We start from the raw sequence: 144,179 nt of genomic DNA, 5'->3' as shown, positions 1-144,179 counted from the left end.
AAGCAAAATAATTCCCTTTGATTATACAATAAGTTTCTTGAATTGTTGTCATATTTTGTTTGTTTTTGAAGAGATTTCTCTTTGTTCATCTCTTAGACAAGTATATTGAAATTTGATTTTCACAACTTAATCAAATCTTACACAGCATAGTTAATAATGGGTCACTTTTGTTAAACTTTCATTTAAAAAATATGGTGAAAAAGCATGAAAAAACAATAAAATAATTGAAGTTTGTGAATTCCGAAATAGCCCTTTGTTTTTTTTTCTCACGTGATTGCATCTGCCACCGTTTCTTTTGTATTTTTTTTTTCAAATTTGTGCGTATAAATTATAAGAAAGCACAAAATCGGTTATACGCATATTCAATTTTAAAAAAAAAGTTTTCAAAAAAATTGTCATTTTTCTTATTACGTACTTAATAATTTTAATTCAAACATTTCATTTTTTCAACTCGCTTTCACCTAAACCAAAAACTTCACTTTTTTCCATATTTCTCACGCTTTGGTTATTTTATATTTCTCTCAACTGAACACAATGTAAAATAAAATAGGTTCAGATTTCGAACAATTTAAGCTAAAAAAAAAGAGTACCATTTTAAAAGTGCATTAGAATTTTAACAGTTTTCAAGTACAATTTTTTGAGAAAAAAATAAAGAAAATTATGAAGGAGGACAGAAAATTATTTGGAACGCAAGAAGGTGGTACAAACTAATCCCAACTACCATTGGCCTGCACGTTGATGTTAGAGGGTGTTTGGAGTTACTCCAGTTTTCGAATTAACGGTCCAAAAGTAGCGCGAGGCGAAGGGAGACCCAAGACAGAGGAAAATACTAGTCGCCCCTACGAGACAAAGAGAGACTTGTCAACAACGTGGCGCCACTCAAACTGCTTCTCACGCTTATTCTCCTCCACCATTCTTCCTACTTTGCCCTTTAGCCGCTGCCAAAACGCACCCTCTTCTCTTACCCGCACGCGCATTCCATGTATTTTTTTTTTTAAATAATAATCTTATTATTTTAAATACTATTTTAAAATTTCTTATCTCTCAAATTTTTATTGCATTATAAATCTCATTATATTAATATTTTTTTTCAAATAATTCTTAATCTTCCCATAAATCCTCATAATATTTTTTGATAAGTTTTAGAGAAAAAAAATGTATTTATAGCGTAAAAAATCATACACAATTATTTAATCATAATTTATTGTAAAATTATCGATACATAAAAATTAAACTCTAAACTGTGTTTCATACTTTCAAACCAATAAATATTTTACTTTTTATTCAATATTTATTATGAAAAAAGAAATAATAGAAAAAATTGTAAAAGATTAAATAACTTAATGTATGTTGATCTAACATATTTGTTTTTGAAAAGCAGCTTTTAGGTCCACAATATCTGTAGAGGATCATCTACTTGGGCCTCCTCTGGCGGGAACAATCATCTCTTCCCGCCACAGATTGTGAACAGACGGCCGTTTGTCTCTTGCAAAAGCTACTTTCCCTGCCGGCTAACGGTGTGAGTCAGAGGGACGACGTGTGTTATTTATTTATTTATGATATGCTTGCGTTGCATGTGACATAAGACAGTGTCAGTGTGCCCCGTCCTCGTGGGTCCCTCCTTTGGAGGACAATATTGGTGAACATCCTTCTTTGTCTGACGCGTGGTGCTTATTTCAAAAACGCCGTTACCAGAAGGCATGATCATGATTCTGTGGAGGTGCCTCCGTGACTACCGTAGTAGTATGACTCATCAGTCATGCGTGCGTGTATTTTGTTCGCAACCAATCCAATTACACCTTTTCAATTTATTATAATTAATTAATTATCAAATAAATCATGGCTAATCAATTACTATATGTACGCATGTACAAAATACCTAAACGGTTGACATATTTGTTGCCCTTTCTACAAAAATAGTTTCTGAATGGAGCCATTTACTTGCGCTTTAACCCTTTATTTGGATTATTAAAAAAAAAGAGATTTTTAATTGTTTCTATTATCATTTTTGTTCACTCAATAAATTAGGAAGATGCTTCAAACTATAAAAAAGTTATTTTCCCCCTTTAATATTAACATAGGTTAAATGACGTATTTAAATATTTAGATAATTATATTGTTTATATTTTTGGAATACCTTATTTTTAAAATTACAGGAGAGCAATACGATGTTTTTTTTTATATAAAAATAAAGTAAAAAATGATAACTCATTAATATATAATTTGAGTTTAGTAACGTGAGAAACCTCTTTAAATGTGTTATAAGCTTGAGTTTATTTTAGCTAACCAATAAAAACAAACAAACTTGAGTTTTAAAAAAATGCTGTCATTGGCTAGATTATTTAGTGAGAGTTAACCTAGCTAGTACCAAATTCTAGAATAATATCTGAATATTCCCTTTCAAAATATTCTACTTTTATTTGGGCATTCCAAATATTTTTATGTTCGAAAAGTTAATGAGATATTTGCTTTATGATTCAACTTAAAAGATAGAACAATTGAAGTAGAATATTTGGAATTAATTAAAAATGTTGTTGGTTGAAATAAATTATACGATTGATTTTTTTAGATAAATTATACGATTGATTCTTTATCATTATTACTTACTATAACACAATTACTTCTTATAACATAATCCATAATATTTTGTATGCAATTTATTTCTTCTAATTTAAAATTTTCATTACAGATATTATTGAGGGGAAAGTAATTGTATTAAGATTAATGATGGATGATAATTTGAACCTTGTGAAGGACGAAAACCGAGAAAAATTATAGATGAAACAAGCATGAGTATATATAGAATAATAAGGAAAGACAATAAGATCAAAGATACAAAAGCAGAAATACAAGGAAACTTGGCCAAAGCAAGGGACGGGGAAAAGCCGATACGAGCGGTGTTGTCACGTGCGGACGTCATAATTGGCGTCGGCAAATCACACCTTACTTACCAAGATTACTCGATTGTTACTAAGGTCCCATGGTGCCACGTGGCTGGACCCCACTGGTCTGTCTGTTGCCACTGTGCTGTTGAGTCCAAAGCAAGCAAGGAAATTCCACGTGTCGTCCCAGCTGGACCGTAACTACCCTTGATTGGTGTTTCGTCGTGGTTGGTTGATTTACCTGCTGCTGTGTCCCAAACAGTGAAAAAAACAGTAACTCCGGTCATCACGGGCAGAATTAGGGGCAGGCAAGCGTTTGTCACCGAACCTCTCTCCCTCTCTCTCTACCTATTTAAATAAGTAAACAAATAAAACAATAAAGATGGGAATTAAATGCCATAAATATAAATAGGTAATATGTGCCGTTTTAGAAAGAGGCAGAGGCTTGCAAGAAGAAAGAAAGAAAGAGAGAGAGAGAATAGTAACTCTCGCACACTCTCACAACAACGCATACTATAGCGAGTTTGGTAAGAGTTGTTTATGGCGATTTGATCGAAGGAGGTAGTGCATTAAAAGCCACCGTTTGGAATTTTAATGTCTACTATATATAACTTCCGCTGAGCTTTAAGACTCAGACACCCATATCACGAGTATTTACTGCAAAACGTTTCGATTCACCGGTTCACGTCGTTTCGGGTGGCTGCAAGTAGTGTTAGTATTTAATACCTCTTACCTTTTCCCTGTGCTGAGCAGAGGGTTATTCTTTCCTCGCTGGGTTTCTCATTCAAGCTCGCAACATACTTTTCCACAAATGATGGAGTGGCCAGCATGTACCGATGAGTACGAGAAACTCGTAATTCGCATGAGCACCCCCAGGTTTGTTGTCTCTCAATTTCATTCGTTGTTCTTTGTCTTCGAGGTTATTTCTGTTATTCTTCTTTTACCCCTGATTATGTGATTGTTGTTGTGGTTTATAGTTTTCTTAAAATCCTTCTACAATTTGTTTGTTAATTGTTCTTCTTTTCTTTCTCTTTCTCAAAATCCCCTTTTTTTTCTCTTCATTATTCTGAGCCTCTTACTATGAATTTTCATTGTAGAACTGCATCATGTTTTGAAATTAGTTGCTATTTTGTCTGTTTGTATATTCTTAATTTTATTTTACATTGTTATTGTTTCGTGAGATGCATCGTGCACCGATTCGAACTTCCAACTTCTTTTTTTGCGTGCCTCGGGTTTAATAATTTATTTTTTCTAATGTTGTAAGAATGTGTCAAAAATCGTGAACATCTCGAAGGCGGAGAAAAGCATGTTTCATCTAATCCACACCCCTTTTTCAAATTGATTTGTACCGACAACTGTATTTTAACAATTTTCTGACTTTTCTTTGGTTTTCGTGTCTCATGACTCAATTGCCCCTTTTTCTTCCAGAATGTTTTTCTTCATTTCGTTCACATTACTTTACTTTTTTATTTTATCTATTAAGCCCTAGAAATTTGGCATAAAATATGTTTAATTGCGCTGACTTTGACCATTCACAACGAAACAGGGTTGTCATAGACAATGCCGTGTGCTCCACTGCGACAATAGTCAAGGTAACCCCCGCCCGAAAATCCATCATTTTTCTTACATGGATTGTTGGTTTTCATCTAAATCGTGAAAATAAAAGACTAATGACTATGTTTGATAAAATTTGTAGGTTGATAGCGCCAGAAAGCATGGGATCCTTATTGATGCCGTACAAGTTCTCTCTGATCTTAACCTTTCAATTAAGAAGGCTTACATTTCTTCTGATGGCAGGTGGTTCATGGATGGTAAGCTAATTTTTCTTTCTCTTTCTTTACATTATTGGCAATTTTTTATTCCGGTTTCACTGACAATCCTTGCATTGAATTCAATTTACAGTTTTCCATGTCACGGATCAAAACGGAAACAAGCTCACAGATGAGAGCGTCTTAAGCTATATTGAACAGGTATTAATTGTGGCTAATAATTAACTTGAATGTTATTGATTAAAATTGATTTGCCAACTAATGTAGTTCTGGGTTATTGTGTTTGTGTTATGTATCAGTCACTTGGTAGCATTCACAATGGAAAAACCAGTCACTCAAACGGTCTCACGATCCTTGAATTAACCGGCACTGACCGCGTTGGTCTTCTTTCGGAGGTGTTTGCTGTTCTGGCTGAACAGCAATGTGATGTGGTCGATGCTAAGGTTTGGACTCACAATGGCCGGATTGCCTCCTTAATCTACGTGAAAGACTCCAATTCTGAGACTCCTATTGAGGACTCTCAGAGAATCAGTACCATTGAAGCACGTTTGAGAAATGTTTTAAAGGGTGACAACGATATTAGGAATGCAAAAACTTCCGTCACTAATGCTGTTTTGCATGCCGAAAGAAGGTTGCACCAAATGATGTACACTGACCGTGATTACCAGAGGAATCCCATTTTCAAATTCTCTTCTGATACCCCAATTGTCACCGTCCAAAATTGGGCAGAAAGGGGTTATTCTGTCGTCAATGTTCAGTGCAAAGATCGAGTTAAGCTTTTGTTTGATGTCGTGTGCAATTTGACAGAAATGGAATATGTTGTGTTCCATGCCACTATCAAGACAACAATCGACCAAGCGTATCTGGTAATTATTAGATATCAATTGTGTTTTATTTTGTTCCTTAACTTGGTTCATATGCTAAATTAACGTTAAATGATTTTCACTACAGGAGTTTTATATAAGACACAAGGATGGCACCCCAATTAGTTCAGAACCAGAGCGACACCGTGTGATTCAATGCTTGCAAGCTGCAGTGGAGAGAAGGGCATTTGAGGTATAGTATCCTTTTTCTCACTTTTCTTTGTTAGATTATTATTATTATTATTATCCATGGAATCGAAGACAGATACTAGATAATTTACAATAACTCACCCATCTTGCATAATCATCTGAGCTAGACTTCCTTGGTCTTTCTTAGATTATTGTGACCCTTTGCAATGCCTAAGATTAATTAACTGCTAATTTTTTGGATACAGGGTGTTAGGCTAGAGTTATGCACCGAAGACAGACAAGGACTTCTTGCAGAAGTGATGAGAACTTTCCGAGAAAATGGGCTGAATGTGACAAGGGCAGAGATATCTACCATAGGGGACATGGCATCAAATGTTTTCTATGTAACAGATGCGATAGGATACCCTGCTGATCCAAAAATCGTGGAATCTGTAAGGCAGAAAGTAGGGTTAAGCAATTTAAAAGTCAAGGAGTTGCCATTGGTATGCCATGAGAAGGCAGAAAGGGAGGATCAACCAGTTGGGGTTGGTGGGGCAGTGTTACTGTGTCTGGGGAGCCTCGTGAGAAGGAATCTTTACAATTTGGGTTTGATAAAATCTTGTTCTTAAAAAAGCAGAAAGGGGCGGAATTTAGTAGTGTGGGAAGATATTTGCCACTTTCAGAGCACAAATATTCTTTGCTTGAGGTTTGGGCTTTGTGTACATAAAAAGTGAAGGGGGGATTTGGTGATAGTAGTTGTTGTTCGTTGGTTGGGGTTGGATTTGGTAGGTGAAAACTGATTCATATACAGCTGGAGGGGATTGTGTCCCCACCCTTTTAAATGCTCTGCGTGAAGAGGGGGAAGTATTTAAGAGAGTTTGGAGTTGCAAAAGAGGTTGTCGGCCATGGTAAAATTTAAATATACTAGTAGAGGACTATTGGATTCTTTGTTGGCACAGAATAGGTAGAGGCAGAACAAATTTGGTTCATACACTACAGCACAAAATTTGTACATAACGGCGTATCAATTAATATCATTATTAATTTAATGTCTTTATGCACGCTATTTAAGTTTTATGGGTGTTGTTTTTTAAGTCACCATTTACGTTGGTGTGGAGGATAAGATATCTCTCCTTTCAACATTTTTTTTTTTCATTTTATGGGGTGCACAGCTTTATGGCTACTACACGAATGTTATTTGTTCCATTTAGGCTTCATATAAAAAAAACTCATGAATAGGTCAAGTGAAAAAAATTTAGCATTAAATTACAGAGGCTACTATCTTTATTATGAGATTTTGTTAACTCTGGCATTGCTAGAATGCTAGTTGACGCTGGAAGTAAGTGAATGCACGTACAATCTAGTAACATCCGTTTTACGCAAAAGGCACAACTCGTAGTAAATTGGTTCAAGGACAGTCACTATCCATTATCCAATTAAACAATGTCTAGCATAAGGGCCAGTTGCTGGGGAAACAATCTTAGATGATTTTCGTTTATTTTATCTTCATTCCCCGTTTGTGATATTTAATTTTCCTATATATTTGAGATTCGTCTCAAATTTACGCAAGGTATTTATGAGATAATTGTATTTTTATTTAAAGATAAAATTTAAACACAGTTTTATAAGTATTTTTTGTGGTAAATAAAATTATAATTTTATCTTAATAATCAATGACAATCCCAAATGTCAAACTTAATTTTGTGACTTACCAAGATAAAATTTCAATTTAAAACAACACAAACATTTTAAAAAAGTGTATCTAATTTTTATCCTTGATCCAAAAATAAGTCTATAAAAGGCTACCGATGTATGTGAAGTTGTGAAAAGACAAAAAAATAACAACTGCTACTACCAATTTTCATAAACTAATTAACTTTTAGATAGCATAAGTGGGGGGGGGGAATGGCGTGAAAAGTAAAAGAAAGAACATGAGTAATATAAAAAAAATGAAAGTAGAAAAGCAAAATAACTTAGATGTTTGGGAATTGATTTTAAAAATTGGGTCTTGTTTGGATTGGTTGTAGGTTTTTATAGTTTGTTTTCAAACTTATTTTGAAAACAAACTTTGTTTGGATAAAAGTGGGTTAAAACATTCTTTTAAATGAATTTTAAAACTTTATACATTCACTTTTGGAAATAGAAAAAAAAAAGTCTTTTAGTTTTAGTTTTAAGTTCCCAGAAGATGTTATTCTCTTTTGGTAGATTCCTTCACCATTTCCTTACCTCTCATTCAATCTTTGCTAAAGATGACTAAATAAGTTGAGCCAACTGACCTAATCCAAACCTATTGATGAAATGTTTAATTTCAACTTTAAATTTTGAGTTTGAATCAAATATAGATTTTTGAAATCCAATCCGATCATACTTTTATCACAAACTAGTTTATGAACTAAAAAAATTGAATTATGCTTAGTTTAACTTTAACTCATTTAATTAGCGAAGTGAAATTTTAATTTGTTTCATTAAATTAATTAATGATTCAAGTCCCCAAATTACATCAAGTTAGTTTGTCAACTCTAGTCGAAACTAATAGTTTTCTTTTGGAAAAAATAAATGTTTTTTTTGTCTGATACTTGAAATTAACTAATAAAACAATTTAAAAATTATATGATAAACTTTCTTTCAAAAATACAAATGTGGGACCATTATTTTCTTAAGGAACGGTTATATTGGCTTTTTCTGTTTTTTTTATAATTGTTTTTTTTTCTGTTTTTGAGGTTATATTTATTCATACATTTATAATTTAAAAGATTAAAATCACTCTATGTCTATGAGGTGCGAGACATGTTGTTTTGTTTAATAGAAACCATGACATTGGACAAAGGATTTGTTTATCGTTAGTCGATACCATATAATTTGACTCTTTATTTGTTGCGGTTTGTTTAGGGTCACGCTTACGTTTTACTCAAGTAAACTTGCTAAGGTGAAAAATATAAACAAATGATTTTTTTGAAACTTATCGAAATCAATATGCCAAACATTATTTATTTTAAACATGAATAGTTATCCTTTATTTTTTTTTATTCCTTTCATTTCAAAATATTAATTGTTTTGAACAGCTCTATCTTATCTATTAGTATTTCAGAAAATTAATACAGTATTTTTTTTAAATTTTATCTTTGTTTTTGTATGCTCGGTAAGTGAAAAATAAAACATTTTTCTCGCGTTAATTTTTAAGATTAATATTTAATTACATTTTTTTTATAATTTAACAACTATGGTCTTTTAAAATGAAATAAAAAATGTTTGGAAAACTTAGAAAAATAACTTATTCCAACTGATATTTTAAAATGTCCACTTCTAATTATTGATTCTAAATAAAATTATAAATCCAACGAAAAAAGGTATTGGAATATGATAAGTGTCCAAAGTAGTTTAAATTGATCCAAAATAATTAAAATGATTCCTTATTAACAGCTAAATATTATGCAAGACAAAATAGTCTTTTCAATATATATATATATATATATATATATTCCTTTCATCCTCACGTTTGAAAAAAAAATAGTACTATCGTTTACTCTTTCGCTTATCTCATGTCTCATATGCACAATATACCAATTGTTTTTTGAAGTTGTATATTACCATTACTTTTGAAGTAAAAGTTACACCAATTATTAAATCAACATTAGCAGGAGGAAAATTATGAATGATAATATTAATGTACCCGTAAAAAAAAAAAAAATCTTAATGAGATGTAAGTGCTCCAAACAAAAAAGAAAAAGGGCTAGATGCTATATAGAATCATAAAAGAGGAAAAACATTCAAAGAAGGCGGAAGAAAAGACAGACGGCGGGGTGCCTACCTGTCTGTCTTGCACATTTTTTAATTTTCATTTCTTGAAGACTACAACACCTCCAATGTTTCAGCATGTTCTATGTTAAATATTTTATCTATATTAGAATATAATATAAATATAAATATTGCACAAAAACCAACAAAGTTTAGCACTATTGCTACATGATGACAGAGATTTAATTTTCTATTTGTATGTATAAGAAAAAATTATCGAAAGAGAAAAAATTCATTTCAATGATTTCTAGGTCTTAAAGTTAATTTCATAACTTTTAGTTATGAGATACCTTAATTTAGTAAAAATAAAATAATAATAATAATGCACAAAGCAAGGGCCTTGGTGATTTAAACTAGGATGGAGCAACGGTGTTGATCTCAGTGTCGGGCTTTTGGTTGATTTTGAAGTTATAGGTTTGGCTATTGCAGTCTCGGGCCGAATTACCTATTCGTGGGAATCACGAAGCCTGCCTTTTCTATTGTTTAGAACTTGTTCAATGAATCATCATGGGCCATGGGCCCTAAGTATTTTAGCTTCTTTCTATTTCCTATAATTCTTGCAATGGAAGTGTTTTTAGGAGTAATTTCTTAAGAAGAGCATTTTTAGAAGTTTTTTTCTCTCCATAATTGACTTTTTTAGGAGTTATCATCTTAATATAATATATTGAGATTTAATTGAATTTTTCAATTTTTTTTATTCCTTTCAAATATATTTCTTAATTTTATTTTTTAATTATTTCGATTTAACAATTAGGCCCCAAAATTTGTTCTCAGTGATCTTAAATCACCCTAGTTTTTTTTATTCATATATTCAATCTTTTAACCGCTTACCTCTTTTAATCTACCTTTTTGTCTTTATTTTTAAATTAAATTTCTATAATTTTAAATAAATTATAAATAATTAAAATAATCTTGTATCACCATATAAATTACTTATTGTAAATCTAAAATATATTTTATATGTTCAATTATAAATTCTAATTACAATATAAATTATATATTAAAAATATTTATTATAAATTTTACTTTTCTAAATAAACATGTATCTTGTGTTTTGCACAAACTAAAATACTATTTTTTAATTTTGAAAATAAATTTTTTTTTTACTGAAAATAGATAGTTACTTTAAATTTCTGTTTAAGGATTTTTTAAATTTTTTTGCAATCCGAAGATAGGGTTAGTCAATATCTCTTACATATTTTTTTCTTTATAAATCGCTATCTCATACATAATAAACTTAGGTTGAGTTAAATTAATTATGTAGAATTTTTCTTGATGGATAATATAACATTTATAAATCATATAATTAATATATCATTGTTTTCAATTTAACTGTGAATAAAATGAAATTTCATTAAACTTAATTGATGAGTTTTTTTTTTATTTGTTATACTCCTCACTTTAACAAAGTAATAGTTTTTTTTTGGGCACAAATTCAATTCAAGCATTGGATCAGGTTTTAAATTTGGTTTTAACTAGTCGAGTATAACCTATACACAAGGAAACGTATGTTATAGGCCCCAAAACCCAGGTAATGCAAATCTACCATGTCTCCAACAATAGGTTATAGGTGCATTGATGCTAAATTTTACACTTTCACATGGCACACATAAGGAATTTTACGATATGTTTTTCTTAAAAGTTAAAACTGATACGTATCTCAAAACTATAATAAATTAGTATTAGTTTGTGTATTATATTTATTTTATATGATTAATATTTATAATAAATAAATATTTTTATATTTATAAATCACACAATTATAATATTTGAGTCACTAAAAATGCATTAAGCCCAATTAAAATTTGAAAAAAATCCAACAATCTGGTCCAAATTTTTTTAAGGAATCTGGTCGAAATTAGTTACGTCTATGATTTATTCGATTTCGAACTGCTTTATTTTTTATCAGGCCGGTTTTCATGGTTAAATGAATAGTGTGGTGTTTGGTTTCAGTCAAATTGATTCAACCAACTCTCTATATTTTTTTTTGTTAGAATTAAAAATAAATATATAGAATGAATGAAAACAAAAAGTATTTTTTTTTATAAAATCGTAAAACATATTTAAGTATTTACATGCATTTTGTCTAAAGTCCTTTTTTTTTTTAATCCGCTTTGTCTAAAGTCCTACTTGCATTGTATCATTGTTCGTACGTAATTTGATTCATTGAAAATTTAAGGGGAGGAGGAAACCAGAAGTAGAGAAGCTTACAAAATATATACGGATCGATCAAATTTACAATGCAAAATTTGACTTAAAGTACGAACATTGGAATCTCAACACTCTCCTTGGCTAATATTCCAAATAATTCCAGATTCAGTATCTAATTGGCATTTCAGTAAAAAAAAATAAAAAAATCTAATTGGCAGCTACGCATTTGAGGATGATCTTGACACTTATGACAGTCAAAAGATAAAAAAAAAAATTAAAAAATTAAAAAATACTGTTAAATTATTGGTAAGAAATCCACATATAATTAGATGTAGATTTAGATCACAGCCCTTTTGAATTTTTGCTAACTGTCTCCTTAGCAACAAATCATTAATAAATTAAATTCATAAAAAAAATTATTCTAATTCTAATTCATTTATTCATAGCTTCTCATATAGTATATTTTTACAATGACAACAGTAGATTTCAAATTTAAAATCTAATACAAAGTACTCAAAATTATAAATAAATAATATGGTTTCCATAAGTTCATATATTATTAAAACATTTGCCTTCTTAAACTTATTAAATATAAGACTGCATGATTTTATGATAATACAGAATTATTCTTTAAAAATGATAATACAAAATTATAAAATTCCTTTTTTCATATTACACGGCCATACTTTTTCTGACAAAGACCTCCACTGACGAAGCTCTCCTTAATCCTCATTCATTGTCTGTAAATTGGAGCGGTAATTTTCTAATGTCACCTAGAAACTTATATAATTTTTTAATCATCTTTCGCTTTTATAAGTTAGGTCCCTTTATCAACTAAAATAAAATTATTATTATATAAATAAATAAAAGAAGTCGAAACTTTGGGGGCAAACGCAGAATATATAATATACATAAATATATAATCAATAAAAACAAGAAAGCAAACAAGCCAATTCAATTAAAAAACTTATAGTTGCGGAAAGCTAGTGTGCAATCAATACTCGTCACCTTATATAAGATTATTATATTTTTTAATAATAAAAGCACAAAAATCAAGTTCGTTCTTATCGCATCCTAATTTCTTTAACATATTTCTTTTTTGGTGACTTCACTAAAACTTGTTTAAAAATATTTTCAAGTTTATTGCGATTTTTTTATTATCTATTATAGCATTTTGTATATAACACTAAAAAAAGAACAAGTACTGTTTGCTAGTAGAGATGAAAAGGGTACGTAGAATTTGGATATAATATTACAATATGTTTGATGGTAACTTTAATATTTGTTGGGTATCTATACGTATTATTATTTGCTAAGACTAATATTTATTGTATTTTGATTTATTTTAATGAAAATAATTTTTAATTTGTTTTCATGTGATTAGGAGTATTGTTAGTAGTTATTTTTTATGTTTCATTATGCTAAGATTCTAAAATTAAATGAAATGAGAATTTTAGAAAAAGATATAAAAGGCGTATTTGAAAAAAATAGCTGAAAAATTAGTTAAAATTACAATGTGATAAACATACTAATTGAATTAAAATTATTTGATAAAATTAATTATTAAAATAACTCTTAATAGGCATAACAAATAATCTTGCATTTGTGGGTATCGTCCTTAGACTTATCCCGAATTTGATGGAGAATATCCACTTAAATTGGATATGAGTACGGGTACAAGTATTATATATATTTTTTTGACAATTTTTTTGTCACAACATATACATATATAATATATATTAAAGATTTTATTGCTATAATTTTTTAAAATATAAATCAATTAGCTTAATAGTTAAATAATTAAATAACAAACTTAAAATATACATTTAACTAAAAATATAATCGAGTTATTAATTTTTTAACTTTCATTTCTTTGTTATTCATTATATTTATATATTGTATGAATTAAAATACAATTAAAACTTAATATATAATTTGTTTAAAATATATAAATAAAGTAAAATTATAAAAAAAAAGTGTAGTGGATTATTCGTGAGTAGGGGTGGGAATAGACCAGACCGGCCTACAGGAGCCTACGACTTAACCTACATAAAGCCTGATCTGGAATGACCTATTTAATTAAAAGGTTTGGATTAGATTTTTTTAAAAGCCTATTGAATTAAATAGACCAGGCTTAGACTTATTAAAAAACCTTGTGTGTGTGTGTGTGTGTGTGTGTTATTAAAAAGCCTTGTGTCATAGTTGTTTTTAACTTAAGAGGATTGTCTAAGTGTTATCGAAAATAGTTATTAGAATTTTAATACTAATATCCATCTTAATAGTTTTGTATAAATAGTTTTAGTAGTAGTTTCAATAATAATGATTTCGATAATAATAAGAGACCAAGATCAGATAAAAGTAAAATTTAGAAAAGAAATGAAGATTGAATAGAGGTAAGGGTTCAATGAAATACAAAAAAGTAAACAAAAAAATTCATTAAAAATATGATGAATACATACATCGTGACTTTCGAATCAATAGTCATTTTCGTATGAGTAGTGTGAGTGGTGTATGAGGATTTGAGTGATAGTGATTCAATCTAATGAAAAATGATTGTCAAGGGTCTTATTTATATATTTCTAATATTAATGGATGAAATATAGAATTTTGACATGTGTATAATAGTTTTCTGACTACCTAATTCAAATGGCTTTGATTATCTTCGCTTGATATTTGTTGTTAACTGCTATAGACTTTCTTGAATTTGAACTTCAACTTTTTGTCTAAGCACTTCTCTTCTTCACATGTGTAATATGCTTTTGAAAACTACCTCTTTTAGTCTTTGCAATTTAGTATTTTTTTTTGTTTTTTATCCTTAAAAAAATTCTTGCAAATTAGGTTTGTTATGTTTTTTACCCTTATAACATTTTAGATAATATTTTTTTAACGGTTCAAAACGATCTAACCGTCCCCATCTGTGTTCAATAAAGACAAAGCTTCCTTCACTGAAGAAACTTGTGTTGTCGCTCCTTACCCATTTGGCTTCGAGGGAAACACAATCAATATGGGGTGAGATAGATGCTTGGATTTGCCATGGAGAGGTGTGACGTCGAGGTGGAGAATGGCTTTAATGGTGGAACAACTTAACTCATTCTCAAAACGCTTTTACTTGCAACCATTTTCGAAACCAAGAACAAAAATTATGGATTTGATTTTTAGTTTTAAAAAAGTCATCAACACCACCCCTTCATACATTTAAATGATCAATTTTGGTATCACCGTCACCGTCATCACCATAATCATTGACACCATCATCACCATTATCATCAACATCATAATTATTATCATTATTATCACTTTTGTTGTCATCGTCAATATTGTTGTCAATTGTGACTATTGCTATCACTATTATAAAAATACTTTTAAACTAATTTTAATAGAATAGAAAACTTTCAAAAGAAAAATTAAAACTAAAAATAAAAAAAAACAAAAACTAAAATTTAAAAACTAAAAACGTGTTATTGTTTAAAAAAAATCGAAATGACAACTAAAAATAAACTGAAACGGGACCTTAAAGTAATTGTGATTAGTTTTTCCTTTACACAATCAAATCTTTTCTTTCTAAGCTCTAACCTCCGAGTTTCAAACAGGCATGATTCCACTATATGCTTAAAATAAACCAATATATCGGGAAAAGATAATTAACACCATTAAAGCGGAGGGGGCACTCAATTTTATACTCCATGTGCAACCACTAACAACCAGTGGTCGTATAAGCACGTGATGTACTTGGACACAAGAGCTATCCCTATTTACTTATATTTAGATTAATGAGATAATATTATTTTAAAAAGAAAAAAGTTTCAGGAGTAAACTGTACGCAAAATTAGGGATATATATTTAATTATCATAATCATATCAATGATTATTATTTAAATGTACTCTGTATATTTTTTTTAGTGGAAAACCATATTGAATACAGTTTGAGGAAGAAAAAAAGAAAGTTCCACTAGTATCATCTGAAGAAAAAAATTATTTATCGTTTATTTATTATTTATCATTATTTATGATATATCCAGTGATGTACCCAAGACTAGTGAAGACAAATTATAAAAAAATATTGAAATCAGAGGGTTTCATTATTCAAATATAAAAGAAATAAATACAAAAACATATGATTTTACTTATAATTTTTGTAAAAAAAAAATAATTGTGAATTTTAAAAAATTAAGGGATGCAAGTGCATCCCTGCGCATAATGTAGGTCCACCAATGGATATATCTAGGAAAGTTATTTATAAAGTATATTTGTGTTAATAGTTTCTGATTTATCTATGAATTGCTTTTAATTTATTATAATAATATTGTTTTGATTATGAAAATAACTTAAAACTTGTATAATAATAGTTTGGATATTTTTTATTTTAATTATAAAAACAATTTATATAAATTACTTTTTAAAATAAATATTTAATTTATTGTTTATCAAAACCCTTACTGAAAATTGTAGTTCCTAATATATTAATATATATATAATATTAAATTATATCGGTATAACTTAATCAACTATTATACTATTTTATAATTTCATATAAAATAAGATTTTTATTGATCTGACTGTTAAATTATATCTATATATTATCAAAATTGTCTGTGCTAAATTTTGTCAAAATTGAACTATAATAAAAAAGTAATCAAATAATTATATTTTAGTATATTTTAAAAAATTATATTATATCAATTTTAATCTATATAAATAAAGTAACAAATAATTTTATATTAATATGAAATTTTGTATATAAAATTTATGTAAAAAAAACTTTCACTCCAACAATAAATTTTTAAAAAATATCATCCAACTAAAATTTATAAAATAATATAATAATTAACTATTTATATCCATTGAATTTCATCTCATATATATATATATGGAGGAATATTGAAAAAAGTGCTTGAGTGGGTCTAACAGTTAGGCACAGCAAGACATTTGAAAGTGAAAAAGCAGCAGTTTGTGATAGGCAAATACTGTATAGTTATTTGTTGGTTTCATCATTAGGTATATCTCTCTCTCAAATTAACTTTCCTTTTTAAGTGGAGGGAGAATTTATGAATGCCTTGCTTTACAATTTATTCCAGTGATAAATAAAAGGTTTGTTTAAGCGTGAAAAAAGCGAAAGTGCGGGTCACAGTTCCTTTTCATTTTATTTTGCCGTCTTTTTCTTTTTTCTTTTACTAATTTCTGAATACTAGATTAATAGACTATGCACTTATGTGTGTATTTAGGCAAATATTCACAAACTTAATTTTAAAATTAATTTTAATTAATGCTAGTATTAAATTTGAAGTACAAAAATCTACTCTTTAAATCCTTTTTTATATTTCAAAAATAAAGTTAAAACAAATTTTAAAGTAAAAATTTCATTTTAATATAATAATTATACTTTTTTAAAATTCTAATCAAATGTATTTTAAAAGTATCATTGAACGTGTATATCAATTGATATTAGATTTTTTTTACTTAATCATTATTCTCAAAGTTTAAGTACTAAATACGTAGCTTGTAAAAAAATATTAGATATGTAATTGTATTAAATGTTTAAAATAAAAATTTTCTTGTCCATCTTAATTTAATTTAAACAGGATTAACTTTGTGGACAGACTAAAAGTATGTGTTTTAAAAGTAAATTTAATTCTAAACTTTTTTTTTGGGTACAAAATTTGATTTTAACTTCTTACAAGTGGACATGATTTTTTTGTATATAAATAAAATAGCATCTACAATCTCAAACATGGAGTGATACTTATTACATACAATTGATGCCATGACCCTAACTTGCTATTTGCCTAATGGCTATTATGATATTGTCATACATGGCTTGCCTTAATAGACTGTCTACCATGCCTTTCTTTTCCTTTCCAAGATAGTTTCTTTGTTTCTTGGCAACCTATTTTACTTTTTCATTCACCTAATAAAATCATATGGTAACGTGTGGTGATTCTTTTCTTTATTTTTTCTTTCTTTTTTTTCCCCTTTGTCCATATTCACACATTATTATATATTTTTAAAATGGGGAAAGAAAAAGAAAGCCCCTCCCAACAACTTTAATACTATTTTATACATTTCTCCACCAGATTCCAACCAAAACCAAATAATTATTTCCGTTAAAATATTATTTCCGGCATTAAATATTAATTCATTAAAATAATTTTTAATGCCCCCAGTTCAGTATATCTCCTTTTCCTCCCCTTTATTTTTTAATCTCAATTTGGACAGTCTTAGGAAAGTTAGGAACCCAATTACCTGAACAACAAAAACAAAGGATTCATTTTATCTGGCCATTTTCATTTCCCTTGGAAACTCAAAATATTTCAAATTTCACTCTTTCTTTCTGCACAATATTTTCCCATCTATTTTTTTCTTCTTCTCAAAACTCACATATTAGTATTTTCTCCCACAAAATTTCAGCTCATAATTTTTATTTTTCGATTTCATCCAATCCTGCTAATTTATTTTTAATGACGAAATTTACGCAAATGGTGCAAAGGTGAAGATTTTCCACATCTTGTTTCATGCCCAGCTCCTCAAGCTAGCTTTTAATTTTGATTTTTCTCATTTCCTGGCTTAAATTTTTCATCTTTTCTAAAAGAAAAAAAATCATTTCCCAGCAGCATAGCATAGTAGTAGAAGTTTTGGGTGATTGAGTTTGAAGAAGAAGAAAAAATATGAGATATTGATGTGTGGTTTTACTTTATGTTACGTGTGAGTGGTACTACTTCTCAAGTGTTTGAACATGGAGACCAGTGGCGGTGTTAGCGGCGGCGTTACGCTGGTGGGATCGGATGCTCCGTCGGACTACCATGTAGCTCCGAGGACCGACAACCCGGCTCCGGCAAGCGGATCCACGACGCAGATTCCGGCGACGGCGGGAAGTGTTCCGCCGTCGCCACATCCGCCACACACGGCGGCGATGGAGGCGTATCCGGCGAAGATGCCGGCGAAAAAGAAGAGGGGCCGGCCGAGAAAGTACGCACCGGATGGGTCGGTGACCATGGCGCTGTCTCCGAAGCCGATATCTTCCTCCGCTCCGTTGCCGCCGGTGATCGATTTCTCGTCGGAGAAGCGCGGAAAAATAAAACCAACTAGCTCCGTGAGCAAAGCCAAATTCGAGTTGGAGAATTTAGGTAAGTAGTAAAGAAAATTCTATTTCTCTTTTATTCGTGATATTCATAAGGTTGACCAAATAGGTGGTAAAGAAAGAAGAAGGAAAATAAAGATTATGAGTTTCAATCTCTCAATTGATATTTTTATTGATAAAATTAATAAATTAATCATCAAAATAAATAAAAATTCATGACATTTATTAAAAAAGAAGAAGAAATAACCTGAGTTGAAGTGGTAGTACTTTGTTGTTAGTGTTGGAAAATGGAAAATAGGAATGAGAAAATGGGTTATAGGGAAGTGGAATGAGATGAGAGGGAGTGTGGGACCTTTGATTGTTGTCCTGAAAAAGTGAGTTAGCTTTGTGGGTCGGTGGAATCTCGTTATGTCCGTCGTTTTGGCAGTTCGTTCGTTCAAACTGATCCAATCCAAATCTTTCTACGTACTATGTTAGGTACTAAAATCTGCAACTCACGGGGAACAACTTATAGGAGGGAAATAAAATTGCTGATTTATTTTATTTTGAGGGGTTTCGTTTTTTGTAGTTATTTTGTTTTTGTGTTTGTGGTACTAGAATGCTAGTGTTGTGGGTGTTGCTTTCTAGGAGTTGTGTTGGCTAGGTGTAGAGTGATATGGAAGGACTTTAATATTGTTGTGCACTCACTCACTGTGTGTTTGTCAAGAAAGGTCCTAAGACCAAGTTGACATCATGCTCCGCTATTTAGTACTACTTAGTTGTTGATAGGTGATGCAATGCAATTACGTGGTCCTTCTTTCTGCTACTACTGCTTACTGGATGACAAGGCTAATATGGATAGGATTGTTTGTTGGGCTACTCTTGCATGCAAGCTAATATTATTTTCTGAGATTTAAATGGGAAATTAACAAAGTAACAAACTGTTTGATCGAAGAGTGTAAACGTATTAGCCAGGAAGTCTATTTTTCAATTCAATATAAAAAATCACCAAACAATAGACTAGGCTTCATGAAGTTATTTTCTGGGTATAAGATAGTAATATGATATTTGATATGTATTAGATGCATGATCAATATCTGAAGACCACTTTTCACAAACTGGTTTTCATAGAGCATTATTATTTTCAAATTTATTATTCCCTTTAGCCACTTTTTTTTTTTTGCCTATTCAATATGTGCTTACCTTTCTGCTTTTTTTTAAAAAAAAAAATGATATAAGCTTCTATTTTTGCTGAGGAAAGCAAGTTTTCCCAATTTGCATTTACATATGGAAGATTTAAATTTCTACGAAAACTCTTGGTTAAAGCTTGCCATTGGAATGGGTAGCTTTTGCAATAAGCATCATAAAATAATTTTTTGAATTATTTTGCAAAGGGTTTTTGGTATTTTTAAAACCCAACCTTATGCTGGGTTTTAAATTTGATTTGCATCTATTGAAAATAACAATTAGTTCTTGACATGCACTATGAAGATTGTTTCATGAAGCTACGACAAAATTATGTTTCAACTTTTTAAATTGTAACTGTAGTATAAATATTCCCATGCTTTATTTGGCCTATATTACAAATGCCTTGTAATAGAAACTGAGACTTTCTCATTCCCAATTTTTTTGTTAATTAATGATTTTTTTTACCCTTTTTAGGTGAATGGGTTGCATGCTCAGTTGGTGCTAATTTTACTCCCCATATCATCACTGTTAATTCTGGGGAGGTAAGTGTCAGAAATATCTATTGCCTTATATATGCTGTGCTCTTGTTGTGCAATGCAAATTAACATTTCTGATATTTATGGTCAGGGAATAGCCAAAATTATTGGTGGAATAGTATTATCTGACATTTTTCTTGGGTGGAAGCACAACTTTCACCAAAAATAGTCATTGCATCTATGATTTTTTTTTTTATCCTTTCCCCTTTCAAATGTTTCCTCTGTGGCCAGTTTTACAATCTTTTCATTGGTGAGATGACAAGGCCTAAGTTACATGCATGCCTTTTGCCATATGAAGTGATTAATTATCAAAAGAATGACAACCAGAGAGAGTATATGATTAATGACTTGTTAATTTCCAGGAATCACTGTATTCGTTTTCTTTTTGACTGGTAACTGGAAAATATTTTATATGATGGTTGACAAGTGACAAACTACTTTTCTTTTGGTTATTTTAGGATGTTACTATGAAGGTAATATCATTTTCTCAGCAAGGGCCGCGAGCTATATGCATTCTTTCAGCTAATGGGGTCATATCAAGTGTCACACTTCGTCAGCCCGATTCTTCTGGGGGCACACTGACATATGAGGTGAAACATTTGTGCAATTTGATAGTATCATGTTATTCCATGGAAAAAACATTGACTTTATTTTGTGTTATTTTATAGTATCTCTCATAGAGGAAGATTATATGCCTGCCACCCTGTTATCCTCTGAATTATTGGATTTTCTTTGACTGCATATTAGAGTTGTTCTTATGAGATTGTGTACAATCTAGTGGAAACTCTAGTTTCAATAAAAAATTATATTGGAAAATGCTCAGGAGCCTGGCAGATTTGTTTGAATCCCTAAACTTATTGAATTGTTTCTTGTTGGTTTTGTGGAGGAAATTATAAGAGAACAGAGGAGAGAAGAGAGACAATACATATGTGGAGGAAATAAAATTATTCTATTCTAATTCAAATTGTTCTCAGCAACGATACAATAAATAGTAAAAGATAAACTAGTTAGATAACAAGATATTAGCAAAACAGAATATTAAAACTAATTTTCTCCTTAAAGATAGGAACCACTTATTGACTAGGCTAATCTATTAAAACTGTTTTACTCCTGAAATAATATAGGAAACCAACTTATTTACCAAATCCTATATTAAAAACTAAAAAATAAAATATTATGCAGTTACAAAAGTATATCTTCAACATTTCTGAATGATGTGAGAAGAGAATTTTTCATCTAATTCTACAATTTAATAATCTGGACAGTAAAGAATGCTACCACTCCTGCCTTTCTGAACTTTGTTTTTGCATTTCATTTCTAGCATATCATTTATTTTTCATGCTTTTGTCTTTGGATATGTAGTTGCAGTGTATTACTCATGGCTACTGCTACTACTACTTACCTTACAATAGTTTCATTAAACCCAGTGAAAACTCTAGCTCGACCTGTTAAGTTCTTTTCACTCTGCATTCATATTTGAAAGTATTACTATCTCTTTATCCTTCTAAAACTACTATTGTCTATCACAAGAAGAAATCTAATCTTTCTTTCTGCTGTTTCTACAGGGACGGTTTGAAATTCTGTCTTTATCCGGCTCATTCATGCCAAGTGAAAGCGGAGGAACACGAAGCAGATCCGGTGGCATGAGTGTATCTTTGGCAAGCCCTGATGGACGTGTTGTAGGTGGTGGAGTAGCTGGTCTGTTGGTGGCTGCAAGTCCTGTGCAGGTAATGTATTCAATTTCACAAACATACTAGTAGCATGCATTAGATGAAAATTTAGTATTCAATAACAAGGGTACATGATTCTGACTTCTTTCTATTTTCCAATTGATTGATATGTATCAGGTAGTGGTAGGAAGTTTTCTGGCAGGAAACCAGCATGAGCAGAAGCCAAGAAAACAGAGACATGAGGTTATAACAAGTGTGATACCAGCTGCAGTTGTTCCAATCTCTACCCTTGATCCAGTGCCAATTCTATCAGCAGCGTCTTCCATCCGAAACGATAATTGGTCTGCTATGCCAGCAGAGGCCAAGAATAAGCCAGCTGACATTAACGTGTCGCTTCCTGCAGGGTAATTAACTTATAGATCTTCATTCCATCTGAATTTACATTTACTGCTGACAACATTGTAATGTGATGGATTCCTAGTTGTTGGCTTTGCTTTCCGTTGTTTGTTGTGTCTGTAATTGTTGACTTTCTACCGGGACCAGCATTGTTTTCAGAGGTTTACCAGCTTCCTGTTCTTGTAGAATTTGAGTTGGCTGATTAGGTATGCTTTTAATGCTGATGTTGTGACATGAACAACACTTTGATGTGATAGTTATTCATGAGAATCCATCTTCCCTTTGGAGTGATAGATTGCGCAATCCACGTTATTTCTATTAAGACAATATTCTTAATTTGAGAATGACCATTTCTATAATTATTGTACACCTTGTAACCACATAAGATTCTTGATCTGTTAAAAACTCAATCTGTTAGTTCCCATGTCTTGTAAATTGAGAATCGAGAAACTAATAGCAATATAACATAATATAAATTATAAAAGACGTTGTTAATTTTCTTCTATGTTTGAATCTGAGAACGTATTTAATCCTTACTATAAATATGCTGTATATATCTAAATAAATTTTTGGACACCGTTGGTTTTATTCTATGATTTTAGCTCTCTTCCGACAATCTAGGGGTGTTTTGCCGATAATGGCCGTATTATTCTTGATGCAGGTTTGTCTTTATGTAGATAAATGTGCCGTGAAGCTGGGTTTGGCATTTGCTTTGAATTATTTTAATTTTGTCAACGGCCATAATCTTCGGGCACGTAACCTCAATCTATTGTCTTGTATATATATAAATGTTTCTTGAACCTTGGTTTGACACCCGTTGGTTTGCAATAGTTTTTTTGTTTTATTATTTTTCTGGGTAATATAAATTTTTGTGGAAGGGGAAGTTGTTTGAGAGTGATATTTTGAGCCAACCCCACCCACTACTTTGGATTAGTTTAATCTTGCAAAGAAGTGAAGTTGTTCGGTCCATGTCCCTGTCTCACACTATGTGACCCACTCGGCTTCTCCCACTTCTAGCTAGTTCTTAATTAATTATATTGGATATGCATGCGAGGTTTTATTCATAGATAATTATATTCTCCAACCATTAAGATTGACTTAGGGGTGAGGAAGGAGGGATTTGAATAGTTTACATGATCTCATGGGTGAACTAGAAAACTTTATTGTCATTGTTATATTAAACTAAAAATAAAAATTGGGAAATGTATTCTCTTCCTCTTTATAGCATTAGAATGTCACTCATTTTTTTTGGTGAAGGAGGTCACTCATTGATACTGCAAAAAAAGCAGGAATACAGCAAAAAAAAAAAAAGGGTCACTCATTTCAGGGTTTACTACCATATTACATGCACAAAACTACTACACACCCTTTTGTCAAAAAAAAAAAAAACTAGTACACCCTTGCACAGGTAAGAGTAGATCTCTGTTTTTTTTTTTTAAAATGTAACGTTGATTAAATGACAACTTAGTTAAATGGGTAGTTGATTTAGGTAAAACATGTAGACATGTACTACACATTTGATCTACTCCTATATTTTCAATTTTAGATAGTAATATCCTCACTTTTCCAACTCAGTTAATTCATTTTTTTTTTCATTTCTCTCGTTGCACGGTGATCTCTCTACACACAATTTATCAGAGTGTAGATATATTTTCAAATTTTATAATTTCTCAATTTAATTTATTTTTATTATAGCAACTATGACTATTTTTAAATTTAAATTGTATTAACTAGTGTTATTATTATGAATATGTTTTTTAATAAACCCTGGACAACAGGCAGTGGCATATCCAAAAATTCTTTCTAGCGGGCAAAAAAATTTATAATATTTTCAAAGAAAAAATAATTCAATTTTTACAAAATACGCAATATATAGCAAAAAAAATCTATAAAATACCTATGTTTTTTTTTATAAATTACAATTTCTCTTTACATATTTTTAAAATATTGTATGATTTTTTCATTGTCAATACTATAAAAATTTTAAAAAATAAAGTGATAAAGTTTAATACCAATATATTCTCTCTTTTATCTCTTATAATTTTTTACATTCGTTTAAAGAAAAAAAATGTTTCATGGGAGCAAAACTAATTTTTTTATGGGAGGAAAAAATAAATATTATATATATATATATATATATATATATATATATATATATATATAAAATGTAAAAAAGGAAATCTTGTGGAGACAATTACTCCCACACCTAATAAGGTTAATCCCACACAACACAATGAATGAAGATTCAAATTTACATTAGAAGCTTATGCCCACATTTTATAAGGGCAAAACTATTTTTTTTATGGGAAAAAAATAATTATTATTATATATATCATGTAAAAAAGGAAATTTTGTGGGGACAATTGCTCCCACACCCAACACCTAATAAGGTGGATGAACCATTCACAACAGACCTCCCAAAAACACAAGTCTTCAAAATTAATTATTATGAATACCTTATTATTTTCTCATTCAAATTAAATTGTACTTACCAACAAGAGATGGGTATAACAAAAGAGATTGTTAGTCCCTCACAACAGGAAGGTTCAAATTTTCAGTAGAAACTTATGCCCACATTTTATAGGGTCCGAATTTGGATATTTAGTAAAACAAAAGTAAATTTAAGGGTTCATTTGAGGTTGTTATGAATTTTTAGTTTTTGGTTTTTAATTTTTAAATGTAATTTTGAAAATAAAATACATTTGACAATAATAAAGTTGAAATGATTTTAAACTCATTTTTGAAACACTTAGACATTCATTAAAAAATGTTTTGTGGATAGATTTTTAGTTTTTAAAAAAGCACACACTATATTTGATATGGTCCTTTCTATTACTACTATGCTACAACACTTGACACAAGCATTAACACCATTGTTATCACTACCACTGATTATAGTCAACAATATCATCGCTATTGTCGTCGACACCACTACCAACAACAACAACAACACCACCACTGCCACCATTCCTACCAACAATGCTATCACCACCATTGTTGTTGTATTAATTGTTGACGTTCATTGTTGTTGTCACATTGTTATTACTGTTATCATCACACAAAAAATACACTCTAAAACTAATTTTAATAGGATAGGAAACATTTAAAATGAGATGATTTTGAAAATAAAAATGAAAGAAAAAACTAAAACTAAAATTTAAAAACTAAAAACTAGTTTTTTTTATAAAAAAATGAAATTCATAACTAAAAACTACTCCAAATGGACCTAAACATTTTAACCATAATTTTAATTATTTTGTCATTTTTTAAAAATATATAAGACTAAAAAAGCATGAAATATATTTGATAAATGATAGTAATAATTTAACAATAAAGGTTGTATTATATATTTAAGCAAGGATTTAAAAGTAATTTTATAATAACGGGTACCCATGGGCACAGCCGCACAGTACCTTATTTGCCCCTTCCTTGTGAAAATACTAGTTTAAATTATCTATAAATACCCACTTAATTATCCATCATCTGTCTATTTTGAATTTTACTGAGCTGGTATGGATATTTTTGTCATCCGGCCATGGGAAACGGTAAAAGAATTAAACCATATTTCATTTAAAGTTCTAACAAGTTCTATTATTTTACAAATATTATCGTTATAATGACATTATTATCCTTGAATTTAAAACAAATTAAATGTTATTTTTTATTAATTTAATTTAATAAAAATATAATAAAATGATTTTAGTTTATATAATCAAATAATTATATATATATATATATATATATATATATATTATTCCGTACATAAAATATATAAAAAAATCTCACTTTTGGAATTTTGCGTTTGGAGAAGTCCCCGCAAAAAATGATGAACTGCTAATGTTCCGAGTCATTTGCCAAACTATATAACGTCTTTGCAAGCCACAGCTCGCTGTGCCGCCAGGAAATTTCCTACAGCGTAAAAAGGAGACATTAAACTTAATAACTTCTTGATCAATGATCATTAATGCTTGGAGGCTTCCATTACTTGGAACATAAGTACGCGTTTCATTGACACACACACTACATGAATCTTTCCTAGAAATAATCCCCTAAGCGACTTTATTAAGAAAACCTCATAAAATATTGAACAAAAATTCACTATATATACATCGCGATATTCGAAGTTGGTACACAAGTACATCAAAACATGATCATTAAATAGTTTTTGTAGATATGGATAGGATACTAGTAGTAATACCTGTAATTTTGTGCATAGTTGGAATCTCGGTTCACAATTCAAAGTCATCAACCTCTTTGCTTGTGTTTTTTGTGATTAACACGATAATTTTCTCTATTCTCGTGGGAAGTCGCAAATCATCTTTAGCAGAAGTTGACATGGCTTCGCCTTTACTACCATCTTTTTTTGAAGTAGCGGGAGAAGCACAAGGTGGCTTTTTAGAGAATGCAACGTATGATAAAGTTGATGAAAGTAACGATGGATATCATAAATCTCTATTTAATATTGAAGATGAAAGTGTAGACAATGTTGATGAAATTACAACGCAAGAGCAAGAAGAATCCGATGATAATCTGAAGACAAGAATTGAAAGCTTCATCGTGAAGGTCTACAAAGGATGGATTGAGGAGAGCTACTGGGATAAATATGGCATAGACATGTGAATTGGAAGTGAAACTATGGTTTAACTTGGATCTAGTTTTTCTTAAATGAAGTATTTTTGTATGATTAGTATTAGCTTCTAATTAGCTTTCTTTTGTATTTTTTTTAATCATTGTGAAAGCTTAATATAATTTGTAAAAGTGTTTGATCTAGTCAACCATGCTACCTTTATAATGTAAGTACATATAAGGTAACTCGTTTGTAAAATTGATTTTAAGGTGAAGTGATTTATGTTTAATTATTTTTATTTTAAAAAAATAGTAGTAAAATTTAAAACAACTTTTTTATCCAACAAAAACTTTCGAGTTAAACAAGCTCCCTAGTTGTGGCTAAGGGTAAAGAGTGACCTAGTCCCCTTCTAGCACCAATATTCCCACCTTGAATCCACATGTTAACTTGTTGGCAAATGTGTCAATTCATTTTAAGTAGTAAAAGACTCACAAATCTGAGTGTCGAATTCACAAGGATTTTGATTTTACTTAAAGTGATGCAAACTCAATTATTAAACAATTAGAAGAAGTAGAAGAGATAATAAATTGTAAGTGTAAAAATTTGGGGGGAAAGGAAAAGAAACAGATAGCAAGAAAAAAAACAATAATTTAAATGCAAAAAGATGATTTCAGAATGTGATTATGTTGGGGGCATAACATGTCAAAACTACTTGTGATGCAAGTTAATGATTTTCTCTATCTAATGAAATCCTTGTTTCCACCCACATCTACTAAGACACTCTATATTTGGTTTCCCACATAAAGAGCCTAATTTATTTATTTTTTTCTCCCAACTTTCTTTACAAAGATAAAAATAATAAATCGCATTAAGATCAGAAATGTATGAAATAGGCTAAACGAATGTCAATTTATTTCTAGCAATGATTTCATTTAGATATTCTTCCATAGTTCTTTAGAAAAATAACCATTTTTCAATGCATTATCCCTTAAACACTATATGAATAATCAACTCATAATAAATAGAGAAGTACAGAGAAAAGAGTAGTAAAAACAAAATTGTATTAAATAGATAATAGAAAGAGTTGCATTTCAAGAGTTTGCCTGCCAACAATGGGAGTTTAGCCTCTCACCATGAGAGACTTTACACTTTAGGGGCTAATGTGGATGGAAGAAGGGATTGGATGGCTAAAAGAAATAAGGGAGGAATGGCTAGAGAAAGAGGATTTCCCCTATTAGAGATGCTCAGGCTTTGGATATTTTCAAGCTCTCAGACTCGGTGTGTCTTCCCCTCCTGCTTCTTACTCCTTTTATAGGCCTAAAGTAGTTTACTTTTCACACTGACTTCGTGCTGAGCGCGCACTTCTGGGTTTAGGGAGAATGTCGGTTTAATCATGCGCTTAGCACGGTGTTCGTGCTAAGCGCGACCTTGGGCTTTCTCGTGGGCCTTCTTCATGCTAAGCGTGAGCTGGTCGCTAAGCGAACAGACGTGTTGAGCCGGTCTTATGCACTAAGAGAGCTGTCCAATTCTTTCAACTTTTCTTTAAGGTTTTTTCTTTTAGTTTCTGCATCAATTTTCCTCTAAAGCACTTAAAATCTTCTTCTTTTTACTTCTACTGATAAAAAATTGCAAAGATATTAATTTCTTCATTATTTCATTAAAAACAATAGTAAAGTGAAGAAATTGTAATCATTCTTAACCAAAAATAACTATTAAATTAACTCAAATTTCGCAATTATTAGATGACAACATAAGAGGTATTATCCGTTTTGGTACGTAGTGACTTCGTCATGATTTTGTCTTGAGAAGACGCTCGATGAGTTAGAGGAGGAGAATGTTTATGAAGTACCCTTGGCCTTAACTCTAAAGCAATATTGGGTTTTTGGTCTACTAGAACATCTTTCTCTATAGACACAACACAACTCATATATTCTCTTGTTATGAAATAGATCATGCAACAAACTTACATTTAAAAAAGAAAAAAGAAGAAGAAAAAAGGTAGTTGATGATTGTTGTGCATGCTTATTTTGTGCACTCATTTTACACAACAAATATATACTTTTTCCTTAATTATTGTTTAATTTTGTCCTAGTTAGTTAGAATTTAATGCTTTCTTAGATTCTACTTGTTATACATGAATTTTTAGCATTTATTAGCAGAGTGCTAGTCATAGAGAGAGAAAGAAGTTGCTAGAGAATAGAGCTTGCCTAACAAGGAGGTTCGTGCAAAGAAGGTCACGTTGCAGCTCAAGAATGAAAGAAGAGAGCTAGGTCATTTTGTAGAACTCACCTAGCAAGTGTAGCTTGACCAGCAAGCAGATCTCACTGGGTGGAAGAAATTAGACTTAATTTTTGGGATTTCTGAAAAACTCACTCAACGAATGGATCACGCCTAGCGGATCAAGCCTACAGAGTGGTGACTTTTGGAATTCACAAAGAGCTCACCCAGGGAGTTGTATTCTCCTATCGAGCAATGCTTTATGTGAACTGACAAGAAAAAAGCTCATGGCCCATCATAAAAAGGCACATTCTCTTAGGATCAGGGGCATCATTTTAGGGCTTTGAGAAGGGTGTAAACATGATTTCATTGACCTCTCTTCCATTTTTCTTCATTGTTCACCCATTTTTCCTTTTAATACTCATTTTGTAAAGTCTCTCATGACACTGAGAGGCTAACCTATCCATTATTGAGAGCTTGGATGCAAAAAAAATCTGTGATTTACTACTCATTTAATGTTATTTCAATGTTATTGCTTTCTTTTTGTGTTTATTGTTTTGTTTATGGCTTGATCATCCATGTGCATGTTTGTTATAGCGTGATTAATTGATTATCACTGGGAAATGTTTTTATACTAAGAACTGAAAAGGGATTCTAATTAACTCATATCTAGGGATAGAATGGTGTTGATTAGCCTTTTTATAAACCATTGCTCTTAATTAAACCATGTGGTTTAGCCTTCTAAGGGATTAAGAACGGAAAGTGATTTAGGCTTTTTCACATGAGGGAGTGCTAGAGTGGATTAGTTGATTAAGGTAATAGTTGACATTGCATTGAATGGTGAAAAATTCTTAACATTACATCAAGAGATCTTTTGGTAAGCCAAACACCTAACATTTCCACAAATTTTGCACTAAATCTTCTTTTGCCCTTAAAATGTTTGTGTTTTTGTCTCTTTGAACTTTGCCTTGTTTTTAATGTCCTTGTTTAGTATTGAACGTTAAATTTTTTCATTCCTATCTTAAAAATTAATCAAATTAAATTATACATTTCTTATAACATTTGGTTTTACACAAATTGTTTAGTACAACTTAGTCCATGTAGACACGACACTCGAACTTTCCGTTTATTTACTAATTGCATAATTTGGTCCACTTTCCAAATGATTACCAATAACTCATTTCCTATGTTTATTTGTCATGCATTTTAGTTCACAAACTTATTCATGTGCAAAAGCTAAACTGTTTCATATAAAATTTTAGCATATTTAGAATGACAATGCAAACCATAACTATGTTTCGAATCCATTGGTGGGATGATCTACATTAATAGAAGGAACTCGTAAGAGTTGGGAACATGTTTCCAAATATTCACCACTACCAAAAAAACATAACCCAAAAATAGAAGCTACAACAAGTTTCTATAAAATAGTTTTAGATCATCATCAAATCTCAATCTTTTTATGTATGTTAGTTTATTTACTTTTATGATAACTTTCTTAAAAGTCATATCAACAATGATATATAGTTGAATGATAACTCAGAATATATATATATATATATATATATATATATATATATATATATATATATTCACCTGCCATATATCTTTACCATGGGCCAAATGTTAATTACCCAGAAAAATATTTTTAATATATTTTACACATTAACTAAAATTGATTAGAATTTACAAAATAATGAATCGTGCTCTTAATTTTTTTTAATGGCTGATCAAATATTTTAAAAAAATCCTTAAAGAAGCACAAGGTGTATCTCTATAGGATCCATCAAAAGTCACTGTGCCACACCACCCACTCCTCCCTGTCAACACCAGCTCACTCCACTCATCCCACACCTCCAAGATAGGAAAAGGAATTAAGAATTAGTTTGTTTAAACTTAAAAAAATCAACTTTAAAAATTAAATATTTTTTAAGAAACATAAAATTTGCTTCTTAAAATAAGCATAAAACTATTTTTTTAAACAAAAGCAATTTAGACAAATATACTAAAAATCAGAAAAATTGCTTAAAACAAGAAAAAACTGATAAACAAATAAATTTAAACAAATTATTATTAAACTATGCATTTATTTCAACAAATAAATTTAAACAAACTTATCCTAAATAACCATGAAGAAAGAGGTTCCTTCTCCCTTTGAGTCATTTTCAGGAATATTTTTTAATGAATTCCACCATACCATTTAAAAAAAAATCTCTTAAAACATCTTCTAATTCCTCACTTTCCACACCACAACACTACACCGGTTGTCACCCTTGTGCTCTTAATAAATCAGAAAAATTCATGTATTCTAAAAAGACTATTAGTTCAGTAAAAAAAAAAACTGTTAGCAGTAAGTGTTTACAAAATAAAATGTGGGGTAACATTTCTCATTTTTAATGCTATGACTAATATGATAATGCTCATTCATTATTCAATGGTACAAAACATTTTATTATTTGCTCTTCAAAGTTCAAACATGTAAGAACTTCTTAATAAAATGATTCTTCAATACAACTAAATAAATGATCCTTTTAATATGGAAATTCTGCCTCTCCGGTGCTCGGTAGATGATCACGTAAGATGGGATGGGACTAGGACTGGAAAGAGGGTGTTGAGCAACTATTTCGTCTTTATTAACCTTACTTTACTTACTTTACTGCTCTGAATAAGAATTGAAATTCATTCACTTCTAAACAAACAATCAATATCTAGCCAACAGGTTCTAACTATCCAAATATTATTATACAAACTCCAAAAATTGAAGAAGCAAATATTACATGAGAAACATTTTGATTCAGCCATATTAGTTACTATGTAATGCGTGTTCCAAATGTTTTTAACCAAGACCTGTGCCTGCCTCCTTGCGAGGTGCATCAGCCTTAATGCGGGGTGGCCTGACAATTCGGTCAATGAGACCATATTCAAGAGCTTCCTGTGCGTTGAAGCGTTTCATCCTGCTCAGGTCTTTGGTAATCTGAAGAGATGCATTAGAAATTAGCTTCGTAATCAATAAAACTTATGATCTCGAGCTGTGATATAAATACCGGGAAGGAAGGAATTAAGATACACAAGCAAAAAATGGACATGGATGTGAAATAGAAAAACTGAAAAAGAGACATAGAAATAAGTGTTGAAAGTCAAAGTTGAATTTGACTTCAACTACAAGGAAAAGCTAATGATTTTTTTTAAAGATGTTTTCTTCTTTCTTTGAAGTTGGTTAGTCAAGCAAATATACAATCATGAGATTCAAACCACAACAGAAGTCACAAACTCATTTATCTCCATGTATTTCATTGTTGGATGAACTGACCTTCTCAAGAGGCTGACCTGTTTTCTTAGACAACTCATTGAAAAGGTAATCTCTGATTCTAAGAAGTTCATTTGCTTCATTCTGAATGTCATCGGCCTGACAATTTTCATGATGTTAACCATCAAAGTAAAATCAATCCCATTCATACATCAGAGGTGATATTGATGTCCTTTAGACAGAAGACAGACATACCTGTCCACGAGCAGCTCCAGCTGGAGATGTAAGGGCAACTCTTGATAGAGGCATTGCAGAACGATTACTCTTAATACAGCAGAACAACATAAAAAGATTAATAGATCATCAGAACTATTTCATGAAACTAGAGAGGTCAACGGACTCAATACAATGAGCTAAAGGCACAAACTGCATAAAATCTATTCGACTTGGATGTTGCAACACAACAGAATGGAGCAAAAAAAGGAAGCTTAGGAATCAAAATTATGATGGAATTAATAGCTGAAAAAGTATTTCAATGTTCATTACAAGACTTATCAGTTTTTCAATTGTAACATACAGTACAATAATTGATATTACTGATGATATGGTCATTCATGAAAGACAAGGTTATGACATGCTCTTGCTGGCCACAGAAGAAGAGAAAGACACTTGATATATTTTTCTCTTTTGGGGATTGTATATAAGGATTTAATGTGTTGTTTCAAATGTATACGATGTCAAGCATAATTTTTAATCATACACAAATATATCATGTATGATATAGAGACAACTCTCCTGTAAAAAAAAAGGTCCTAAAGTCCATACAACATAGGACATGTTTGATTATATTAAGAATAGAAATCTCTAATCATATAAAGCCTTACTAGGATAGACTTGACTTCTATAGGTAATATTAATATTAATAGATAGTGATAATACAGTACCTTTTCTCCAGCTGCAAGGAGAAATGCTGCAAGACTATAAGCATAGCCAACACAGTGGGTGGCTACAGGACTTTGCAAGCTCTGCATGGTGTCATATATAGCCATGCTTGGTGTAAGCTGCAAAATTTGTAAGCTTAAACAAGTTAAAAACCATGACTAATTATCAACATGAAGCAAGGAATAAATGATTTAATTGATTTATCATTTAACACTAGAACCATAAGAGACTTACATCACCACCAGGACCATTGATGTACATATAAAGCTTCTTGGAGTTATCTATACTGTCAAGATACAGCATTGTCGCCAATATTTGGTTACTAAATTCTTCATCTATCTCTTGTCCAATGAAGATAACACGTTCTCGATACTGCACCAATAATGCACTAGTTTTTGTACTAATTAACTTTAAAAAAGAGATGAATACCTAAAGGAAACTTGAGGTTCACATGTGAATAATGATCTATACCTATGTGATACAAAGAAAACCAGCATCTGTTATGTGAGAAGTGGAAAATTAATAACATACACCAAGGTGTAATAACTTACAAGGGCATTCCATACATCAACCCATTGCCAAGTTCCTTCACCAGGTGTCCTATAGGGGACTTTAGGAGTCCCTATGGGCATCATTCGAATACGTGCCATTGATGGATTGTGGTTAGCATACCTGAAAACATGAGAAGCGTATAGTTTGCATCAGTTTGTTTCCAACAATATATAATATTTGTGACAAACACTTCTACAAAGTGTAACATAGTGTGCACTCCCAAGTAGTGTGTAAAACATGTTGCATTCATACTTTTACTAGGTCAAAGATTATTAAGAATGCTCTTTAAAATTCACATCTGTAAAACTGAAGATATATTGATAGAACACCTATTGATAAATTGAAGAACAGGATTATTAAATCACAGAATACAGTAGAATTTGTTGTCCCATAGTAAAAGGCTCCTATAGAGATGAGTTCAAATTTTCTATCCAAATTACCCAAAAAACACTCACCTACCCCCGTATTTACCTATTACACACCTATGTAATTGCTCCTAACTTTCTGCCCTTGACTGTCAACATGGCATTACTATTCAACATATTCTAATAATATACATAACTGCTAATGATAGTTATTATTATTTTAATATGGAATTGCTTTTACTTTCTGCTCATAACTACCCTAACTGTCTCCAAGGCTGAAAGTAGGAAGTTGGTTCTTCCTCATTCTTTAGCCACTTTAATAGCAATTAGTTCTCCATCTTCATTTAGGGCTTCATTATATCCCAAAATTAACAATCTTAATTGTTTCTCTGCACATGGACATAAGGGATGGAATTTTTCTCCACACCTGAAGCATAAACCCTTGCTTTTCATTTCTGTCAATCTTGGTGTGTTACATGGCGCAGGCCTCTGCTTTTCAAACCCTGCAACCAAGGCTGCCATAAATTTTCCCGAAGTCAAAGGTGCCTCAAATTCTCTCAATAAATTAAACCAATGGATTGTTGACTCTTCCATACTTGGTTTTTCCAATTTAATTTTGACAACCTCACTTGCTCTGAACTTCAAAATTGGTTTTAGCCTTTGTGGTCCATCCAATTGGGTCTTCTTTATCCTTCCACCTTTTTTACTGGCACACGATATTTCACCAAAACTGTGATGATAATCCAAATTAGACCCATTTCCGGAAGAATCTCTCTCATTGCAGTTAGAACTTTCATGTTCATCCTTTGGATGTTTGCCCAACACCTTCCTTAACAGCATCTCAGTCATGGAAATTTCCATACATCCTATCTTTTCTTCCATGCAAGCATCAATTTTAGCCTTCAACCCTTCAAATTTTTCCTCCAACAACATATGCTCAGTCACATTAGTCATGGTGAAATGATGAATTCAATTGCCACAGAACATCCACTTTAGAATCCGGCAAGAAGGACCAAAATGATAGAACACCAATTGTTAAATTGAAGAATAGCATTATTAAATCACACAAAATACATAGAATACAGCAGAATTTGCAGCCCTAGAGTCAGAGATGAGTTCTCTGTCCAAATTACCAAAAAAACAACACTCCTATCCCCCTATTACACACATATTTAATACATTGTAACTGCTCCTAACTCTCAGTTGCCATCATATATGATATCATGTTATGGCCACTATGAACTTGGTTGCTGTTTAAAATTACTCGCTAATCCAATAATAATAATACCAATAATTATAAGATAAGTAGGATTTGCTTCCAGAAGCAAGGAAAACTGTATTGGAGTGGAAGTGTCACATTTGCAGGTTCAGGGAATTAGAGCCTGTAAACCTACCAGGCTCATTAACAAAATACTATAGCAGAAATGGAGCACATCAACTGAGCAAAACATGACAAATACACAATTTACCTCGCATGAAAAAAAAAGAGTTACGAAGAGGAAAAAAAGAAGGAAATAGAGCTTATTCCTCTCATAAAAGATGTAAATCGCAAGCGTACAATTCTAGTTATTTAATCAATTACTCGCCAATACAAATGGAGGAATAAGAGTAGCAATTCAAATCCAAAATATCATAAACTCATGTTAGGAATAATCTAGCAAGGTTTAGCGCAGCGAAGAATGCACCAATTCTGAATAAGGCACACGCCAAAAAAAATAATCATATAACCGAAAAGAAAGGAAGATGAATTGGAAATAGGGAGTGAAGGTTACCGACAGTGAAGAGTGTTGTGAACTTTTCCATAAAATTCAGCGGTTACGTTAGGTCTTGCCGCTCGGAAAGAACCTAGAATTGAAAACGGTGAGCCAGCAAGCACAGAGACATAGAGAGATTGAAAAATAACAACAAAGAGAGGGAATGAGACACACTCGCAGCTTGAAGTTTCAATCCGGAATAGAGCTTTGTGGCAACACTGCAACGGCAAAAGAAAGAACACAGTAAGCATTAGTCAAATTAAAGAGTGAATTGTATAATTTTGAAGGAAAGAGAGAGAGAGATTGTAACCTAGAAGTAGGAGGAGGAGAAAAACGAGGTGCGGAACCGGTGGTGTAAGGTGCCACCGCCATGTTCAAGAAGTGAATAAGAGAGAGCGGATAGGGAACAAAAAACCAAAATCTGAAGAGTTACTTGCAAGAGAAATGAAGATGAATGAAGGAACATCAACCACAATGCCGTTTCGATCCTCCTTCTCCTAAGTTTTATACTCGTTCGAGTGTATTTCTTCAGGTAAATAAACATTTATTCTGAAATAAACATTTAATCTAAGTGACCAAGTGTGCTATTACTGATAAAAAGAAAAAAAAATATAAAATACCAAGTATTAAAAGTACTTAGTAACATTATTTTTTTTTACTTTTTATTTAATAAATTTTGTTAGCCTAAATTCCGAAAACTTGTTTTTACTTTCACAACCTTGTATTTTACTTCTCTTTACAATATTAAAAATATAAAGTATATTAATTTTCTTTTCCTCATTAGTGTCTTTGAATTATGAATTATTCCTTTGCAAAAGCTAATCAAAATGTTAAAAATATATTATTTAATTTTTTACATGAAAAATATATTATTTAATTTGTTTAATTTCTGTGTAATTTTAATATAAAAAAATTATATTGTCAATCAATCTAAAATCATTATCGATATAATAGATAAATATTATAATTAAAATTTCCGTCCCATTTGGGTAGGTTACACCTGAATTGACATCCCTACAAACACAATCACAAGGAGAGAAATTATAATTATATACTACTTAACTGTTTGAAATGTAAAAATTAAGATAACTAAATGGTTTTTAATTCCGCGTATTTACTAATGTCATCAAATGATCAAGATTAACACACAAAAGTTACCTGATATATTAAAAAAATAACTGTTTTTTTATAATAATCACGTGTTTTTAAATAACTTAAATTTAAGCGTACAGGTAAATTACAAGGTTAAGAATTTTGCAATTTGCCTTTGCTACAAGCAGCATGAATCAAACAGGCAAAAAACTGCTTTGAAATGTATTATACAGATACAGAACCACATATACTATTGTCCATGTCCAACAATGGAAACAAGCCAGCAACCCAAACCTAAATTTTGCACGTTAGTCCAAAATAGCATTGAATATGGGACGTAATTAGCTACCCTCAACCGCACACGGCTGCTGCACAAAACAAGCCATCAATCATCATGGTCATCCAAAGATGTGTAGATCATCCTGCACCAAAGAGCATTTGTAAGAATAATAGCTTAATGTAGCACTTCTTTTTAATGAATACTAGCCCTTTTTTTCTAGTCACCATACCAAAATAAGGATAGGAAAAGGATAAAAACAATATAGAAGAGTTTGAAAAGCCTTTGCTTCTTTTCCTTAGGGAGCAAGTTGAATATCTCTGTGACATCAACCAGATGTTTTCCTTGTCTGTACCTGATCAAATGGAATGAAATGTGTAGTTAGCAAGACCAAACTAAGCATATTCCAGTATATCAAGATATCAAGGATGACTAAAGCAAGAAAACATGTCATCCCCATTAATTTCCTCTAACTATAAGAAATCCTTAACTAAACAAAATGGCAGCTGGGACATACACCACACAGGCAAACGCTACTAGATGATGTCAGTGAGAAACTGATACTGAACTCTACAACTGGCAACTCCTGCTTTATTTGACAGACAAGGGACATCCAAGGTGCACAGACTGTGCCTAAAGAACTCCAGCAAGCACATCCAAGGGTCACTCTTGGCCCTAGTTACTAATTCAGATATCAAGTCTTTTCCTCAAGTAATGAGATTTGAGAACCAACAAGCACGTCTAAAAATGTGGCCTGCTTAGAAATTATATAATGAATGAAGCAAAACCCTGTTTACAACTATTGACTTCGTTTGTCTCATGCACCATGGGTATATTACTCCTTTGGCTGGTTTACAATATAAGGGACGCTAATGCTATTTTCGAGTTTGGTTCAGTTTGAGACTGAAACTGCACTAAATTAGCCTTCACTAATCCACAAAATTTAGAAATCAAACTAAGTTAATCTGAACCACTTGTCCCAATTTCATTCGGTTTATCAAATTCCTACAAAAACTAAACCAATTATAATGATCTTTTACAAGACATGAATTAAAGAAGATAATAACATATACTCCATATTTATACAGCTAGATGAGTGGTAGAAGTCTAGAAGATCAAGGAATTATTAGATTAGAAGTAAAAATAAGCAACTCCATGAAGCATAAACCAACCCGCATATTATTATATTATATCAATCAAGTTGCCTTGTCTTGTGCCATCAATAAGTTACTCTTTTCCTGGGTAGTCACACTACTACAATGCCAAAGAATGAAAAAATTCAAATTTCTAACTCAAGCTGCCATCCACTCTTAAAATAGTGTGCAGACATTGATTATTTCCGCAGTTCCACTTAAAGGTTTCTTAAAAACATAATATTCAGCAATCAGTATCTTTCATAAACAATAAAATTTCTCAGCTTATTTCTAAATTTGATAGAAAACTTACAATCTCACATTGTAGTAGAGGTAAGGAGCACAGATCAATGACATTATCCAATGCCCTGTTACAAGGTAGAAGCCGAATAGGACACCTACTATAATATATTCAGGCAATATCACTTTGTTTATTCGAGATGAGGAATCATATGGATTTATATAATCAAATTCTAGGTCTGCCAGGCACATTAACTGCAACAAGTGTTAAACAAAATCAGCTCAGATAAAAAAGATGACAGTGCACCAAACACAACCAAGTTCATTATAGACTCCTGGATAAAATATTAATGACAAGTCGCATTTTGGTGGTAATAACACTTAACAATCTTCAGAAGGCTCTGAAGCAGAAGCAGAAACAGAAAAATAACAGAACATGGACATAGAGACAGATGAAACTCCTAACTCCAAGAATATTCAATAGATCAACATGAAGACTTGAAAAGATAAAAGCATAACAAAATTAGGTCATTTTCAGTAAATAGACCTCTTTTCAAAACTATAATAAACATCAAATGTAATGTAACCTAATCATGATTATACTCATCCAATCTTAGAACTTCCATGTTTCATTAAAACTAAATGTTTATACATTTGTTGAGTACGAATCATAAGTGACACATGCATTCTGTCCATTGAAAACATTTTCTGAGGAAAAATACTTAAATGGGGCCCCTTCCCCCTAAAGCTTGTCTAAAATTTTTAGAAACTAGATGAGAACCCATAGACCCCTAATTTTCATCCCACGTGTCTTCCCTTGAAGTTGTTAAGTGTTTAATCAAAGTTGCATGTGAAACAATTAGACATATACCCAGTTAAATGCTTGAAATAAAGAACCAATCTTCAGATAATGGGGCGCTTTAAATAGCTTCTAAGTTGACTTTAACAAGAAATTTTAAAAAAAAAAACACAAGCAACAAGTTAGGGCTTGTAGACTGACCTGGTAAATGACGAGTACAATTAAGGCAATAAGAATGAAGAAGGAGATGAGCCACGCAAAGAGATCAGCCATGCTCTCTCTCTCTTCTCCGCTTTCTCTGATTTTCGATTTCAGTTGCAGCACAAAGCGTTCGAAACATGCGATGTGAATTGGGCACGGTGGTAGCTACAAAAACCTCGTGCGTAGGTGCACCACACGAGGAGGAGCACAGGAAAGAAACCTTGGAGGGTTTGGATTCCGCAGACAGACAGAGACACTCGGAGAAGCTAAGAATCTTGTGCCAACTTAACCATGGATTAAAGAAAGGGTCGTTACCAATCCACACAAGAAAAGAAAGGAATTAGTGAACCCTTTTTTAAAATGAAAAAATTAACTAAAATATACTCTCTCTCTCTCTCTTTTTACTGCAGCTAAAATATACTTTTATTCTTTATTTTAATTTTTAAAAAATTTTATTCTTTATCTTATTTTGAAGATTAAAATATTATTTTTTATTTTCTTTGAATTTTTCTATTTTGATCATTTATATCTTTAAATTTTTATTTTTATCTTTTATTTTCAAACTCAATAAATACTGTGTCTATTAAATAATAATGTGACATCAATTAAATTGTTTAATATTAATTAAAATATATTTTTTATTCTCTTTGAAAATATTTGAAATCTTTTCAGATTCTGAATCTACAATATCACTTTTTCCATCACTTACACATATATATAACTGATATGAAAAATCAATACACATATATTTGGATGTCCAAACTTTACTCTAAACAAAAAAATGCCATGTTTCAATTTTGTGGGAATAAAAAACATAGTAAAAATTATACAAAAATAAATTTTCAACATTATATATTTATGTTAAAAAGATTTATCTTGTTTTAATAACGATTAGAAAATCACTCTCAATATTGATCTTGTTGAAAGTTGAAACCTCTAGAGGAAACCAATTTGATAGCATGAAGCATAGCCCACAATACATCTCCTCATTTTAATAAATTCGGTTTTTTAAAAAATTTATATTTTGCATCCTCTAATTTTATGTATTTGAATCCCTAACTCTTGTCCGAAAATAAATAAAATGCACCTCCGTCTTAGATCCGCCATTGATTGCAACACTTTGTGAATCACGATCTTGTGTTTTAATTTAATGGGCTTAATCCATTAATATATAGTCATGGAGTGAAACTCAATTACAAAAACTATTCTGCATTTGATTTCTCCTGATATTGATATTTTTTGCGTTCTTGTTCTTTGCTGTTAATCCTTCATCTTTGATACTATTTTCATTATTTCTTAATCGAATATCCCCTCCCTTTAATTCAACTGGAATCATGATAAATTGATAATCATAAAACACAACTTTTCTAAAAGGATAATATTTTTATCATTTAATGACAATCATACATACACTTATCATTTTCCTTTATCAAATATATTTTAAATCCTAACTTGTTTCTAATAGAATCAAAATCATTGTTTAATTGATCAAATTAAAATATCTTTTTATTTGATCAAAATTCATTACTTGAACCAAACTAGATTGCATAGAATCATATTAAACATATGATATAAATTCTTTTATCTTGCCATAAAAGATAATCATTGTTTACCCATCACACTATTTAACCAAACATATTTCAATAAGTTATAAGTTCGAGAGTAATTAAATTTGATTTTTTAAGTAAAATCTTGAGTTTTAAGTGTATGCATAAAAAAATACAATTAGAAAAAAAATTTCACTAAAGATAATCAAGTAATTAAGTTCTTCGATAAATATCAATCATCAATAAAATTGATAGATATAAGGTAAGACAAAAAAAAAAATCATTTCTCTCTATCTTTCTAAAAAAATTCAATTCATGCAAATTTTTTCCTTGAGCTATGGATGAGATATTGAAAGAACTGTCACATGAAATTGCATAAAGTTTTCCAAAATAAAAAATAAAAAACAAACTCATTTGTTTCACAAGAACGTATAAAAAACATGCTTAACATTATTTGATTGAATTGTTTCATAAGAACGAATAAGAAATATGCTTAACATCATTTGATTGAATATATAATTAGCCCGACTCCTGGGTAAAGTCCAAGTAGCAAGGAGCCACATCAGGTGTCGTCAAATCTTTTTGTTGATGTGGACTCTAAAAAAAATAGTTAGTTATCCTTAAAAATGATGAGAAATGACCTTCTGATATCACTTGCCATGTTCATCAAACTGAGGGGCGTACACAACAAAAGGCAATCAGGCCAGACCGGATAAAAGCGTTGAAAGAGGGGCGTGTTGTTCATCAAACTGAGATTCATACGGTCCCAATCTAAAGCAGCAGTGGGACGAATACCATCCAAGGAAATGCAGAATCAATTGCCATATTCTTTTTCTCAAAGCAAGTAGCGCTTGGAGGCTTAGAGCATAGAAAAAAATTCCTTGACCCCAAGCTCACTAACTTATCATCTGCCTTCAAACCTGCACCACCTCATACAAAATATAACATTCATCATGAAAATAAAAAATAAAATGTTAAACATATTATGTTATTGATACATACTATTTATCCATAGTCATGCATTCAAGGCCGAAAAACTCGGTATCATATAAGTTGTCCGCCGATCGACACATGATTTTGATGATCTATATATCCAGTATCGATCACATGTAAACCCCCTCTTGAAGCTATAATGATTCTCTAGGAAATGTGGTTACAAGATGTCCATAATAATAATTAATGAGGAGTTAAAAGTGGGAACAACCGTTAAATTAGCCATAGGGGAGACCCGTGAATAAGAACCCTTAGATAGAGTTGAAAAGACAGATTATATTTGTCTAAAATGTTTTTGGGTTAGATATAGTAAATTTTATGTAAGACTTAATTATAACAACAGGTATAATTTATGAAATAATGAAGTTATTTGCAAAAAATGAGAAGGAAAAAAAAAAAAAGTGGTGCCATGCCCATGCTTGCATGTGAGTATGAAGATAAAAAGATTACTACTAATTACTTTCAAGGGTGAAGGAAGAGAAGTGAAGGTCGTAGCACTTGGGATCAGTGTTCTTCAAGAAGGGCCTCCTCTTCTCCTTCTCGTAGAACGCCAACGCAGCCTTTATCAAATCAGCGACGGTGTCCTCCGGCGACAACAGCACCTGTACGGCGCCCAAGCAGCTTTCGATGGTAACGTTCAGCAACAGCTTCGACGGCCGAAGGAAAGAGTCATTACTGCTTTGCAACGGAAGCTTAAGCGTCAGAGGAGCGGGTGCAAATCGACGAACGGAATGTTTCTCCGGCTGGAGTTTACGCGGCGGGTCCTTGCCGGAGAATTTTCTCCGATGACCCGGTGACGCTGAAGTCATGCTTATGAGGATGAGTATTTTCGTCGTTTTTGTCTCTTTTAATTCCTTGATAGTCTTTTTTAGGGATCACATGAGACGAGAGAATTGAAGGTTGTTGTAAAGAGTTTGAGAAGCAGAAAGTAAAGCTCAGCGAGAGAGATACGGTTGTAAGCAAGAAAGTACTAGTAAATACTTACGAACAGAACAAACGACCTAGGTTTGGTGGATTTGGATTAGAGTTTAGAGAAGCTTCTCTGAAAGTGCGCGAATTTTAACCTTTTGTTTGAGCAATTTCCTCGGACGGACGGTGGTGGATTAGGTTAGAGAGATTACTTTTGCATTTTGCATGAAAAATATATTACAATAATGATAATTTACATGGATATAAAGAGTGTTTGCATGAATGTTTATAAAACTTAAGATTTTAGAAGTATAAAATATTGAAGAATGCTGGTTATAATATATGACACTTTCTCTCTAATTTTTATTTGTTTATTCACAAAATTTTAATAGATTTAATTTTCTATTTAATATTTTTTTCTTCACATTTAAAAGTGGCTCGACCCACCATAAAATTTCATTTTTAATAAATTTCTCTTAATCACATATAGAGTGTTAAAGATTGTCATTGACCTTTCTCTAAAACATTTTAATATTTATCTTAAAATATAATAGAAGGAAAAAAGTTATTATTATTTTAAGAATAGTTAAAATTGTTATTTTAAAAAAAACAAATGATGATCCTAAGTTGAGTGGACCACTGAGCGCATGGATTATAATTAGAGATTTTAATTAGATTCAAGTCTTGAATATATAATTATGTAAAATATTTAAAAAAAAAGAATTTTATTGTTTATAACAATCTTATTTAATTTCAACAAGATTTCTTTCGTACAAAATATATTTGATTTAGAAAAGAAAAAACAAAAGTTGAGCTGGAGGGGCTTAAATGATTGATGAGAGAAACTTCTTGGAAATGGGTGTAAGGCTTTGTTTGGATTAATTCCTCTGAATTCACCGCAGTGAGTAAATAAGTGGTGAAAGTGAAAAGAGAGGGAGAGAACAACTCTTGGCAAAGAGAGAATGAAAAGAGGGGGAAAAAAGAATGCGAAGAAAAAGGAGAAACTTTGGGAAAAGGAAAGGAGAAGGATGACTCTTTCCAAAATGAGAGTGGGAATATTTTAAAAAATATATATTCGGAAGGTGCATTAAGAAAAAAAGAGTTTGCAAAAAGGAGCACTTGCTCAGCTGCTTTTCTTGTTATTTTCTTTTGAGACATTGGAATCCTACGCCTCTTTATTTGTTATTTCTCATTACATTCTAAATACTCATTTTCGAATGTAAAATTACATTTTAAAATAAACTTTTCAAGATATAATGAAAGATGTTTGATTCATTTGTAGGATTTCAGGAAATAAATATCTCTTTTCAAATACAATACAGTTGTATGTTCGATGCAGGGCTGGTTTTGTTTTGACATGTCCCTAGCCGCCTACTGGTGGGTATTGCTAGGTGTATCACTCATATTACTTGTGCGTGGTTGGTTTCTTCTTCCTTTTACCTTTAAATAATAACGTTTTTTATGTAATCATTGGTTTATTGTGTTGGTTTGTTCTCATTTTTTCATTTTTTCATTTTTGTGAGAGGAGGGATGCATTGTGACCGTTTTAGTCGAGACAATAGTGTTAAGGAGATACATCAGCAAGTGATGATTCTGGTGTGATTGTTATTGAAAGTACACCGAGTACTTTTTTTTTTTTTTTACGTATAAGTCTTTCGGATTAAAGAATCTGTAAGTATTATATAATTTACAAATTGTGAAATTTGTATGCGTTATACGGATTTAAAATTAAAAGAAATATTTATTGTTTTTTATTTTTTAAAATTATAAATATATTAATATGATTGTTATAAAAATTAATGTGTAAAAAATTATTTGTTTATTTGAAATGTAATTAATATTATTATTTTAAATATTTTTAAATAAGTGTAGTTTGATAATTAATTTGTAAGTATTTATTTTTATATTTTGGAAATGATATTAATTGTAAAATAATTTACACTTATAAGTTATGTATACTTTATTTGAGTCGTTGTGGTCTAAAATTGATTATTTTTTGTTTAATTTGATTATTTATTTTATTATTTTGGAGATGCTATTTGTTATAATTTGATGAATTAGAATTAAGTTCAATAATATAATTTATTTTAGTACATATGGTTAGGTTATAATTTTTTATGTATTATATGGTTACGAATTTTAAGTAGAAAAAGTTGATGTTATTGGTTTTTAATATATAGGATTATCAATTTTAAAGTTTTATATTATTAAATGCAGTAAAAAATATCTAGGATTTTGTGTGATAGTATATGTATGGTGCGGTTATGGGTCGTTTGTTTATAATTGAAATTTTTAAATATCTTGTTAAGATAGATAAAGATCAGTGGATATATAACAATATAATGTCTGAAGAAGTTGATGAATGAACAAAATGAAGATGAAGATGATGTGAAGTCAGAATATGTTGATTGTTCTGATGTGTTCAATATTTCTCATGTATTAATATGATTTTTTGTTGCTAAAGTAAGTGATTGAATGTTTGCTGAAGAGTAAAGATGTTTGGGTTGCATTGTAGATGTTTGCTACTAGTGATGATGTTTTGAATTGAGCTCGAGCTGTTGCTTATGAAATTGGTTTTGTGATAGTCATTATGATGTCAGACATAAACATTGGTGTGAGAGGAAGGATTTTATTTGTCTTGATTGATTGTGAAATGAGTGGTTAGTATAAATCCAGGAAGAAAGATTTCATAAAAGCGATAGGAAATGTTGGGTGTTCCTTTAAACTGCGTGGGAAATCAATGGTTGGTGGCTAAGGATGGATGGTGAACTTAATGTGTGGGAGTCATAATCATAAAATGACAAAGTCATTAGTGACATTCATACGCTGATTGATTGACTAAGGATGAAAAGATAATTATTATCGATATGACAAAGTCAATGGTGAAATCAAGAATTAATATATTTACAATTAAAAAACAACAACTATTTAAAAACATAATTCAAAATAATCTATTTTTATTTTAAAAAATAAAAAATAACTATTTTAAAACAAAATTCAAAATAATATATTTATAATTAATAAAAAATAACAACTATTTAAAAATAAGAATCTAAATGATATATTTATAAATAAAAAACATTAACTATTTAAAAACAAAAATAAAATTAATATATTTATAATTAAAAAACATTAACTAGTTAAATACAAAAATCAAATTAATATATTTATAATTAAAAAAAGAAAACATACGAATTAGGTAATCCTATGAGTTATACGGATTGATCAATCCGTATAACTCATATGGATAAATCAATTCGTATGTGTTATACAGATTAATCAATTCATATAACTCATACATATTACCAAATCTGTATATGTTATACGGATCCAAAACGCAACACAACCAACCAAACAAAACGTCAAATGCTTGCCTCGATTGCGGCAGAAATAGCACGACAGTGGTGGAGACGACTTGAACAGTGACAATGGAAGTTATGGTGGCGGTGCGACAAAGAACACAAAGAGATGGAGGAGGAAGAAGCTTGATTTGTGGTGTTGTACAGACACCGCTAGGGAGGCTGGTTTTTTAAATTTAAGTGAAGAACATTTTTGTCACTTCACTTAAATTCCTAGGTGCACAAGTAATGGTGTTGGGTGCACCTAGCAACAATCTCATGCTTTGTTGTCTCAGGCCACTTGTTTGTGACCTTTTATTTTATGTACATCGGTTGACCAAAAATCTCAATAGATTAATTAACTTTTTTTTAAGAGATATTAATTAACTTATAACTATACAAGATGGATAAAAAAAAAAGAGATTGTTTTTATTGTGAGATGGTCGAAATTTTGTGAATTTTGTTAAATGTAGGTGAACATAATTAAGATAATCTAACTAACTTAGTTGGTTAAATAATGTGTGTATTTTTAATTGTTGCATATAAAAAAAATATAGGTAAACATAATGTGTGTTTTCAACTTTTTCGTCTCTTTAATTGAATGCATCAATCATAGCATTTTCCTTTTGATTAGCATGCATTAGGATTTAGGATGCATTAAGTGAAGTTAAAAATATCTTAGGGCGTTTGGTAGGAAAAATAAACATGGGAAACCAAATTCTCAATCTAAAGTTTTCAGGAAACCATTTTTTTTTTATTTTTTACTGAACGCTCCCTTAAAATTTAGTTGTGATACAATATATTGATTTAAAGATTTTTTACATCTCTAATTAATTAAAATTTACTTTAAATATTTAAAAATCCATAAGTTTTAACTATTCAATTCATGATTGGATAATAAAAATTTGCACTTCCAATATATTTTTAATTAAATTCAAAATCTTACTTTCATGTATGTAAGCTTCTCAATGTTTGAAGATAATAATAATTATAATAATAAGTACTAAAATCATCTATTGCAATGATAATTTAAATTATCACTATAGCTCAAGGATCGTATTTCATGAATAAAAAACCATTTGCTTATTTGATCTAACCAATAACAAATATTAAACTATTTATTTTGTTTAATCAACACGTTATATGATTACATAATCGACCATTGGAATTGTTGATTTGGAAATAAGAAATTCACCATTACTCCACTCATAGTATTTAGTTCTTCATATTATTTATATGTATTAAAATTCAGTTACAAATCTTATAATTACATATAGATATGCTTCACTCATTTATGCATTGTATATATATATTTAAGTTAATATGGGATATAATATAATATATCCAATTTAAATTGATAGTTTACATTTTTTTTAAATTAATATTATTTTTATTTATACATTTGGTTCAAACATTTTATTGATTATTTATTATTCCGTATTTATACAATAATATTATTTTTAAAATTAAAAACAAAAGTAATTATTTCACATAATATATATTAAGATTAGTTTTTTTTAAAAAAATATTAAGATTAGTTTGAAAAATATTACGGAAGAGAGAGAAATAAATATTATTTATTAGATTTTATCATAAATAGTCAAGATTAAAACACTCAAATCATCTCAAAATTAGGAAGACATGCCAATTTTAAAGAAAATATATTTTTAATTATTCATGCATAATTATACAATCCAAAGATATTATTCTAACTCTTATATCTTTTATATAAAATGACTTCCTTCATATCCAATATCGTTTTTTATGGTCTTGTTTGAATAAACCTTTCCAAAATTACTTATAGAAGAAAAAAAGAAAGATAAATCAATTGATTTTATCACGTGTAAAGTTATTATGTATCTCATATTTTTTTTAAGAAGTTAGATGAAAGAGTTTTTTTATTAAAAAAATAAATACATTTTTAACTTATGGAAGAAGTTCAATTTATTTTACTTTTTTATTTTATTCTCTTATCATTGCTGATAAAGAAACTTATTTAAATTAAATAAGACTTATATAAGATTAAAGATTACTTTATTTCAAGAATAACACGCGGTAAAATTACTTTCTATAATAATAATAATAATAATAATAATAATAATAATAATAATAATAATAATAATAATAATAATAATAATAATAACTAGTTCGGTAAATTAAAATCTTCTGTTGAATAGATTAAATTTATAAAATTTTGTAAAATATAAGTAAATGTGGTCTATAAGATTATCCAACTGTGCATTTAAAAAAAAAAGACTATCTAACTATAAATGTCTTATTTTATTTTAAATTTTGAGTGCGTTGAAATAATATCAAAATATTCATCAATAAGATAAGATTATTAAAATTAATAAATTACACTAACAACCCTTAAAGTTTCATGAGATTATACAAACTTTTCTTTGTATTTTTAACATTTATTACAACTGTTGTTACAGGAGAATACAATATAATGTTTTTTTTACAAGAAAGTTAACATAATATATATATAAGGAGTGCTAGTGTAATGTTTTCTAAATAAGTAATGAGATTAATGTATGGGATAAAAAAATAAGAAGTTTTGTGCAATTTTACCAAACCTTAAAGAGTGTTATTAAAATTTAATATATTAAAGTTATTGAAGAGAGTAACTCTACCATAAGTTAATCTTTGAGTATCTTTGTTTTCAATTTATATTTATAAAATTAGATCATATTTAAATCAACAATACTAAAGGAAAATTACACTTTTAAAGTGGTATTGGATGAAAAAAAATATTTAATTTTGTTCTTTATTTATTCAATTGGTTTGATTTTAAAATTAAATTTAGTATTCTAATTTTAACTCAAATAATTAACAAAATAGTGTAAGATCTTGCTGTAATCATATAAACGGAGAACACCCGTATCTCTGATTTAAGATGGAAAAAAAACCTAATGCTCTTTTGAGCAAATAATGAGCTAGCTAGCTTCCTAAGTTCAAACTGCCTTCAAATCCAAGAATATCCCATACAAATTTAAGAGATTATAAAAAATGTCAGTGTCATTTTAATTTCTTTTATTTATTTATACTTCATCTTAAGGTTTAAACATACTTTTTATTCATATAGTTTTATGAATTTAGGTTTTTTATGATCCTTACATTTTTAATCGCATGAATAATATAACTCCATGCATATTATGTAACACACTTTTCCATATTGCCCTGTCTTCTCTTTTAGGGGCTAATATATCATTGATTCGTTCTAGTCAAGGACATATCTCTCTAGATTTGAACGCAGTTAAGACTTAGGAGGTTAGCTAGCTCACTATGCGTGCTCTTTTGCTGAGGTAACTGGCAAAGTGAATCGATTGTATATATTGACCAGGTTAAAAAAACAATGAGTGGATGATATAGTGCGTCTTCAACTTGGTCAAGAAACCAAAAGCCAGAGATCTCATTTCATGGTAATATAATGGTGAGATAGTAAATTATAAGACAAATTTAAAAAGAGGTGTGGTACATGCAAATTCATGAGCAAGAAAGACCCACATTGTGGTTTTTAATGAATGGATCCGCCATCGTTTAAAGCTCCTTTTTTTGAGAAAGCCAGCATGAGCATTAACAGTCACAATTACTCTGCATCACTAGATTGATCATTTTTGTACATATATAGGCCACTTGGTACTCGATGAATGCTTAAACTCCGCATGCAAATCAGTTCGCACTATAATATTGCAGATCCTATGTGATGTAACACATTTTTGTCAACATTTTACAGCTACAAGAAAGCAGAAACATGCAACAGTTTGGAGAATCTTTTTTAGTGGTCATTTTAGTCTACTCACCAAATCATTTGCACCCATCACGTCATCGTCACCGCATAGACCACTGATGTGTGGGGGCTCATCACCGGATCCAATCATCATCTCAGTCTCAAAGTATCTATCCCCTGTCCCACCCCCATCATTTTTTTCTCCTCATAGATACAGCCGTATAATATTTAAAACTGTTTCTACAGTTAGAAGCTAGATTCGTATAATGCATTCTGCCATTCTTTTTTTCTATTCATGTTCATCGAAGATAGATATTAAATAATTCACAATCAATTGAACTAGATTTTTTATATAATGCATGTTGCTGATTATGTGATCATATTTTGTACATTCAGAAGCACCATTTAAATAGATATATATTTTAAGAGACTAATCTTTAATTTTTGAAAATATCCAAGAGTTAAAAAAAAACCATTTAATTAAATAGCATTAGTGAATTAGTTTGAAGTACTTCAGATGTATGTGAGCAGAATGGCGTTTCAAAATAGTACTCGTCGAATTTAATTGACCCGAGAAAAGGCTGAAAATACGTACTGTATATCTATTTGATGACATATATATTGCATTATTGCAGTTCTGATATTACAATTATGGCACTTATGGGTCTCGAAATAAAAGTGGGGTTGTAATATTGATAGCAGTAACTTGGAGTGATCAGCTCGATGAAGATGACGTTGCTTTCACTTTGGAGTTTGCCAAAAGTTGCAGAAAAGGGGAGGAGGATTGATTGATAGTAATTATAGTCAAAGAAATAATAAAAAAAAAAGAGAAATTTGGTAGTGACTAGTGAGGCAGAAGGAGTAACAGTATTTTAATTAACGATTCATTAATTATCACCTGCACTGATAATGAATTTTTAAGTAAGATGAGAGTAGCTAGTTAGGATAACATAAATGTTAGAGATGCAAATTTATATGATTAAGAAATAATAACCTTCCATGACTAAGTGTAATATAGCAATATCTACGGCATATATAGATTATGATGAAGGTGAGAATCGAAGTATAATTATCATGATCGGAGAGATAAAGAGAGAGGGAGTGATCAGTGAAATGTGAACAATCAAAGACATAATCGATTGCAAAGGAATATGAATAAGCTGACTAGAACGACAGAAACCAAGAGCGTGAAGGGAACAAATGATTAAAAGATAGGGGATGCAAAACCAAGATGCCAAGATAATCATGGTTGCTAAGTCATGCTCCCGGTTTGCTCTATGAAGGACTAGAGCTACCTCCTTTTCCATGACAAAAAAAAGAGTATGACCCCTGTGCATGTTCTGCGGTTAATTGTCTAATAACAGAATTTCAAAGCTTAATTAAGCATCATGGTAATTATCTAGGTGTAACAAGGAGCCAAAACTGTATAATTGACACGTCCTAGCATTTATTTTGGATTGGCATGAGGAACATTGGTTTTCACCTTTTGAAAGGGTGACCAGCAGCATGGGCCAGCTTTTTATAGTCTTATCTTGCTATATATTCCTATGTGTCCTTGAATAGCTAAGAGTCAAAAAGACGCACAGTGATTGTACTTTATGAACGGGGAGAATGGGTGATAGGTTTTACCAGCTGCGCCGTTGTTTTTCATGATTTAATTAGTTAATTATATGTGTAGTACTAGGTACATACTAATATTATACAAATACATACACATGTGACATGTGAGATAGTCCTCTTAGAGCACGGAATCTATTTAGACAAACTGACTCATATTTACTAACTTTGCTTGAGAAAAGTGATAATATTTTGTTTCTCCTCAATTAATAAAATAATTCAAAATTTGAATCTTAATTTTAAATATAAAATAAATTATATTAACAATATATATATAGTGTATGTTTATAATTTCCGACCGATATTAATTATGGTTTTAGATGATAAATATTTTATATTAATATTATACTAAAAAAAGACATATGTATCTATTTATCTATTATGAATTCTCATGAATATTAAAAATATTTTAAATTTTTTCTTATTTTTTTCCTATTTCTCTTAAATCAAACATTTTTATCTATATTATATTTTTCACTTATTTATTGCATTCCTATTAAACACACTCTGAATCAGTTTTTTATATTTTATTTTAAACTTCTTATACTTCACCAGCATTTTATATATGTTGTTTTTTGTTTGCCAATAGGCAATTGTTCACGAGCTTACGTCTAATAATAAGACAACAATATCTTTTAAGGCGTATATATTCCGCATCTTAATGACATGACATAATGTAGTTGATACTGAGATATTTTATTACGGATACTTAACCATTCCATTATAATACATTAAAACTTCAAACATTTTGTCGCGATCAAAACATTAGAACTTGGTTAATCAATTAAACTGTCGGTACACATAAAAAAAACCCTATTATCAAACTGAGTTATATTTTTTTATTCGTTAGAATAAAAATTAAGTATCATATATTTATAATAACTCATAATTTATCAACCAAGTTGATGACTCGATTAATAGTAAATCATAGTATTTCTTAATTGTTACGTTCTGGCATTACAAATTTTCATCTTTTCTAGAAAATATCATTGCATTGTAAAAATATAAGAGCTGAGAGTATCGAGACGAGAAGTGATGAAGGTCATCAAGGGTTCGTGGTACACTTAAGGCGAACGTCATCTTTGAATTACTCATGATATTCCGTTAGCTACGAATAATTTTTGTGATATCATGTAAACCAGCCACAAGTAAGGAATGATTAATAATATATAATTTAAATAGATTGGAGTTTAGCAATTTTGATAAAAATAAAATGATATCAATAATTAAAGGTAAATGCTAATCAATATAATATTCTTGAAATATTAATTAAAGAACTAAAAAAATTAATTCAAATACACAGAATTATATCATTCATAATTTTTTAAGTTCTTTTGTGATCTTTATCTTAAATATTTTATCGTTTTAATTCTTTAACCAATATTTAAAGATACTAGTCAACAAAATCCTAATTTAAATAGCAACATACTCTCCCATTACCAGCTCTTGAAATTTTCAGCTATAATCTTTAATTTGATTAACGGCCACATTTATTTATTCATTGGAACATAATTAAGGTTAAATTAGTTTTTTCATTTAATTTTTTTTATTTGAAAATTTAATTTTCTTTCGAGTTCAATTAAGTTTTTTTATTTTTAAAATATGTTTAATTTAGTCTTTAACATGAATTTTGACTAATAATGTTAAATTTGAGTCTGTGTAAAAAAAAAGTAGAATGACACATCAATGGTCACACGAATTCTACAATTAATATTGATAGTTAAAATTTGACGACAAAGACCTGGATGAAATTACTTTAAAAGTTAGAGGACTTAATTGAACTAAAAAAATAAATTATTTAATTGAAAAAAAAAAAACAAAGGATCAAATCAAACTAAAAAAATAATATTTAACCTATAAATAATTTTTTTTTGTTATGTTTTAGATGTGGTCAACGAGTGATATACAATTGTTTATGTTTATTTGGATAAAAAATATAAGAACTTTTGACAGTTTCTCTAATGAAAATCTAAAAAAAAAATTATTAGTAGAGAAGCTCTAAAAAAAAGTAGCTTTACAAATAGATGAACACCTAGTTCCAATACAATAGGAAACTATCATAGTAAGTTAACAGAACAATATGTTTGATGAGTGGAGATATCCAAACAAGCTCTTAGTGGTAACCTGTTTAAATGGATCATATTCATCAACTTAAGAGAACAAGGCAACTACTATTGTCACTTTACTTGGTAAGCAGATCCATGATTTGACTGTATGGTTAAATTGCTAGTTATCAAATGATTATTTTAAAATAACAAAATCATAACTGACAAACTTATGTTTGATTTCTAAATCTCTCGAGAATCTTGTAATGATATGTATAGGAATTACCAAATGTGAGTCTCTCCCTAAATCGATCACCTGATAATACACGTTAGAGTGACACTATTTGATCATCCACCCCAATAATAACTATATATTCATCCAATCATTGAGCATGAATTGGGTGTCAAAGCCTTTATAAGTGGTATCATCTCCTCCGATCCTAATGACATTGTTGAAGCCTTGACTCCACACCATCATACCCCTTAATAGCCTAAAGTAGTTGGAACATATATAATAGGTTAAATATGTTTTTTACTTTTTACAAATAGGATAACGTTCACGGTTAGTCCTTTAAAACAAATTGTTACTTTTTAGTTTATCGTTTATGAAAATATGTCATGTGATTGATAATTCCCAGAAATGGGTAATTATTAGGAGATGATTTTATAAGAAGGGCAAAGACTAGGTCACACATTTCATTAACAATGAACTAAAGGAGATGATTTTATTTTTTAGGGACTAAAGATTAACATTTCTATATTTATAGGACAAACATACTTAACCGTTTAATCTTTTGAGTTATAGATTTCGATTCCTTAATCATAACAAACTCAGCTGAATAAGACGATTATTTATAAAGTATCACAATTGAAACTTCTTTGCTACACTTGTGTCTTATAAAGATGATGCATTCGTTTTGCCCTACAAAGGTGATTAGACAATGCAGACAAGTAAGGAGTAGGATAGTATTTGTAAATAAATAAATAAAAACAAGCGACGTATATTTATTTGTTTGTTAAGATGAATTGTTTTTATGTAAAATTTAAGTATTTTTTTTAGTCTTTCAACTTAAGATTTAGGCATTTTTTTTTTAATTTTCAAAACATGTTAGAGTTACGTAAACGTCTTTTGATCTTATAATTTTGATGTCTCCCAAAATGCATATGATGTGACAAATGGAAATAGAGGCAAAGAGATGGAAGGGGTGAAAGTTAAAAAATAATAATATGTTGATCTATTGAAATAAAAAATACTAATTTATATATTAAAAATTAGCTCTTATAATTAATTTTAAATAAAAGAAAAATATTTTCGCTGGGATAAAAATAATACCTTTCATTTTAAATATGAAGTGTAATAAATGTTTTCCTTATTAATAAAAACCTTATACTTTTAGTTAATAAGTGTAAAATGTGTAAAATCATTTTTAGAGACAAATGTTAACAAAATCGTAAAATAAAACAGTTAGAGAAAAACCCTTATTTTGAAAATGCTAAAAATGAAATAAAAAAATAAACATATATGATAATTTTGTTCATTTTTAGAAAGAAAAAAAACTATTTTAAAAGTCATTCTTGATATAATTTTTTGTTTGTTTATAGTGCAAAAATTATTACGTTGATAATGCTTAAAAATTATTGAATAATTGATTTATTAGGAATAACTAATATTTTCTTAAAAAAAACTCTTTTTTATGAATTTTTCTTTTCCCATTGGTTTATTATTTCATTTTCTTCATTAATTAATGTCATCTTTTTTTAATATGCAGTATCTCATCATTACATAATATTATTTTTAAAAAAAATTATTGAATAAAAAAGCTTGCACCCTCCTATTAAGGATTGAAAAAAATTGATTATAATAATTTAATAAACAAGTTTACAATTCTAAAGTTTCAGAAGATAATTTAAAACCAAACATATTCAATAAATTATTTTCCTTAGTTTGAAAAAGTCTCATTATTAAGTGAGATAAATAAATGTCGGGTCGGCCTTGTCCTTTTCAAAATTATTTTCATTAGTTTGAATTTTGAAAAGGTTTATTTCTTAAATTTGTAATTATTTTTTACAATTTAAAATTTATATTTCTGTAAATTTTTATAAAAATAAAACTTATCACAGAAATATACTTTTCATTAAGTTTCGACCAACAATAAATGCTTCGTTATTTTCTTAAATAATAAATATGTTGATATAAAATAACTTTTCCAATACAACATATAATTTAATGCAGATAATATATTTTGTCAGACACAATTATTAATTATTAATTTATTACATTACATATGGCTACAGGCCCACAGAAAAAAAGAACAAAACAATGGAGGCAAATAAAGAAAAAAGTTGTTTTGGTTCAGGGGAGAACAAAACAAAAGGAAAAGATATTAAGAAAAACGAATGGTAAGGACTAAATTTTTGTGAATACGACCAAAAATTATTTGTATATATATTACTAATCGTCTAAATGCTTGAGGTATATATCTTGTCATGCCTATTAATTTTCACCAAAAAAACTAATGTTTGTTAACTGTTACAGAATTTAACCTTCTTTTTTTTAAACAAAATTTAACCTTAATTGTGGGTGCAGAAAATGGTTTTACATTCTCAAATGAAATTCAGTTGTTACGAGAATATGTCAAGCACAAAAAAATTGTTGGGAATTAGCCTCATAATATGTACAAAGATTACTCTATTAAAAATTAATTTTGTATTTCAAAGAATAGAAAAATATTATGCCAGAAAAAAAAAAAAAAGTAGACGTGGACGGCCGAAATCTATTTATCTACGTGTTTGGAATCACCTTGACATAAAAAAAAAAAGTACTTTTAACGAGTAATTTCCACCTCGTAATAAGTGCGTGTATTGTCATTTATTTTTTTTATGAGATGTGTGTATTGTCATTCTAAACACGTAACGTTAAAGAAAAAAAGTATATCAGTCAAAAAAACAAAAAGAAAAAAGTATAAACTTGACTGGTTTTAAATTTAAAAAATAAATTTTAAAAAACATTTTTAAATAAGTACTTTTTTAAAAAATAGATAAGATTTACTATTTAATTTTTTTAAATTTAATTAAAAATAATTTAGACACACACCAGAAAATCATAAGATTATTTATTTTATTTTAAAAGTACTTATTTAAAAAAATAAACTTAAATAAACTAGCCTTTAAAATTATAAAAAAAATTACTATCTCGTATGCCAGAAATACATAATATTTGTAGATTGTTTTTTATCATATTAACAAAAATTATTAGTTTGGTGTAAAAAAAAAAAGTAATAGTTATATTAAAAAGGTTGTAAGGTTGTAATATTTTTTTATACAAAAATGGATGTATTTTATTTTATTCAGGTAACTAGTTATGTATTTTTAAAATAACTTATTATTTGTTTAAAAGTAAATCATAAAACATATGAGACAAAAAAATATTTTGAACATAATCAAACAATAGGAAAAATATATTTATATTTCAAATTTTAAAAAAATACACATTAAAATAAATTTAAAATATTATACAAAATATTTATTGATTACTTTTTTTATTCAATGTCATCAAACAAAAATATCATTATAAATTTACTTTTTTTTATCAGTTGATTAAGCATTATTCGTGAGTTATTGTAATTCTCTTTGTACTTGTTTTTTTAATTTTTACAGATAAAAAACTCATTAGTTTTTTTTATCTCACAATATATTATTTCATAAATTTATTATAAAGTATATAAATAATTATTTATTCTAATTTAATCACGTGTCTAGTCAATTACCAATGCATTTGCTTGGATTGTATTGATCGTTACACATAATTTAAAATTATTCTTATATATTATTTTTAAAATAAAATATAGAGTAATAACAGAAATCTTGTTAAAAATTTAAGTGTTTTTTAATGTATTTATTTTAAAATAAGACATAAACCAATGAGACAACCCAGGTTTTTAATCTTTTATTTTAAAACATAAAAAATTATATGAAAAATTATAACACATAATTGACTCACCTTAAGTTAAGATATGTTAAGAAAGGATATGATATGAGAGTAATTTAAGAATAAAATAGGATAAAAACATGATAAATTTTAATGATATCCAATATTTGATGTGCACCGGATAATAAATCATATAATGGTAGAACATAATATGTTCAAATAATAAAATTATTGTTTCATTTAAATTATGCATAATTATTTATTTTTAGGCATGTTTGAAGCACACTTATATATAACATTAAATTTATTTAGAATCAATCATAGTTATCATTGTATTTATTTTATAAATATAGTTAACATTATATAAAAATAAATATGATTTATTAAGTACATAATTATTTAATTTCATTGTTGAATATAAAAGTAATAATTAATAATTACAATATAAATTTTAATAACATAGTTATACTTTTTGCTATGAATCATTTACAAATTGGTATATTCAATAATAATAAATAAATATTTATTTATTACATAAAATTAATTAAATATTTATTTACTAATGAATTACTAAAACTATTTGAAACACATTATTTAGTTTACCAACTCTTAGATGTATTCTCACTTTTTATATTTTATATTTGGGCATTTTTGTGTGTATATATATATATATATATATATATATATATATATATATTAATAGATAATAGATTTTGATCTAGCTATCAATAGGAGAATATGGCAAAGAGCTTATCCTACCCCCCACTTTCCAAGAAGTCAAATATATTCAGTATAATGTGATTCTTGAAGTGAAATTCATGTTTTTGTAATAAAATGATCCCAAAATAATAATGCAATCAAGTTATTCATCACAAGTATTATAGATAAGAAAAAAATTATTATTACATGTCTCAAAAGCATGATTGTCTTTCATTAATGATACTTATACTCTCTACAATAAAAAATATAATTGATTTAATTTATGATATTTATTGATGAAATAATTGAAAACTATTTTGTAACTAAAATATATTCAAAAATTAAATTATTGTATACTTATGTAAAAAACATATAAATTATTATATAAACACTAGTCAACACAAATTTCATTTATAAATTTATCAATCACGGAGTCAAAATATTATTTTGTTATAAATGTCTTAACTAATTAGATTTAAATATATAGTTAGAAAAAAAAGGTTTTGTCTTATATCTATCTAATTCAAACAAAATTATTTTCAGTGAATAAAATTTATGGTCTTAACCATAAAAAATTAAAACTAATTTATTTATAATATTATTGATGAATCAATATAAAAATATTATGTGATATAAATGTATTTTGTAAATAATTTTTCACATATATCATATTATATATATATATATAATTTATATTATTATATAAATATTAATCAAACCATTTTTGTATATGAAGTTATTAAACACATAATCAAATATTATTTTGCAATTCATATATATTAACTAACTACTTTTAAGTTAATTTTGGATATAAATATTTCAATCTCATAAATAAAAATCATTAAAAAAATTATAAATATATTTTAATTACTTTATTATATATTTATGTAAAAAATAGATTATCATATAAATATTGATCATGTTAAAAAATTTGTGTATGAAGCTCAATGCATACATTAAATCAACAAAAAGAAAATAAGTGAAATCATTCAATAATAACATTAAATTATAGAAATGAATAAGTAATAAGTAATTATACAAATTTATCATTCAATTGATACAATAACAACATATTTTCTGTAATATTAAGAGCATAATATGTATTAAACATTTCAAAAAAATAAATTATATGTTGATAGAAGTCCAATGTTTTTTTATGATCTGACTCAAACAATTTATTTTTCTATAAAAGGAATTCAAAATACAAATATAATTATTAAATTAATTTCAGTAAATTTATTATATATTTATGTAATAAATTACATTATCATATAAATATTAATCAACATTAATTTTTTTTATGAAGATTGATGAATACATTAAATAAAAAAAAGTGAGTACCTTTTCTACATAAACAGTAGGTTATTAAAAATAAATAAATTTATGTATAATTTAATATAAATAAATAAAATAAATATTAAATTCAAATAAAACAGATAGCAGATAATAATGTCGATAAATTTTAGTCGGGAAGAAAAAAGTAGTAAAAGATTGTAGCAATCAGCATCATCCTGGTGTACATAGAAAAAAAGAGGGTGTTCCGTTACGTTGTAAAAAAAGGCAAATGGAGTCTATAAATAAGGTGATGCATTTTGAAAATTCCCGCAAATATTTGTCGCAGCAGACAAGCATCCAGCGCAGCATCCACCACGTCCGCAAAAATCCCACACCGCTTGCTTCCCTGGCCCCTCCCCTCTCTCACATCAAATCCATTTCGCCAAATTTCACATCACTCTTCACAAACAGAAAAATAGTCCTCCGCCGCCGGCAATCCTAGGTTTCCGGTGACGATGCTCCCCTACGCTTCCATCCCGGAGGCCGTGGCGGCGCTGGGCCGCAACCTCACCTTCGCGGAGACCCTCTGGTTCAACTACTCCGCCGCCAAGTCCGATTACTTCCTCTACTGCCACAACATTCTGTTCCTCTTCCTCGTCTTCTCCCTCGTCCCCCTCCCCCTCGTCTTCCTCGAATTCAAGCGCTTCTCCTTCGTCTCTTCCCACAAGATCCAACCAAAAGTCCGCTTGTCCCTGGCCGAAACCTTCAAGTGCTACAAAGACGTCATGCGCATGTTCTTCCTCGTCGTCGGCCCCCTCCAACTCATCTCTTACCCTTCCATCCAGGTTCGTTCCCCTCACCGTCACCATCACCATCACCCCGCTCGCCGAGGGAAGAGATTTATTTATTGATTTATTAATCACTATGTTTTTTTCTCTCCAGATGATTGGGATCAGGACGGGCTTGCCATTACCTTCGTGGCGGGAGATCCTCTCGCAGCTTCTGGTGTACTTTCTCGTAGAGGATTACACCAATTACTGGATCCACAGGTTTCTGCACAACGATTGGGGGTACGAGAAGATTCACCGCGTCCACCACGAGTACCATGCGCCCATTGGATTCGCCGCGCCCTATGCCCACTGGGCCGAGATCTTGATCCTCGGGATTCCCTCCTTTCTTGGGCCTGCCATGGTTCCTGGCCACATTATCACCTTCTGGCTCTGGATAGCCTTGCGCCAGATTGAAGCCATTGACACGCACAGCGGGTAACTAAAGTCTACTTTCGATCTCTAACAGTGCCTTCCTTGCTTTATTTTTCTTTGATTGTGAATCCCCCATGGGTCCTAGCATCTTTTTCTCACCTTTTTACTCCCTTTTTCTTTTCAATCCTTCATTGCTTTATTCTAATTTTCAGCTAATGTGCTGCATTTTTTAGGAAGAAATGTGGATTCTCTGCATTCAATTATGTCCCTAAAACACGCATTTAAAATTGCACTTCCAACAGTTATACTGTAACTGTCTGGATGTGTGCTAATTTGACTGCCCTGCATCCGGTTTACATCTTCCTGCTTTGCACACGGACACTCTGTTCTGTTTTGTTCTCCTTTGTTTCATCCGTTTAGATTTAGTGGAAGCAAAGTGTATTACTTTTTTAACCTTATGTCCTTTTGCCGTACTACTATCTTTGAAGTGCACCCGAGATGTATTACTGTTACTTTTGACCTATCTACCAAATCCTATCTTGTTTGGTAACGCATTTTGTACCATTGGACGTGGATATGAAAATGCAACTAGGTGCGTGTTTGGAAATGGATCACGGATGTGGTTTTTCACATCAAAGTGAATGCTACTATTTCTAGATTTTGTGCTTTTTACCTTGTAGACAGGATTTTTTCCAAACACGTTCTAATAGTTGCTTTTGCGTTGGTTTGGGTGTAAATTTGTGTGGATGTGGATCCTGGATGGTAAATCAAACACACACGTAAACACACTTTATTAGCCAAGTTTACTGAAGAGAAGTCTGAAAGAAGGTTGAGGAACATTGTATTTCCTGTTTGTAATTATTTAATAATGTGAAATCATTACATTTGATTTGATTGTGAGTTCAGTGCTGAAGAAGAAACTTGGTTGTGAACTTGTGGGACCTCTGTAGTTTATCAGGAAGCAAAAGTTTCTTGAAGGGTTAATATTGTAGGGAACATTTTGTTTGTTGTGATCAATCTGGCGACCACATGTTATAATTGAAATTTTTCTTGGACAAACATTTGCTAGTTTTTGCTTTAGTACATATAATGTTCTTAATCACGCTGAGAAATGGATCTTTCTGCTGTTTGCTGTCTCAACAATATACAGGTCAAATTGTTATTTGTCTAGGACAATTTGCCAATTTTTGCTTAAGAGTACACATGTTCTCAACTACACCAAGAAATAAATCTTTCTGGTGTTTGCTGTCTCGACAATATAGGGAAATAGTCCAGGTTAATGCTAAACTAAGAGTTCAACTGATTTATATAAAGGTTTTGTTTATAGAGGCCTAATTATATCAGAACAATGGTTAATTTTGTGGAGATGGAATATCCTTGTGGTGTGTCCAACTTGAATTTCGTAATAATTGTTGATTTTGCCGGTAGTTTACCAGTGGCCACTCTTTCTTTTCCATTGATAAACACCCAGCTGACCAGCATACTCCCCTCTCTCCTTTCTCCCCTTTATGAGAAGTTTACACACCATTCTTTAGTTCCTGCATTGTGATTTTGACACCTGGCCTTATATTGTATTGCCTACCTTATCATGTCTCAGGTATGACTTTCCTAGGAGTATCACAAAATATATTCCATTTTATGGTGGTGCTGAGTATCATGATTACCATCATTACGTTGGAAGACAAAGCCAAAGCAATTTTGCTTCAGTTTTCACATACTGTGATTACATCTATGGAACTGACAAGGTTATATCATCATTCTGGAATTAGTTTTCTGCATAAATATCTGCATAGTCTTTCCACATGTCATATTGATTTGCTAAGATTCTACTTTGTTTGTCACAGGGGTATAGGTATCAGAAAAAAATACTTCAGAAGGTAAATTTATAAGCTGTCATTGAGAAATGTGATTGCATGTTGTGGCTTCAGTTACATTAAGAACATTTTATTTTGCTTTGATTCTGTTGACATTTCTCTTTTTGTTTTGGACTTAATTTATATGTGTATACAATATGCAATGATTGACTTTTTCCCCCATCTCTGTTGCTGCTTGGTGAATTGATTTAGTTGAAGGAAGAGTTGGCAAATGGTGTTGAGCAGAACGGAGGATTATACAAGACTGACTGAGAGACTGAAGTGTCTTAGGTGGTTTCAGAATGCGTTGCCTGTTGACTCTTTGGAACCACCAAAATTCTTGTAGACATATATATATATATATATATCTGCTGTGGCAAAATAGATGTCTTTGGTTAGCTTCAGGGTGGAGATTAGTAGAATGGAGCTTTACAATTTGTGGTTTTGTGTTGGAAGAGGAGGGGGGCACGGGAGGAATTTCTTCTGTTGTCATGTTCTGGAATTCAAACATTTTGGTTTTGGTTCATGTCTGTCAGAATGTTCCTTCTCCTATGGATTGTAAATTCAGAATCTTCTATTGTCATGTTCTGGAATTCAAACATTTTGGTTTGGGTTCATGTCTGCCAGAATGTTCCTTCCCCAGTGGGTTGTAAACTCAGAAATATGTAATAGGCTTCCTCGGCTGGGATATAATTCGAAAATTATAATAAAAATTGGAAGTTCGGTTTTATGAACTTGCACTAAATGTCCACACTTAACATGCAGTCCATAAACATATGTGCAAGTCTGCGCGGTTGCTTGCTGATGGCTACAATTCAGTTTCGTTTGGTTCGGTTTGGTTTGATTCGGTTTGCGCAATATCTTTTGAGCAAAATTTATTTACCTTAAAACTGGTTTAATGGCGTGTTTAGATTGACATTTATTCACGTTGAAAGTCGATGTTTCGTGAGAGGAGGATCCTTTCAATGTGTATCCAGAGATAGAAACAACAGTTTACATACTCAAATTATACCATCTGTCCATGTCCAGTTTATAATCTTCAGTTGAACGTGATTATTTTTCTTTAAAACTATATTCTCCACAAAAAAGGGACAAAGAAATTAGGAACGTGCAAGTATAAAATTTGACCTTTGAGTTAAAAGCCACAAAAAAAAAGTTGGTCTGTTTAGAAAAAAGATATAATTGAGAGCCTATTCAATGAATTTTTATTATATGGAAATTTAGTACATATTTGATTATGAATTTTATTAAAATTAGTTAACAAAATATTTTGACGAACTTAATCAAGAAAGTTAATGGAAATATTTTTTTTGTAGGAGCTTATTTTCAAAAATTTTAACAAGTTACTTGTGACTTTTTTCTAATGTCCCACTGAATTTACCATCGCAATTTTTGGAGACTATGCCTGCCTTTGTATGTTCTTTCACCACGTGAATAAATGCTTAAATTAAAAAAAAAAAAAAAAGAAGTCTAATTGGTGGTAATTCACCAATGCAATTGGATTAAAACTAATCACCCTTTGATCAGGTTCTCTGCTTAGTCATTTGTCTTCAAAGAGATTTCCAGATGCCATAGATAGAAGTTAATTGGGAGTCTCTTTTTCACTTTGTTAGGAACAAAAATGTCCTTCGAAGCTAATTGAGGGGATTCATGCCTGCTCTTCTGAAGCCTCGTAGAACTTTCAGTGATAAATGTCCATTTACTCACCAAAAATCCGAAAGACAAAAAAAAAATGATTTTAATATCGAGAACATAATTATATGTCTTATAAATAAAACACAAATTATTTTTTAAATACCCGTTTAGTTCAGTTAGTAGAATGCAAAGCTCTTAACCTTGTGGTTGTGGGTTAGAGTCCCATGGCGGATTTTTTTTTTTCTTTTCAAACTAATTCTATTTTTATGAGATTGCGACCACTGTTGTTTGTGGAGCATATTTGGTCAAGCCCAATTCCTAATTTGGCCCAAAACGATCGATCGTGAAATGTGATTTTTTCTCTGACCAAAAACCAAAACAGTGACGATTTTTCTTCCCAGTAGTGGTCCATATTCTCCGTTGCACATATTGACTTCAGCACAGATAAAAGTGTTTTTTTTTTTTTTAACAAAAAAGAAAAAAACGTCAAAGCAGAGAAATATGATGTACAATGTTTCAGTGTCGTTTAAGGTCCTTATTTTCTTCTCTCTTATCCTTACTCCTTAGTATTAACATTAATTGGACATTTCTTACATTGAATTATCCCATGTAGCTTCTAGCCTATGTAGGTAATTCTTCTAATTGTAGCAGAAAATCTCCCAGAATGTCTCCGATTATTGAAGCCGACAATCACGAGGTCTTTGTGGCCAGCTGTTTATAAATCTAAACAAGTTTCATGTTTCAAAGTTTTCAGGATATGTTGGCCATTCTTGCTTCTTTTTTTTTCTTTCTTCCCTCCACTTATTATAAAGTCAGTGAAATTGCAAACGTGCTTTCTCATTGTTCCAGACATTCTGTGTGTATCATTGTATCATTTATAAATATAAACTTCCCACTATTTTCCATACACGTGGGTAAGAATCACAGCGTAATCATAGGGTCCGACCTGAGTCGATGACCAAATAAGGAGAGAATATTAAGTTATTTAGGATTATCATTATTTTTAATCTTTATATGGCATTTTTCTTCTGCTCAACATCCGAAGAAGTATATTCCATGTGTATCACTGTTTTTTTGTTCTTCTTATTGGAATATTGAAGAGTCTCGATGGATGCTGAGGTTGCTGAATCAATTATTGAAAAATCAATTGTGATACAAATTCAGGAGGAGAAACAAAATAAAATTAATATAACAATTTTGATAACTTCTTGCATTGTCAATTACAAGTATGGGATGCAAAATAGATAACGAGGTTTGAACTTGTAATTTCATCATTGATAACAAAATTGATAATTTCTTTTTGTCACTAGTGTTTGATAAGGCACAAAATCTTCAAATCATGTATGTGATGCTGCACCATATGCTAACCGAGGGAGCATGGAGGTTTAATTTGGATCAGACAGAAAGAGGAGGAGAATGCATGAAATGAAGGTTGCATGCTATATATGAAACCTTTGACTGCAGTCAAATTAAATGGGGGAGAGGATGGACTGGATAAATTATGATGAATTTAGATTTTGTTCCGAAGCTGACCCAGTTCAGGTTTAATTAGGCTCATTAATAAATCAGGTCCTCGCAGCATAAAGCCAAACCAAATTAGCTAGGGCTAGGAATCCTCAATATTTGAAACTCCATATATCTTTCTATTTAAGAGATATTTTTCCTCCCTGATAATATATGACCTTAACCAAATTTAAATTGGATTTAGTATAGTAAAATTTGCACGTGACTGATTGCATTTATAACTCTTACTTAGATAAAGATCAAATGATTTATATATTTGTTTATCAGTAAAATAGTTTAAGCCAATTAGATCATGAGAGCTTAAAAAAATCACAATACTTCTTAAGACTCATAAAGTAGTCACAAATTGTTTACTAACAAAATTTTTACATCAACAGCAGAATTTAAATTCACGTCCTCATGAGATATGGTTGAATTTTTACCCACTAGACTAAAATTAGTTAACAAATGAATTATATTTTAAATGTGTGTTTTAATTTTAATTTAATTTATCAAAATAAAATATGAATTGACGTCGGATTTTTATTAGACAGTTTAAAATTACTGAAAATTGAATACATGAAATTTTTATTAACTTTTTTTATTATATTTTCACAGTCATTTATAAATTGTAATAACTTTTTTTTATGCATCTTCACATTCATCAAATACATATTTTGAGTTTCATTTATCAAGATAAAATATAAGTCGTTCATCTAATCTACGTTCAAGGATTATAATTCGCATGTGTATGTAAAAACTATAAACTGACTGAATAGGGCAAGTATGGTATTGAAGCTTGGAAATATATATGATTGGTGGGTTTATGATATCTAATCGGTTTTAATTTAGAACTAACCTGTTACGACTTATACGATAAATAAATGGGAGGACATGGATGGCTTTCTCCGTCACATAAGTCCTTTATAGAAAAAGTTAATTAAAGTCAAAAAGTGTGAGGCTGTGAGCTTCTTGAACTAGTTGAATATTTTCTATTTCTGAGTGACTTTTGGCTTAAAATTGTTGATAACTGACATCGTCGAAGTACTTCTATGTTCCCACTCAGTGAAAAACCGAAAGTGAAGATTGCATCTTTCTTGTTCACAGCCAGAAGAAGCCGAAGCTGCTGCATGAATATTGGATATTGCTATTTTCTAGACACTGAGTTTATTTTTTTAATGTTGTTTAATATATAGGTTTAAGAATAATGTTTTTTTTCTTTTATAATTATCAAAAAGGCAAACCCCTTAATTAGAATTTTGTTTAGGGCTGCATGACATTTCTTAAAACAATTGCTTAACACTTTATTTGGAAGAAGAGTGAAATATGAAAAAAAAAATAGAATAGTTTAGACGTATAAAAATAAAAAGAGAAAACTAAAAAAAATGTTTTAGAAGTTTTCACTATATATTATTAATGATGTCTTATATTAAAAGTTTTCACTACTCTCAAATTCTCAAGACCACATCAACTTGTTTATTTTGGGAGTACTACTAATTAAAAGAACTCCATTATTCTAATTAACAAAAAAAAACCCGATAATAAAATGAATTTATTAATACCCAGCACTGACCTCAAAATGAAGTAATAATTCACTAAATACGAGAAAGAAAAATATTCGACATTTGTAAATTGTAGCATTATATATTTTTCAGATTCTTGTTTATATGTTGAGATGGAAAGAAGTACCATATACTTCTGGTTCCAGTGGAAGAAAATAAAAGCTAGCTAGGAAAAGGACTTATAAAGCAGAAGGTAATGAAGATGAGTTTCCTATAGTAAACATTAGAAAATGACACGCTTAAAGAATAGAGCGCACATGCCATTGCTGAAATGATCACACACACAAGAGTCTATGTTTAATTAATTAAGGCCCAATTGTAGTTTGTTCAGTGTATTGGGAAGACGAAACCCAGTAGGCATTGTTTAGCAATCCCATCCAAAAATTTCTGTTTCTGTTTGTATTATAGATCACATCACATGCCTTTTATTTTTCTACTTATTATTTTCTGAGCATTGTGTCACCAGAACAGCACAATGAGGTTGAGGTGTGTAGAGCTTCACCTAACTCGGGGCTTTATTAATACACGTTTGAATTTTTATTCAAAATTGACCAATGCGTGCCAGAGGGGTCTGTTTCATCTTTTTACGTATTCAAAAATTGCTTTCATTGGAAGGTGGATCATGGATGCCAATTTTTTCATCCGGTTATTGACTCCTTCAACATTGACTATTTGCACCTTCTGATCCGGCAATAGTTGTGTGGTCTGTACCTTTGTGTAACAGTGTCATATATTACGACCATCTTTGGAACTATGCTTATAAATTTTACTAAAGACTAGAGGGTTCTTTCCTTTTCTCTAGAGATGGTAGTTTTTTTTTTATCGGTGAATTCAAAGATATATATCAAAAAATTTATAATAACTTACACGCCATATTCAAATTAATGAGCTAGACTTTTTTGTTATTGAGATTTTGTAATTTATTTTTTCTTTCCTATTATTGCTACAAAAAGGTGTGATGACGATGATTAATCTACTAAAGAAAACAATACAGTTTAATCTCTTTAATTTAATATTGGTAAATTGCTGTACGTTACACAATTTCAACTTATATTCTGTTAAAAAAAAGAGAAAAAAAAAATCAATTCGTGTACTGCATGTTTGTTTAAGCGTTGCCGATCAACATATGAAGCATAACGATTCATAACAGACTCAAAAACAAGTAGGCAACTATTCATTGCTTTTGTAATGCGCACGAAGCTGGTAATTGGTAAGGATGGAAATCCAAACATGCTAAGTTACAGAGATTTTCCTTTTGACATAATGCTCACATGAGCACTGCAACTTAAATTTAGGCCAATTTCATATATAAGCAAATGTGTGGGGTTGAATTATATAATTGGAATACGACTACAGTATTTATTGGGTAAGTAATTTTTCATGTTATTAAATTTAATACATATCGGAATAAAGGTTTTGAATTTTTTTATGTGTTATTTACACTTTTAAAAACTAGTGAATAAGTTAACTGCTTTTAGTTGTCGCTTAGTATATTTATAAGAATATAAACTAACTTTTTTTTTATATCTATGAATGTGTATTTTTTATTAATTTTAAATTCTAATCTAATTGTTTCATTAGGTCAATCTACTACTGATATGATTGTAATCATTATCAATAGATAATTCTCTTATTTCTAAGCATAATTTATAAATAATCTTCTTATTTCTAAGATAAAGATAATTCATTTATCACAGAAGAATAGATCAAAGAGACTATAAATATTTCATACCATCCATATATAAGATATGTTGTCTCTTTATCTCATATATTTCTACTTTAGTTCTTATTGACTTAAATGTTAGAGTACTTATAAGTAACACCACACCAATAACATTATCAAGAAATCAATTTTCATTGAAGAACAATTGCACACATAACAAATAATTCAATTTGACAAACAAAAGCTTAGTTTCTAAACTTCCAACACACGGTCTAACATAGTTTCTAGAGTTTGAAAACATGATACAGAAAACTAGTGTCTTGAAAATTTGGTGGTTGTTTTACAAATTCTCCTTCAAATAAAAAATCATTTAAAACTTTTTACATCCATTTGAAAAAAAAAAATTATTTTTATATGTAGCAAATGCAAGCAAGATCACAATAACTTTTAGTCTAGCTACAAGTACAAAGTCTTTGGTAAAATTTGTACCTTTTATTCCGGTTATATAGCCTTGAGCTAAAACCTTACTTCTTACAACTTTTCCTTCTTCATCAAGCTTGTTACAAAACACTCATCTAGTTCTAATGACACTTTTGTATTTAGGTTACGGACTAAGGTCCACACATTATTTCTCATGAATTTGTTGAGTTCTTCTTTTATAGCCAAGATCCATCCATCATTTGATAGAATTTCTTTGATGATCTTAGGTTTAATCTCTTAATCTAAAACAAAATAGATATTTTTTCTAAGAAAAATAATATGGTTCTAACTCCTTTCGTTTTTCACTGTTAATAGATTGACAAGTACACCAATTTGTCTCAAATAGTAAAGTACTCGGAAGTCCGAGTGTCGAATCCATATGAACTTTGTATTTAGATTGATGCAAACTCAATTTACAAGCAAAAAATAAGAAATTTAAAATAGAAGATAAAGAAAGATAAATATTTAAATTAAAAGATGATAAAAATAAAAAATAAAAGATAAGACAGATAAGAAATTTTAAAATAGAAGATAAGAAAAATAAAAGATAACGATAATAATAAAATCGATAAATTCAAAATGCAAATATGTTGGGACCTAACATGCCTTATTTGCATAAGATGTATTATTTTAAATTTTTCTTTATCAATGTGGATTTTTTCTACCCACATCTATTAGAATACTTGTCTCTGATGTCTCATGATGACAAACATATCTTACTTATCTATCTCTCAAATGTCTTTGCAAAGACTCAATAGATAAAATGCATGAAGTTTTCATTCTAAATGTTTGCTTTGATGCATGGGCATAATGCAATCACTCTATGTCTAGCAATGATTTTATTAAGATACCCCTTCCTTTGAGTTCTATTAGAAATTATCCTCTTTCGACCGACTAATCCTTAAAACTAATGCATATAAGACCTTCCTTGTATTTTTATTAAGGATTACCCTCTTTCGAGTACCTAATCCCTAAAGATGATGCAAGGATGAATGATACATAAAATTAAAATAAGAAAGAATAATAAGAAAGAAAACACTTGTTTGCATTGATAGATATGAAGCATGCAATACATCTTTTGACTTTTTAGGCCTGTCAAATCCTAACTAAGGGGGTTTAGCCTCTCATTGTCATGAGAGGCTTTACAATTCAGGGGCTAATGTGGATAAAAGAAGAGGGATGGATAGAAGAGGAGAAAGGGATAATGGACAGAGATAGATGGTTTTCCCTATTGGAAATGCTTAGACTTACGATGTATGCATTAGAGAGCTCTGAGTCTTCAGGGTGGTGTGTAGGAATTGGTGTCCCGGTGTGTAGGTTGTCTTTCCTTTCAACTTCATACTCCTTTTATAAGACTAAGGTAGCTTACTTTTCACGCTGACTTCGCATAAGCATGAGTTGGCCGCTAAGCGAGGAGACGCGTTGAGTCTGTCTTGCGCGCTAAACGAGTTGTCCCAATCTTCAACTTTTTCTTCAAGGCTTTTTTTTCATGTTTTTGCATCAATTTTCCTTCAAAGCATTTGAAATCTTCTTCTTTTAACTTCTGCTAATCAAGAACTGCAAAGATATTAATTTCTTTATTATTTCATCAAAAACAACAGTAAAGTAAAGACATTGCAATCATTTTTAACCAAAATTGACTATCAAATTAACTTAAATCTCGCAATTATCAACTCCCCCAAATTAAAACCTTTGCTTGTCCTAAAGCAAAAGACAAGTTCTGAATGTATTGGTACATAAGATATTTGCGAACCATTTCAAACCTTTCAATGACTAACCTTGAGCTTGCATTTGTCTTGATCTTGTGATGAAAGCATGAAGGAATGCACATGGAGATGAAAAAGGTTAGCAAGTAAAAACTTAATGAAGGCAAACTTACCACACTTCATTCCTTACAAGGTTAGTGTTTTTCTCAGTGCACAAGTGTCTCGGCTAAGAGTGTTTTTTTAATCCAACAACTGAAAATAATGTTTCCAACTTTACACTTCATCTCAGTTAATGTAATCATACACACATATTATGGATCACTACAGACTTTTTAGGATTGTAACATGGCTGGGCTAACAAGGAACTCATGGTTTTTCTTTAGATTCAAAGTTAGGTTCCAAGAAAGCACACACCCAAATTTTCCTGATAACCCATGGCTCATATTTCACAGCCTCAACTTCTATGTTTTCTACTCTTAATAGCACACAAAATTTATTTGGCCCTTAGTTACTTTCAACTCTTTATTTGAAATACACTTTTTTTTCTTTTTTTTTGAACTAACAATGGCACTGTAGCAACTGATCACATGCTACAATTTACCTTTGGTTGTGTGTTGTTATTAATGTCCCTGCAACAAAAATCACCCAAGAATCCTCCCCCAAATTAGGGGCAAATTTATCTTAACCCATGCTCTCATACAACCTAAGATAAGGTAGTTATTCATTTCATTTGGCTCGGGTTTCAAAGACAATTTATTCACTTTAGGCTCAACATGGTACAAGGGATGTATTAATTCATGACAAGGAGACTATTTGGCTAAGTGGCTAAAACAATTTAGTACAAACAAGACCTTGATCATTTCCACATTTTGTATATACTCAAATAGTCTAAGAATCAAGCAAAATCAGGAAATTAAGAACAATTGTTCTCTCACAATCAAAGGTTCGCACAACTCACCGAACATTTTATGAAGTACTTGGCTTACCATACCATGATTTCCGTTTAGACATGCTAACATCTTCACTCTTGTGCTTTTGATTCATACTTCATCACTCATAATAACGCCTGCTCACAAAAATCATAATTTTCACAATTATCTCATCAGTACATAGTATATCTCATTCATAAAATCATCCAAAACAAGTCGTAGCCAATTACTGATTTCCTATGTCTCTATCATGCAGTTTTTATTCAATCACCGAAATTAAACTACTGGAATTAAACTGCTGAATTTAACTGCATGAAATCAAAATAAAATAAAGAAAAAAAAATAACACAACTATCCTAAAAAAACACACACAATGCAATTAACTAAAAGAGAGTTAGGGTAAGAAATCCTGGGTTATCTCCCAGTAAGCGCTTTTTTAACGTCATTAGCTTGACAGTTCAAATGCCTTCAAGGTGGCATGAAGGTTACATAGAACACATCTTCCTTGCATTTTCGCCTCTTAGTTAGAGACTCCATGAAACTCATGTATCCCAGAAACACCTTCCATATCATTGCAAGAGAAGTGCTAGTGATCAAGAAAAAAATGACATTTAAAGATTTGTCATGTTCTCCATGCCTTTCTTCCTTGACAATCAGTTGATGAGGAGGGGTATTGACTTGGAAAATACTTTCTTATTGAATTTATACTTGTGAGAACTTCTCTCATTGTTGTTGTGTTTTCTCCTCATTTTTTTCCATCTTTTTCTCTTGAATCATGCTCTTCTACAAGAATTTCCTCATGAACTTCAACCTCTACAAAGTTTTCTTCCCTTGTGACCACAAATTTAACCACTTTCTTTTGCTAGCTTACTAACTTGAATTTCTAGATTTTTAAATACGTGTTGAGTGGATTCATATGTTTCCTTGAGTTGCATCAACAAATTATCAAGATTAGAAATTCTTTCTTCTTCATATTGATTGTAGGGTTGTGACTCTTGCTCCCACTGACAATTTTCCATGGAGTAGTTCTTGCCAACCTGAATTTCCTGGTTTTGCATTGAGTTTTGATTGGCTTTAGAGCTAGCATGGTATTCCATGAATACCATAAACACATTCTCAAGGTTAGAAGTTCTTTCTTCTTCATATTGATTGTAAGGGTGTAACTCTTGTTCCCACCAAGAATTTTTCATGGAGTAGACATGGCAGTTGTTAGTGAAATGCTCCCCTCCACAAAAATCACAATTTATCGGTGGTAGGTGACTGACCCTTGGTCTTGTGCTTTCAAGACACCCCTTTAAAAGATCTTCCAGCTTTAAAGTGTATTCCATGGATCAAGTTCTTCTGAGGTTCCACCCTGCAAGCATAGACTCACAAGAAAAAGTTTTTTTTTAATATGAGTGAATAAAGAAAAATTGAAAAATAGTTTTTTAAAAATAAAAATAAAAATAAAAGTTAAAAGATAAAAGTGATGGCTTTAAAATTGGAGCATGCAAACAACTAAGTACGAAAAACAAAGTCTCTGACAACGGCGCCAAAAACTTGTTAACAAATTGACAAATGCACCAATTTGTCTCAAGAAATAAAATGCTCGAAGTCGAACCCATAGGGACTTTGTTTGTCCTTAGATTGATGCAAACCCAATTTACTAGCAAGAGATAAGAAATTTAAAATAGAAGATAAAGAAAGATAAAAGATAAGATAAAGATTTAAATTAAAAGATGATAAAGATAAAAAAATAGAAGATAAAACAGGTAATAAATTTTAAAATAGAAGATAAGAAAAATAAAAGATAACGATGATAATAAAAAAGATAAATTCAAAATGCAAATATGTTGGGACCTAGCACGCCTTATTTGCCTAAGATGTATTATTTTAGATTTTTCTCTATCAATTAGGTGAATTTTTTCTATCCACATCTATTAGAATACTTATCCCTGATGTCTCACGATGACAAACATATCTTACCTATCTATCTCCCCAAATGTCTTTGCAAAGACTCAATAGATAAAATACATGAAGTTCTAATTATAGATGTTTGCTTTGATGCATGGACATAATGCAATCACTCTATGTTTAACAATGATTTTATTAAGATACCCCTTCCTTTGAGTTCTATTAGAAATTATCCTCTCTCGAGCAATTAATCCCTAAAACTAATGCATATAAGACCTTCATTGTATTTCTACTAAGGATTACTCTATTTCGAGTGCCTAACCCTTAAAGATGATGCAAGAATGAATGATACATGAAATTAAAATAAGAAAGGATAATAGGAAAGGAATTAAAATAAGAAAGGATAATAGGAAAGAAAACACCTGTTTGCATTGATAAATATGAAACATACAATACATCTTTTGACTTTTTAGGTCTGTCAGGCCCTAACTAAGGGGGTTTAGCCTCTCATTATTATGAGAGACTTTATAATTTAGGGCCTGATGTGGATAGAAGAAAAAGGATGAATAGAGGAGGAGAATGGGATAATGGACGTAGATAGATGGTTTCCCCTATTAGAGATGCTTAGGCTTAAGATGTATTCATTAGAGAGCTCTGAGTCTCTGGGTGGTGTGTAGGAATTAGTGTTTCGGTGTGTAGGTTGTATCTTTCCCTTCTGCTTCCTACTCCTTTTATAGGACTAAGGTAGCTTACTTTTCACACTGACTTCGCGTTAAGCGCGCCTTTGGGCTTCTTCGTGGGCCTTCTTTACGATAAGCGTGAGCTGGCCGCTAAGCGAGGAGACGCGTTGGGCCTGTCTTGCATACTAAGCGAGCTGTCCCAATCTTCAACTTTTTCTTTAAGGCTTTTTCTTCACATTTTTGCATCATTTTTTCTTCAAAGCACTTGAAATCTTCTTCTTTTAACTTCTACTAATCAAGAACTGCAAAGATATTAATTTCTTTATTATTTCATTAAAAACAACAGTAAAATAAAGAAATTATAATCATTATTAATCAAAATTAACTATCAAATTAACTCAAATCTCGTAGTTATCATTCACCAATGATGAGATGTCTTGGGTGATGCACACAGAAAAATTTCAATCATGATAGGTATGCCCTTCTAATTGACTACTTAGTTTGGATCTTTTGTTGAATTGGATTATCTTAGACTTTTTTATTGCTTTTAACAATGTTAGACTAACCAATTCTTAAATTTGCAAAATAAGAGTCTCTTGTTAGTTATTAGTTCACCATTCAATCTAATATGGATAAATTCTTTAACATAGAATTAAATGAGACTCTATATGACTTTCAAGTATTTAAGTATCAAAATAAGATTCCTTTGTGAATCATGAATCAAACTTTTTAAGTTAATCATTTATATTTAAAATAAAATACTCACATCTAAGTTAAATCTTCCACCTCCACACAATTCATAAGATGCTGTTAAAGTATGATTTTATTAATATCTTGTTTTGAGCATGATATGTCATATTATTGTATATAAAATTATATCAATATGTTTAAATAGGTAATTTATAGTGATAGCTAGTTTTAATAAATAACAAGTTAATAATTATCTTTTTAATTATATATATATATATATATAAAGGAACATTTTAGGGGGGAATAGTTAAGAACAAATTCTATATAAAAAAAAAAATCTGGTAACAATTTTTTTTATAAAATATTCAATTCATCGGCGTGTGTTGTATCATTACTGTCCAAAGAGGTTCTAACACGTTTTTATTAATTGTCTCTTTGTAATGCTTTTTTCACAAATTATTCAGTGCATCCGATCCGCAAATATTTTATATCATTATTCAAATATTGCTCTGACATTATACCAAATCAAGTATTGCATTGAGAAATCATTCAACTTAATATATAAAATAAAAATCAAAACGTAAAAGTTACTCAATTGTATGATGTACGATACAGTGTAGTACTTGTTTCATGTTTCACAACAAATTCATTAAATTACTTGAGATTAACAAAGTTTTTAGTCTATACTTTTTATTTAAATTTAGTTTTTAGTTCTTGAAACAAAATTAACTGATTAATTTTTTTGTTAAAAATTTAATCATTAAATAAAAGTTTAATCAGTTAAGTTTATTAAACTTTTTAAAAATTTGGTGAAATTATGAATGACTTTAGGATTAAAACTATAAGTTAAGCATCAAATCAATTTTTTTTTTGAACCAGCTTCATCACACAATTAATCTGCATCAAGTTTAAGAAGCCGACATACAAGGAAGTGCATCAAGTAAGTGATTAAGTAAGATATAAGGTTGATTGAGTGGTTAGGAAGGAAAGAAAAAGGAAAAAATTGTGAAATTAATCTCTTTTGCTAACAAAAAAATTAATAAACCAATAATTAATATTTGTTGATAAAAAATAAGTGATTTTATTTACTCATTGAAGGTAATATAATCATCATGAAGAGTTAATAAATAAACAGATGTATTTGGAATTCCAAATCCTCTAGGATGTGGACAATTTAAATGTGTTGAAGAGTTACAAAATATATGATCATAACAATTAAATCTATGTGCTTCTAGGTTTCGTTGACCCTATCTATAAGGGAAACATACCTACACAAGAAACAACTAACAAATCTCTATTATCAAATTCTTTCACAGTTGACATGCTTTGATCCGCATCACATCATGTAGAAGGACATTACGCAATCCAATTTGGTAATAAACTCATAGAAGAAGCATGTGAAGATCCATAACTTAGGGTGGATTGAGTTTTAAATATGATGGATGCATGCACTTACTCAATGGGAATGATTATGTACATTAGTTGGAAGAGGATCAACATTGACAATAATGATAAACAATAAGGGAACATATGAAGCTTTGGGGTTAGCTTTTTAGAGTTTTACATTGCACATCATTAGATGAGAGCAAAAAATGTTCTCCTTTGCCAAAAATCCAATTTGACAAAGAACTAATTTGGTGAGTTTGGTCTAACTCTAAATTTTAATTCTAAACTTATACATGATCCCATTAATCTTACATGACATGACTAAAAATTTATTTTGTAGGTCACATCAACGACAAATTAACTTAAGTTGATGGTAATGACTAAAAATATAAAAGTTAAATTAAAATCTTTTGAAACACGAGTTTAATAAAAATGCATGATTAATATACACATTTTTATATTATTAATCAATCATAAACTATTACTTTATTATTACATCTCTTACTTATTTTATATCAATTTTTTTTTTCTTTCCATTACTCAAAAAATAAAGTTCAATTTATTCCTGAGAGTGGAAGTGGAAAAAAGACTTTTGACAAATATTTTTTTAATGACATTTTTTACAATTGTTAATCAATATCTAAAATATTATTTAAGAAATTAAAAATAATATTTTTATTAACACGTGTTATCAATGCATTTTTATTGTAATTTTTAACGTGTTCCTGGCATGATTTTCAATTAATAAAAAAATAATTTACTATTATTTTAAGACATTAAAAAATTATTAATGAGACTCAATACTTTTATTATTCATAGAAATTGAAAAATAGCAATCAAATTTAAATATATTTTTTTTTACTAAAACTTCAATATAAAAAGAATGAAAGGAGCTATGATTAAGAAACTCATTAAAAGTCATAATAAAATATATTACTCATGTTTTTAATTAAAATATTTCACATTTAATTCTTTAACCCACATTTGAGCATGATTAACACTTTCCTAAAAACACCAATTAATTAATTCCCACCTAAATGAATTCGGCCCACAAAACAAAAAAATGACTAAAAACAAGATAGACGGGATAATTTTATGGTTAAAAATAGTACACTTAGTTACTAATTGGAATTGATTCGAATTTTTATTAAAAAATCATATAAATCAAACTTAAAAAATATATGTGGTTTAGTTTTTATTTAAAATAAAATTTAAACTAAATTAAATTAGTATTTTGTGATTTCATTCAATTTGATTTTTGTAATTTTTACTAAAATATTATTTCATTAAAATTTATACGTTTTTTTTTCATATTTTAAATAAAATTATATTAAAATTTTATTGATAGAGATTTATGAAACTTGTTAATATACTAAATCTTCTATAGTAAAAGTATGTAAATTATTGATAGCAATTTATGAAACTTGTTAATATACATTTTATGTATTACATAAAATGCATAATATTATATTAATATAACTGTTAGGTTTGGATCAAGTCACAAATCGAAGAAAACCAATCCAATTTAATAAAAAAATTTATCCAAATACATCTGAAAAAAAATCAATTTGATTCAATTTTTGATTTTTTTGAATATTTTAAATTTTTATTTGTGATCGTTCTAATTTGAATACTCTTAAAAATCAGCATTAAAAAAAATAATAAATAGGAAAAAAGAAAGCGACAAGGACAGTAGAAGACCCACACGATGACCCGAAAAACAAAAGAGAAAATAAACAAACAAACTAAAGGAGAAAACGTGTAAAGAAAAGTCTCCAACGGCGCGTGTGTCTCACTCCCCAATCATGAGCTACGTGGGAGTCTCGTTCCCGGAAAGCTGTTTCCCACGCGCACACTCCCGCGCGTGAAAAAGCGTCGCCCTTTTTCTCTGTCATTGATCTGAGAGTGGAGTAGTAGCCGTACGTGTATCTGCTCCACTCTCATTCGCTTTGCTATTTCGGTCTCATTCACTCACTCACTTCTCTTCACTCACTCACTTCACTCACTTAAAAAACCTCTCTTTTTTTTTTCTTTCATCATTATAACAACAAACCCACCCTCTTCTATGGACTATCGCCGGAAATTCGAATTCCGGCCACGCTTCGGCTAAATGCTCTTTCCCCCGGATCCCGACGACGACGACGATGACGTAAAATCGTGATCGTGAATCGTGATCGCCCCTTTTTTATTACACTCTCATTTGTTCTTCACTGTCACTCGCAATGGCGGCGACGAACGCCGGCGTGGCGGCGGCGGACTCGGCCGCTTCCTCGGACGAGGCGGCGGCGAAGACGGCGCAGAAGCGCTACGAGGGGCTTCTGATGGTTCGAAACAAAGCGATAAAGGGTAAAGGCGCATGGTACTGGACGCACCTCGAGCCTCTGCTGGTTCACAACACCGAAACGGGACTCCCCAAAGCGGTGAAACTCCGTTGCACCCTCTGCGACGCCGTTTTCTCCGCTTCCAACCCTTCCCGCACCGCCTCCGAACACCTCAAGCGCGGCACGTGCCCCAATTTCAACTCCGCCGCCAAACCCATTTCCTCTGTTTCCCCTGTTCTTGTTTCTTCTTCCACTTCTCCTCCTTCTGCTTCTCCCTTTAACAACCGCAAAAGAACCACCACTTCGCCCTCAGCTTCGGGTTCAGGCTCGGGTTCTCTCTACCACGCACCCTCTCGGTTTGGAATAGGTTTGATTCCTCATCAGCAGCAGCAGCATTTGAAGCTATCTGGTGGGAAAGAGGATTTGGGAGCTTTAGCTATGTTGGAGGACAGTGTGAAGAAGCTCAAGAGTCCCAAAACTTCTCCTGGGCCCACTTTGAGTAAGGCCCAAATCGACAGCGCGATTAAGTTTCTCGGCGATTGGGTCTACGAGTCGTGCGGCGCCGTCTCTTTCTCGAGCTTGGAGCATCCAAAGTTTCGAGCTTTTCTCGCGCAGGTCGGTTTGCCGCCGGTGTTTCCGAGGGAGTTCACCGGTACGAGGTTGGATGCGAGGTTCGAGGAGGCTAAGGTTGAGTCCGAGGCAAGGATTAGGGATGCGATGTTCTTTCAGATTGCGTCTGATGGATGGAAGTGGAAGAGGGAGAGGGAGAGTTATTATGATTATGATGATAGCAATTCGGGGTTGGTGAATTTGAGTGTGAATCTACCGAATGGGACCAGTTTGTACAGAAGGGCGTTGTTTGTTACTGCTTCTGCGCCTTCAAAGTATGCGGAGGAGGTTATGTGGGAGACAATCACTGGCATTTGTGGGAATCTCGTGCAACAGTGTGTTGGGATAGTTGCAGACAGGTTCAAGGCCAAGGCCTTGAAAAATCTCGAGAATCAGAATCATTGGATGGTTAATCTAACTTGTCAGTATCAGGGTTTCAACACTTTGATCAAGGACTTCGCCAAGGAGCTTCCTTTGTTCAGGACCGTCGTTCAGAATTGTCTCAAGCTAGCCAATTTGTTCAATTACACCTCTCAGGTCAGGAACAGTTTCCACAAGTACCAGCTGCAGGAGTATGGCCACACCTGGCTGCTCCGGGTGCCTGCTCACGAGTTCGAATTCGGACTGCCCGTGTGTGCTATGATGGAGGACACTTTGAGCTCTGTCCGCGCCTTGCAGCTGGTGCTCATGGATGAGCCTTTCAAGATGGTCGCCATTGAGGACCAGGGCGCGAGGGAGGTCGGGGACATGATTCGCGATGTGGGGTTTTGGAATGACTTGGAGGCTGTCCATGGTTTGGTTAAATTGGTTAAAGACATGGCTCAGGAGATTGAGGCAGAGAGGCCTCTGGTTGGGCAATGCCTTCCCCTTTGGGATGAGTTGAGGGCAAAAGTTAAGGATTGGTGTTCAAAATTCCACATTGCAGAAGGGGTTGTGGAGAAGCTTGTTGAGAGGAGGTTCAAGAAGAATTACCACCCTGCTTGGGCTGCTGCTTACATTCTTGATCCGCTTTACTTGGTGAGGGATACTAGTGGGAAGTACCTTCCGCCATTTAAGTACTTGACACCGGAACAGGAGAAGGACGTCGATAGGCTCATAACTAGACTCGTTGCAAGAGATGAAGCGCATATCGCTCTGATGGAGCTCATGAAGTGGAGGACGGAAGGGCTCGATCCGGTTTACGCCCAAGCTGTTCAGATGAAGGAGAGGGATCCGGTCACTGGGAAGATGAGGATTGTCAATCCACAGAGCAGTAGGCTTGTGTGGGAAACTTATTTGACTGAATTCAAGTCCTTGGGGAAAGTTGCAGTGAGGCTCATATTCCTTCATGCAACCTCATGTGGCTTCAAATGCAATTGGTCTTTGTGGAGATGGGTTTGTGCACAAGGTCACCACTCTAGGAATGCACTCAACAAGGTGCAGAAATTGATATTTATTGCAGCTCATTCCAAACTCGAGAGAAGGGATTTTTCCAGTGATCAAGATAAGGATGCAGAGCTGTTTACCTTGGCAAATGGTGAGGATGATGTGTTAAACGACGTTCTTGTTGATACATCCTCAGTGTAACATTTTTTTTCTTCTTTTTTGCCCTCTTTTTTTTTTAAATAATTTTTGGGTTAATTAATCAGTTAGGAATTTTAATTTTTTAGGATTTATTGAATTCTTTCCACTACCCTCTTCTTTTTCATGTCTTCTTCTTCCATCCTTCTTTTTTTTTACCACTCCCTTTGCATTTTGAACACTCACTGGAAGGACTTTGAGCAATTCTTCATCTTTCATCCTGGCTTGATCATTAAGTTGTTAAATATGGGAAAGCGGGAAAGATTGTAACGCCAGAACTGGAAGGATGTTGTAGAAATTTTATTCCTCTTGTAGTTTTGAGATAAATAATATTTGTATAGGGGAAGTTTTTATCGATTCTCCTTTAATTTTAAGACCGTTTCCCCACTCAAACTTTGTCACCATAAATATTTGTAAATTCAGAAGCAAGCATGCATGCATTTTGAAGGGGACTTAATTGTGAAGAGTATTCTTCTGGTTTGCATCTTTCAGCTAAAAGCTGCAATTGATGCCTATGAATGCATATTTAGTTGTAGTTTGTGTAGCCTTTGGCATTAGAAATTAGAAATTGACTTAATGGGATGTGTAGTTTATTTATTTTTCAAACTTATGTTTATATAGAATCTTCAAAGGTACACACCATTGCATTTGTAAAATCTGGAAAGGTGCTTCGCTTTCAATCACTCCTAGTCCTAGATTGAAGGCTGTCCATTCCAAAGGCAATCAGCTTTCTGTCCCTAAGTCAAAGTTGATTATGAATCATCCTAATCTCGCCTTGAACTCACATAAGCCATGTGCTGTAACTTTATGGCCCCTTAATCAGCCACCATGTTGATTCCTTAATCATCTTGGTGTCCAGATTTTTTTGTCAGCAAAATATCAAAGAAGCTAGGTACTTTGATCCTTCTTCGTTTGTTATCTAAAGCTGTTGTCCGGTCACAAATTAACTTCACTTTCCGCTGGCAAAAGAGTCTCCTCATCAACCTCAGTTTACAGAGAATCACACACAAGGATACTAAACATCTTTATGGTTTTAGCTCAAAAAAATTTCAAAACCGTGCTGTTTCCCCTTGTGATCTTTTTTTTTTAGTGCAAATCATATTTCCATTCAATAAAGGGGCATTTAAAGTTGAATTCTTTGGTAGCAAAACATGGAGAAGGATTTTGTTATACCACTGAAGCATGTCATGGATGTAATGTATATGCATGTTTGAAAATTCGGTGTAAAATAACTTTTACGGCAAAAGTCATTCAAAATTCTTGTTTTTATTTTATTTTTATCTGTTGGATCTGTATTGAAATGTGTGTCAAAACAATTTCAGTTACAAATAAAACATGCACTGTAACCTTGGGGCACGATAGCTATACCCACAAAAAAAACGTTGAACTTGTCAAGAGTATGTCTGTTTAGATGTTGAAAACACTGGAGAGCGAGGCATGAAAATGTTGGTTGGTGGTAGAACTTATTGGACCATTTATCAAGAGGAGTTATCCAAAAGTATCCGATAATGGAATTGACTTGAAATCTTTTTGGCACTAAGGAGTCCTTACCAGTCAAGCGTCAAACACATGATTCTCAAACTCGAGAGAAAAAAAAAAAGGGTTTTGGTTCCTAAGTGGCAGGTCTACCCAAATCTATCCAATCTTTGCTCCTCTGGTCTCAATTATGAACCCACCATGAAACAATCCAAAATAGTATTATTACGTGTTCATGAAGCAGCAATTAATGCATGCTTTTTTCAAAAGTTTTACACCATTGATTCTAGACTCATCCACGTAGATTTTACGCACTCATAACTTAAAATTAACGGTGAAAGATCTTGAAAACATTTGCCAATTGCTGTTCCAACAGTAATATTTTATAGTATAATCTTGAAATTCCTCTCACAAACAAAGTCGAAGTCTTTTTTCCAAGCATTGTTTGTTAAACAATAGATATCAACGTTTTCTTGAGTCAAATCATTAATCTTTGTGGTTTGGCTAAGTTTTTTTTTAAACATTCCAAAGGTAGTGACTAGTGAGGTTCATGCAGAGCCATTGGATGATGCACCCCATGACCATGATTTTGTGAGAAAGGTTCTGAGAAGACCTGCAAGGGAAGATTGTCGGCATGAAGTAGCACAGAAGATGCTGAGGAGCATTCTTCAACAACTAAGTTTTAGCAAAGTTCCTTCTTTTTTGGTTTTCTCTTCTCTTTCTCTTTCAAACGCTTATCATCCCCCACTTTACATGTGGTTGTGGGGTTGAAGGAAAATTTATTAAATTTGATTTGTCTGCTAAAGTCCCATTCCTTAAAGTCTTGAACTGTTTTCTAGAATTGTTGGTTGAAGGAAGGAGAGCAAAGGTGCTCTTAACAGTTTATTTGAAAGTAGAATGGGAAGGATTTAAACCAACATGGTTGATAGATAAATTTAAACACGTGATCAAGAGTTTAATTTCAGGTTCATATGCATGAAAAAAATATTTATTGGGAGAAATCAATTCCTAAATGAATCTCTATACTTTGAAGAATTAATCATTAACTCTTGGACGAAAAATATCTCATTCACCCCAAAAGGGGAGGATTTATGTTGTTGTTATCATAGAATAGATAGGTCCAAGACACAGTTATATATCTTAGCAGTTACTTATCTGTATCAAGGGGTGGAATCCAGCACGATCAAGTGAAATACGTAGATTATTTTCTCTCCCACTCACATTACAATTTACAAAGCACAAACAAAACTTTGATTCTATAATAAACTTAATGATTTGACATAATTTATTTCTCTTTTCTTCTTCCCTCCCTTTAAGGTTTGAAACGAGGCTAGACTAGATTCAATATTGCAACCAAAGTAGTTAAACAAGCTTTGTGCTCTTTTTTTACTTTATTTATGAAAAATGAGTGTTTTTTTAAATAATTTAAAATAACTGCTAACAAATTTTTTCAATGAGATCAAACTCAAAACTCAATTTAATGTATTGAGATTCCCAGTTTATATGATAATTGTCTTGCAATTAGACCATACTAACTGGGTTCGGTCCCAATACAGAAACATTAGAAGAAAAAAAAAATTCAATTCAATGTTTGGCGTAGAGGGGCTAAATATAAAAAATTCATCTTCACAGAATACTGAAAGAGTTCCATCTACATATTTGAATTTAATATAATCAAGTTAAAATCGAATGCAGAGAAGTGAGTCTAGCTAGCTAACAAGTGTTTTGATTAACTAATTTTCAATAGCAGCCAAGAACATTTTCCATCTGAATTCCAAACCATTTATTTTCTCACAAATTAAGGGAATTAATACAAATTTTCAGGGTTTTCTTTTCATATGCGCTGCATTTTTTTTATCATTTAATTTTCTCAGTAGGTTCTTATAAGAGCCCTAAAACAAGAATTAAAACATTGATTTTTGTAATAATTTCATGATGTGCTTTGTATCTCTTCCTTTTCGGTAAAACAACAAAGGCTAATTGATAGTGTACTTATTATGCTCATATGTGGCAATTATGCTGCCATTGATAATGGCTGAGATGGGCCCTCTTTTCTTTTTGAGAGGGTGGATTTAAGTTATCGATCATTTTCCCTCATGAGCAAAGCAGTTACTCATTATGGAAAAGCTGCCACTATTCTATTTCACTCCTATTCTTACAGAATAATTCTTAATAAATAGTATCATATATACTTCTACCCCCAAGGAAAATATAAAAATTTCAGGTATTATATATAAAAAAATAAATGGAAACAGAAACCTGACACACCCTCTATTCCATGAGACTATGATCTAATGTCATTATAGTCATAATATATATCCTCGGAACTGTTTGAAATACGAATCTCTCTTTTGGATGATGGTTTTCACATTCACACACACCCACCACTGCAAACAGTAAAAAGGTAAAAGGATTAACCTAAGTGGGGGAGAGTCTTTAACTTTAGGCAAATATTGTAACTGTTCTATTATTTAAACTTCAAAAAAATTAATATTTTTGAGTTATACATTGATGTGAAGTGTATATAAGGTTTTCTTAATCACTCATCTTCTTTGTTACATAATTTTACTAATCACTTCTAGTAAGATGTCATTTTATGTTTTTTATTCATAAAATTTAAACAAAATTTTATTTAGGAAATTTGAGTGTAGGCACAGACCAACCATATGTTAATATAAAAATAATATAATATATGATATTTAATATAATTATATTTTTTATATGCACATATTGAAAAATATAGCTCAAAAATATAAAAAGGGTAGTTTTAATTCATTAAGTTTCAATTTCAATGTTTATGAAACATTTTTGTGAATGAAGTGAGTAGAAAAGTAGCTGGAAGAATGAAGAAAATGGAGTATAGTAGTATTATTATCTTATCTCCACCTCTCCCTCGTTGGGTCTTCTAATTACTCATTTAGTGGACAGACAGAAATCATTGTCGGCAAAGCCTTACCAAAGCTAAAAGTTCATTCATTCTCTCTCTCTCTAGAGGTTGAGCCTTTTTCACCAGTATGGTATGCAGTGCACCTCTCTACATTTGTGGTTTCAAGGGAAAGGAGAGGGGAAATATAATGATTAGTATTGGACGACACCCTCTTTATACAAGAATCTTCCCCTGTTCCAATGCTCTAATTATGCAACCTTTTTTAATCTTTCCCCTCCCTTCCCCCCATTTTATTAATTATTAGTATTATTGTTGTTGTTCTTACTTAATAAATAGCTGACTTTATTTGTATGTCCTTTTCCACTCGGAAGAGCATTGATGCTTGACAGAAAGAAGAATGCTGTTGTGACTTGTGCTTCAAGATGGGTACCCACACGAGGGTACCTGACATCTCTTAGTTTTAATCTTTGGTAATCATTCCATGGCGGCCTTTGTTTCGTTATTTTCACAAAATTTAATGACATCCCATCCTTCAAACTATGTCTCACCCCTTTTACTCTTTTTTTCTTTCTCGATCTTCTGCTATAGCTAGTTCAAATCAAATTATCCGTCCTTCTAATTGCTGACTTTGATTCAACTTTGAATATTTGGAAATACTGCCCAAATTAAGCAACCAGCATATGCCTTTTCCTTTTACTTAACATGGCAAGAAGTGCATGAAAATGGGGCATGTTCACGGACCAATTAATCAACAACAACCTTCTTAACTTGTGGACTTTATAAATTATCAATCAAAGACTTTAATTTTGGTAGTTTGATGTGGTTGATTAATTCTGCATGCAATTAAGATTGTAATTAAGGTTTGAGGTTATTTGTGTTAAAATTAGTGACCTCCAACTTATAAGATTTGTTATTAAAATTAAAATGGATCTGAAAAAGACTTTAGTTGTTATCAGTTGTTAATTAAGCAGCTTCATGTAGATTGATTTTGATTTAACATGGTGGCTTCCTTTCTTATGATGGTATGTTTATAAACTTCATTTTCACCCGGAGAAACCAAGAAGGACATAAAAAGAAAAGGTGTTTTACTAAATGTATAATTGATCATTGACTATAGATTGAATTAAGAATGAACAGTTTACGAAATTTTAAATCAAAAGTCCTAGGACAACTACTCACATCTTTTAAAGTTCCATATGTCTTAATTAAGTTGCATGTCCCTATACATGAATTGAAAATGTTTCTTCCCTCTTCAAGACCAAAACAGTGCATGAAGTAAGGACCACCTAGAATTTTTACCCTTCAACACGTTATTTCCGTTCTTAGTCAAAACTGGACATATATATATAACCTGAATTGAAAATGCTTCCCCTTTGTAGAGAAAGATACGAATTCAATTACTTGTACACTGTTATTTCACATGGAATTTATCGTATCCTTGGGCTAAGAAATTTATTTAGATTTTAATGTTTATGTAATGATATTATCATTCAATTATAGATTAATATTTGAATTATTTTGATATAATTATTTTAAATATCAATAAATTTATTATATATGATAAGTTGTGATGGAATGATTATTTAAATTTGTTTACAATGTTGTATATAATTTTTTTTCTCATTTATTTATCTCTCTCATAAACAGTCTTCGCTCTTTTATGTATTTTCCACCAGCCCCAGGCTCAACTTGGTTTTCCTTATACGTTTTTGCTTTGATTATCTATATATTTGTCTGTGGTCCTTTCCCTTTACGCCCATGTACATATATATAAAGACTACATTATTGTATTATTGTACGATTGCTCCCTCCACAGTGACTAGTCAGAATTAATTATTGTTCCTTTTAACCAATTCTAGCTAAATTTTTCAGGCTCACAGCAGCAACTAGCTAACAAGCATGAATGTGTATTTTCCTACTGAGTTTGAGATAAGAGAACCTTAGAGATAGAGCAAACCAAATGGCAGTTCCTTCAACAGATTGGATTTAAGTTGTGAAAGAAACACTTGACCTTTTTTCTTCTTCTCTTCATTAGCTTTTTTCTGTATCTCTTTCATGAAAGTAACCCGTGCCATGTTTCCTTATGCATGTTGTCGTTTTTACAGTTCTCAAAATAATTTATAATTGAGAAATTGTATTTGTATAAGCTTTTTATATAAAAAGAAAGAGAGATAAGAAATTAAAAAAATGTGTGGCAAAATGACTGATATTATAGAAAAATAATATTATAAATAAATGTTATAGAAATTATATAACCCTTTATAATTTAAGGTTAATTACTTTAAATATAATTCTAATAGAGGAAAATGTATTTTTTTTTCTGTATAGAACTGTTTAGTGTGTGTGTTTTTTTGTTGGTGGAGAGAGGGTGTTTAAGTAAAATCATTTATATCTGCCAAAGTGCTTATGACTTACTTTTACGGCTTTTTAAATCCTTGAGAGACCTAATTATATGGCCTACAATTCAGCCTGGCCCTCACAATTTATTCGGACCAGGTCTTTCTTCTTTTTGTAAGACAAAGTTTTTTGTTTTTAATATCACTTTGTCTCAATTTAATTGAAAATTTAGCATTATGAAAAGAAAAACTCTCTCACGTGCTGAGATTAAGTTAATGAAGCATACAGATTCCAACAAATAATAGTACCTTCCCGGAATTATAATCGATATTAACAATGTAAGACATATCTAATTAATTCAATGAGTTATGTGTCACAATCACTCAAACTGTGTCAAACAAATGCTTAAAATATTTATCTCCCAACTTTTATGTAGGTCGTCACAGGCTCGAATACATTAAACTAAAGTAGTAAACTAATCCATGATGATACAAAAGTTCAACCAAGAGTTTGAATTTTTTAATCTTATAATACTACTATAATTTCCCACAACTGTGTGTATTTCTTCAACGTGGACACCTAGAACTAGATACACCATCATGGTTCCTCATGGAGATGTTTTATGAAATGACTAATATACCTTTGATAAAATTGAGGATCCAATGCAATGGGGAAAGGGTGGAAACTGTAGTTTGGGCTTGAGAAGTAGTCCTTTTATCCGAATGAAGTTGCTTTTGTTGCCTGTTTGTCGCTGTACAGAATCTCTAAACGAGATATGGTGGGTACGAGTATTGGCATTTCATTGGCTGGCTTAGTGCTAAAGAAAATTTTGGTTGGATTAGTTATCCACTTTCACATGATATGATGGCTAAGCACCTCTTTTAAATTTTGCCCAATTGCTCAAATTACAAGTCACCTCGGCCAGTCAGTAGAGGAAACACGACAAATACGCGTCACTATGCAAAATGTACGAACATACGTGATAAATAATATGAAATATTGAAATATGATGTTAAAACAAGAGGGTCCTAAGAAATATTGTGCTCACACGTTAAATAACGATTTAATTGGTAAGAAAATTTATGTTTAATTTTTTTCATGTGTAAAATTATATTAAACAAGTGACAGACAATGATCACACATCGCAAACTATAAAAGTCTTCTGACTAAGTGAGTTAAAAAACACTTAAAATCTCTGGTCTAAGACAAATAATAATATCTAAGAGGGCCTTGTTTTTTCCAGTGGTGGACCTATTGGCCGCTACGCTACACAATGTATTTGCAAGCACTAGCACCTCATGTCAAAGTAGGTTTTTGTGAGCGAATCCGTTTATATGGCTAGACTTTGTTTAGGCCTTTGAATTTAGCCACTCGTTTATATGGCTAGTCTTTGTGAGCAAATCATAGTGTCCAACTCAAGAAGAGATTGTTTCTTGTAGAAAATATTTGTGGTCCAAAAAACAAAAAGTCATAGATAAATGATTATCCAATATGATTGTATAATTAACTTAATTTGGTTTTAAAAAAATTAAATAATAATTTGCAGATTGTTTACAAATATGTCAACTTTACATATAGACACGCATTAGGACCATCAACTATGAGAGAAATTTTTTAGAATCAGAGACAAAAATATTATTATGTTTATTATTATTAAACTCAAAAGTGATAGTTGAGTATTGTTAAATGCATATTTCCCAAGAGAAGGGAAAGAGGAAAAGCACGTTCCTTACCTTCCATTTCTGGTGTGGACCTAGCTAATTGGGAAATTGAGTGTATATATGGATTAAAGTTTATAAAATTAAATTTGAATGAATTTTATTTTGTACACTGAATTTGTAAAAGTAATCTTCCATTTTCTTTTATTTCAACTTAAGATTCAAGATAAAATTGAGGTAAAATTTAGTTTACAACAGAAAGTCAGAAATTAACTGAAGATTGAATAAAGAGATATTTTTTTCAATTTTAATTTTTGAATGGACTTTTGAGCATCACAACTCAAAACCAAACATAATCTGAGTTTCCCCTTCATGTTCCATTTCCATTCCTTCTATTCTAGGTTCTATACTCTCATGGATGAAAGAGTCAGCCACTTTCTACGTTATCGTACCCGCCAAAATTACATTCCTTTACACATGATAACTTGGGGTCGGGTAGATTTCTTAAATCACAGGAATCTACAATATTTGCTCAATATGCACCTTGGGAACTTTCAGATCTCTGAGATTTTCTAACAAGATCTTGTTAATCGGTGTTCTTGAAGCATTGATTAAAAAATTGAAATAAAAAATATTTATTATAAAAATTATAAATAATAATAATAATAAATAACATAATTTTATGCATCCCAATAAAAAATTTTCTCTTTCTAGTTTTTTAACTCTTTGCCTTTCTAATATTACTATTTCCTATATTTGATGAATTCTAATCTTAGGTGATCAAGCCTGATTTTGTAATCTGCACAACGTCTTAGTATATATGCACAGAATCTCTAGTACTAGTAATATAAAAATAGTTCTAAGGGTTTTCAGTTCTTACCTTGTTAATATTGTCTGTTTCTTTCATTAGAAAAAAATATGTACAGAATGTATTGGGAAAATATATAAGATTGTGCATTTGAAGATTTTCATGTATTTAAGTCTACTTAATTAGCAATTACCATTAGGCAATATGGAGAAGAAATCTACTTATTTGAATGATGCAGCAATTTGACCTAATGACTTTTTACTACAGTAGGAAATACTAGATGGGAGGGGTCCAAATGTTGATGTTATATATGTTGGCTGCATGTGGTCAATGTGCGAGCTAAATGATCAGATTGCAGTGCATCCGATTCTATATAAATAGTTACGTATCTGCAGAATTGATAGGGGCATGTTAGTTGAGTTTATTGAACATTGAACTGAGGAAATATAAGGACTCATTGAACTAATTAATGACATTTCTCTTTGGATGAAGGACTGGTTGTTGCAGAATATTCTAGAAAAGACAATTTTTAATCTAAATACAATGACATTGTCCTCTCATCATACATCATCATGAATAATTTTTTTAATATATATATATATATATATATATATATATATATATATATATATATATATTTTAAGGACATCTCTCAATAAGTAGAAAAAAAAACACTTAGTAGATCAAAGTTTGCAAATTTTTATAAAATTTTAAAATTAATTGATATTTTATTAAATAGATTCAATTTAATGCATAATATACTTTTTAAATATACAGGTGAATATTGCTTTAAATTCACATAATTATTAATACCATGAACATTGTGTTATCAAGATATGTAACTATTATATTAATAAAATTTAATAAGTAAAAAAGTCATTTAAAGGAATATATAACAAGAATTATATCCATTGAGTGAAAAGATGATAAAAAGAAAATCCGACCTGCCGGATTCGAACCAGCGACCTAAGGATTACTTTGAGCAACTAACCCACTACAGTCCTCCGCTCTACCAACTGAGCTAAGGTCGGTATATGCTCTTAAGCTTCCACATTTTTTAGATAATACTTAGTTACATTAACGATTTAACAATTCAAACATTCGGCCTCACTAGAAGTTCATAGATCTGTGAAGAAAAAAAGTTACTTGAAAAGGGAAAAGACACGTAAAATTCCATTTAATAGAAATGAGAATATATTAAAACATGTATTGTTAGCATTTCTCAAACAGATGCTTTGAAAAAGTTGTACTACCATTGTCTCTATATGAATTTTAAAAAAAATACAAAATCATGATATCCCATTAAATAAAAAGTGAAACCTTCAAAATTTTATATTTTTTAATAAATTTTAATCAATAATAAAGAATATTTGAAAAAGTTTGTTAAAACATGTGTAGCTAGCTTTTCTCTTCGAAAAAAATTGGACTACCATTATCTTTTTATATAAAACTTCTTTTAACAAATTCGTAAGAAAAATGAGTAATTTATTTAGTTGTATTAGATTCGTTAAAAATTTATATTTTATTTTTACAAAACTACCATTAATTATTAAGACTTGTCGTCTTTCTTTTCAACTAATTAATTAATGTGTCTCCTTCCCAAAAGAGAAAATGAATGTCTCGTTAAAATTAGAATTATTTCAACTCTAACTAATCATCTTCCTCAATCCTCACGAGAGAAAAAGTTTTTTAGTTGCTTTACAATTATTGACTATAAAAAATTATAAAATACTTAAAAATAAGTCAGTATGAAAATAATTAATGTAAGAGATAATTCAAAAGAAATCTTAGGGAAAAAAAATACAAATTTCTTAAAATGCTACTAGATAAAAAAAGAAGGTAGTATTGAAAATCATACAAACTCAATTAGACCTGTAAAACAAACTGTCTAAATATTTTAATTTTTATGTGATGATTAGGAAGAATAACCCGCCACTTGTTCCCGAGGTTCCGATCTTAAACAAGCCGGGATCGAGTACAGTGGGAGCCGTTGCCTTATTAGTCAAGGCAAAGATTTTGCACTCAGTAAGCCCTTTTTTTGCTCTCAAAGAGGTTATTTGGTGTCCAACTTGTTCTGGGTTGTTGCTTCCTGCATTCCAAAAATTGCTTCCTCACCTTCCGAAATGTGTGTTTACCTTCTTGACTGGTCATTTCGGAAGGCTAAAGGTGTAAGCAATTTGAAATGTAATTTTACATACCGGATTGGCCAATCCGGAAGCTAAAAAGGAGTGCAGGAAGCAACGGCCCTCATTCAGCTCCTAATATCCAATGCAACGAATTCTTGAAAGCGGCTTTTAACGAAAGTGTCATTCGAATGAATAGCATTTACCAGATTTTTTTCAAAAAATAAAATTGTCTCTGTCCAATGAACAATTCCTAACATATGCACAGTTTAACATTCAGTGGCTTGGCTATACCACAGGTCAAATGTCCAAAGAATTTCTTACATGAGATGAATAAACAATATGGTTACAACACGTATATTAGACAAGCGGAAGGAAGATCATCTTCCATTTTTCAAGTCTGTGACGTCATATCTGGAGATCATCCAATGAAAGTTCCTGTGCTGTCAGCATCTTCAATTTCTACAAGCCGAAAAACAGTATGATAGGGCGGTTATGGGAAATTGTAATTTAAGGAACATGTTTGACCTTGAAGAAAAGGTAAACACTACAATACCGTAATATATTGTGCAGGATCATCGATACTTGACGAGCCTAGAATAACTTCCCTCTTCAGCTTACCAGTAAGCTTGTGGCATATCCTAAGCTGATGATTAAAACAACGTATCAGACCAGAAAAACTGGAACGAAAAAGAGTGTATAACCTCCTTTTATCAAAAGTATTATTCAAACCTCAGATCTGGTTGCTCCACCAACAATGAATATAAATATTCGTTGCCCCATTTTCTTGAAATCACTGGATGCATGTTTTAGCACCGAGTCGCTATATACCAGCAGAAAAAGACAAAAATTAAATGTGAGTTTTGGAATGGCAGGTCCTAGTTTGCAATTCCAACAGATACTCAGTAGTCCCCTACAAATTATTGTCTATAATAGCAAACTCATGCAAGTATACAACCCAAGTACACAGCTCTGAAGTTGGGAAGAATAATAAGGTGGTGGCAAAGACAGAACAGGGTTCATAAATGAAGTGAAAAAAAAAAATAACCAACTGATTTCATTAGAAGCGCTCATCACATTAGTGAGACATGTATTGAGGAGGAAAGAAAGTAAAACCTTGAATATCCATCATCAGAGCCTCTAGGTCGAGCCCAAGTTGGTGTGCGCCTTGATCTCATTGAATGAGCAGGAGGATTGTGAGTTACTGGTACAGCATAAGTTGTACCGTGGAAAGTTGGACTTGGGTCATTTAGACAAGGATAGTCCAGTTTTGATAATTCATTTTTGCTAACTTTTTCGATGAGTTCCTGAATAATAACCATCCAGTCACCACATGAGGCTCTAAAGGCTTTATAAGCAACCCATCAAATCATCATAAAGATAACATTATAAATTAAAAATGTCATAACATGGAAATGTGGTGTCCTTTATTTTCTTAATAATACAATGAGACTAAAAGACTGTAGGACATAATAGCAAATAACCACTAGCTGAGTGAATGCCCTACTCTCTGTTAGCCAGCATTTTACAACATGACTTGTAGGAATATTCAAAGAACCAACTACTTCTGATTCTTTAGGCCCTAGAAAACATCATAGGCTCATCTATCATGCAAAGTTCACAAGTCATAACTAAATAAGAAAAGAAGATTGTTCAGCAGTAGTTTTACATCCTCCCCGTTAAATTTTCATAAAATTAAATACATTTTATGTGCGGAAATTGTATCAACTTAATTTGTACCTCTATTATGGGATAAAAACGTGATAACTGCCATGTATCCTCTTCACCAGATCGATCTTTCCTTGCTGCACGCTTTTTCTGACAATTTAAAGAAGCACTTTTCAGAAATAATATTACACTGAAAATAATATATTTAAACTAAAAATTACCTTTACCTTGTGCATATCAAATTTAAGAGCAAAAGAACTCGTCGAAGTCGTTTTGGTATCAGGTTCTCCCCCAAGCATTCTCAAATTATTTATTGCAATTGCATCCTCATCTGTCAACTTCGCTACCTGAAAAGTATTTGAAAGGTTTCATGTTACAAGAGTATTGCATAGCACCATCATTGATAACAATGCTATTTGACATATTAAGTCAAGAGCAAGAGGCAATAGTTGACACCAAGTTTAAAGAAACCACACCTTCATTAAATTCAGACCCTTTTCAGCCTCAAATTTCTCAGGATATATGGACGCAAGAATCATTAACAAGCGCAACTTATTTTCACGAGTTGTATCCTGCATAAACATGGTACATAAATGAATTTTAACAAATGAAAAAGCAAAAGTTCTATTTCTAATTTCATGACCTTTTTCTGCAATAAAAAACTTTCTTATTTTGTCGACTAACTAGGTGTAAGGTACACCCTTTTCATTTCCCATCTTAGAATTACTTACTTCGTTTGTAGTAAAAAATTTGATCACATCTTTCATCCCTGCGTCTCCAAAAACAAGATCTTGCTCCAGCTGCCCAAGTTCCCGAAGTCCTGACTCCCTAATAATTCTGTTAATTTTTCCTGCAATCTGGACAAAGAAGCTCATCACTTGTGTACACATATGAAACTCATGATCATAATCCACTCCACCATTGTAATAAATTCAATTAACACGTTAAACTTAAAACCCTAATGCAAATTGCTGAAGAAAGAACTATCAGAAATACTCAAATATCTAATAAACTTAATTAAGCACAAAAGTTATTTATTCAGTCGCAATCAGCAAAAATCTTGATGAAAATCAAATATTATCGGGAGGAAGGGGGGGGGAGTCTTTGATCAGGGTATTCCCTAAAGAATTCATGTGAATTAACCCTCAGTCACTGTTGTGGTAGGTCACTGGTCTCGATTGTAACAGTTCCCAAGGGGTTAATCTCAGTAAGAGGGATACCCTACCAAAAATGGAAAATATGTAACCCAGCATAATATTATTGATTTATTTATTTACTGCATGATAACATATATCTATAAGTTATATATTTTTCAGTAACAAGGAACAACTAAAACTTTGAGTAGACATCAATAATTTAAAGTGATGCGGTAAATATTCAAATGTTCACACTTCTAGCGCTAATAAAGTTGGGCAATAATTCACATGCTCACAAATAGAAATGAACTATCAACACTTCTATTTTGTCCTTGTGGCTAATCAATTAGTTCTTACTGAATAAGTTTATTCGCAAAGATGGAGTCCAGAATGCAGATGAACCTAGTTAGAGCTACCAATTGTGAACATGCTATCACTCACTAGAGCTTCATTGATGACAAGGACCAATTGTGAACATTTCAAATAAAATAGGGATCAAAAGAACAAAAAATTATCGATTCAAGGATCAAAACCAAAATTTGCAAACTTTGTAGGGACCAAAAACATATTAACACATTTACTTTTATTATGTTTGATTGATGGCATATCACTCCGTTGAGCCACTTCAATGCCTAAGTTATCGTTTAACATTAGGTAATTAACAAGGACCGATTTTGCATATACTGAACTAATGAGGGACTAAAATCAAAAGTTGAGAACTTTGTAGGGACAAAAAATATTTAACCCATTAGAATATAATATGTAACGAGCAAGCACTGTAACTTCAAAAATAAGGAGCCTACTAATGAAATGATAAGCCTTTAGCGAAGGAGGAATGTGTTTCTCCTTTCTTTTTTGTCAACAAAATATTTCCTCAACAATAACAAATTAACAACTTTATCCCACTAGGGGAGGTTGGCTACATGTATCGCATGATGCCATTGAACTTGGTCAAAAACCAAATCCTCATATACATTATACACTATGAGATAGATTTTAATAATTTCCTCCGATGTCCTTGGTCTTCCTCTGCCCCTTTTCGTACTAGAACCCATGCAATCTACTCTCCTCATTGGTTCCTTTAGTGGTCTTCTTTACACAAGTCCAAACTACTTTACCCAATTTTCTGTCATCTTTTCTTCAACAAGTGGCTTACCAATATCTCATCGTATACAATTATTTTGTATCTTGTCCTTTTTTATGTGCCACACATCCATCTTAACATTCTTATTCCCAAAACATAGATAAAGGCCATTGCTTACGGTGTCACTTTCCTTTTTTTTCTTCTAAACAGGGAGAAGGTAATAAGGGAAAAAACAAAACTCAAACAAATGCCCAACTAATCCTACATGCAATTAAAATATGGTATTACCAGAGTGTAAAAATTTAAAATATTTCACTCAGGTGTACATTAACACACCATAGAAAGGCTACTGTTTTGTTACCAAGTAAAGATAGCACCCTTTTTTTAAAGCAAATAATATCATACAATTTCCTTTTTAGTTTTTTTTTTGGGGGGGGGGGCATCAAGATTCCATTGCAGAACTAACCTCTACATGGAGGGAGAGCTTGTCAATTTGTTCGCTGTATTGTGGAAGTGCTTGAACCATCTTCTGCAAGTCCCTTGTTGACATTTCACCACTACCTCTAAATGAAATGCAAAGTTGTGTAAAGTTTATGATGACAGTAACTAGATAATAAATAAACATATAAGAATGGTTTTTGAAAAACCATTCATGAATGAAGGTGAAAAGATTGAATTTTGTTAGTTGCCATTTACTTTTCAACTTTTCTTTTCTCTCTCTCCAACTATGATTAAATATTAGGCATGCATGACAAAGTTTTAAATAATGCAACTCAGCCATGCATAATACATATTTGGACATTACAACTATTGGATAAAACTGTCAAATTACACATTCACATAGTGCAAATATCATTGTGAAATGATATCTGAAAGGAACTGATTCAGATTAAGCACACAAGGAATGAATTTCATTAACAACCCTATTTCCCAACCCTGGCCCCAATTGGTTTCAGAATCAAAAACAACGCAAAGACAACGAAATGAACACTCCTGGACTTTTGAGAGGTCCAAGTCTCTCCCAATTCCTTTACAAATTCCCACACAATGAGTGATTCCCCTCTTGACCCCTCTTCCTATTTATATACATCATCACCAACTTCACTCACTAACAAAGAACTCACTAACTATATCCTAACTAGCTAACTAACCAGAGGTTACCTATCAATATCCAAATGTTTCGTATCCTTGGGTGGTAAGTGAAGGTGTTACTACTGACTCTAATATTTAAGGGTAATACATAAACAGAACTTTCAACACTCCATATTTGTGCCCCCACACACACACTAGCATAAAAAAAAGAAATAAATTTTTCCTATCTTCTCAAATCATAATAGCTTTGGATATGAATTACAAAATTAGACAATTTTTTATTTCCAATATATTTTACACCACTACTACTGTTAGGGCAGAATCAATATCCTCTTAGATCACAATGTCATTGATGAAAAACTCCCACAAAATTAAGACTAACCTTGAACCATGTTGGATTTGTGCAGCTTTATTCTTTGAAATGAAGTTGGTCATCTTCTCGTGCAGCCGTTCACTAGCCTGGCATTGGCAAGGCCATCAATATCCAAAGGTTCATGTTGCTTAAGTTGTAAATAGAAGAGATAACCCTAAATAGTAAACTATAGAGTCTACACTATAAACATCAAATAGTAAAAACAGGACATACATCTGCAATATGTGCATGACGAAGTTCAAGCCATATAGGATCATGATCGTCCAAGAGAACCTCTTTTCGCTCAGGTGGACCACCAGTCTTGCTAGGAACCTTAAGAATACAGTAGATTTGTGTTCATGACAAGAAAGTGAACACAAGTCACAACAATTTAGAGGGGGAAAACAATATTGTAGAATACCTCATGAACATATTTATTTCCCTCCATATTCAACAAATCACGGCACATGGCATCATATGTCCATTCATGTATCACAGGAGCAATCTACAAATCCAGAATAGCATCCTCCTTATAAGCAATATGATAACAGTTTGTTGAAATAATACTACACGTCCATAACTGGCAAATGGAGATAAGAAACCTGATCAATAGTTCTATCAATGATGAGCAACTCGCAGGTCTCAGTCTGAGGGAAATTAGGTATAGTTTTTTTATATTTCATAAGACAGTCCCAGACACCAGCAGCAAGTTTTGTAGGAATAAGATCATGGAAGGTAGTCATTGTGGTTGCATCTAGGGACTTGGCAGCACGAAAGCGGACAAAAGGAAATTCCTAGAGAAACATTTACACGATATAGAAGATTTATCGATCATTTGTTTGAACAATTATAGAACATTGATTACAATTTTTTTTTTAATTTCTATGATAAAAGAGCAAAGCATTGACTACATACTCTTAATGAAGCAAAAAGTGTTGCAATCCGAGTAGCCATCACATTTAAACATGCAACAGCTTTACGATTATTCTCCTCATCCCCAAATAGCTCCACTAAAGCTCTCTCATTGTTTGTAATGAAGCCCTGCATTATCATGACAAAGATTGCATTTCACAGAAGAAGAATGACAATCCCAAATAATGGGATGATGATGGCATTAGAAATTAACAAAGAAACCATAATGAGCACATTTGAAGGTTGATAAAGTTCCCTAAGGGGAAGAACCTCAGCAAGCAGGTTTCATGAATTTTGAGTTCCAACAACATAACTCTACATATCAATTTTTTTGTTGGTGAGATCTTGTAAAAGTAATATACATGAATGATTAAAATTGCCAACTTGCACACATTATAGATTTATAGGACGTCCAATTCACATATCTCAGTAGTTACATTTTTCACTTCTCAGATAAAACTTCAATTTACTTCTCATCAGGCCTGTAATTTTACAGATCCAGCCATAAGAATAGTTTGTTTGTTCAATTTATTTAGCATTGAAAAACAAACTTTGTATCTGAAGAAAGTTTTCTTCAACAGCTAACAAATTCTAATTGTTTTAACTAGAAAAACATTGTGACCCATCATTTGACTCTCATTCATGGCTATGTGGAACTGGACAAACACATGTTGCACTCCTACATGTCATAAATTTTGAAACTTACCAAGTAATGAAACAAAAGGAAAGTAACTGTATTCATATGAAAAGAGATGACACTATGATGGTCAAGCAGTGAAATAAAGTACAAATGTACAATCACATACCTGACTATCTATGGTAAAATACTCCAAGTTCATCTGCATTCAAATGAGGTGACAAAATCACAATAAGCAAAAATGTGAATTGTTTTGGGGGAAAATCAATTTCCATGTATATTCTAAATAAATAAAAAATCTTCACCTCTCTCAAAGCACCTATACGAGGTAACACCTGTGCATCTTTTTTAATTTCCATAACCAATTCTCTGGCAATAGGTGAACTAAAGAAAACAAAGGCCCTACAAGAACACAGAATAAAACAGGATTGAAAACCAATTCCCGGAAGTCAAGATGAACTTGCACTCACTGGAGATAGTATAAAGATCACATACTTCCTATACAAGGGTTTCCTTCCAGACATGTCTGACAAAAACATAATAATACTGCCAACAAAAATGAATAAGGAAAATAATTAGGTATGAAACAATTCCATAAAACCCTATTGCATAGGTTAACTAAAACATCCATCAAAGCTAAATGGAACCATTTTACAGCCACAAAAGTTCAGAATATTTATCATTCAATAATTTAAATGATATGTGCATCACTAGAAGGGAGAGAAAGAGACAAAGTGATAGAACAAATGACAATACAATAGTTATGTGTCATGATACATTTTGTAGATAAGAGGAAAAAATATTAAAAAGTGCAGTATAATTCATGAAATATTGAGTGGTAAACATGAGGGAGGAAGTTAAACAAAGAATCAGATTCATAAACAATAAAATAAAAGGGAAATTAATTGGCAGAGAATATAAGAGACCAAAGAACAAAAATTAAAAGAGACAATACTCTCAAATTCAAAACCCTATATTAACTGAGATTTTATTTTCAACCAAGATATAGGGAGTTATACTCACAAAATAACTTTGAAACTGCATGTCTATAGTCATTAGCAACATACTTCACAACAAACTTTGAAATATACATACCAAACAAGCAGAGAAATATACAAGAGTCATGCACAACAAAAATAAATTCCTTAAACATTTTCAAAACAATAATGCTAAAACTGAAAACTATTAGCAACACGATCCTCTCCTTTTGTTTTCTTGGCTAGCATCAACACTCTTACTTTTCTCACAATTATTTTTGACACAATGCCAAACAATAATCTTCAGCATGAGCAAGTATAATTTTTCCAGTAAAACTAACAGAAATCATGCAAAAACAACCATGACAGACCAACAGAAAATCAGCCTCCATGCCCTCTACTACTACTGTGTTTACGATCTATAAGGAATTTCAAATTAATTTAAGACAACTCATTAAATATGCCACAAACGTGAGAGAAAGGATATGTACTTCTCTCTGGTTGGCTGGATGAAGTATATAGCATCCAAGGTGGGCAATGGCTGCCTTCGCTTGTATATGTCTTCAACTACTACAAAAAGAAAAACAAATCACATACATACAAGAATTAGAACTAGTTGTGCAAAATATGGGTGTCTAGGGAATAATTTTCTTCCGAAAGTGTAATCATATTCCTTCAATGGCATCAAGCTAGAAAGGAAGCAATTGTTCTTTTTCTTAACTCTTTTTGTTTAGGTAACTTTTTCTTTTAATTCTTAGTAGAGGGAAAGTGAAGGCAAAGGGATGGTAGTATTAGACACAACAAATTAAGAGAAAATTAACCACATTTAACAGACATAAAATATCTAGAATAGCGTACATTCAGATTGCAATTTTTGGAGTATAAGTTACATTTGAATATCAGAACTCAGAATAAATCAAGCATGGCATTACATCCAAATCATGGAAAGTCTTTCTCTGACAGTGGACAGAAGAAAAATGATTACTTATTACTCAAGAATCAATCTTGTGATTCTTACATGAAACACCTTCATCAGTGATATCAGCCATCTTGCAAGAATGAGACATTATCTTCACAGTAAGTTTGTCCATTATGAGTACCTGCAGGCAAGCAGCTCATGAACCAATACAAGATGATAAACAATTGAAGTATCAACAATTTTACTAGATTTCAAGCTCTAGCTGATTTCTTGAAAAAGAAACGAGTGTGTGTGTGACTGTGTGGATTTAAAGTCATCCTCCATGTGAAGAACCAAGCATCCCAAAAGCTTATACTATTAGAAGGCTCATGCATGGTTCTTACATCCAACTCAATCCCTCGCAATCTCGCACTAGAGTCCTTTGAGCTTGAAGCATGAATAATGAACAAGCCCAATCAAACTCTAGATCACTTGGTCGTTACAGGCTCTAATATAGTGTAATGAACCAAACCAACTATTCCAAAGGGTTATGTTTTCCAGTAAAGGTTTATGAATGGTTTTGATATCTAACACTCCTATACCATGGCACATAAGAAAAATACATTAAAAGGAAAGAACATTGCAAAAGCTCTAAAATCACTCTGCATACCTAACAAGGAGAGTACATTGTGAGGATAACACTGAAGAGATACCTCAAAAGAAAAACAATTACTCAACAGCAGTGATAAAAAGAGCTCATCCTGAAAAACTGCTAAATGTCATATTAACCTTCTTAAATTGAAAGGAAAAAGATTAACAATAGTTTTAATGCTCCAGGAATCTCCTGATCATGCTACTACTTTGTCTCCAAACTCAATCCCCCTTCCTTCTCTCTCTCACACACACAGACTAATGTCTCATTTTCATTAGTTTCTTCAAGCTTTCATCTTGCACCCCTCATTCAAGAACATATATTTATAGCAAGAAAGCATAGTCATCAAACTCTGCTGCTCGCTTAATAGTTGATAGTAGTACAGAAAAATGACAAATTTTCCACAATGATCCCACTTGAAACTATAAGTTGCTAACTAGTAACTACTTGAACATGCAAAACATAGATATAGATCCAATGGATAAAGAAACCATTCTAAACGTGATTTAGCAATTGACTGTACTTACAAGAAGGTGCATGTTGGAAAGATTTGCTAAATATGTCCTATGTCCAATCATCAGCATCATAAAATGAAATTTCTTCTAAAAAATTCCTAGAATGAAATTACAGACTGAGGCCAAAATAGACAGAAGGATGGTCCATCTGTATTTATGGTGAAGCAGAAAAACTCAGGCAGAATTCAGCATCTTATACCTTCCATGTAGATTTTGAATCTCCTGTTTTCGCTGACCTAAGCATTTCATGTAATAATCCTGCAGAAAATTTCACAACATAGAAATTAAACGAGATATGATCAGATCAGAAAGCAATTGATCATGGTTAACTTCCAAGCAAATTACTATTAAAATGTTAAAGGGAAGAAAAAGAAAATACAAAAATATGCAATCCTTGCAAAGGAATTAGCCACTTCTGTTCCAAACATGTTTTAAACTTTCAATGTCCATCTGCTTATGAGGAGGATAAAACAATACTGTATTGAGTTTGGTATCAATGTTAATAGCAAAAAAGTTCACATGCCATGTACAGTGGTAGAGTGTTATCTCAACTCTTTAAAGAACTGTAAAAGTTATTTGGAGTGATTTCATTCATCTTGTAATTTTCCTTGTTTTGTTTCTGGGAGACATAAGTAGATATACGGTTAGAGAAAAAAAGTAATGTACAATAACAAACAAAAAGATAATCACCTAAAGAAATGAAAAACACAAATAGCCAACAAACAAGACACATAAATTAACCAAAGCTTGTCAGTCTCCAATCTCTGTACATGTTTGCCAAAAAGACCCCTCAAAATAATTATGATCTGCACACCATAAGGACACTAGGAACAAGGAAGACCACTTCTAGCCTGATAGGATACCATTCCAAATGGAGTTTTGATGTCAAAACACACATTCCAAAGCAGTTTTAGATGGAGCAAAAAAAATGTTGCAGTAGTGTAACAGAGATTCAGACAAGCTCTTCATCCCATAGAGATAAAATGGTTAATGGCAAGAAATTATCCCAAAACTCTATCATTCCCCTCTAACCATAAGCACCAAGTAATAACATACATACCACAACAACAAATGCCTTATCCCACTAAGTGGGGTCGGCTAAATGGACCACACAACGCCATTCAGCTCGATTAAACACCAAATTTCAAAGATATAATCTACCATGAGATCCCTCTTAAGTCTAAACAACTTCCCCCAATGTCCTTCTTAGTCTCCCTCTTCCTTTTTCAAAGGACTGAAAATCATGCAATCTATTCTCCTCATTGGTGCTTTCAGTGGCCTTCTTTGTAGGTATTCAAACCATCTTAACCAATTTCCAGTTATCTTTTCCTCAATTGGTGTTACACCAATATCTTCTCATAATCGTATACAATCATTTCGTAACATGCCCTTTTCTTAACAATTTTCGCCGCAAACAAGAAAAGTGCAGAAACTTGATCCTAATGGCTGAATGTCACTCTCGCAAATTCCTTAGCTCCTGGACTAGAAGATCCCAATCCCCTTTAAGTAAAATGTTCGCAGAGTTCACCCTAAAGCAGTTGAATCTACTGTTCAGCATTACCACCAACAGATGCCAGTGCCGGCAAGCTTCACATTTTAACACACCGGCTGCCGGCTTGCCTTCACGTGCTCTGTCATTTAGCTGACAACACTCCCAAACAATAAATAAAACATACACCAAAGACAAATTTTATTTTTATTCACCGAGATCAGAGCCAAAGTGCGATGAAACCCGCAAAGAGCAAACAAACACTATACAGCATCCTCTAACAGAACCAAAAGAGAAAAAGAGAAACAAGCAGAAAAAGAAAAGTTTGACTATATCACAGATACTTAAAGTGAGTTCAGAACTTAAATGCGAATTGCTGAGAGAAGCGAATCAGGAATCAGGAATCAAATGAATTAATTACAAAAAAAAAAAAGGAAGAGATACTCACGGTCGCGGCTAACTTGTTTGAGACTCTTGTATTCAGCGCCATAAGAGGAGGAGGAGGAATCGGAATCCGACATTGACATGGCGGCGACCTCGGTCTCTGTGCCCCAAAACCTCCAACCGGTGATCGATCGCGAATGGAGAGAGAGATCGCCGACGAATCGGAAAACCTGATCAAGCTACGAAGACGAGAAACGAGAGAGAAATGGAAAGGGTATCTTCAATTTGAACCAATCAACAAAAATCAAAAGAAGAGGAAGAAGGAGGAGTGAATTTATGGTGGCATTGTTATTTAGCGAGAGTTGAAGGGAGCATCACGATGGCGTGTTGAATGGTACAAAGGGTTGAAGGAGTTCGGAATCGAGAAGGCGTTAAGGGGTCAGAGACAGAGACGAAGAAATTTCGCAGAAGCGGAGTGGACCGATAGAGGACGAGGTCCTGTCCCGAGCCGGAACCGCATGTCGCTGAACCGTCGGTGGGCTCCACCCCCTAACGCCAACTCATTCTGCTATCATGCGCCTCTCTACAACTCCCTCCCTCTCCCTCGTTATCGTCGGAACATTATAAATAATAATGTTTTCCTTCAAATATTTAACATAATAATATACATATTCCAAGAAATTAAATTCAAATTTTTTAATTAAGTTTAAATAATCTCTCTCACTCACATTGATTCGTCTGTTTGATAATAAATATATTATACTATGATTTAACATTTCAACAAACTTTTTTTTTTTTTTGCGTTTACTCTGTTTAGCTTTTGTACAATTTGTTAATTTGTTGTTTTTAATGAAAAAAATGATTTTCAAATTTCAACAAACTTTTTTTTTGCGTGGACGTTTTCGTTTTCTACTTTTCTTTTTAGCGTACGAAGACAATGTGCTAACTCTAGGGAGGACAAAACTACTACGTCTAAACCGTCATTTCGTATATTTATATTTATTTTTTATCCTTAAAAATGGAAGAAGAAAAAATGAATACATTACAGACTGAAACACTGAAATAAGTAATTTATTAAATAGAGTATAAGAATTAACTAAACTTGTATTAAGATTTGAAATAATAAAAAATTTACAATAAATTGCTTATTTTCTGAAGTATCTTTCTAGAAATATAATACAAAATGCACTGTAATCAATTTGCAAAAATATACTTACATAACTATGTCAAGTATAAAATTTCTTTATTTTATTTTATGTGTGCTTGGATTCCAATTTTATCTAATTGAACTCACTTTCTGCGCAATCCAACACTTTCGTTACTTCTCATTTTATACATTGAAAAATACGATTCTCCAATTTAAAGTCATTCTAATAAATTTTCAAACATACTATTTCTGTCAATAACTTTAGATTTTTTTTAAGTAATAACTTTACATTTTTAATGAATAAATGTTTGCAATTAAACACAACTTTGTCTATAAAGTTTGGTATTTGGGCAAGATAATTTAAGGAGTTTAATATTATATAAATTATCAATTATTATTATTTGGGCAAGATAATTTAAGGAGTTTAATATTATATAAATTATCAATTATTATTATTTGGGCAAGATAATTTACCCTCATTCTTGACAAATAAACTATGGTTTGCATGAGCTTGATTGTAGCCATAAGACAACAATAGAACAAATAGTTTCTCATACCAAGTTTGACTAGCTTGCATGAGGCCGTACAAGGATTTGAGTAACTTGTGGCATTGATAAGGCTTACAATCATCAATGCCAAGGGGAATAACCATGTATACTTCCTCTTAAAGTTCTTCATGAAGAAAAGTGTTGCTCACATCAAGTTGGTGAAGGTGTCAATTGTTGATGAAGGCTACTGCAAAAACAACGTAGATGGTATCCATTTTAACCATAGAAGAGTAGGTCTCGAAGTAATTGATTCCCTCTATTTGGGCAAATCCCTTAGCGACTAATCAAGCTTTGTAGCATTCCACGCTTCCATTGGGTAAGCGTTTGATTTTGTACACCTACTTACAACCTATGGGACTAAAAATTAGGAGGAATGTCCACAATGGTCCAAGTCTCATTCAACTCTAGGGCCTCAATTTTAGACTTTATGGCATCACACCAACACCGGTGTTGGGTAGCCTCGTGATAGCTTGATGGTTCAGATTCAGAAGACAGAGACATAATGTAATGTTGATGAGGTTGAGAAAGTTGAGAGTAAGAAATTACCGAATGGAATGGATACAAGCACCTTGACGATGATTGGGTTTGGAAGCTACAGTGGTAATCAGCTAAGGTGGCTGTGGGTTGTGAGGTCTAGTGGAACAACGTGGTAATGGAGGCTGAGGAGGAGTAAGTGGAGAAGGGTTCAAAGATGACAAAGAAGAGGAAGATACATGTATAGGGTTGGTGGTGTTGTTGTTCTGAAAGGGAGACAAAAGACTATTGGGCTCATTGGGTCTAACTAATGGTGGGGATTGCGGTGAGGATAATAAAGATGAGTGACTTTCTATGGATAAAGGGACTAGACTTTCAGTTTTGGTGGGTGTTTTGCTTGGGCCAAGAGGGATGGAACATATGTTCTCTGGTAGTTTTGTTTTGTTAAAAAAAGGTAGAGTTATTTCATGAAATGCCACATGTTTGGAAATTGAAACTTCTTTTGTATCTAAGTATAAGATAACATATCCTTTGGTGCCCTTTTGGAATCCCAAAAATGCCTCCATCTAAATCGTGGATCAAATTTTGACGATTGATAATGCATGTAGAAGTATAAACCAAGCAACCAAAAACTTTGAGAGTGAGAAAATCTTGTGTTTGTTTATATAATAGCTCAAAAGGTGTTTTATTCCAATTGATTAGGAAAGAAACCCGATTAATTAAATAAACAAGCTTGATATCATATTACCAAAAATTACTTGGAATGTGAGAATGAAACATAAGAGCTTTTGCCACATTTAAGATGTGTTGAGGTTTCCTTTTAGCTCTCCCATTTTGTTGGGGTGTAGCAACACAACTTATTTGATCTGAAATCCCTTTTGAAGCGAAGAAATCTTTTTAAAAAGAACTCAGACTCATTGTTTGGCTGTATGTTTTTGAATTTTGCTTCAAATTAGTTTTCAATCAAATGAATGAAGTTTTAAACATGTGTTTTAACTTCTGCTTTTGATTTTAACAAAACAATCAAAGTATAACACCTATAATCATTAAGAATGGTTAGCAAATATTTGTGACCATGTACCTATATCTTGGGAAAAGGTCCCCAAATATCCATGTGAAAAGTTCAAATATTTTGGATGCTCTATGATACTTGGTGAATATGATAACCTTCTTTAATATACTTAGAAATAAAAGGAAATTGTTGATGTAAAATATTCAATCTATTTCCAAACAAGTGACGTAGTCTAAAATGTCAAATATTTGAAGTAGAAATAGTGGTAGTTGTGATGGAATTGTTCACTAAGACGGGTGTATCATTGTTGATGTCTATATGATATAAACCTTCTTGCAGCTTACCCAAACCAATCATCCTTAATGGTTTTGTTTCCAGAATTTTGCAAAAAATGTAAGAAAAAAGTAATTGTGTAAGACAAAGTAGCAATCAGTTTAGAAATAGAAATAAGATTGAAATTAAAAAAAATGTGGGATAGAGATAACATCATGAATGACAAAATTTGGTGAAAACTAAACAATGCCTGAAATTTGAGAAGTGACAAAATTTCCATCGGGAAATTTAATAAGAATAGGTTTTATTTTAAAATGAGCTTGAAAACAATTTAAAGAAAAGGCAGTATGGTTTGTAGCCCCTGAATCAATAATCCAAGGGTTATTTTCATAAAAATTGGTGGAAGAAATGGATACATTTAGAACGTTTCTACTACCAAGTTTTGGGCCTAAGAGATGACACGATTTTTTGACATTTGTTAGGAAAAAGGAAGTATCAACAAAGCTCCAAAAGGGAGTTCTGGTACCATCAAACGATTTGGATGTTTAGCTCTGGTACAATGACAAAAGTTATTTTTCATTCATACATTTCTGTAAGTTACAAGGTGAAATATATAGGCTTATTGATATAGTAATGCAACTCACTAAATCACCAAAAGATAAGAAAGAATCTATAGAAACAAACAAAAAAGCAAAATAGAATTGCACGAAACTACAAAAGGGAAAAACAGTTCACAAAACAGTTCAACAAAGAGCACATGGACAAAGAAGGACAAAGCATCTAGATGATTCTAGAATGAAGAAAGGATTGAAGGGTGATGCTTTTGATTTGGGCCAACGCTGAGTCAGTGGGAAAAAATTAGGAGTGTTGCTAGGTGCACCCAACATTCTTTAAAAATGGCAAAACTACCCCTGCTAATTTCTCTCCTTATGGATCAAGTTGATCCGTAAGTTGATTTTTAAGACTTACGGATCAAGTTGATCCGTAAAAAACTTACGGATCAAGTTGATCTGTAAGTCTTAAAAATTAACTTACGAATCAACTTGATCCGTAAGGGGTATTTTTGTCTTTTCGTGGTTAGTGCTGGGTGCACCTAGCAGCACTCAAAAATTAGTTGGGTCAGGCCTTTCTTTATGGTTTTGCTGATACATACACTAATATAAGAACTAAAGGAAAAAATTAGGGTATCAAGAAGTTAATTACTACTTTCTATCTAATTTTTTTATCATATGTCCTTTAAATTTGGATGATGAGGATGTTGATGATGCACAAGCACAAGGAAATATCATGATAAACATGAATTTAAATGAAAACAATGTTGAGGAAGCTACTATGTGAGATTTTGAGTTCTTTAATGAAGAAGGAGTTTCTCAATATGACAATGACATAACTTATACTCCTTGACTATAAAAAAAATTGGACTTGTTTGGAACTTATTTATTTTATGTTTGTGAGCTTTGTTACATGACTTTGATGTTTTGAAGTTTTAACTTGTTATGAGTTTGTTATCTATTTTAAATTTGTTTTATTAGTTTAAAACCTCAATAATTGAGTGAAATTATATTAATTTGTGATGAGTTTTTTTAAGACATATATAAAATTTTAATATTTTTTAGAGTAAACTACACTTGTATTTCCTGTGTTTTTTTCAAATTGTACCCAATACCTTTCCTTTTTTGCACCCTAAAAAAATTCCTTAATTGTTTAGCTCACATTACACCCCTTCCTCCTAAGCACCATCTAATAATCTAACGCACATGCTAGTCACATGACTTTTAATAAAAAAATGTGTCTAAAATATCTCTATCGTCTTCCTCACTCTCACACCCATGTGTTTTTTTTTTCAAATTACACTCAACACCCCTCCTTTTTTGCAGCCTACAAAAAATCCCTTAATTATTTAACTCACATTACACCTAGACTCCCTTCCTCCTAAACATCGTTTAATAGTTTAACAAAAAATATGCACATGTTGATCACATGACTTTTAATGAAAATTTATGTCTAAAATACTCTCATTTTTTTCCTCTTAACTCCATAAAAGACATGACACCGTTTTCAACATGAAAATATTTTAATACTTTTCCTTCTTTTTCTTTTTTTCCCTAATTAGACGTGAATTCAACTTTTTGTTGGATGTTACCTACCTTGTTAGTACACATGTGTTAACACCTTTTCTTTTTCTTCTTTTTAGTTCAATTTTTTTTGTGCGTGTTGGGTTGTTTGATTGCTGCATTTTTGTTTTGACATGTTTCCAACAATACCTGTTAATTGAATATGGACTTTTTGCTTCAAATTTTAGTGTTTTGCTCTTGTATTTGTGTTTCTTTGAAATATTTATTTTTGATGGCTAGATTTTGATATAATGCCTCAAAGGTTGCATCTTCTTCAAGTGTTAACAACAATGAAATAAGAGTCAAATATTAAAGAAAAAATTATTATTGCCTTAAGAAATACCTATTCATAGGATCAATTGTTAATTTGTTATTGAGTACTTAATAAAGATGTTAGGACAATTTCATTTTTTTACCTATTTCAATTGACATTAGTTAACGACTACCAAGGGGTGAAAGTAATGTAAAAAAAGATAGGAATAACAAATATAACTTAAGAAAAAATAAATGTAGCAAAGATATTAAGACAATGATAAGTTGTTTATTCACATATTTCAAGTAACAAGGGATTATGGGGAGATAAAAAAAAGGAAAAGAAATATAAGATGTAATTTGAGAAAAAAAATACTAACAAATATAATTTATTCTATTTTTAATAATTTATTGGTTCCATTAGTGATCAACATCTTCTCCGGGGCAGTTTTTATAACACTTTTAGAGAGTGAACCCAGGCGGTTCTTCTTTCTGTGCTCCTCCGACGACAGTGCTGCAAGCCGCGTTTTGCTTTTGTGCGAAACGACAGTGACACATTCATCACTATGCGCATTGTTACCACTGCCAACCTTTTCAAATCACTCCACAACCTCCAGTTCATCAGACTCACCTCTTCTCTCCCCCTTCTACTCAAATGTGAGCCAAACACCTCCTCCTATTTTCCCTTTTTTATTCTTCGATTTCCATTCACGCCTTTATCTTGTAATAATAACAAAAAAAATCAATAAGCGAGTATATTTTTTTTTTCCTTTCAGTTTCAGATAAACATCATGTTGAAACACCACCACACGGCGCCACCTATTCACCGGATAATGAACACGTCGGAAAGTCAACGCTGGCAATGGACCTCGCTTCCCTACTCGAGGAGCCTCCATTGAAACCCAAGCCCAAGAGTAGGATGGAGCAGAAGCGGTTTCTCGAGCTCCGAATCAAAAAGAGGGTAAAAGAGCAACACTTCAATGGCAAGTTCCACGACCTAATGAAAACCGTGATTTCTAATGCAGAAACCCTTCGTGATGCTTACAACTGCATCAGGATAAACGCGAACACACACGACGCGGCTTCGAGCCACGACGGTGCTTCCTTTTTGGATGACCTAGCTGAAGAGCTTGGTAAAAGGGATTTTGACGTGTGTGCCAATACGTCGTCGTTCTCAACGAGGAGAGGTTCCGCGAACAAAGAGGTATTGGTGCTTCCCAATTTGAAGCTGAGGGTTGTACAGGAAGCGATGAGAATAGCCTTGGAGGTTGTTTACAAGCCTTATTTTTCGAAGATCTCGCACGGCTGCCGGAGCGGGAGGGGCCGTGCCGCCGCGTTGAAGTACGTGTGCAAGGGTGTTTTGAGCCCTGATTGGTGGTTTACGATGCTCGTGGTTAAGAAATTGGATGCTGCTGTGTTGGAGAAGATGATTTCTATAATGGAGGATAAGATAGAGGATCCTTGTTTATACGATTTCATTCGGAGCATGTTTGATGCTAGAGTGTTAAATCTTGAGTTTGGGGGTTTCCCTAAGGGGCATGGTCTTCCTCAGGAAGGGGTTTTGTCCCCTATTCTGATGAATATTTATCTTGACCTCTTTGACAGTGAATTTTGTAGGCTTTCGATGAAATATGAAGGAATATGCAATGGTGGAGGGTTAAATGATGGAGATAGGTCTGGCTCCATGTTGCGGGGTTGGTTCAGGAGACAGTTGGATGGCAATGATGTTGTGAAGAGTTCTGGTGTGAAAGTTTACTCTTGTCGCCATATGGATGAGATGTTTTTTGCGGTTTCTGGTTCAAAGGATGCCGCTGTTAGTTTTATGTCTGAGGTCCGGAGTTATTTGAAGAGTTCTTTGCTGTTGGATGTGCGTGATCAACCTGATGTGTTTCCCTGTGAGGGGCCTCATGGTATCCGGTTTTTGGGAACTTTGGTGAAAAGAACTGTTAGGGAGAGTTCTGCTGTAAAAGCTGTTCACAAGTTAAAAGAGAAAGTGGAGCTATTTACTTTGCAAAAGGTGGAGGCTTGGAATTATGGGACGGTTAGAATTGGGAAGAAATGGTTGGGTCATGGTTTGAAGAAAGTTAAGGAATCGGAAATCAAACATTTAGCTGATAGTAGCTCCCTCCTGAACAAGGTTTCCTCTTTCCGCAAGTCTGGAATGGAGACTGACCATTGGTATAAGCACTTATTGAAGATATGGATGCAAGATGTTCAAGCGAAAAATGCCAAGAGTGAAGAAAGTATCTTATCTAAGTGTGTTGCAGAACCGGCTCTTCCACAGGAGCTAAACGATTCCTTTTATGAATTTATAAAGCAGGCAGAGCTGTATATATCTGCCGAGGCAGATTCTATTCTCAAGCTTTTGCCAAATAATAACAGCTCAATAGAACATCCTTTAGCAAAAACTGAAATTATTGCTCCTATCCATGCCATAAAAATGCGTCTCCTGAGATATGGATTGACTACATCTAAGGGATTCCCCCGATCTGCCAATTTACTTATCATGCTAGATACAACTGAAATCATTGACTGGTTTTCAGGGATTTCTTGCCGCTGGCTGAAATGGCATGAAAATTGTGCCAACTTTGATGAGATAAAGCTCTTGATTTCAAATCATGTTAGGAAATCATGCATTCGTACTTTAGCAGCAAAGTATCGGGTACATGAAACTGAGATAGAAAAGCAGTTTGATGTAGAACTTAGCAGGATTCCATCAACACAGGACATTGAGAAGGAGATGACAAATGAAGCATTGGATGCTCAAGCTTTTGATAATGATGAAGCATTAATGTATGGAATTGCTTATAGCGGTTTGTGTTTGTTGTCTCTAGCAAGAATTGTTACCCAGGCAAGACCATGTAATTGCTTTGTAATAGGGTGCTCATCTTCAGCACCTAGAGTCTATACTCTTCATGTAATGGAAAGGCAAAAGTCTCCAAGCTGGAAGACTGGATTTTCAACTTGCATTCACCCAAGCTTAAATAAACGACGAGTAGGGTTGTGTAAGCAGCATTTGAGGGATTTGTATCTTGGCCATATATCACTTCAGTCCATTGATTTCAGAGCATGGAAGTCATAAATTATATTTGAAGCTTTATCAATATGTTTGCATTTTGGTCACTTATTATTTAGTTCATTGATGATGAAGGTACTGTTGAAAATGAGGTGTAAGATGGAATCCAATACTTCCTACTTATCATCAGATTTTCTTAAAGTACAAAGGTGATTCTTGATCCTTTACTTATGAGATTTTTATTTTAATTAATTGTTCTGTATCTATGTATTTTAGAAGGCATCAAAGCATGACAACAACTATCTTGGATTGTTGGTGTCAGCTATATAGAGTTTTTATTGCTGTCCTAATCTAGATTTATTTTTTCTGTAATCTTTCATAAGGGCAAGTGTTTTTCCCGTTGATGATCTTGGTGCATTTTTCAAATTATGGATGCAACACTAGCAGTCAGGGACTCATTTGTTAAGTTGAGGGAATTGCCCAAGAACTAAAGTTATTTATTTGTCCTCCTATGTAAGGTGAGCACTAAGCATCATTTCATCTATTAGTAACCATGCATAAATTGATTTCCCCGCATCAATGCCGCTTCATAGTGATTGGCTAAGATGTTTTAACCGATAGCCATTTGACATCAATGTTCGATACCAAGGCTAAGGGATGGAAAAAGACTAGTTCTTTTGGGGTGAAAATGAAGACTGAGGAATTATGATATTCACTAAAGAGAGATTAGGGATATAGGAGAGAGAATGAATAAGAACAATTTTGTTGATGTTTGATTGATTGATAAACAAAACAAGGCTAGAATTTTTCCTCCAAGGATTTCCCCTTTAACAAAAGGTTTCCTGTTTTACAACTGAGCTATTTCTTGTTTATGCAATACTAACAAATCTGGATTCCCTCTTCTACCCCTCTCCTACTATTTAAAGCTAAACCCCAAATTCCCTACTCTAAACCACTTTAGCTGTGCTTATTGTTGTAAGACTACCCTAACTGATTATTCTCTGTGCCCCATCAAGTTCCTTCTTAAAATCCCTTACGATTTTTTTTTTCCGTTTTCCATGAATAAGGAGTCAAAAACGGTTCAGGGCTCGGTTGTAATTTTATGGACTGACTTTTAAATCCCACTGGCTGAACATTATCTAGCTAAATGCAGCAAGTAATCTTCTTTTTTTTCTTCCATGAATGGTATACTTGTACATTATTTGGTATCCGGTATGGTCTGATTTTTTATTTATTTTTTACATTTCCCACTTATTTGATTTTAAAAACCAGACCATAATAGCTGGTTACCGTGAATCTGATATGTCTTTAGGCCAAACACTCTCCAGCTCTTAGTCACAATTCAAAACCCACAAATTGAACTTTTTCAAGATCTATGAACACAAACTTTTGTCCTAGTTCCAAGTGAAGTTTTTTGCTTTATTATGTAAGAGTTGTAGCAGAATTTTATTTTTTTGTAGCCAATTTACTTTAACATTTAATTCTTTTGCATAGGCATTGAAGGATAATGTAACAAAACAAAAAAAAAATCAAAAACATTTATGCTAGCTTGTAAAACAAAAAAAAAATCAAAAACATTTATGCTAGCTTGTGGAAAACTATAGAGGTTGTGCAGTTTGATTTGGACGGTTGAACTATGGCTTGACAAGTTGCCACTTTCATAATTTTGAAGCTTCTCAAAATACCTACATCAATCTCCAACTCGTTGATGCCCACAGAATAATTTACAGGTTGAACTGGCTTAACCATTTGTTTAGTTATTTTGTAGTGATCTTATCTTCAAAAGTTCAAGAATCTGCAATGTAATTAATCCCAGTCAATGTTAGAGAAGTGTAACAGGTGAATATAATAACATTGACCTCTTCAGTGTTTTAAGATTTTATTTTATCCATCTGCCCTTGTGCATCTTTAATATTTTTACTTAGATGCAAAATATATTAATATTAATTTCTTACATTTCAAAGCATCAAATGTCCAGTAAATATAGAGTATTAATGTTTGCATGTTGGATGAAAAAACAGTTATATGTATTGAATGGTGATTCTTTTGTTGTCTTTACAAACTATCTTATTGAGGTAAAATTTGATGGAGAAGTCTGACAAAAATATTTCCTGTGTATGGCTCACAGTCACAGGTGTCAAGTGAGCATAGATGGAAGAGGAAAAAAAAAGAAGAGAAAAGTGAATGGTGCTAGGTGAGATTGTGGTTTGTGAGGGTCAACATCTATATAAATATCAATCTCATGTTTATTGAGAGTATGGCATTCACACTGCTTACATGTTTAAGGGAAGGAGCTGGACATTTCTACCGGATATAAGCTGCTTTAGATCAAATCAAATTTTTCCCAAAGATCTCTAACCAGCTAGTTAGGGTGAATACAAAAATAGATCTCTTAGAGAAAAGTTTGGTATGTTGTTTTTATTTGAAAAAATAACATTATCATTATTTATTTAAGATTACAACATTTAATTTGGTAATTTTTTTGTTCGGAGGTTTCTTTATATATATATATATATATATATATATATATATATATATATATATATATATATATATATATATATATATATATATAAAGATTGAATATTTAAATCATAAATATTGCTAAGTGCCTTAATTATCTTAATTTGAATATAATGTAACTTTAAATAAAAATATATGTTAATTATGTTGGTCATAATATAGAGCAATATTAACACATATTTTTATTTAAAGTTACATTAATTTGATTCAAAATATATATTGGTCATAATTAATTAATACAATTCTATATTTTTAATAATTAAATTAATTAAAAAAATCAATTGTATTTCAATAGAAAATTAATGATGAGATGTTACTTACATGGCATTTACCATAAGCAAATATATATATATATATATATATATATATATATATATATATATATATTTGTATTTGTATTATGAAATTAAAATAAATCTTGTGATATTTTATTTTAAATTTATTATAAACTTGAATTAAAATATTTATTAGTGTCATTAATTAATTTAAATAAAAATATATAATTTTATTATAAATAAAATGTTAAATTGATTATTGTAATTCTTAAGAGATTTCATAAAATTTAATAAATTGAATACCATATTGTATAAAATCAAAATTCATAATTTTTTTAATTAAATCTATATATATATATATATATATATATATATATATATATATATATTCATTGTAATCACCTTAACTATTATAATTATGCAGTTTTGTGAATATAAAATTTAGCAGCATTTTGATAGGAAAATAATTGATGTGGTGTTAGGCTGTTAGCACCTAACATTTGCCTATATGACAAAAATATTATTTTATAATAATAGAATTGATTAAGCAGTGGATGTTATCTTTAATGTCATTTGGATCAAAAGGATTTACAAATAGTTATTATAAACGTGGTGCAATAGTAGTAGATTAAATTAAAACCTTTTTTAAAAGTTCTAAAAAAAATAAAATGAAAAAATATTCTGCTGTGTCACAACCAATAATATTAATCGAATGGGATATATTTATCTCTAATGTTATTTTGATAATAACAGTGTAATGATTAGTCATTTATTAACTTGAATCCTACGCAAAAATAATTTTTTGTTTTGATCTCCAAGTATGATAATTATTTAATTTTGATTCACCTATTAATAATTAACGAAATTTGTTAACGTGACATAAAAAAAAGAAAAAAAAAAGGACATAACAATATGACATGTACAAAAAAGATTAAAATCTCTCACCCGTTGCTCCAATAACACTAGGTCACTGACTTGGGTTTCTGTAATGCATTTATTAAAGTTTATGACATTTTTTCCCCTTAACTTTCTAGTTTATCAGAGATTTGGTTAGGAGTAAATAAAACTTAATCAATTTTTTTTATCAAAAGATCAAACCGAAATAATACCTAAATAATTTAATCTTATAAAGATTATGATATATATACCTTAGGCCGAAACAATCCAAACAAAAATTACACATACATTAACAATTATGAAATAAAAAATTTAATAATATGAATATAAGTATATTGGATAGAAATATAAATACATTGAATATAATTATAACTATATTAAAAGGTTAATTAATAGTATATGATATAAATATTGATCATTTAACTTGCACATTCTAGTCACAAAAAATTATATTTATTTGATATATACTAATTTATATTTATTAAATTACTAATTTATCTATAAATATACTAATAATAATAATAAAATAATTTATCAATAATATTAATAATAATATATGTTAACCAATATATTTAGCAGTATGTGTTCTTTCATACGTTAATGAAAGTTATAATTTATATAACTCTATTAGTATAATATAATGTTGAGTCTTTCTGTTATATTAATACACTAATAATATTAATAATATTATTATTAATTTATCAATTAAATTATTGATTCTGATAATATATATTATTTTTTATTTAGTAATAGTAAATATATGTATAATTTTAATTCTTTATTAAGGTATACATGCATTGTCACATTTATTTATGTGTTAAAAAATTATATTAGTTTAGCGGTTTACCGTGACTATTGAAGTTAAGGGTGTGTGCTTCAAATCTCACCATTAACATTTCGACAATTTTAGTGGAAGGAGGTAAAAAACAAATTTAATTTTTGTAATAAAAAATTCTAAAAAATATTATTTTTTTTCCAAAAAAAGCATTATCCTTTTTAGTTTTTAAGCTTTGAACTTTTTTCTATCAACTAACAAAAAAGAAAAATGTCCTTATAAATTTTAAATATTCCTTTTTCTTCATAAAATAAAAAATAAATGTTTTCAAAATTTTAATTTTATAAAGATAAAAAATCCTTTCATAAAAAATAGGTATTTTTTAAAATTCTAATTTAAAAATCTAAAATTTTTTAATTAAGAAATTTCAAAAAAGAATTTATTTTTAATATTAAAAATATTTTTTCCCTTAAAAGTATTATCCTTTTTAGTTTTTAAGCTTTGAAATTTTTCTATAAATTAAAAACAATTAAGAAAAATGTCCTATTAAATTCTAAATATTTCCTTTTATTCATAAAATAAAAAGATATATTTTCAAAATTTCCTTTTATAAAGATAAAAAATAATTTCATAAATAATAGGTATTTTTCCAAATTCTAATTTAAAAATCCAATTTTTTTAATTAAATATTAAAAATATTTTTTCCGTAAGAGCATTATCTTTTTTAGTTTTTAAGCTTTGAACCTTTTTCTATAAACTAAAAAACTTAAGAAAAATGCCCTTATAAATTATAAATACTTCCTTCTTTTTCGTAAAATAAAAAATAAATATTTTCAAAATTTTCCTTTTATAAAGGTAAAAAATCATTTCGTAAAAAATAGGTATCTTTTAAAACTCTAATTCAAAAATCTAATTTTTTTAATTAAAAAATCCAAAAAAGAATCTATTTTTAATATTATTTTTTTCCTTGAAAGCATTATCCTTTTTAGTTTTTAAGCTTTGAATTTTTTTCTATAAACTTAAAAAAGTAATAAAATATCCTTATAAATTCGAAATATTTATTTTTCATAAAATAAAATAAAAATATTTTCAAACTTTTCCTTTTATAAAGATAAAAAATCATTTCATAAAAATGTATCTTTTCAAATTCTAATTTAAAAATCTCTTTTCTTAAAAATAAAAAATATAAAAAATATTCTTAACTTTGATTATATGGAAAAAGTAATAATAAGTAAAATTCTAAAAAAAATTGCTTTCTTACTATGATAAAATAAATATTTACAAACTTATGTAATTTTGTGTCATTAACTAGAGGTACTGTTATTTAACGGACATGGTAAGGAAATAATATTTTTTTAATACCTAATCAACTCCCGAATCTTATACCACAAAAAATAATAATAACTAAAATTCTAAAAAAAATATTATTTTCTTATTGTAAAATAAATATTTACAAAATGAAGGCACACTTAGCTAATTTGTTTATTTTTTTTCTGGTAACTGATGGGGCCAAAGCCCAAAGAAAGAAGAAAACTACACAAAAATTGGCCTAGGAGTCTGAACTCCAAAGTCATCAAACAACAACAAAAGTTTTAGAAAACCTGACAACTTGCTCAAATATCAATGCTTCTTCTACATCTCAAAAGCATGATTTGCCAAAGCATCCGCACACTTGTTTGCCTCACATTAAACATGAGTAAAAACAATTGCCCCCAGCCTTCTGATATCATTCACAAGCCTCCAACCTGTTGCACAACCTTGTTTATCTCCAGCCAAGCAATCAGCAACCACTCTTGAATCAACCTGCACTTGGTTTTGCCATGCACAAACCAACATAAACTCCCCACAATTCAGCAATAAAAGTCATTGTACTGCCCACTTTCTTAGCAAAGCTACAGACCCACTTTCCCTTTTCATCTCTCAAGTCTCAACAATCCCCCACAGGTTGCTCCTCTTGACGTCCCTTTAACAGAGCCATCTGCATGTATTCAAAGTCACCCAACCAATACCTTTCGGTTTCCAATTAACCAGAACTTCCACTTTTTGTTAATCAATTGATCAAGTTCTATCTGTTTGGACAAGTCTTTATACATCCTGCAATGATGACTAATAACTTCCCAATGTCTAAAAGGCCTTATAATAAAGGAAACATTATGAACCTGCTGATTCCGCCACAACCAAAGATAGTAAGCAGCTTGCGCCCAAGTTCCCGCCCAGTCCTTTTGCTCCAAGTTCAACTTAACCCAGTCTGGTAAATCTGTTGTATAGAAATTGTTTCTGTTCTGAAACGGCAACAAATGATACCTAACTTGAGCTGCTAGAGGGCAATCCCTCAAGATAGACATGAAGAAAACAAATTGTTTGACATTCTTTGTGTTTTAGTTGGGGGATGACATATCCACCAAAAGAAAAAATTGGGGTATGACATACAAAAAAAGAAGATGAACTTACACCAGATTGGTCAACGTGGGTCTTCATATGGATAATGGATGCATCATGACTTTTTTCTCCTTATTATTCTATGACCACACTTTACTTTCTTCATGTTGTGGGACCTAATTTTGGGTTGTAACTACATTAGTAGCTAATGACATATATGGCATGCTTATGATTAAGTTTACGTCCCCTAATATCTTTCCTTTGATCTATAACAAAAATAACATCAAATTTATTAGATATAAATTGATCCTTACCTTTTTTCTCTCCAAATCTTTTGCATTAGATGTATTGGACTTATTACGCTTGACAGTTAGCCATTCGCCATGCAGATCTCGTTTCACTAAATCTGAATTTTTCATAGATTTGCCATATATATATAGCAACCACATTTAACACAAATGATGTGCAAGCTTATACCAGTGATCATTAAGCCATACATGTCTTCCAAACGACAAGTTGAGCAAGGTCAATTTCGACACATATCCTCGTAAAGCATCATCTTTTCACCCTAATAGTATTGCAATTAACCTTCGATCATAAGGTGACCCACTGTCGCAACAGTTGCTAACAGGAAACTATTGCCATAATACACCAAGTTTAATCTAGAAAAACATACTTAGAATACAGTTGTTCAACTTTCGCACAGGGGATGTCTATTCTAGTTTCCATTTCGTTGTTGCCAAATAGTGTTAAAATATCATCTAAACGCCTATAACAATATTTTAATACGTGTTTGGTTTGATATTGGAAACTTGATTTTGAGTTTAGAATTTATTTTTGAAATATTTTTATATATTTAATTTTACGTTAGAGAAAAATTCAAATTTAATTATGATTAAAACAATTTTGAGTAGCTTTTGAATTAAATTCAAAATTTTATAAGAAATTTTGTTCTTAACTTGATTTTATAATAAAATATTTAAATATAAACTACATCCCTATAAAATCAATTTTATCAATGTTAATTCAAACAAATATTTATCTTACCTCCAATAAGTCCATCTTTGGTATGTACCAATATTCTTTGCCAAAAGTCTAACATTAGAATCCTGTCACGGGTAGCATAAACGCGTTCACCCAAATAAACCTTTGGTAGCTAACAATTGCCATTTTTTTATTCTACGTGAACCAAATTTTAGTTTATAGCTGTTTAGGCTAATAACGTGTGGCGGTGTAGATGCTCCATTATGGTTACAGAGAAAGTAAAACCTTCTATCACCATTTTTGTTCTCTAAAATATATAGATTTTAATCTATTCATGTCACAAATGTACCAGATACCTATCCTTTTGTGGAAAGATTTTTTACTGCACCGAAAGGTCATCTGCTTATAATTTTTTGCTAAAGTCTCGGGTGCGTGAGTGTCTAAAAGAGCGAAAGAAAATACTTGCAAAAGGATATTTCAATGCTCAAGTGAAACAGTTTTCTTACCTAGAAGGTTCACTCCTTTTTATATTGACCTTACTAGGGTTGAGGTCTATGGGTCTGCCTGCACGTTTAGATTACCAGTTGTGCAATACACCTCCTAATCATGCTTAGATATCTTTAATCAAGTAATTACCCTTCAGTGATTTCATTGGTGATAATCACGACCGAATGGTACTCATTGTCTGCATATGTTAAGGGTCGAGACGTATCGTACAAAATATATTCACACATGTTGAAGAAGGTACTCGATTTGGATGTGTCAGGTGTCCCCTCAGCTTAACGAGTACTTCATTTGGTATAAAATCATTTATCTATATATTTACTTACATATATTTTAATAAAACTAAAAATAATAGTTAAAAATTTACAAATTATAAATTTAATACTCGTTAATTGGACATATTATTACTCTAAAAATATATAGAAATAAAAGTAAAATATTGAAGTTGAAACTAGAGGCTGTGTATGGTTGTTGGGCTCATATGGTTATGGTGAGAAACAAGAATTTTTTTTTATCATTTGGGGCTAGTTTTTTTTTTTTTTTTAAAATATCAAATAAGGACACTTTTCAATTAATTGTCATTTATTTTTATAACTTACCGAGAAATAATTAAAAATTATTATTATTTGATAATTAATTTTTTTTACCTCAAATGGTAAAAAAAAAAAAAAAAGCCGAGAAACAAAGCCCATGTGATGTTCGTGCACGGTGAATGGTATGATCTCATATCTCACTTAGACAGTTATACTAGAGAGTTCTATTTCCATAATTGAATTGCGAATTATCCAAAGAATCTTTATAAATAGGGAACTATTCTTTTGATTCCAAGTAATCCATCGGTCTTTCACGTCAACTTTCGTTTTTCTCCCTCTCAGGTACTCTCGTCTCTTTAAACCTCTCGTTTTCATTCTAGGGCTTTGAATTTTAATTGTGTTGATCTCTTTTAGTGTTATGCTTGCTCGTTTTTCAATCGTGTGTGTTCTTTGCTTCGTTTCACCAATCTTTGTGTTCAATTCAGCTCATTATGATGCTGTTTGGTGGATTGATTCTGTATTTGAAATTCGGTGTATGCAGATTAACCTTTTTGTTCTTCTTTTCTGCGGCGTTTCTAGGGATTATGACGAATTCGCTAGTATTTGCATTTGAAAAATAATGACTAATGTTATTATATCCTCTGGCAACGTACGTTTGCATCAAGAATTGAATAAAAATATAGGATCATTAGGCTTCCTAAGGAGGATTTATTGTTAAAAAAACTTGTATTGAATTATTGATTGTTAGTTGAATGGTTTATTGCGATTTAATTACCTTCATCCTGTATTAACAGTGAAAATTGCATCTAAAGAGACAGAATGCAAGGACCTGGGGGTGGCAGGGATCCTTTCTTCGATTTTGGTGGTTTTGGAGGCTTTGGTTCCTTTGGACCTCCCAGGAGTTTAATCTCAAGCTTTTTTGGGGGTAGGGACCCATTTAGTGACCCTTTCTTCGCCCAACCTTTTGGAGGGATGTTTGAGTCTAGTCCCTTTGGTGGTCCTACTGGATTTCCTTTCCCCACTGGTATGAATCCATCTGGGTTCCTTGAGCATCCAGCCCCGGGTTTGGATCCATCTGGGTTCCTTGAGCATCCGGGTATGCATCCATCTGGGTTCCTTGCACGGCAAAATCCTGAGCCTAGTAGACAAAGGAGGGGACCAATCATTCAGGAATTGGACTCTGATGAAGAAAATGATGACACCGCGGAGAAGAAAGAAAATCCGAGAAAGCATGGTAGGTCAGATGGTGAACCCTCTGTTGAACATCCAGATGATGAAATTGAAGGTAACGAGTGTTTTGTTTTCAGCAGTAGGTGCTTTTGCTCTCTCACAAAAGGGGCAGGTTGGTTTTTGCTTAGGCTGATTTCAACCCCCCCCCCCCCCCCCCCCCCTTTTGGTTAATGTTGCAGGGAAGAAGATCAGACAGGCTGGAAATGAGAGCAGAATCAATATAATTGGGCCTCAGCCTCAATCTCACAGTTTCTGCTTCCAGAGCTCAACCGTCAGCTATGGTGGCCCAAATGGATTGTATTATACTTCCTCAAGGACAAGGAGGAGTGGAAGTGACGGAGTAAGCATTTGGATTGTTGTTTAAAAACCTAGACCAAATCCAAGATTTGCATAATATTATTTTTGTGATGCCATCTTTGTTGTGTTAGGTGACATTTGAAGAGAGGAAGGAGGCTGATAGTTCCACAATGCAAGCTTCTCACCTAATTTCTAGAGGCATTCATGGGAAGGTATTCATATACTATTCTCTTTGGTTGCTATGTTAGATTCAGTTGGTTTGGTTTTGGAATAACTTTTGCTGTCAAATTTTTAATGGTTTAACTTCTAACAGGTCTCTTATTTTATTTTACTTGTATATGATATTTTATAGGGACATTCACTCTCAAGAAATCTGAATTCAGATGGTAGGGTGGATACTAGGCAGACGCTGCTCAATATTAATGAAGGTATGTCATGAATCTTATATTCACGATTCTTATGGTGTGATATGACCATAGTAGTCAATGGTGCGTTATAGCACCACTATAGCAGTGTTGCCGAGGGTCGCAGCTGCTCCATGGATGCCTGGTGCATTACATCTTGCTGTCGCGCTGGGAATGGCGTGAATCCTTGCTGTTATTGTGGCCATCACGACTGCCATTGCATCAGAGACAAAAACCCCTATTTAGTTTATATGTAGTAGTTTCTTAGTTGTGGAATTTGTGGTCATCCTGCTATTTGCTATCCCACTGTAGTGGTTGATAAATGATAACTATGGATATGGCATCTACTTTCACAATTCCATATCCTTGTATGTTAGCATTCCTGAAGGTTTTGGGTTGTGATTTTGTAGATGAGCTTGCTGGCTTTGAAGAACAATGGAAGGAAAAGGGTCAAAAGTATTTGCCTGGATGGACTGCGAGTGTTGGTGAGTGATTATCCTTTCTGCTACTTGGGGATGTGGATAATTAATCTCATTCTCTAGAAGATATCTCTTCAATTTATTAGAGAATATTGACTATTTTATGTTTACATATCTGTACCAAAAGTTTCCAAACGATATTGGTTTATCTACGTATTTGCTAAATTTTGTAATATATTCATTGGTTATAAATGTTAATTTACTTTAATAATTAAAATTCAAGGAAATAATAAAATTTACTGCAGAACTAGGTTATCAATAAGTGCGCTATAGTGGTTGATTGGCCAGTGGCTGCTGTTTGCACACTGTAACGTCACTGTTTAGTGTCACGGCCATGGCGGCCCATGGAGCACAATTTGGCTGTGACAGTGAAGTCTTCCTAAACTTTTGAAAATGCCCTTAAACCTTTGGTTTTAAGTTTTAACATTACAGGAGTGTTTTAGGTATTTGCACCCGTTTTGTTTTTAGAAACTACATGGTCATCTTATTCATGGGCACTTTCATAGCACCACTGTTTGTGTTTTCTTTTTCCAGTCCTTTTTTCTCCAATCTCTTTTTCATTTCTTTCAACTTGCACATTCTTCCCCACATCTCTGAAATAATTTTTAACTTGAACACACGAAAGTGTATGCCCACTTCTAGTGTGTATTAAGATAAATGGCTTTCACATATGTGCTTGCACTATATGGCTGTAGAGTGAATATTTCTTTCTTCAGAGCTGCAATAGTCTATTTGTCATTTTTTTTTAATGTGCTCTTTGGTGTTTCAGAAGCTAGCGGTAGTAATGGACAAGCTGAGCAGGCCAGGAGTGGAGGTTGGGCACTCCCTTCTTCGGAGTATAGTCATACCGTGGGAACAATATCTGAAGCTAGAGATGAAGTTGGTTCTTCTCGCTCACAGGAGAGGGTACTTAGGACAAATTCAAGTGGTAGGAATGCATACCGTCCAGGAGTAGGGCGTCGCCGACACTAAGGCCCTGATGTTTCTGAAATACCCGACTCCCAATTAACCATCCATCCACACATTATATTGGCGGTGGTTTGCTTCTTTGAAAAGACTGAACAATATTTGTGTGTAAAACGGTTGACCGAACTGGATCGAAATGAACTGATCCAAAAAAAAATCAAACTGTTTTGGGAAAAATTAAACCGAACTATTTTTCAAAAAACAGTTCTGTTCGAATCAAATCATATAATTCGATTCGGTTTGATTTTTTGAAGAAGACATTTTTTGCCCATTTCTACCCGTGAGTTGGCTAAGTGGACTTATTTAAATTAATTTTGAACGAGTAATTTTGTTTTTGGGTGGAACACGGAAGAGCTACCTACGGTTAGGTGGCGCGCTGACTTATGATTTGCAGAAAACCGGTTGGGCAATGTGGTGTGTGTTGGGAGATGGATTCTACAAATCAATCTAATAATTAAACTAATAGATTAGTTAATGGATCACCATTTCTTATTGGGTAATGAATCATCCAATATAATGTGTAAGTTCATAGAGTTCAAAATCCATTTTTAACTTTTTAGGCATAGGTCTTTTTATGATTTGGGTCTTGGATTTTAGTGTTGAGATAAAATTTGCATAAATATTAAATTTATTTTACAATTTTTTTACTAAAATGTGTATGATATTTGTTTATAAAATAACTAATAAGTTAGACTTACTTATTAAATGATTTATGAATGGATAGATTTATGTTAGCTCCGAATAATGATTAATTGAGCCGTTAGTGATTTATCTGCATTAAAACTTAGCAAAATGATACTGTTTTTTTTTTTTTTTTTTTACTTCTTTGGAGATTGACCAAGTGCAAGATTGTTTACCCAAAAGGCCAAAATTTTCACCTTATTTATAATTAAGTATGTAATTTTTTGTTGTAATTAGCCAAAAAGATCTGAAAACATAATTCAATGTTTTTCTTGTATTTTTTTTATTTCCCTTCTTCTAGCGTGACGTGAAAATTTATTTATAATAAATTTTTAGATAAGCATATAAACCTACCTCTTGGCTTAAACTTATATTTAGTCAGTCAGCTAAAGTCTTTAAACAGGCTAACTAATATACATTTAAAATAAAAGGTTAATAATTGATTGTCTATTTTTATTTTGGTTTGATCTTCTAATTTCTTTAGTTGTATTAGGATTCTTTTTTTTTTCAATTGATTCTTTTATTAAAAATTGTCACAGTTGATACAAAAATGTCATAATTGATTAAAAACTAAATTGAAACAAAAGAATAATAGAGGAAGTGACATCAACTCCAGATGAGAGTAGATTGGTTTCTTAAAGAAATTTAAAAAACTTGTCCAATTTATAGCATGTTTTGAAATTAAATGAGAGACTTGTTTGACATTATAAGTCATGTCTCTACAAAAAGCTGCTACTTGTTTCTGTAATTTTTCACTGATTTTACAATTTTTTGGATTAATAAGGTGTTTTCAAACACATGTTTTAATTTTTTTCAAACCAATTGAATGAGTAAAATGTCAATTTTAAGCTATTTTTTTATATACATCATAGGTATTTTTATGTGAAAACGATTATGTCTGAATAAAATAACATTATTATGAGTGACAAAGTTTTTTTTTTTTTTGAATATTTAATGTATATTCAAGATTTGAATATGAGAATTCTGATTGAATTAGAATAATTTCATACTAATTGATCCGTGTGCTCGATTACTAGTTTTATATTTTATTTTAGTTGAAGAATCCATATTTAACTCCAAATATATTCTAAAATTCATCTAAATCATAACTTTAATTATTAGAATCATAATTTAACACATTAAATAAACTAAGATGTAGTAGAGTGAGACCCCATACAAAGTTCTAATAAAATAAATTGTATTAACTTCTAAATAATGTGTGCTTGATCTAGATACAAATTTATATCATCAAAATTTCTTCAACAAATGGGTTCAATATACATAGAATATATATCATTGAGGAGAAATAAAAAAATTTAAGTGATTAAATTTTAAACAGATTAATTTTATAATTAGCTCAAAAGAACAAATCTCGTAGGAATGCTTCGAAGTTCTACAAAAGAGCATAAGACCCTAATTACAATGTTTAAAAAAAAATTAATTAAAAAAATGCATGTATACACTCTGAAAGTATAGGCACATTCATATTTACAATTGTAACATCCATATGAAATGAAATAAAAAAAAATACACGATAAAAATAAAATAAAAATTAAAGTTAGAGGAATAAAACATTTAATTTAATTTTAAAAATATTACAATAAAATATTGTACAAAAGCAATAATAAGATTTTTTTAATAATAATTGTATTTATTTAAAATTTGTCAAACTTATTTTTTTAAATAACTTAAAGTCTTATATTTTATAATTGAATAAATTTTTAAAAAAATATATTAGTTTAACTTATTTAATAAATAAAGGAGCCCAATTTTGGAATTGTTTAACTTAATTGAGCAACAATGAGACATCCTAATTTTGTAAAGACATAATTATGTTTTTTATTCATAATAAATATTTGATTTTTACTTTGTTTTATAATAAATTATTATTTTGTGTTGAGTTTTTAATAAAATAATAATTTTATTTCTAGTTCTTAGTCTTTAATAAATTAATGATTTTTTTATGTTTTTTGATAAATTTTTTCATGTGTAATTAATTGAGACTAAAATAAAATTTATTAATTTATCTGGAGTCAAACATAAAATTCACAATTTACAAATGAATAAAATAAAATATGGATGATAAAAACAAAATTGTTTTACGGAAGACTCAATAAAAATAAAAATTTATCAAGGAACAAACGTAAAAATTAAGTATTTATTAAACAATAAAAACATATTTAAAGTCTTCTGTAAAACAAATATTTTTTCTGTTCTTAATTATGAGATGCTTTTAAAAATTATTTGTCTCTTTTTATAACACAAATTTTTAATTTTTAAATACATTAATTATTTTTTCTCTTGAATATTTTTACTTAATTATTATTTCTCAAAATACTAATGAGAACAAATAAATAAATAAATGATCATTTTTAAATAACAGTATAAATAATTATCATATATAATGTGATTAATTAAATTAATCACTTTTCAAGTAACTTCAATTAGTTGACAAATTCTTCTATTTAGGAATTGGGGGAGTAAAATGAAAAAACGAAACCGCCACGCCACCACCACGGTGCAAGTTGAAGACGAACCACAATCTGGGAAAAGGCAAGACAAAAAAAGTGCGCAGGGTTAAGGTTGTGGTTTATAGTTTAGTTTATCTATGGCTAGCGGCACCACAAGAATGCTAGTGAAGGAGATGTTGCAACTCTCTTCTTCCACACTTCACTTCTCTTCTTCTGCGCTTCGCGGCCTCTCTCCTCCTCTGCCCTTCTCAATTCAATTGCGACGCTCGCGAGGGCGCCCTGCAATTCGATGTGCTTCCTCTTCCTCAGACTCAGATGCTTCCAACAAAGTCTCGTCTCGTCTGTCGCAGGTTCAGCATCTTCTTCAGCAGGCCGAACACCGCGCTCTCTCCGCCGACCAGGGCCCACCTCCTAAAATCACCTTAGGTTCCCCCCCTTTTTTTTTTATCGGCAAATATTAGTTGTTAGTTAGTTTGTTCTTAGTTTTTATTAGCGGAGGATTTGAACCCGCAACCTCTTCTCCTCCCTTCTCCCTCCACCACGAAGCCAACCTTATATCCCTTGTCACCATTTTTCAAATAATAACCAAAATATTAAAAAGAAAAGAGAAATGTAATTGCTTTTTTTTTTTTTTTGGTTTGGTTTCAGATCATGTTACGGTGAGCTTTGCCAGAAGTGGAGGACCCGGGGGTCAGAATGTCAATAAAGGTTCGTTCATTGTTTTGTTTCATTTCACTTTATGCCATGCTGAGGAGGCTCATTAGTTCTGTTTGTTTGTGCTGATTGGACAGTGAACACCAAGGTGGACATGCGCTTCAATGTTAAAAATGCATATTGGTTGAGTGACAGGATCAGAGACAAGATTTTGCAAACGGTATGTCACAACTCACCCCACTAATCTTCTCTGCCGTAAAATCATGTCATTAACTGTTTACATAAGCCTTAAATGTTATATGAAGCAGTGCACATTTTGCACCTGTATATCTTAATCTCAACCGTTGTTGGTTTATTCTTGGTTTGAATGATCATCTACTTACTTACGTCTACCTTATGTTTTATTGATATTTGATTTTGTTGCTGCTGAGCAGGAGAAAAACCGAATTAACAAGGATGGGGAGCTTGTGATTTCTTCAACCAAGACTAGAACGCAGAAGTTTGTGTCTCCCCTTTTGTACTATTTGTTTTCTCTTCCCTTGTATGTTGCAAGATTGGTTGGCCTTATTCTACCTTCCTTTTTTCTTTTTCTCTCAGGGGTAACATTGAGGATGCTTTGGCAAAGCTTCAGGTAACACTGGAAAAGTTAGTATATAATTTTTTTTATTGAAATTTTTCAAAAGAATGTGTTTAGCATTAGGTGTTATTGTAAAAAAATATATCTCCTAAAAGCTTATACTCTTTGGTGGAGAACCAGGAATGATTTTTTTCTTCTTCTTTAGGTTCTTGACAGTTATCATTGCTTGGTACATTTGGAAATTATTATATTTCTATCTCTTTTCTTCTTACCGGAAACAGTGAAAAGAAAGTGATACTTTTGTGATTATTAGTGAAAGTAAAATATGGAAATAGAAAATTTTCCTTAAACCAGATAGACCTTTATTTTATTTTAAGAAAAGATGTTGGCACCTTAAAGTGGACTTTTCTAATATATAAGACTATTTGCCTAGTAACATCAGTTACAGAGAAGACAGACTTTTACTTTCTGGTAGCTCTGAATTTGGTTACTTCTTATTCTTCTCTGGTTTTGGGGTTTGGAGGTGTTCACTTGTGAAAAATGTGAGGTTTGTAATAATCCAATCTCTTACATATAAACAAACCAGTGGAAGAATGCAGCTTAGGATAGTGACTTGGCGGTAGACATACCTCTCCCCTCATTTCTGTATTCTTGTATTGTATTCAGACATTATAAGTCAAATTTGAAGATTTCTGTTGCTGGCTATTTTTTTTATTCTCTTATGAGTTGGAATAACATTTTAATGGGAAACGGAACATTTCTGGGAGGAGTTGGTACAGTAGTTCCTTATTGTTTTTTCCACTACTCATTGATTGTTTTTTTCTTCATCATTGAGTTGGTTGATTTCCATGTCCACATTTTGGAACGTTCACTCTCAACATAGGTCATTTGTGCCAAAATGCCCATAGTAGCATTCCTGTTTTTAGACCCTATTGGAGCATAGGACAGCGACTTTACTCTGCTTCTGCATATGTGATTATTCTCTTCTTCTGTGTTTGATGAAGGCTCTGCATTTGAAGGAGGTGGCCACAGGAGATAGAGATTGATTGGGTTATTTTTTTAAAAAACATAACCTCTCTGCTGCATTGCGAAAGCAAAATGCACAACATCACTTGAAGGCAGTGTTCATATAATGGACCCAGGCCTATTTAGTTAGTGCAATCACAATAACTATTTTGCTTTATATGTTGTTAGTTTTGACATGTTAGTGTAGTAGAACTTAATGCCTAGCACTTGGCAATCTAATGCTAAGAGGATTTTTATCTGAAATAGCAAATCAAATACCCCTCTGTTCCACATACCTAGAAAAGTCTTGTACCACATACCAAATTGACTGCAAACCATGTCTATCACTGGTCCATGGTACTTGTTCGGATCCAGATAAGGACTAATGGGAAGGGAAATGTATTAGTTTTATTGCAATATATACCAAATATTTTATATGGAACAACCATGTATGCCAGTGATTCCCTTAAAAAATATTGGTTAGGGTCATCTATGATATGATGTGTTTATTTGGATGTTAGATTTAAGTTATCTAATCTTCCTTCTTCCCCCTTTTCAACAACATAAATTGAGTTCATTTACCTCTTTTCTTGTTTCTAAAAACTGGCTTTTACTTAGCAATGGTGCTTTTCTGTTTATTTAATGGCAAAAAATAGGAAATCATTGATGCGGCATCTTATGTTCCGCCGCCTCCCTCAGAAGAGCAAAAGAAGAAAATTGCGAAGATGTAAGAGCACTTCTCTTTTTATGTTTTCTAATACTTCAGGTTAAATACAATTTCTTATTTTGGGTACCATTTTGCTTGTGGCTTCTATTACACTAGAATGGTGAAGGGCATGTAACTGACAGCTGTTAATTAAATTTGCACTTTTGAAGGGCTGCCATAGGAGAACAGAAACGCCTCAAAAGCAAGAAGGTGCTTTCAGATAAGAAGGCGTTTAGGAGAAGTAAAAATAGCTGGGACTAATATGGTGTTGTCCAGAATCTTGAAACTGTTTTATCATTTTTGTAAGTTCACCATTCAACATTATTGGTTACTTGAGATTCACTCATCAAACATTCTAGGTAAATAACCAAATTCGTCCATGAAAGTGTGAGGCACTAATAAATTGGTCTCCGAAAGATGAAAAATTCAAATTTAGTCCCTGAATGTGTAAAAAATGCAACAAATTAGTCGTGCAGTTTGCAGATAATTTAATGATAAATTGATCCTTAAACTTTAGAACTTAAAAATACAATTTCTTATCAAATTAATCATTGAACATTTCAACTTAGCGACAAAATAATTTCACAAATTTAACAGCAAGACTAATTTGTCATATTTTTAGTATATTCTGGGATTAAATTTATATTTTTCATCTTTCAGGAATCAATTTATCACCGTATCACACTTTTGGGAACAAATTTGACTATTTATCCAACTTTCTATTGTCAATATCATTCTGCCTGTATTCTCGATTGATGTCTTCTCTGAATCTTTGAGCTGCAGGACGCAGAAGCACAGTCCTCTTATACTACCATATTGGATACACACACATTAGATGAATGGTTGAATATAACCGTGAATTCAAGTAGCATAGCCCAACAAGCAATCATCCCGCTGGAAGGACCTCAATGGTGGTTTGTGACAACCTATTGTTAGTTAGCCAATTGTGATGTAGCTAGGATCTAAACGAATACAATATTTTCAAATAGAAATATCGTATATTGGTTGAATCTGTATTGTTTTCTGTGTCAGCCTTTTGCCCTTTTAATGCGCCTTTGGCACGTGTCCAGATTGATGGATCTATACAAACATTGAAAGTCAACAACCTTGGGAACGTGCTTCACGTAAAAACACGTCAATACATAATGCCGCTGTAATTGCGACCAATTTTGTCATTTAGATAGCTGGGAAGGTTGGTTCCTTAGTAGGTTCGTATATTGTTACATTTCCGTGATAGACTTTTTATTTTATCCTAGTAGGTAGAAGAACGGTTCCACTTGTATTACACGCAATTTGCTAAAAATTGAAAATGGGATGCATTGCTCTTAAACAAATACACGATAAATATCATGTCATTTTCTTATTGCTTTTTAAGTTTTAACCATAACTCATGGTGGTCCTATAAACTATAAGATTCGGGATGTCGTGACTAAAATGTGTTTTCGTGCTCTAGGGGCTAGGCCCTAGGTCATATATGATAGCAAATTGGATTTTCTTTTGCAGTAGCACAAAAAACGAAAGCATGAAAGTTTAAAAATATGAAGAAAAAAATTAACTAAATAACAGAGAGAGATGCAGAGGATGGAGAGGGATGTGCGGTAAATGATTCAAATATATGTGGGATGTTATCGGGGTGCTGTGAATGATTCAAAGATAGATGGGGTGTTGTCCTTTCCCTTTCCAATTTCTGAGCTGGTAAATTTATACTAATTCTTACTAAATAGATAAAGAAAATATTGAATGTTTTTAAAGTTTTAATACATTAAATTTATTTATTTTTCATTTAATAATTTTTACAAAGAAAAACATGTTTTTAGTTTTTATAATACGATTAAGTGTGTGTTTTTTCGTTGAGTAAACTTTAAATTACGTTCAAAGAGAAGTATTAATTTATTGTTTCTCACAAAATAATGCATTGGAACGTGTGTCAACATGATGAAATATATGAATTTTGTCCTTTCCAACATTAAAAAGCAAGATAAAACTATATTTTTCTCAACGTTTGAGGGTTAAATTCGTTATAAAAATATAAGGAAATTGAACACATTTGATTGAAATTACATAAACTAAAAATAACTATTTTATTAAAGTATTATACAAATTTATGAGAGAATTTGTAAAAAAATAAAAGTAGTTGGCTTAAGAAAATGGACAATCTACAAATATGGGTGAAGATCAGATCAGAGTAAGGTGATATATCTATATTATAACGAATCATAAAACAAATAGGATGGTCTGTGGCATACACAATTCATGCTGTATTGTATCAGCGTATTTACACAAGAAAGAGCAAAATTGAATACTAGTTACGGACATGAGAAAGCCTAGGCAACTATACTTAACTTTTGTCCCAATCTGTCCCTAATAGAAGTGCTGCTAAAACTAAAAACGTACGTAACCCTAGTGAGACAAAGAACATGTTAAAAATCTGGTACAAAATAATTATGAGACAAAACTCATTCGGCCAAAGAATCAGAACATTTGTTTTAGTTTTTATTCGTTGAAGCTGCATTGAAAATGCACCTCATAACTGCAAATGAAATATGCACAAATTCATCGTCTAATAACGTGCACCTCCCCTGATTGTTGGTCAACATGCTTGAACCATCTCTTAGCAGCGGAGCCCCCCCCAATGGCCGACACGTGTGCTATGTCAAGCCCCTTCCCCACAGGAAGAAACACCGAACGAACCACACGACGCGACCCTGACCCTTCTTCGAGCACGCTCCGCCATCTGAAACCCGAAGAAGAAGCAATATTGGTGGCGGAGTTCACGTTCTTGCATATAAGAACCGCGCCTTTGTTACTCAGCTTCGCCAGCCTCAGCACTCTGGAGAAGTTTCCGCGCGTGGAATCCACCACCATGAAGTCTATCCCGCCGCCCAACCCCTCCATCACCTCCTCCGCCTCCCCCACCACGATCTCCGGCGACATCCCCGCCTCCCCCATTCTCTCCGCGTACTCCGCCCTCGACCTCTCGTCGGGCACCACGCACACGTGCCTCCCGCACGTGTGAGTTCTCGCCACGGCTAAACCCACGCTCGTCGCTATCACTCCCCCCTCCGACCACGTCTCCACGATTAGCTGCGCGTTCCACCCCGCCGCCATCGCCGACACCAGCTCCGCCACCCCGGATTCCCGGAAAATCCGACACTGCAAAGAAAACAATAAAACACGATTAACAAAAATTAACAATTAATATTTATCGATATTAAAAAATAATCAATTTTTTAGAATTTAGATTTGGTCTAACTAAATCTCACAAAACATGCTTGCAGGTAAAATAAAGATCGTCCTTCATTTAATTTATATACACGATTATATTACTGGTAAATAATGCAGTAGAAACAGACCAAACAAACACAAAAAAGGTGCTTACACGCTTTAAGATTGACGAGACATAAAGGAAGAAAGTAGAGGTTCCAAATTAAATAATATTTCTAACAAAATTAACGAAAGTAACATTTGCCTGTTAAAAATAATGCTTACAGATTGAACTGTTTCGATGTATGCTTTGGATGCTGTCTCTGGGGACCAAACTAGTTTCATTTTCCTCCGATTGGTTTCTCTGTCTGAGATTGTGAATTACTGAATATGGGAGGAATTGGGTCACGAGGGATTAATATATTGGCTATGGCGAGATAGAGAGAGAGAGAGAGAGTAGGACCGTTGACATTTATTCCGCGCAAATCTGACGTGGTTGTTAGATTCGGATAACTCCGGGTTTTTCTGTTTGTTTTTCTTCACAAGTGTTATTCTTGTCTCTCTGACTCACGATTAACAATGCTTTCCCTGTCGTGTCTTACGTGTACTGTGCAAACAGAATTTAGTTGCACATTCATAACGGAAGATTGGAAAAGTTAGTATGGTAAGTTTTGTTGTATTCAGCAAATAAAAAGTGGTAATTTTTGCTGGACGAGTGTACTTATATATAAAGAAATAAAATGTGAGATAAAATAAATAGTTTGTTCTTTATATACCAATTTTACACTATTAATTGTCTATCAATAAAAAAATACTATTAGTATAACTTTTGAGACAATTGTTATAAATATTAATGCATTAATTACACTAATTTATGATAGAGTGTATATATTATTTACTTTAAAATAAATGATGTAATGAAGAGAGAGAAAATATATATTGTAAGAATTTGTTAAAAGAATATAAAGAAATACAAATGAAATTATGTACCAGTAGTATATATATGTTGTTAATCAAGAATCCGATTTGGTGCATTTATGCATTCATAAATCAATATCATTAGATGAATATTGAACAATTTAAATTTTGAATGTATATTTTAAAGTGTAATTTTCAAGATAAAATATTATCTATTTGATCTTTATCCAATAACTATTATTACCATGACTGTAAATGTGTGAAATTCGAAGCACTGAAAATATCTTACTGTCCCACAAATCATCCCCTTATTTTTTTAAGGAAAGTACTTAAAATTTTAAAATATTATATATATTTACTTTTTTCCCAATATTTTATAGGTAATAAGATAATGAAGTAGGAGGATGGAGCAACATGATTTACAATTATTTCCATTGCTATAAGTTTTCTCTCTAAGATTTGAGGACGAGAGCATATGTGTTTAATTTGTCTAACATTTACGTCATACCTTATAATCCACACAAAACATAGAGGTTAGACAAATTAAAATACACACAAATGTTCTGGTTCGGCAATTTCAAACCCTAAAAAATCCTATACTGTAACAATAATTATTCATTATATTCGTGAGTCGTGACTGAATGCAGAGAATCCAGGTTTTTGTTAACCATCAGATGCGAAAGTTGAATTTCTGCTTACTTTTGTTTCCTGTTCTTGCTGCCCTTGGTTTTGGTTTCAATCCTAGTGCCACTGCCCACTTGCTTGGCCAATGACTCTTGTGAGTTACCAAAATTATCATAGGCATATAGCTAGGCCAACGCCACTGAAAGTAACATCTATAAAACCATATGGGCATGGCCGTGTGAGCAGGTGTTGGCTTCCAATGCCATAACAGAAAAAAAAAAAAAAGAGAGAGAGAGATGCTATTTTACAATAATTTCCAAATTATTAAATATTATCTATATTTAATAAAACCTTTCATAATTCTAATTTATTAAATGTGTATTTTTATTTACTCTATGAACATATTTCAGATAGAGTCTTTTCCGTCCACGGAAGTATCAAAGACAACTTACAAGTATTTTGTTTTCTATATTGAATAAATAAAAGTATCTCAATAAATGGTTTACAAATTACAACTTACAAGTGTTTTCTTAATAAATCTGTAACTATTATTACGAGGAATTTTTATTAAATAGAACAATAAAAAAGTTCTGAAAAAAGAAAATATCATAAATAGTAAATCATTATTTAAGTTTTATGTACCATGTCTTTAAACCTTAAAAAATATCACGCACTAAATTTATTCATAACTAGTCTTAGAATACTGATAAGAAAAACTTTTGCGCGCTTGTCGGAAAGGAATTCCTTGTCAGTAATGAAGTTGGGAAAACGACTGCAACTACTCATATTCTACGTTTGTTTAAAATTAAAATATACAATATAGTACAAAAGACAGAAACAATACATGGAGGATAGATGATATCGTCAAATGAATGACTTATATTCGTTGGTGTGCATTCTTAGAGAATAAGAATTCAGGGTATTAGATTACTTCCAGAAGCATATTACATGTATTTTGTCTCTTAGGGGTTTCAAGGTCACCGCGTCCATAACGATATATTTTATATGAAGAGGATCATCTGATCTGAGTATGAGTCCCATTCAAAACCACATTTTCTAAGTTATGCTGACCAGGGACTGATATGTTCGAATACTTACCCAAAAAACCTGATTTCATTTTAAAATTTGCACAAATATTCTCATAAAAAAAGAAGAAAAAAAAATCATTATACGCTAATAATATAAATTTTACACTCTCTTTCAATTATATTTTATTATTTATAATAAGTTTATTAATTTTTATAAAATTATCTTAAAAATTATTTTAATAATGATTTATAATTAAATAATAAAATAAAATTATTTTATATCATGACTGTATCATTATTAAACTAAAAAAAAAAGTTGCTGCTTAGCTTGGATGCTACGCTTAATTACAGTAACTCCACATCATAAATCACATTCCATCTGTTGATTAACGTCTCCCAGTTAGGTTTTGATTCTTATTCTCCCATCGCCCATTTTGCCCTGTCCAACGTATCTGTATCACTTGGGGTGCGCATGCGCAATTTTTTTTAACATGTTAAGCTTATAACCATATGCTATGATATTTCAATTAATAAACGTAACGATGTACTATAGTCAAATAATTGATTTTGTGGGAATACAAATAATGGGTTAGCATTACAGGATTTAAAATATGGTGGCCCGCGATCCGATTATGACCCTCCAAAGTTATAATCAGCTCCAACAATTCACTGGTTCCATTTTAATTAGTATATAATATATAATAACGTATATTCCTCGTGGATTCAAAATTGACACTTACCCTGCTGTTTGTTTAAGAGTTTGAGAAAAAAAATCAAATCAAAGAAAAACCAATGAATTTTTGTTTTTAAAAGTCTGTTTTTTCTTTTTATTTAATCAAATTCCCTTCCTCTTATCTACACTGACCATGTATTAAGCAACTTTAACTCAATTGTTTTAAGTTTAAACTGCTTTTTAAATTATGAAACCAAAGTATAAAAATTGGGAAGCTATCTTTCTCATATAAAAATTTGAATTATACAACATTAACGACTTTCACCAATCCAGATGTTCTTGGTTAAAAAGTAACTTTATCATTTTTTTTTCTCACACTATGAAAGATATAAAATATCTTGCGTTAATTAAGAATATAGTCAAAATATTCCTTATGATATATAAATATATTTTTTCCTTCTGGAATTAATTTTTTAAGAGTAAGTTAGGTCTAGCTAGTCTATTTTTAATATAAAGTATCATTTTTTATTTATGGAAACATGAAAAAGTAAAGAGGAAAAAGAGAAAAATTCTTTCCACTTGGATCCGAATTAATTTCTTTCATTCACATGTTCACAAGCTTAAGATCATTATAACCAATATTTTTAAAAAAAAATTAAACTAGCTTTTGTTTATCTCCTTATAAATGAACAACTTGCAAACAACACCCACTTTTTAAAATTAAACTAACCAAACAGATTGAGAATCCTTGGCAATTTAGTGGGCTAAACAAAATAACTAATAAAATTTGGTACACTACTTTGTATACATAACACTATAAATTCCAAGATCTCATCATCATGTTGTTTGATCAAGTTCTACTTAAATAATAAAAAAACATATATGATAAACAAAACAAACACTACAACAAACTTTGACTTTGCTAATTAAAAACTGACTGTAATACATATGAAATTTTCTTCGGATAATTAATCATCAATCAAATTTCTCTTGATTTTTTTGAGATATTCTCTAAAACATTATTAAGTGCAATATCAGAAAAGAAAAGTCCTACAATTAAAGTGAAACCGTTCTAAGGTTGGTTTATATTAAACTACATCACTGTGAGCAGAGAGATAAGAGAGAAGGAAAAAATTACGAGCATCATTTTAAAAAAAAATAAATTATAAGGACTAAAATTAAAAGATAATATATTATAAAAACCAAAAACATGTTTAAATCATATAAACTAATGTTCTTAATAAACCAAACTTCTTTTTACCTAATTTACTTAGTTTAAAAACATACTTTTTTGAATGAGTTTTCCCTTAATTTCAGTGTCAGCATGCTATATGTAAAAAATATTGATATTAATACGAGACAAACGTACATTTGTAAAATCCTTTTTGGACATATCTTGAAAATATTCCTGATAAGATGTGATTAAGTGTTCATGCCTATAAGATGTATCGCTTTCATTTTTTGAACTTTGTTTTTTAATAAGCTCTCATTCTTTGAAGTTTGAACTGAATCCAGTTATGTGAGTGTGACCATGTCAAGATAACAATCATGAATTGATGGACGTTACCGCGTTGCTAAAGGAACACAATCGTCTATTTTTCTCCATCGTACGTGAGTTCGTGACCCACTAGGTACACCAAGATAATTACCAACTTGTCTATCAAGATACTTAGCAGAAAAGATATTTAACAAAAGTAGAATTCCATTAGATAAGAAAACAATTAGATATTTCAATCTGAAATATTGAAAATTATTAATGTAATTACTTAAGTTATAAAATGAAATAGCCTTTGTCCTGCTTCTTGAATTTGACAAGACTTTTTGAGAAGCTTATAAACTTCTTTGGTTAGTGTATATTTTTCAAAAAATAAAGAGTTAGAGTGTAGTAGTAGATAAAAGTAGAAAAAGTTGATGCAATGTCACAGGATCTCCTGACAAAGTTTAAGCAAGCACCAATACTTAAGTTGCACACCATGCCATGCTTTTGTGATCTCTTGATAATTTAGAATCTCAATTGTGTAATCCATGGATCTAATATGAGTAATTATATAAGTAAATTTGACATTACATTTTAACTCAAAATTTTAAAACTTAAATTTATGAATCTTTCTTTTACTTATATGATGTTCAAACTTTACATTCTTACATCATATGAAATTTATCTCACACTTATAATCCAACAGAATCATTTCTTATTGAATATTGTTACTGATACTTTTCAAAACCTAGATTGATTGACTTGTCATCTCGAAAAGTCTTCCATGAAACGAATCATAAAAATCATTCACTGCCTTTCAAAATGCATCCCCAACATCATATTGTTACTGATATTTTTCAAAGAATAAGTTTTCACCAAATGCAATATATTAGGCCTTGCCCACCACGGTATGTTACTAGTTTATTCCTACACAGATAAATCTAAATCTAATCTAATCTATTAGTATATGGTTTTTTAAGTGAAACCTTAATATAATCTATCTGTATAAATTAATTAAGACTCTGGTTATTGAACAATTCAAATTGACCACTGGATAACTTATAAATCAATTACTATAGTTAACTAAAACTAAAAACGACAAGGCCCAAGTTAGTTTTTTTTACAAGCTAAGACTTAAGTTCTTTTTTTTGTTGCTACAAGCTAAGACTTTTAAGTTAGTTAAGACTTAAGACGCAATCTTAATTGACTAGTGGTAGAAAAAGTCGTAAAAGGTAAATTTCGTAAGGTTGACCAAACACGGGAAGGTTACGCGCTTTTGTTTTGAAGCTAAAGCTATAATTATACGTATTGAACGAGGTTGAAATGGCTCTTGAATTGGCAGTTTGACGGTTTGATTGTTAGTTAAAATTGTATATTTCAATATGTATTTTATTTATCTAGTGAAAGATACGATTCATTCTCTCATTGGAGAAACGCTCAAATTAATTATTGAAAAATATATTCTCATGACTTAATATCAAATGATGATTTACTGATGGAATGATAAAGGAATAGTATTCAACAATAAATCATGAGTTATGCTACGACTATTAACAATTTCTTCCATAATCTAAAGTTACGATTGAATACCCTTCGAATTGACGATTTATTTGCAGTAAAAGAACATCCTTCAACGCTATGAATCGTGCAGAATAAACAAACAATTATTTGGCAAAGGATATGTTATATATGACTCATGACTGTGCTAAAGAAAAAGAAAGCCGAGATGTTAGCAAGTACTCCACTGTCTCAATCATTATACACATAGAAAAAGTGGTAGATTATGAAGAATGTGAGGAAGGATTAGGAAGCATGGTCAGCTCTTGAATCACCTCCACCATAGTTGGCCTTTGCTCTGGCACTTCAAGGGTGCACTGAATTGCAAGTTTTGAAAGAATCGCAGCTTCGGATTTAGAATAAGCTCCCTTCAGATTTGTGTCAACAAAGTCTTCAAATCTGAAAGCTTCAACTGCTTCCCGGATTGAACCCCCTATCAATGCCTTTCCAGATAGAACTTGAAGGACTATAACCCCAAATGCATATATGTCACTCTTCTCAGTAAAGCGACCTGTAGTAATATATTCAGGAGCTAGGTATCCCATGGCAGCACTTGCTTTAAGAGCTGAGAAGACAACATCATCTGCAAGAAGCTTAGGGAGGCCAGCATCCGTGATCAAGGGGTTAAATTCATGATCTAGAATAACTTTTTCAACTGAAATGTTTTGGTGTACTATTATTGGCTTGCTTGCTTCATTGTTGTGCAAATAACCAATACCTGGTCATCAAGGAATAGTCAGTATAAAATTAAAAAAGAAATATGATCCACTAGGGTTAGCATGTTGGTGCACCATCACATGTCTATGATACGGGCCAATATCTATAGAGCACATTCAAGTTTTTCAAGTTATCAAAAAAGATTAACAACACTTGATTACATGTCATGTGAAGATTAATCAAGACCATTGTCCCGAGTTACCTAATACTTTATATGAATTTCAATTAATTTGCATGACCTCTTATGTTCAAACTTTATTACTACCATGACATTATAAAAATAAAAATTAAAAAAAATAGAAGAGGAAAAAAAAATAGATACTATCTAGAGTAGCATCTGATGCAGAATTGGGAGTAAGAAAGAACTAACCTTTTGCAATTCCCTTGATGATAGAAACTCTCTTGGACCATTCAATTACATGGTCACTTCCATCTTCCTTGTCAAGATATTGAGACAGATTACCTCTGGTCGCAAAATCATAGACAAAAAACCATTCACCTCGACTCCTCGAGTAACAGAAGCCTCTCATCTTAACAATGTTTTCATGTCTTAGTGAGGTTAACAGGCTCAACCCCTTCAAAAATTCACCTTCCTCGGTTTTGCAGCAAGTCACACTAATGCTTATAATAGCCACAAGAGAACCGTCTCTGTGAACTCCTTTATAGACTGCTGAAAATTTGCTCTTACTCAATAAATTGGCCTCAGAAAGGTGCTGTGTTGCTGATTCAATCTCATCAATATTGAATCTAAAACGGTTCAAATATTCAAGGGATAATCCACTCTCATTTTGACCATCAGCCAATGAATCCCAACCATCATAATAATACTCAAGATTAACAAGTGGAGATGAACTTCTGTAGAACTCTTTAGGCTGGTAAGGACTACGTTGGCCTTCAGAATAATCTGATGTGTTCCTAACCCTCTGCCTTTGGCGGCGGTATCTGACAAATATGAAAAGTCCAGAACTTATGAGTGTGATAACAGTAGTTGTAACACTTGCAGCAATGACAAGATGAAGAAAGCTTCTTGATTTTGAGCAAGGGGTCTGGTTACAATGCAAGTGGGTATTTACAGGCTTTGGGAATGTTATTGGAGGAATTCTGTTTATGGATATATTTGGGGCACTAATTTGACTAACGCCAAATATTGTATCTTTATTGCAAGCTTTCAAAGTAGAAAAGCCATCTCCACAGAGACCTTGGTTGTTTGCACCTTGGAATCCTTCCCTTAATCTCTGCAATGCTTCATTTTCATTTTAAAGCATTAATTAGAACGCGCCCGAATGCACAAAAACAGACGAATTTTGTTGCAATGAAATAAGGACAGAGGCATACCAGAAGGAACAGTCCCTGAAAGAGAATTGTTTTGAATATCTAGAATTTCTAAGTTTGCAATATCAGCTAGTGCTGCAGGTATCGTGCCATTGAAGTTGTTATAGCTCAAATATAGCCTCCTTAGCTTCTCCAATGAACCCAAGCTTTGAGGAATTTGACCAGCTAATTTGTTATGTTGCAAAGAAATATCATTAAGCTGCTTCAACGAACCCAATTCCTCAGGTATGTTACCCTCTAGCTGGTTATAGCCTAACTGCAGCACTAAAAGTATGAATAGCAAGGAAACTTGGATTAGCATGCAGAACTCTTACTAAAACCCCTCAAGTTTGATACCAAGTATTAGTAGCCTCGTTAAAAATCAATCACAAGGGGAATAATTGGATTTATTCAATATCATTCATTTTTAACACAAGTAGGCATAATAATGCATGTTTACTATTTCCAAGAGGAGGAAAGGGAGAAATGGAGAAAATCGTCCACATCCAACTTGTAAGCTGGACTAAGTCACATCCATATCAAAAATAGTGGTGATGCAACTTAACTAACAGATTGTTTGACAAATAATTTACATAATTTAAATCAATTAAATTCATTTTATCCCATCAAAGGTCTTCAACTGAGTGTGCGTTTTGATAGCCTCCAAAGTCATCATAGACCATGGTGAGATAGATCAACCTTGATTTTAACCAAATTTTATATGTTTAGATTGTTTTCAAAATCATGGTAGAATCAATTATGATGCAAAAAAATCATGATAGAATTGAAGCAAGTAGAAGTAGTTTCTACTTCTACCAAAATCAATTCTACCAA

The 144,179-nt window shown here is 31.4% G+C and overlaps 13 protein-coding genes and 1 non-coding gene across 26 annotated transcripts in view; 7 read left to right on the top strand and 7 right to left on the bottom strand.

The window, feature by feature from the left end:
- The first annotated feature begins 3,291 nt into the window (after positions 1-3,291).
- LOC114394269 (ACT domain-containing protein ACR8-like) lies at positions 3,292-6,718 on the top strand. Its single transcript, XM_028355949.1, has 7 exons — positions 3,292-3,758; positions 4,429-4,474; positions 4,579-4,693; positions 4,785-4,852; positions 4,951-5,517; positions 5,603-5,707; positions 5,910-6,718. Exons 1-7 carry the CDS (start codon positions 3,694-3,696, stop codon positions 6,270-6,272), a joined length of 1,329 nt encoding a protein of 442 aa, XP_028211750.1. The 5' UTR covers positions 3,292-3,693; the 3' UTR covers positions 6,273-6,718.
- An 11,058-nt stretch (positions 6,719-17,776) lies between these two features.
- On the top strand, positions 17,777-23,402 carry LOC114393868 (AT-hook motif nuclear-localized protein 1-like). The gene is made up of 6 exons (XM_028355335.1): positions 17,777-18,710; positions 20,306-20,373; positions 20,826-20,957; positions 21,933-22,094; positions 22,215-22,441; positions 23,095-23,402. The coding sequence occupies exons 1-6, from the start codon at positions 18,320-18,322 to the stop codon at positions 23,108-23,110; spliced, it is 996 nt and encodes a 331-aa protein (XP_028211136.1). The 5' UTR covers positions 17,777-18,319; the 3' UTR covers positions 23,111-23,402.
- An 8,426-nt stretch (positions 23,403-31,828) lies between these two features.
- LOC114394222 (ATP-dependent Clp protease proteolytic subunit-related protein 2, chloroplastic-like) lies at positions 31,829-36,600 on the bottom strand. 2 transcript variants are annotated; one of them, XM_028355883.1, is made up of 9 exons: positions 36,388-36,596; positions 36,252-36,295; positions 36,096-36,168; positions 33,958-34,078; positions 33,641-33,778; positions 33,409-33,525; positions 32,720-32,788; positions 32,528-32,623; positions 31,829-32,191 (listed from the first exon to the last, which is right to left on the bottom strand). In XM_028355883.1, exons 1-9 carry the CDS (start codon positions 36,447-36,449, stop codon positions 32,054-32,056), a joined length of 858 nt encoding a protein of 285 aa, XP_028211684.1. In that variant the 5' UTR covers positions 36,450-36,596; the 3' UTR covers positions 31,829-32,053. The 2 variants fall into 2 exon arrangements, with proteins under 2 accessions (XP_028211684.1, XP_028211685.1); XM_028355884.1 differs by having other exon boundaries at positions 31,996-32,191; positions 32,545-32,623; positions 36,388-36,600.
- Positions 36,601-37,241: 641 nt separating this feature from the next.
- On the bottom strand, positions 37,242-40,181 carry LOC114391985 (protein cornichon homolog 4-like). Its single transcript, XM_028353010.1, has 4 exons — positions 39,820-40,181; positions 38,893-39,074; positions 37,679-37,801; positions 37,242-37,591 (listed from the first exon to the last, which is right to left on the bottom strand). Exons 1-4 carry the CDS (start codon positions 39,889-39,891, stop codon positions 37,555-37,557), a joined length of 414 nt encoding a protein of 137 aa, XP_028208811.1. The 5' UTR covers positions 39,892-40,181; the 3' UTR covers positions 37,242-37,554.
- A 1,602-nt stretch (positions 40,182-41,783) lies between these two features.
- Positions 41,784-43,341, bottom strand: LOC114392812. Its single transcript, XM_028354037.1, has 2 exons — positions 42,820-43,341; positions 41,784-42,286 (listed from the first exon to the last, which is right to left on the bottom strand). The coding sequence occupies exons 1-2, from the start codon at positions 43,166-43,168 to the stop codon at positions 42,138-42,140; spliced, it is 498 nt and encodes a 165-aa protein (XP_028209838.1). The 5' UTR covers positions 43,169-43,341; the 3' UTR covers positions 41,784-42,137.
- A 16,884-nt stretch (positions 43,342-60,225) lies between these two features.
- On the top strand, positions 60,226-63,703 carry LOC114393840 (methylsterol monooxygenase 1-1-like). Its single transcript, XM_028355301.1, has 5 exons — positions 60,226-60,748; positions 60,846-61,168; positions 62,703-62,850; positions 62,950-62,982; positions 63,172-63,703. Exons 1-5 carry the CDS (start codon positions 60,419-60,421, stop codon positions 63,229-63,231), a joined length of 894 nt encoding a protein of 297 aa, XP_028211102.1. The 5' UTR covers positions 60,226-60,418; the 3' UTR covers positions 63,232-63,703.
- A 15,311-nt stretch (positions 63,704-79,014) lies between these two features.
- Positions 79,015-81,949, top strand: LOC114394089. The gene has a single exon (XM_028355659.1). It carries the CDS (start codon positions 79,308-79,310, stop codon positions 81,579-81,581), a length of 2,274 nt encoding a protein of 757 aa, XP_028211460.1. The 5' UTR covers positions 79,015-79,307; the 3' UTR covers positions 81,582-81,949.
- Positions 81,950-91,679: 9,730 nt separating this feature from the next.
- TRNAY-GUA lies at positions 91,680-91,772 on the bottom strand. The gene is made up of 2 exons: positions 91,736-91,772; positions 91,680-91,715 (listed from the first exon to the last, which is right to left on the bottom strand). It is a non-coding gene; the product is annotated as a tRNA-Tyr (tRNA).
- Positions 91,773-93,033: 1,261 nt separating this feature from the next.
- Positions 93,034-104,974, bottom strand: LOC114393289 (SNARE-interacting protein KEULE-like). Of its 2 annotated transcripts, none has more exons than XM_028354567.1 (21): positions 104,725-104,974; positions 102,987-103,045; positions 101,741-101,822; positions 101,214-101,292; positions 100,241-100,291; positions 100,051-100,147; positions 99,915-99,947; positions 99,112-99,237; positions 98,799-98,990; positions 98,618-98,701; positions 98,431-98,529; positions 98,227-98,303; positions 97,219-97,315; positions 95,264-95,389; positions 95,009-95,104; positions 94,754-94,879; positions 94,605-94,682; positions 93,981-94,171; positions 93,597-93,687; positions 93,421-93,510; positions 93,034-93,326 (listed from the first exon to the last, which is right to left on the bottom strand). In XM_028354567.1, the coding sequence occupies exons 1-21, from the start codon at positions 104,801-104,803 to the stop codon at positions 93,273-93,275; spliced, it is 2,007 nt and encodes a 668-aa protein (XP_028210368.1). In that variant the 5' UTR covers positions 104,804-104,974; the 3' UTR covers positions 93,034-93,272. The 2 variants fall into 2 exon arrangements, with proteins under 2 accessions (XP_028210368.1, XP_028210369.1); XM_028354568.1 differs by having other exon boundaries at positions 94,760-94,879.
- A 5,928-nt stretch (positions 104,975-110,902) lies between these two features.
- On the top strand, positions 110,903-115,973 carry LOC114394148 (nuclear intron maturase 4, mitochondrial). 7 transcript variants are annotated; one of them, XM_028355761.1, is made up of 5 exons: positions 110,903-111,137; positions 111,257-113,705; positions 113,880-114,014; positions 115,265-115,335; positions 115,625-115,973. In XM_028355761.1, exons 1-2 carry the CDS (start codon positions 111,047-111,049, stop codon positions 113,560-113,562), a joined length of 2,397 nt encoding a protein of 798 aa, XP_028211562.1. In that variant the 5' UTR covers positions 110,903-111,046; the 3' UTR covers positions 113,563-113,705; positions 113,880-114,014; positions 115,265-115,335; positions 115,625-115,973. The 7 variants fall into 7 exon arrangements, with proteins under 7 accessions (XP_028211562.1, XP_028211561.1, XP_028211560.1 ...); XM_028355760.1 differs by having other exon boundaries at positions 115,254-115,335; XM_028355759.1 differs by having other exon boundaries at positions 114,991-115,335.
- Positions 115,974-122,556: 6,583 nt separating this feature from the next.
- LOC114394070 lies at positions 122,557-126,013 on the top strand. Of its 3 annotated transcripts, none has more exons than XM_028355627.1 (7): positions 122,557-122,708; positions 123,161-123,651; positions 123,776-123,936; positions 124,025-124,105; positions 124,246-124,321; positions 124,708-124,782; positions 125,546-126,013. In XM_028355627.1, the coding sequence occupies exons 2-7, from the start codon at positions 123,186-123,188 to the stop codon at positions 125,746-125,748; spliced, it is 1,062 nt and encodes a 353-aa protein (XP_028211428.1). In that variant the 5' UTR covers positions 122,557-122,708; positions 123,161-123,185; the 3' UTR covers positions 125,749-126,013. The 3 variants fall into 3 exon arrangements, with proteins under 3 accessions (XP_028211428.1, XP_028211431.1, XP_028211430.1); XM_028355630.1 differs by having other exon boundaries at positions 122,586-122,708; positions 123,185-123,651; XM_028355629.1 differs by having other exon boundaries at positions 122,586-122,708; positions 123,179-123,651.
- Positions 126,014-128,901: 2,888 nt separating this feature from the next.
- LOC114392248 (peptidyl-tRNA hydrolase ICT1, mitochondrial-like) lies at positions 128,902-133,170 on the top strand. 3 transcript variants are annotated; one of them, XM_028353300.1, is made up of 8 exons: positions 128,904-129,320; positions 129,543-129,602; positions 129,686-129,768; positions 129,983-130,047; positions 130,146-130,179; positions 131,787-131,857; positions 132,007-132,138; positions 132,497-132,610. In XM_028353300.1, exons 1-7 carry the CDS (start codon positions 129,032-129,034, stop codon positions 132,095-132,097), a joined length of 693 nt encoding a protein of 230 aa, XP_028209101.1. In that variant the 5' UTR covers positions 128,904-129,031; the 3' UTR covers positions 132,098-132,138; positions 132,497-132,610. The 3 variants fall into 3 exon arrangements, with proteins under 3 accessions (XP_028209102.1, XP_028209101.1, XP_028209100.1); XM_028353299.1 differs by lacking the exon at positions 132,497-132,610 and adding an exon at positions 132,620-133,170 and having other exon boundaries at positions 128,905-129,320; XM_028353301.1 differs by lacking the exon at positions 132,497-132,610 and having other exon boundaries at positions 128,902-129,320; positions 130,146-130,193; positions 132,007-132,078.
- An 846-nt stretch (positions 133,171-134,016) lies between these two features.
- On the bottom strand, positions 134,017-135,481 carry LOC114392615. Its single transcript, XM_028353815.1, has 2 exons — positions 135,326-135,481; positions 134,017-134,989 (listed from the first exon to the last, which is right to left on the bottom strand). The coding sequence occupies exons 1-2, from the start codon at positions 135,383-135,385 to the stop codon at positions 134,390-134,392; spliced, it is 660 nt and encodes a 219-aa protein (XP_028209616.1). The 5' UTR covers positions 135,386-135,481; the 3' UTR covers positions 134,017-134,389.
- A 5,855-nt stretch (positions 135,482-141,336) lies between these two features.
- Positions 141,337-144,179, bottom strand: part of LOC114391918 (protein NSP-INTERACTING KINASE 2-like) — a 3,931-nt gene continuing 1,088 nt past the window's right edge. Inside the window, exons 2-4 of the mRNA XM_028352932.1 lie at positions 143,370-143,630; positions 142,405-143,277; positions 141,337-142,035 (exon numbers count right to left, since the gene is read on the bottom strand). Coding sequence (XP_028208733.1) covers positions 141,542-142,035; positions 142,405-143,277; positions 143,370-143,630 — 1,628 coding nt within the window. The 3' untranslated portion in view covers positions 141,337-141,541. The remainder of the gene's footprint in view (positions 142,036-142,404; positions 143,278-143,369; positions 143,631-144,179) is intronic.

The sequence above is a fragment of the Glycine soja genome, chromosome 17, assembly GCF_004193775.1.
Source record: "Glycine soja cultivar W05 chromosome 17, ASM419377v2, whole genome shotgun sequence".
Taxonomy (NCBI): domain Eukaryota; kingdom Viridiplantae; phylum Streptophyta; class Magnoliopsida; order Fabales; family Fabaceae; genus Glycine; species Glycine soja.
Note: the sequence above shows the minus strand (reverse complement) of the source record. Positions and strands in the feature narration are given on the sequence as shown.

Excerpts from the sequence above, each read along its gene's own strand:
- LOC114393868 (XM_028355335.1), top strand. The coding sequence starts at position 18,320 with ATGGAGACCAGTGGCGGTGTTAGCGGCGGCGTTACGCTGGTGGGATCG. Across the intron at positions 20,958-21,932 it reads GGGGCACACTGACATATGAG|GGACGGTTTGAAATTCTGTC; the intron begins GTGAAACATTTG and ends CTGTTTCTACAG. Across the intron at positions 22,095-22,214 it reads TGGCTGCAAGTCCTGTGCAG|GTAGTGGTAGGAAGTTTTCT; the intron begins GTAATGTATTCA and ends GATATGTATCAG.
- LOC114394269 (XM_028355949.1), top strand. The coding sequence starts at position 3,694 with ATGATGGAGTGGCCAGCATGTACCGATGAGTACGAGAAACTCGTAATT. Across the intron at positions 4,475-4,578 it reads CCACTGCGACAATAGTCAAG|GTTGATAGCGCCAGAAAGCA; the intron begins GTAACCCCCGCC and ends TAAAATTTGTAG. Across the intron at positions 4,853-4,950 it reads TCTTAAGCTATATTGAACAG|TCACTTGGTAGCATTCACAA; the intron begins GTATTAATTGTG and ends GTTATGTATCAG.
- LOC114392615 (XM_028353815.1), bottom strand. The coding sequence starts at position 135,385 with ATGAAACTAGTTTGGTCCCCAGAGACAGCATCCAAAGCATACATCGAA. Across the intron at positions 134,990-135,325 it reads ACATCGAAACAGTTCAATCT|TGTCGGATTTTCCGGGAATC; the intron begins GTAAGCATTATT and ends TTTTCTTTGCAG.
- LOC114393840 (XM_028355301.1), top strand. The coding sequence starts at position 60,419 with ATGCTCCCCTACGCTTCCATCCCGGAGGCCGTGGCGGCGCTGGGCCGC. Across the intron at positions 62,851-62,949 it reads ACATCTATGGAACTGACAAG|GGGTATAGGTATCAGAAAAA; the intron begins GTTATATCATCA and ends TGTTTGTCACAG. Across the intron at positions 62,983-63,171 it reads AGAAAAAAATACTTCAGAAG|TTGAAGGAAGAGTTGGCAAA; the intron begins GTAAATTTATAA and ends GAATTGATTTAG.
- LOC114393289 (XM_028354567.1), bottom strand. The coding sequence starts at position 104,803 with ATGTCAATGTCGGATTCCGATTCCTCCTCCTCCTCTTATGGCGCTGAA. Across the intron at positions 100,148-100,240 it reads AGGAAACCCTTGTATAGGAA|GGCCTTTGTTTTCTTTAGTT; the intron begins GTATGTGATCTT and ends GTGTTCTTGTAG. Across the intron at positions 93,511-93,596 it reads GTGGAGCAACCAGATCTGAG|CTTAGGATATGCCACAAGCT; the intron begins GTTTGAATAATA and ends TTTAATCATCAG.
- LOC114394148 (XM_028355764.1), top strand. The coding sequence starts at position 111,047 with ATGCGCATTGTTACCACTGCCAACCTTTTCAAATCACTCCACAACCTC. Across the intron at positions 111,138-111,256 it reads TCTCCCCCTTCTACTCAAAT|TTTCAGATAAACATCATGTT; the intron begins GTGAGCCAAACA and ends TTTTCCTTTCAG.
- LOC114392812 (XM_028354037.1), bottom strand. The coding sequence starts at position 43,168 with ATGACTTCAGCGTCACCGGGTCATCGGAGAAAATTCTCCGGCAAGGAC. Across the intron at positions 42,287-42,819 it reads CTCTTCCTTCACCCTTGAAA|GTTTGAAGGCAGATGATAAG; the intron begins GTAATTAGTAGT and ends GAGGTGGTGCAG.
- LOC114394070 (XM_028355627.1), top strand. The coding sequence starts at position 123,186 with ATGCAAGGACCTGGGGGTGGCAGGGATCCTTTCTTCGATTTTGGTGGT. Across the intron at positions 123,652-123,775 it reads TCCAGATGATGAAATTGAAG|GGAAGAAGATCAGACAGGCT; the intron begins GTAACGAGTGTT and ends TTAATGTTGCAG. Across the intron at positions 124,322-124,707 it reads GCTGCTCAATATTAATGAAG|ATGAGCTTGCTGGCTTTGAA; the intron begins GTATGTCATGAA and ends GTGATTTTGTAG.
- LOC114394089 (XM_028355659.1), top strand. The coding sequence starts at position 79,308 with ATGGCGGCGACGAACGCCGGCGTGGCGGCGGCGGACTCGGCCGCTTCC.
- LOC114392248 (XM_028353299.1), top strand. The coding sequence starts at position 129,032 with ATGGCTAGCGGCACCACAAGAATGCTAGTGAAGGAGATGTTGCAACTC. Across the intron at positions 129,603-129,685 it reads GGGTCAGAATGTCAATAAAG|TGAACACCAAGGTGGACATG; the intron begins GTTCGTTCATTG and ends CTGATTGGACAG. Across the intron at positions 130,180-131,786 it reads ATGCTTTGGCAAAGCTTCAG|GAAATCATTGATGCGGCATC; the intron begins GTAACACTGGAA and ends GGCAAAAAATAG.
- LOC114391985 (XM_028353010.1), bottom strand. The coding sequence starts at position 39,891 with ATGGCTGATCTCTTTGCGTGGCTCATCTCCTTCTTCATTCTTATTGCC. Across the intron at positions 39,075-39,819 it reads TTGTACTCGTCATTTACCAG|TTAATGTGCCTGGCAGACCT; the intron begins GTCAGTCTACAA and ends CACTTGTTGCAG. Across the intron at positions 37,802-38,892 it reads CTCTACTACAATGTGAGATT|GTACAGACAAGGAAAACATC; the intron begins GTAAGTTTTCTA and ends CCATTTGATCAG.
- LOC114394222 (XM_028355883.1), bottom strand. The coding sequence starts at position 36,449 with ATGGCGGTGGCACCTTACACCACCGGTTCCGCACCTCGTTTTTCTCCT. Across the intron at positions 36,296-36,387 it reads TCTCCTCCTCCTACTTCTAG|TGTTGCCACAAAGCTCTATT; the intron begins GTTACAATCTCT and ends TTGCCGTTGCAG. Across the intron at positions 32,789-33,408 it reads TCCTTGCAGCTGGAGAAAAG|AGTAATCGTTCTGCAATGCC; the intron begins GTACTGTATTAT and ends TGCTGTATTAAG.